General features: G+C 40.0%; 1 protein-coding gene across 1 annotated transcript; it reads left to right on the top strand.

Moving 5' to 3' along the window:
- Window positions 1-1,140: 1,140 nt before the first annotated feature.
- On the top strand, window positions 1,141-64,023 carry UBE2U (ubiquitin conjugating enzyme E2 U). The gene is made up of 8 exons (XM_055234209.1): window positions 1,141-1,635; window positions 3,159-3,240; window positions 4,294-4,386; window positions 8,279-8,376; window positions 12,663-12,780; window positions 40,422-40,503; window positions 57,262-57,356; window positions 63,678-64,023. Exons 1-8 carry the CDS (start codon window positions 1,570-1,572, stop codon window positions 63,860-63,862), a joined length of 819 nt encoding a protein of 272 aa, XP_055090184.1. The 5' UTR covers window positions 1,141-1,569; the 3' UTR covers window positions 63,863-64,023.
- Window positions 64,024-121,896: the final 57,873 nt, after the last annotated feature.

The raw sequence follows: 121,896 nt of genomic DNA, 5'->3' as shown, positions 1-121,896 counted from the left end.
ATCCTGTTTTCCTCTTCCTAGAACTCTCTGCCCTCAATATTTCATGTAGTAGGCTCCTTCTCATCTTTCATGTATGAGTTCAAAACTCCATTCCTTACAGAGGCATTTCCTGACCACCATTTCTAGTCCTTAATGACCTACCCCAATCTCTATCAAGTTACTGTTTTATTATTGTCCACATAACGTTTATCACGATCTGAAATCATGATTTTTGTTTTGTATACTTGTTTATTGTATATTGGAGCCATAAAGACAGTTACTTCATTTGAATCTTTCACGTAAAAAAAAAGTATTTAATAAATATTTGTAAAATGAATGGACTAAATGAACATCCGGATTCCATAAAATTAGTAAGTAAAAAGTAAAAAAGAAAGCACTCTGAACAAAGATGCTGGTTTCTGTAGTTGGCGCTGGCAATGGAACTGTGTCTTTCAGTAGTTCCCACTCTGGTGAAGACAACAGACAATCGTGAGGCCGTATGGCAAATGTTAACTAGGAGGCAAATAGAAGGTCCTGTGGGATCACAAAAGAAAGGATCCCTTAAAGAGTCGTTAAAATCTGAAGGATGAGTGAGTGAAGGGGAAATGAGGGCTGAAGGGGTGGAAGCAATGTGGTAAACGACTAGGTAGAAGGAACAGCAAGTGAGAAACTGTGGGGGAAGAGATGGGAGTCAGAGACATTTTAAGCAGTTCCCTGTTCCTGGAGCACTTTCCCAGGGTGATTGTAGGATTTGATGACATAACAGCATGCACACTACTGTGAATGATAACTCGCCATGTAAGTTAAGATATTGTTATGTAGACCTGTACCTACCAGTCACTTATTATATATTTTGATATTCAAAGAAAAAGGAAGGATAATTTCAAAGAGGGACTTCGTGTGACGGCTTCTGTGACTTACACACTGGGTCCTGGGACCTCACCCCATCCTCTACACTAGTTATGTAGAGTCCATGTTGATGGGCTGAGAAAGCATGGTGTTGCCTTGACCACGAATCTCATTGGCCTTTCAAAGGGGAAACTGTGGTAGGATTGGCTGTGGAGATATCAAGAGGCCTGCCCCCCTGTCGCTGATTGGGTGAGAGCGGCCAACCTCCTGCCTCCGGCTCTCCGCGGCCCCACGGGGGGCCTGTTGCTTGGCAACCGATTTGCTTCCTCTGGTGCGTGGCTGCGGGGTTGCACCTGTGAAGCGGAGACAACCTGCTAGGACCTTGATAGGCGTACACTGCTCACTCCCACTCACGCGCCAACGACACAGGCTTGTCTCCATCGCTCATCCAAGTTTGTCTTGAGACTGGGCTGTGAGCTGGCACTGCAGTGATACACCGCAGATGAGGAAGTGCCCAAGTTTTCCTTCGGGAAGTTCTCGTTTAAAGGAGTCAGGAGAAAAAGTCATTGTTATATCCCAAATTTAGAAGCCACTTATCTTGGTAGCGTTCTGAGGTTCTAGAAAGCAAGTAAACTTATGTCAGTTTACTAAGTGTGGGAAAGTGACCCATAACTTCAAACATCTGCCTCAGAGTAAACCTGAGGCATTTGGGGACAAGTGCCAGACCCTCCGCTGCCTATCATGCAAAGCAGAGCTTACCTCTTGCTGCAAAGAGACTTTTGTGATATCAAGGAGAACAATTATAAGGTAAGTACTGGGCACGTGGAGGGATGTGTTTCATTGTGCAATAATTTTTAAAAGGCAGTTTAACCCATGTTTATTCTATAAGTAGTAATTTAGTTAAACCTGATTTGCCACTATAGTATTGTTATTTAATAAATCCATTTCACTAAAGTAATGCATTTCATATTAATAACAATTATTATTACTTCAAAATAATAATGCTTAACAATATTGAACATATTATGCAGAGTAATTTATGTGGATCTAGGCACTGAATATCAGGGTCTGTCATGTAGTTAGTAACTAGTAGGTGCAGGCTTATGCTCATTAATTATAATACTATACAATAAGTAGTATTTCATTTTACCTACCAAAAACCTAAGCCTCAGAAATATTCTGTAAAGATTTTGCCCCATGATTCCATTACAGGGTTTTCAGACTTCAAAGCCCTAGTTCTTAATTCTTGTGTTCCACTACTTACTGTCTAGTGCACTTTTACCAGCATAACACATAAATGCCTTCCGTTTATAGTTTTAACACAAAAGAAGCAATGTCCTTGGCCTTGAACACCACCAATGAGGTTATCAATGTCCATGGGTGCCACAGGCTGATTTATGGAAAATGAAAAATGGAAGAGGGGGCGAAGAGGGAGTGCTTAAGGGAAAGAATAGAAAGAAAGCTGTCCATGGAAGGTATAGAGTGTTTCCCACAGTTGCTTCAGGTGTAGTTCAGTGGCATTGTTCAGTTTTTACCTCTACTATAGAAGTACTGCCTTCACTGGAGATGTTAGGAACAATTATGGAGTCCAACAGCAAACATTCCAGGGGCATGGACCTAACATTTGATATTGTTTCTGCTCATCCTGAGCTTTGTAGTTCTCTGTTGAAAGAGAATCCAATGAAGGAATACTTAAATATAGATAATAGAGAGACAGTGGTCACCCGGACAAGCACTAACATTCTTAATAACTATGTGGGTGTTCAGAAGTGTTTTTGTGTGTATGTAAGTGTGTTACTTAATGTAATTCATAAGGTTTTCTATGAAATACATTCTTGTCCCTCCATTGGAACAACTCCTCAAGTGTAGGAAAACTTTGCTTTTATATACAAGTGTAATTTTGGATTTTTTCTTAATGAAAATGTTCCCACTTCCTGCCTTTCATATAGCATTCATATAGCTCTAAAATGTTTTGAAGAAACATAGGCTTTCCAACTACTTCTTTCTTTTAAAGTTTGAATCTTAAATTGGTTATTGATTTACACAAACAGTATATAAGCCACACCTCCTAATCTTGACTTTCTAGTCCCACTTGTGATTTCCACACCAATGATTTATTTTTATTTACTATTGCATATGTTTTCTGGGATCTATATTAACTTCTGTGTAATAAGACATATAACACTTTCCCAGAGCATCAAATAAATAAACTTATCAAGGAAAGAAAATTTAGAGTTTTTAGAATTCAGTGTGACCTGGTGTATGATTTTCAAAACTTCACTAAATACTTAATAAGTTTTATCTGATTTAATTTTGTTTTTAACTTCAAGAGTATCACTGCTAGGCCTGTAAGTGAAGATATGATGGAATGGGAAGTTGAAATTGAAGGTCTACAGAATTCAGTTTGGCAGGGTTTGTATTTTCAAAATCAATCTATTTTTTTAAAAAGTCTTTATACCATCATTAGCCCATCCTCTTTTTATGTAGGATAAGGTCGCATTATATAAATTTCCTGAAATTCTTCTTCGTATGCATAAGTTTGCATTACACCAGTTGTCTAAAATTCTAAAAATATTCCCATTATTTTTTCATTTATGACTTTTTGACCATGTGTCAACATAGATGGAAATTTGGGATATTTTTCTTTATGCCAAATCTTAATTTTATCACATTTTTAAAGAAGCAGACACAATAAAGCATATCAATTGAGAATGTCTTCTGTCTTCCGTGGGATCAGAGAATAACTATCAAAATTCCTATTGGCTTCAAAACCCCACAGTTACTTCTCATTTTTCCCTTTATGATTTTCCCCCAAATTTTCATAAATCAAAAAATCTCAAGAACACTAAGCCACTATAAACTTTAATGATCTTGTTTTCTTTCAATTGTGGATTAATAAGATAGATTCCTTGAGTGAGGTAGGGGAGACAAACACATCAGCTGATAATTACAATAAAATATACGTTATTACGGATTTTGAACAGAATGCTAAAGAGGAAGAGGATTAGTTAATTATGCCTGAGGGAGTCAGGAATGTCTTCCCAAGGAGATCACATTTGAGTTGAGTCCTGAAGAATGTGTAAGAGTCTGCCAGGTTCAGAAGAAGGAGAAGGAAATTCGGGCAGGGTAAACAGCACAGCAAAGACTTGTAGACAAGAAAGAGTATAGCAGATTCTGGGAACGTGAGTTCAGTCAGTACGAGATACAACAGAGCGGGTGGATGTTAGGGGGACAAAGGAGGTAGATGGAAAGGACTAGTGGGAAAGAGACTGAAAATGTATGATTATAATAGATTGTGAAGTGTCTGTTATACTATCCAGAGGAGTCTGTGCACTCTATGAATCAATTTACTTAAAAATAAAACTGGAAAGACTAAACCATAGGGAGAAACTCTAGTGTTAATCAGGTTACAGTTAATCAATACAACATGACACTTTAGTAAAAATGTTTATTTCTGTATTACAGGTTTAGTCTTCCAACTGACAATACATTTTACATCGGAGTACAGCTATGCTCTTCTAGTTGTGAAATTTGTAACAATTCCTTTCCATCCAAATGGTAAGAACTAAATGACATTTTTATCATTAGAGGCTTTGTCCCCTATCATCCTTGTTTCTTATAATAATCATGTTTCTTTTTAAGAACTTTATTATGACTCTAAAACCAAGAACTCTCATTGGGGAAAATATGAAAAGGCTGGAAAAAATTAACAATCACCTTAAATCCTAATGCAAAGAGAAAATACTGTCAATATTTTGCCAAATTTATTTTCCTTTTTTCTATGTATGAATTTTTTCTGTACAGTTGAGGTATTACACATGAAGTTTTGCCTCTAGGTTTTTAATTTTATTTATTTTATGGTTTTTTTTTGAGACAGAGTCTCGCTCTGTCGCCCAGGCTGGAATGCAGTGGTGTGATCTCGGCTCACTGCAAGCTCCACCTCCCAGGTTCAGTGGATTCTCCTGCCTCAGCCTCCCCAGTAGCTGGGACTACAGGCATGTGCCGCCACACCTGGCTAGTTTTTGTATTTTTAGTAGAGATGGGGTTTCACCATTTGGGCCAAGCTGGTCTTGAACTCCTGACCATCCTCCCGCTTTGGCCTTCCAAAATGCTGGGATTACAGCCGTGAGCCACTGTGCCTGGCCTAGGTTTTTAATTTTAAAACTATGTCTTTTTTCTGCATTATTAAACATTCTTCAAAAGATCATCTTAAATGGTTCAACAATACACTTAACCATTCCTGTATTGTTCAATATTTTAGTTGGATCTAATTTTTCATTATTATAAAAAAAGATGCACTAGACAGATTAACTTTTTTTTAAAAAAAAAGGAAGTTAGATTGCTACTTAAAGTTATACACAAAACGAATTCCTGAAGGATCAAAAATCTAAAAATTTTAAATGCCGGAAAAGAAGGAAATCTAATAGAATTTTTATGGGCTTGGTAAGGAAGACCTTTCTCAGCATGATAAAACCCAGTAACCGTTTGGAAAATATGACACATTAAACTGCAAAACCTGTTAAAACTTCTCTACAGCCGACGACATTACACTCAGAGGTCAAAGACACTGACTTTTGCAAACTGAGGGAAAGTATTTGCAATGCATGTAACAGAATATGTATATCATATGAAGAACACTTGTCAATCAATAAAAAAAGAACATAAAGCAATTAAAAAATGGACAAAGGCTATAAACAAACACTGGATAGAATAAACAACAAAAATAAACATAAAAAGATTATCAATCTCACCAGTAAGAAAATAAAAGCAAATTAAAACAAAAAATATTGTTATTTATCACATATTCATAAAATGTCAAAATATAACATACATATTTAGTTGGCATGGGTAGACATTGTTCCTCTGATATAATCATGACCTTTTGAGGAAGTAGTGTGACAGTTTCTAATCAGGTATAAAATGCATATATCCCTAAATTCCCATAATACCATGTTTATAGACTATTCTGTAGAAATATTAGCACAAGTGTGCAAGAGTATGTTATATTTAAAGATGTTTATTTCCACCAGGCTCAGTGGATGATGCCTGTTATCCCAGTACTTTGGGTGGCCAGTGGGGAGTATTGCTTGGGTCCAGGAGTTTGACACCAGCCTGGGCAACATAGTGAGACCTGTCTCTACAGAAAATAAAAAAATTAGCTTGGCATGGTAGCATGTGCCTGTAGTCCTGGCTACTTCGGGTCTGAGGTAGGAGGATTGCTTGAGCCCAGGAGGTCGAGGCTGCAGTGAGCCATGATTGTGCCATTGCACTCCAGTCTGGGCAACAGAGCAAGATGCTGCCTCAAAAAAAAAAAAAAAAAAAGATGTTTATTCCCAACAGCAACGTTAGAAATAGGAAAAATGGAAATAACTTCAATCTCCATTAACATAGGAATTTTAAGTGAAATATCTTACAGTTATGTGTATTGCTTCTAAACAGAATGAGGACGGTCTACAAACCTTTTAGGTCTAGATCATTGCTACATCCTTAGAATCTTCACTGCCTGGCATATAGTAGGTATTCAGATATTTTTTGAATAAGTATTTATGTCCAGAAGTATGTTGAAAATACATTGTTAAGTGAAAAAATACTTTGAACAATAAAATGTAAAATATATTCCCATTTAATAAACACACACATATGTGTGTGTATACCTATATGTGTTTGTGTGTATATTTGTATAGACCAACTGGTAATATTGGTCTTGAATAGTAGAATTAGTAGGCAGGGGAATATTCATATTTTACATTAGATTTTTTATGTTATTTTTTCCCAAGTACATTATTTTATTGTAATTAAAACCTATTTTTGGTCTCTATAACACAAAATTAATGACATACATGTGCCTTTGTTTAAAATAGTTAGAATTATTGGATTAAATTCAATGGGGGGGGTATTCTTAACCCCTAGTCCTCATCCCTCCCACTTTCATAAAGCAGAGGGAACTTTAGTCTCTAGAAGGGAAGGTATAGGAAAACTTGTGACTGCTCTTTTGTATCCCCCATCACTCCTCCCAGAAGTCACTTACCTGATTAGGGAGATGAAGGAAAGAATTGAGCATGTGTGGCCCAGAACTTTCTCAACACTCTCTCTTTCTAGCCATACTGGGTACCGTCTCTTTTGCTCCAGGCAGGAAACTTAGGCAGGCCTTCAGTTTGGGTTTGGGAGTTAAGTTCAAATCAGGGGGACTTTTGTGGAGCCTGATTAAACCCATTCATCAAGTGCATTCTCCATTTCAGTCTTATGTACAATGAAGCTGATGTTTTTACTTCCACCTTTTAACACTTTGATCTATTTTATAATTACATATGAACTCCAGGAGAGAGAAGGGTTATTTACCAGCTTTCAACCACCCCCACTCCCCCGCTCGCCCCATGAAAGATAGCTATGTACAGTTTTAAGTCTTTATATAAAAAGCCAAATTGCCTTTCGGTGGTATTTATACTCCTACCAAAAAGTATATATAAAGTTCTTATTTTAGCACCTTCCAATTCTGGCCATTGAAACTTTGAAGAAATTTTTTTGCCAATTTGGTAAGAGTCTTGCTATTATTTTAATAAGCACTTCTTTGAATACTTGAGAAGTAAACATTTCCCACATTGTTGATTCTTATTTTGTGACTTGTATGATACGGTTGACAATGTTATCACATTGTCCTAGATGTTGCAAATATTTCCTCTAATTTATCATTAATTTTCAACTTTGTTTATGCTGTTTTATCACATCTGATATTTAGAGATTTTTATATTTAAAATAAATTTATATTTAAGATCTATTAATCTTGTCCTTTGAGGTTTTTGCAGTTGTCTTTCATCTTAGATGATCCTCTCCCAAAAGAAAATAAAATAGTCATTTTAAGTTTCTTCTAGTCATTCTAGAGTTTTATTTTTCTTATTTAACTCTATTCTTTTATTTTTTCAAACACTAAATTACTTAACTGTGTTAGGGCATAGGCCAAGCTCCTGTACATCTTTCCAACTTAATATAACAGGCCAAAGCTGGAGGGAAGTTGTGTTCATCCTCAACGTGAGGATTCCATTTCTGGGACTAAGGCATTTACTGCTTGTCACCATTTCCAGTCAGGGGGAAGGGGAAAAAAAAGAAGGAAAACCAGCTTCCTTTAAAAAATGACTCAGAAATTTCACACTTATCTTTATATCCCACAACCAAAACTTAGTCACAAGGCCACATCTTGTTAAAGGAGAGGATAGGAAAACAGTAGGGGCATCTGTGTATTCAGCTAAAACAACATGGTAATGGGTGGGAACCAGGGATGGGTATAGTGCTTCTCATTTCCGAGGGAAGAACCAGGAAAAAGGAAGAGTAAATGCAGATAATTTTTCTGGCTTATCATTTTGATGTTTGTAAGTTTTAAATAATAATTTATTATAAATGCAAATATCAATTTGCAATTATATATTAAATATATTAAAATATTATTTTAATACAGTAGACCCACATACTGGTCAGCCCTGTATAGACTTTTTGGACAACCCTAAGAAGTGGAATACAAACTATACATTGAGCAGCATCTTACTTGCCCTACAGGTAAGAATGGGTTTCATATAATCCTCTCTTTAATACTTTTAATTACCCTAATTATTCAAACTATAAGGATTAAAATATACAATGCATATTTAAGTATTTACAGAATTTGAGAAGTTTATTTAAATCCATACTTCTATATGAAGGCTACAAAGTGGAACTTACTTAAATCATAAAGACTATTACTGAAAGTGAAATTGATAGTTAAGGCCCCTCAAGACCAAAGAATACGTATCTCATAAAAGAAAAAAATAATTATTTAGATGGTTCCAATTCTGAAAATACAACCTTAGGTTTTCTTTTGGCTCCTAAATTCACTTCCTGATGTTGAACAAGCCTTTTAGATCTTTCTTCATTTATAGACCTTGCCTTCCTGAGAGAGGTGGATCAAGTGACTACAACTTAAAATGTTCACTTTTGTTTTTTGTTTCTGACTGTGCTAGTTAGCTGCTTTCTGTCTCATTAGTGTTCACATCAAACCCAGTGAACAAATATCCCAAGGATTTTCTCCTCTCCTCAGATGCGTGTTTCTCAAATGCCACCTTTACCCACTGGACCCATGGTCCTTAGAAGCATACCTCAGTGTTGTGCTATTTCTTTTCTTTTCTTTTTTTTTTTTGAGACAGGATCTTGTTCTGTCACCCAGGCTAGAGTGCAATGGCACAATCCTGGCTCACTGCAGCCTCAACCTCCTGGGCTCAAGTGATCCTCCCACCTCAGCCTCTGAAGTAGCTGGGACAACAGGCATGCCCTACCATGGATGGCTAATTTTTTAAATTTTCTCTAGAGACGGGGTCTCACTCACTATGTTGCTCAGGCTGGCCTCAAACTCCTGGGCTCAAGCGATGCTCCCACCTGAGCCTCCCAAAATGCTGGAATTACAGGCAAGAGCCACCACATCCACCCAGTGTTGTGTTATTTCTGGTCCTTAAAAATGCCTCCTTTCTCATCTGATGCTAAAATGAATTATTTCAGTGAACTTGCTTTGACCTCTTAGATCTAGCTTAGGAATAATCTATCCATGACCTACTTATCACTAATAATATCTGAAGATAAATAATTACATTTTGATTATCTAGAATACTTGCAATATAAAATATTCTTGCATAATTGAGCTTTTAAATATAGAATTATAATATAAATTGCATTTCTTCTATTTCTTATATTTGAAAATAAATAAAATAATACTTTGCTGGCTAGTCATCTTAGCATACTAAGTAAAATATAATCTTTAGGAAAGAGTCAATGTTCAGTTCATTCATTCTACAAATATGTATTGAGGATGTACTTATGTGAGGCTATATTCTAGGAAAGAGACATTTGAGCAAAAATTTTAAGCGAGTGAGTGAGTGTGATATGCAGAAATCTGGGGTTAATCCTTTGGATTCCTTTAAACTGAGACATATTCTGATCTCATCCACCTAAACTAGAGGCTGCCCTAAGAATAGCAAAATGATCCCAAAATGTAATGAGTAAGGGCAAACCAGAGTGAACTGGTGAAAAATTTGAATTGCAGAATAATTTGATAAAAGGAAAATGTGGGGCTCTGAGTTAGATTGCTTGGCTTCACATCCTGGTTCTGCCACTTGATACCTTCGTATCATTGGACACATTTTTCCACTTTTCAATGTCTCAATTTCTTCATCAGTAAAATGGGGCTGTTGTTACCTCATGTAACCTGTGAGGAGGAAATTAACTAATGCATGTAAAGAATTCGGAACTGTGCCTGGTCCAAGAAAATAACTCAATAGTTAACACAGGTCGAGTATTTCTTATCTGGAATGCTTAGGAATTGGGAACTTTTCCAATTTTTGAATATTTGCATTATATATACTTACCATTTGAGCATCCCAAATTTGAAAATTTGAAATCTGACATGCTCCAGTGAGCATTTCCTTTGCACATCATGTCGGTGCTCAAAAAGTTTTGAATTTGGGGGTATTTAGGATTTCAGGTTTTCAGATTTAGGATGCTGAACCTCTAGTTAGTTAATATCATGACTGTTCTTACTATTAAACAGTAATGCAAAGTGACACCAAAGTGTTGCCAAATATATCGTGGAAAGCCCGTAGATAACACGGTTTTGTCTTTTTATTTTTCAAAAACATTAATAAAACAAATACGCCCACATTACAAAAGATTTTTAAGATAATGGGAAGGAAAAGAAAATCACTGATAATTATAAAGAAAACCTTTAACTCTACTGTTACTAGGAAAGAGCTTTCTGCTCTTTACTCCTGTGTTTCTGTTTAAAATCTTTCAGTGGATCCCACCTTCTCCACGGGTGTAAGCTCTAGTTCTGTTGCACATATAATCCTCACACCTAGACTCTCCCTAACACACCAGGCAATCCTGCTCATACTTATATCTTCATGCTTTTCTGCACTCACATTGCTTGGTTCAATTCATATCAAAAAACATTCATAGAGTTCTAAAGTTACCTTAGAAATGGTCAGTCTCCAGTTCCCCTCTGCTGGCAACTCATTTTCTCCTCACCTCTTCCTCAGTCTGTCCAGCAAGCAGCTGTTCATGTTGTTGTGAGAGTTAGAACAAATGAGTCTTCCTCTAGGATACCTTTTCTGATTTATTTTCCTAAGGAGAATTAATAGCTTTGGTTTTGGGGAGCTTCCTTTGCTACACATCCAACAGTACCCTGAGCAGATTCCCGTTAGAACACTAATACTATAATGCACACACTGCTTACTTATCTGTCTTCCCCTATTGGACTGCAAGCTCCCCAAAATCAGGAAACAGGTCTAATTCATCCTTTATTTCCTGGAGCATACCAAAGACAATGCTGACATTTGGTAGATATTAAATAAAATGAATGAATGAATGAACCTGAATTTTTACATTGTTGCAATTATGGTATGTATATTGCCGTGTGCTTCACAACAAGGATACTTTCTGAGAAATGAGTTGTTAAACATTTTGTTGCTGTTTGAAAATCATGAAGTGGGCCAGGCATGGTGGCTCATGCCTGTAGTCCCAGTACTTTGGGAGGCCGAGGCGGGCGGATCACGAAGTCAGGAGATCAAGACCATCCTGGCGAACATGGTGAAACCCCGTCTCTACTAAAAATACAAAAAATTAGCCGGGTGTGGCAGGCGCCTGTAGTCACAGCTACTCGGGAGGCTGAGGCAGGAGAATGGCGTGAACCCGGGAAGCGGAGCTTGCAGTGAGCCGAGATCACACCACTGCACTCCAGCCTGGGCGACAGAGCCAGACTCCATCTCAAAACAAAACAAAACAAAACAAAACAGAAAATCATGGAGTGTACTTAGACAAACCAAGATGGTATAGCTTAATACATACCTAGGCTATGTTATAGCCTGTTGCTCCTAGGCTGCAAACCTATACAACATGTTACTGTACTAAACACCATAGGCCATTGTAACACAATGGTAAATATTTGTGTATCTAAATATAGAAAAAGTACAGTAAAAATTTGGTATTATTATCTTATGGGACCACCATGATATATGCCGTCTGTTGTTGGGTGAAACATTGTTATGTGGCACATGAGTATGTAAACTACATAGCCTGTTTCTTTTTCACTTCACATTGTCTCTCAAGTAACTTCCATATGGTTATAATCAATATTTTCATAGCTGTTCAATATTCCTTTGAATGTCAGTGCTGCACAATAGAACTTTCTGCACTGATGGAGATGTCCAATATATCTGAACTGTTCAATACAGTAGCCGCTAGTCATATGTGGCAACTGAGCACTTGAAATGTTGCCACTGTGACTAGGGAGCTGAATTTTTAATTTTCTTTAATTTTAATTATTTTAAATGTAAATAACCACCTGTGACTGTGCCTACAGTGATGGGCAATACAAGTTGAGACCATAATTACTAACTACTTCTTTCTTAATAACAAATGAATTACATTTTCAATTATCACACTGTTATTCAAGGGAAGTGTACTTGAAATGTTGTTTAAAATATTTTGAATTTTAAATACAGTAACCACCATCAACTAAAATTTTTATAATCTTAATTTAAATTCAATTTAAATGTATATGCTAGGAAGGAATAAGTTACAGAAAGGAACTTGTAACTTGTTTTTTGATCTGTCATAGTTTTATACCGTACATTCATGAGCCTAAGGTTAGGTTTCTTGAGAGTACAGACTATGTCTCATGTTATTTTTTAATCTATTTCCAGATCCATACATAGTAAGCATTTAATAAATGCTTACTGAAAGTTGTATATATTGGTTTGTCTTTTTGCTCTAAAAAAAGTTTACTTTTGAAATTATATGTTGTCTGTGTTTTCCTATAGGTTGTGCTTTCTAATCCAGTGCCAGAGAATCCAGTGAATTTGGAAGCAGCCAGAATACTGGTTAAAGATGAATCTCTGTACAGAACAATTCTAAAACTTTTCAACAGGCCATTACAAAGTAAGAAGTGTCTACTTTTGTCAGGTGCAGTGGCTCATGCTTGTAATCCCAACACTTTGGGAGGCCAAGGTGGGTGGATCATCTGAGGTTCGGAGTTCGAGACCAGCCTGACCAACGTGGAGAAACCCTGTCTCTACTAAAATACAGAATTAGCTGGGTGTAGTGGCACATGCCAATAATCCCAGCTACTCGGGAGGCTGAGGCAGGAGAATCGCTTGAACCTGGGAGGCAGAGGTTGCGGTGAGCCGAGATCATGCCATCGCACTCTAGCCTGGGCAACAAGAGTGAAACTCTGTCTCAAAAAAAAAAAAAAAAAAAAAAAATAGAAGTACCTACTTTTTCTTATTTGGCAATTATCAATTATACTTTAAACATTTATAGCATAGTGATCTAGGAAATAATTGTTATATAAGGGAATATTTGGAATATTTTCTGTATCCATTTTCAGTAATGAAATGGTATTAAGATCTCTCCTACTGTAACTCTTTGTTAAACCAATCTGTGTGATCCTTTTTTAAAGATCATCAAAGATCTTAAGCTCCGTATCTTTAAATATCATGGTCATATGCATGGATGGTGCCAAATGAAACTAGTCTACCCATCATAAAGATATGACATCTAATTTTAACTCTTCAGTCTGTAATGGGCATTTCCCAGACTTCACCTGCAGTACTCCAGATCTTATTGATTTGTACCACTTTTCTTCTTGATTAGCAAGATGTCAATGTTTTTTTTTTTTTTTTTCCAGAGAGTTCCCTCCCCAGGAATTCCTTGTAAGAGTCCATGTGGAAATACAGCCTGAAGCTCTTCAGTCTTTCTGCTCCACTGAGCAGTGTTCTCCTGATACCCTTGGTACCCTGCCAGCAGCCTCGTCGTGACTCTTAACTCCATTGCCTCCATTGCCGCTGTGCACGCTCTCTCTCTCTCTCTCTCCAGGTAGTAGGGCACTGCTTCTGGCTTCTTGTGCACAGAAAGGTTTCCCACAGCTGAGAGCTGGGCCCCTACTGACATAGTTATTTCCTTTATATCCTGCCCACCTTCTTCCGGTAGCACACAGCAACCTTGTATAGTAGCTGGTATCATTACCTTCCCAATCAACAGGCTTTGATTTCTTATAGTACTTTTTCTCTCAGATTTCCACTGTTTCTTCTTCTATTTCCCTTCCAGGACTCCCAATCCATTAGCTAGGTCTGTATAATTGTGACCAAGTTCAATTGCTCCTCCTCCGCAGGGTTTTGGGTCTGATACAAATCAAATGGTGTTGATCAAGCATCTTTTCCAGTACCATAGAACTTTATTCTACGACAAAGTTCTTGGGGGAGCTATTTGATCACAAGCTTAAGGTGAAGCAGTTATAGAAAATTCCCTTCTTCTAAGTATGTGTTATATACTGATTTTACGCTTCTCTGGCTTGGTGGGCTTTCATCTGGAATACCAGTAGGCTCCACTCGGAGCCTCACATTTCTAAAGGCTGAAGAAACTGTACATATTTAGCCAACGGAAGAAAAGATAAAGGGCAGTTGTAAAAGCTGTTTTCAAATATTCGAAGGGATTTCCTATGGAAAAAGATTTCTTCTGGGTTGCTTCAGAAAACTAACATAGGACAAACACTAAAGCTACAGGTCAGTCATACTTTCCCAGGCCTGCTGGGTTGCAGCAGAACTGAAGTTCGCATACGCAGGCTTGGCCCTGTCTTGTGTCAGAACATACCTTAAATGTATCAGGGACTTTACTCCATGATCAGTGGTCTGGAATTAATTTTATTGGCCAAAGTCTAAGCCTGGTATGTGATATGCAGACATGTAAATGTCGCTCATTACCCAAACTTTTCCCCGACATTCTTTTTCTGCCTACCCTGAATAGCTAGGTCTTTGCCTCGGTGTATTGACAAGAAGACCAAGCTCTAAGCTCAAACCCAGTGTGGAGGTCCGACGACCTTTCCGTTTCCTGACAGCCTCCTTTCCTTCTGGCCTGGCCCCTTTTCCTTTCTTAGAGGGCTCACATACCCCAGACTGCCTGAGAAAGTCCTGGTATAATTATTTCCAGTACCTCCTTTCACTTGCAATGTACCAGTTTGAACAAACAATTATATAGCCAGTTGGGTGCCCAGCTGATCTTTCCTAAAAGCAAATGACTCTATAGTTGCGCCATTCTTAATGGTAAAGTCCATCCAGGTCCCAGTTGGCCAAATATGAGGAAGAATTGTTTTAAATAATTCAAGTTACTTAAAAGAATGGACAAGACCAGGCTGGCAGTTAGTAAACTCTCTATTACTACAGGTATTCTTTGTAACTAGTGTTTATTTGATAGAGCTAAATGACCATTTTTCAGAGATGTTATCAAAGAGCTTCTTTGATAAAAAGCTCTGGTGCCAAGAATTGGATAAGGGGGCCTTTTAAATACCTTCCAACCTATTGTTCAACTAGTTTATGAAAACTCAGAGGAGGAAGGTCTGGAGACAATGTATAACAACTGTTTGCCTCATCGATTCTGAGTCTTGCTACTTACTTTCTAATTTGTTATGAACTTTCTTAGGTTTCATATGAGCAATTATCTGCCCCTTTTTTCAGTTCATCCTTGTGAATTTTGATTTCTATGTAGTTATATTGTCAAGTAATATTTATCTTCTGTTTGTCATAGTTGCTTTGATTTTTTAAAATATAAGTTTTGTATCATTTTTAAAACCTTTGGTTGAAGAAAAATACAAGAGTATAAAAAGAGTAAAGCTGAGTGATGGTAGCTAAGCCTGAGGTAATTATTTTTTCTTAGCCAAGTATATTCCTATAGTTTTTGATAAAAAAGGAGGATCATCTAATACATTTCAGATGCTTATCTAAATAAGCTATAATTGACATGAGTCATAATACTAGAATAAAGGAGAATATAGAAGTATTAGGGAGTTTATACTACTAATTTGTGTGATATACTTTTTAAAAACCTGATATTTCTACAAATACATCATATTCTGCTTGTGATTAGGAAAATGTTGTGACAGACATTTGATTCTTCTCCAGTTGAAGTTCCCAATTCATTCACTGGGTTTTAAAAAATCCTTTTAATAATAGAGCAATTTGAAAGCAAATTGTCTCTACAATTGAAGAAGGTGGTATCTCATAGGATTCCAGGTTGCCATTTCTTTTTAAAGTGAGTATACTTCTTTGGTTAGCTGTAGGAATACCCCTTCCCCTGAGAAATATACTTTCTGGGTGTCAGGGGAAAACAAAATTTAGTCCAGTAGCATTGCTTACTTGTTAAAGAACATGAGCTTTAGCACCATCATTCAGAACCAGTTTTGTTGTTGATGATTACAGTTTTGTTACAGATATTCTGTTACTTACAAATGTCATAAGATACTAAAAAACTGAGTTTAACAGCATGGCAGAGTGTGGATCTATTTGCTCAGGTTACATACCTCTTTTTTCCTGTTTGTATCTCATTATACCAGAGAGTCCAGTAACTTTTCAGCAAAGTTTCTAAGTTGCTAGTTTTAACGAGAAATGTTAAGTATTTATTTTCTATCAAAGAAATATACGTTTACAGTTTTAGAAGACAAATAATAGGAATCAGTTTTGAATGAAATATGTCCTCTATCCCTGAGTGCTGCCTGCCAGAGGCAACAATGGCTTTCAACACATTTAGCTGTTTCATCTGGCATTCACCACCACATTTCTAAGTTGATTCTATACTAATATTTCTAGGCTTTTCAGTTTTAGATATTATTTATAGACTTCATCTTATAAAATACAAAGATTTTGCTTTTATACTACCATTCCTACCCACATTTCCTCTCTCCCATCCTCCTAGTATGATTTGGTTACATTAATATGACTTTATAAATACTTGTCACAGATAAACCATAAATGATTATCTTTCTTTACTTGTACAAAAGGTCTGATTTTACATTCCTTTTTTTTTATGTGTATACTATCTTTTCTTCTTCTAAACTTTCTGACAAAGCTATAAAACAGCTACTAGGTATTCAGCATCGAGTCTGTTCTGTTTTTGGAGCCCTCTTTCCTGTGGCACTCTATCCTTGCTCTTCATTTCTGAACTGGCAGTTCTCTTGCAGGTGTGCTGGGATGGCCTTTTTGGTGCCTGCTGGGTTGGAGCTCCTGCTTGCTGCTTAATCCCCATTTTCCTTGTGGTTGGTTTTGCTGCTTTGTTTTGTTGGAGCACATCTTCTAGGAGCTTCCTAGTACCTGGGAGCTAAGCCTTTTATAACTTGCATGCCTAAAAATGTAAGTACGTTACTGTCATATGCTCATAGTTTGGTTAAATTTTAGTTTGGAAATAGTTTTCTTTCCAAATTATAAATACTTTACTACATTTTAGTTTCTAGTGTTGCTTTTGAGAAGTTTAATTTCATTCCGATGTCCAATTTTTCACATGTGATTTATTCTTTTTTTTTTCTGGAAGCTTTTTAAACCTTCTTTTTATTCCCAGTGAGTTGAAATTTTTGATAGTATTTCTTTGTGTATCCTCCCCTTCTCTGCCTCCACATTACATAGGACATTTGATAAGCTTTTGAAATCTCAATCTCTAATCATTCAGTTCTGGAAAACTTTCTTATGTGATTTCTTTTATAATTTCTTCTCTCTTCATTTTCCCTATTATCTCTTCTAGATCTGCTCTGACTTGAATGTTGGGTTTATTGATCTGATCCTCTAATTTTTTTTTTTTTTTTTTTTTAGACGGAGTCTCGCTCTGTCGCCCAGGCTGGAGTGCAGTGGTGCAATCTCGGCTCACTGCAAGCTCCGCCTCCCGGGTTCACGCCATTCTCCTGCCTCAGCCTCCCGAGTAGCTGGGACTACAGGCGCCCGCCACCAGGCCCAGCTAATTTTTTTGTGTTTTTTAGTAGAGACGGGGTTTCACTGTGTTAGCCAGGATGGTCTCGATCTCCTGACTTCATGATCTGCCTGCCTTGGCCTCCCAAAGTGCTGGGATTACAGGCGTGAGCCACTGCGCCCGGCCGATCCTCTAATTTTTTAAAACCAAATTTCTCCTATTATCCATCTCTTTGTTCGTTGTATATTCTGGAATATTTTGAGAAAAATGTTTCTGTTTCCTATTTTTCTCTTTTTTTGTGGTTAGGATTGTTCTCTTTGATGGTATTGACCTTGCTCAAATGTCTAGTGATCTTTGACTATCCATTCTTACGATGGACATATGATGAATGGACTATTAAAAAGACTGGAAGTTCTGAATACAGGCTGGGCTTGTTGACAGTTTTATTTCATTGTAGAATTATTCGGTGAAAACCTGGCCATTTCATTAGACTTAACTATTTCTCCTGAGAGGAATCTGCTAGTCTTGTGGAGAGAGAGAGAGAGGAGAGAGAGAGAGAGCACTGCTAGTACTCTGACAGCTGGACGAGGGGAGAGAATCAGGAATCTTGTCTGTTCGATATGATTTATTCTATTTTCAGTTTCTTACTCCGTCCTGTTTTGTTTCTACTGTCCTCCAGTCCTGAGTCTCTCTGGCCCAGTTTTTCCAGAGGTTAAATATCTTCCTTCTTGCGTGAGCAGTGGTCATCATCTGATCGCACAGGATGAGGGTATAAGTCTTTGGTGTCTGTGCTCTCCCTCTTACCCCTCCTTCCAGAGGTATCTGGCACCTTCAATTCCTGAACTGTTTCACAGGTTCTGAAGTGCGAATCCATTTGCTTTTCATTGGTCTCTCATCATGCATTTTTTTTTCAAATTTCTATGGCCTGCTGAGACAGTTACCACTTGACATCTGCTTTCTATCTTGAAAAATTTTCTTGTCATCTTTCTTTTGCTCTCCTTGAGATTTTATATCTTATTTTTATTCCTGTATTACCATTTTATTGAGGCTTTGGAAATAGTGCACATAAAGCCATATATTCAATCTCCAAGTAAACCAGAATCCTTTCATATTTTTTCTTTACAGTGAAAGATGACAGCTAGGAGTTACCTAAAGACCCACATAAATGTATCAGGTAAGTTTTCCTTTATACAATTTTATGTCGATTTATTTACCAAAAGGACTATTTATTTAAACTCTTTTATGTTTTTCATCATAATTAAATCTTTGTTTTTGACTTAGAAATATCTTATAATATCTTTTTAAAATATTGTTTTCAGAAAGAATGTGGAAAATTTTGAATTCTTTCTAGTTGAATTAAAATTAAATGTAACTATATGATCTTGCTTTTTTTTGAGATGGAGTTTTGCTCTTGTCGCCCAGGCTGGAATGCAATGGTGCAATCTCAGCCCACTGCAACCTCAGCCTCCAGGGTTCAAGCGATTCTCCTGCCTCAGCCTCCCAAGTAGCTGGGATTATAGGCACCTGCCACCACACCCGGCTAATTTTTTGTATTTTTAGTAGAGATGGGGTTTCACCATGTTGGTCAGGCTAGTCTTGAACTCCTGAACTCCTGACCTCAGGTGATCCACCCGCCTCAGCCTCCCAAAGTCCTGGGATTACAGACATGAGCCACTGTGCCCGGCCGATCTTGCCTCTTTTTAATTTTTGAAAAGAGAAGAATGTATTGTCAAGAAAATCAGCACAGACCATTATAGATCACAAAAATTCAAGCAATTTAGGAGAAGATAAGGTCTAGATAAAAATGGTAAGAGTTAGGGCTGAAGCCATTGTACCTTTTGGGAGACAGCCTATAAACGTGGCATCAGTTCACCTTGAACACCTGAACAAGGTGTAGGCCTAGAAGCACACATATGGTTCAGCGGCATTTAATTTCTTGAGCATTTCCATCAGCTTTATCTTGATAGTCAATCAGATTTAGAAAACAGCCAATTAACTAGTGTTGTAACAGTGTCTACTTTAGCTCATATTTACTTGACTAGCTCTGTACAAAAGTTGAGTAAAATTAGATAACTTATGGCCGAGAGTGGTGGCTCACGCCTGTAATCCTAGCACTTTGGGAGGCTGAGGTGGGTGGATCAGGAGGTCAGAAGATCGAGACCATCCTGGCTAACATGGTGAAACACTGTCTCTACTAAAAATTACAAAAACATTAGCCGAGCGTGGTGGCAGGCACCTGTAGTCCCAGCTATTCAGGAGGCTGAGATAGGAGAATGGTGTGAACCTGGGAGGCAGAGCTTGCAGTGAGCCGAGATCCTGCCACTGCACTCCAGCCTGGGTGACAGAGCGAGACATCATCTCAAACAAACAAACAAACAAACAAAAAACTTAAGTGGTTTATCTTCATGAAAAGATGTTGAAAAATTGCAGAAAGGTAAGCATAATCTAGTTAATGGTACACTAAGTTGGTATTCAATAGAGGGCATTGCCGCCCCTTAAATGTGTCAATGTGGTTGAACATCCTGGCACAAAATAGGCCTATGATAAATAGTCATTCAATGCATAAAGGCGGTTTTATCACCTAAAACATGAATGTCCCTAGATATCAAAAGTTGTTACTCTTTATGGCATAGTTATTTGCAGTTCATAAAGATACAGTGCCCACGTTTACTAATAAGGCAGTAAGAACAGAGCAGAAGACCTTCTGTGGTCTCAGCTTCAGCAGGTCCTCTGAGCCAAACCAAGGATAAATGGTGCTAGAATCAGGTCTGATTTGTGGCAGCCTGGACTTCCTAGAGAAGCCTTTAGGTAGTACTTATTTGAGGCGATGCAGTCTAGATTTCAATGATACTCTAGACTCGTGCTGTGTATCAGGCTGCACTCTGTTGTGTGTCTGTGAATTCTAATGTTTGCCCCGGTACAGTTGCTCTGAAATAGAGCTCAGTTATGTCTAGTTCTTAGTTTTTAAATAATGCATTCACAATAAGATCTTGCAGAAATTATTCAAAGAAAGATGCCGCTGTTAATATTGTGTGTCTAGTGCCATATGCTTAGAACTTTGCATTACTTCATGAGCTGGAAGAACTGGCCTGGCTGTAGAAATGTATTCCAAAGACATATCCAGGCAGTTGGACCCCGTGTTTCTAAAAGACATAGCAAAACTTAGGCAAGGTCTATTCAACTGGGTACAGTATAGTTGGGGAAATCTAGCTGATGTTCAGGAATTGAAGGTGACTTGAACTTGTGCTAGTCATCTGGGATGTTTGCAGTGGTCTATAGGATACCACTTACAGACAGGTTTTCAGCCCTTGGGAGAACAGCTAGTACTTAGAATGTACTTAGAATGTACTGCAGTCATCCAGGTACTTAGAATGAATTCACTGAGCATGTGTTGTATACCAGGTATTGTGTCCCAGTGTGAGGATACACACCTGATTAATATGTCATCCCTAACCTCACGAGATTTATATTCTAGCATTGGAAGCCCTCTTCTTTTTTCCCCATTCCATAAATATAAATTATTTGTTTTATTTTGTATTAATTGTTGCACAGTGTCAGAAGACATTCCTCTTCTGAAAGGGAGACAGTGCAAGAAGTAGGCCTGTCGATCCATTAGGTCAATGTAGACAGTATTTGCCACCAGAGAATGTAGTTGGAAGACCACAGGGAAGGTATCAAGATCGTGGCTAAGGGAAGAATGCTGAGGGCAGATTGAATCATATCTAAAATGAGTCATATTTAGCAGAAACCTTTCCCCTGTGGTTTTTATTTTTTCTAGGCTTCCTTCAGAGGCCTTCAGTTTTTCACTAAGTCATCCATCTCTGGGGCCTCTTTTAAATGGAGCTGCCTCTTTTAAATGCAATCAACATTTTATTGGGCCATGACTGTTTATTGTTGTAGTATATAAATATAATATAGTAAGTGCTATGATAGAGGTAAGATCAAGATGCTGGGGGAGCACAAAGGGAGAAACATCTTACTCAGGCTTGGCAGGGATTGGGAGATGAACACATAAAGACAAGTTTTCAGAGGAGGTGATGCCAAGGTGACTTGTAAAGGCAGAAAAGGGATTCACCTATAGACTATGGGGCCGGGGAGTCCCAGGCAGAGGGAACAGCACATTCAACAGGAATGGAGCTACAACAGGACATCTTTCCAACAGCCTGACCCAGGGGAATGCATTTTGACAACCTAAATAAAAAGTTAAAATGAATCATGAATGCCAGGGGTAACCAAAATAAGATTATCAGGAGCTGAGATAAAAACTAGAAGAGGAAAGAGAGGGGAGGATTGGTTGCTAGATAATCAAGAAAGGAGATGAAAATGAAACATAGATGGTGAATATGCTAAATATACATCTGTATGCGAGTGGCTAAATCATTTAAAGGGGAAGGCACAAGACAAAACTTGAGGGATACAGACAGAAGAGTGTAACTTTTGCATTTCATATTAAAAATCCTAAGACAAATCCATGCCTTCAACACAGCATTTCCACTTCTAGAAATTTATCTTTAAAGATATATTTAAACAAATATATAGAGATTCCAAAAATGTTCCTCATAGAATTATACATCATGAGAAATTAAAAACAGAATGTCCAACAACACTGATTGATTAAATAATATTGATTTAGGCAATAATGTCCAAAAAGCAGCCTTTGGATATGATTCTGGAGACATATTTGCTAACATTAAAAGTAAGCGGGCCGGGTGCAGTGGCTCATGCCTGTAATCCCAGCACTTTGGGAGGCCAAGGTGGGCGGATCACCTGAGGTCAGCAGTTTAAAACCAGCCTGGCCAACATGATGAAACCCCGTCTCTACTAAAAATACAAAAATTAGCTGGGCATGATGGCGTGTGCCTGTAATCCCAGCTACTCGGGAGGCTGAGTCAGGAGAATCGCTTGAACCCAGAAGGTGGAGGTTGCAGTGAGCCGAGATTGTGTCATTGCACTCCAGCCTAGGCAACAGAGCGAGACTCTGTGTCAAAAAAAAAAAAATTAAGTGAAAAGTTGGACACAGAAATTCAGTGTTGCAAGATGAAAAAGTTCTAGAGATCTCTTGCACAACAATGTACTACACTTAACACTACTGAACTGTACACTTAGAAATGGTTAAGATGATAAAGTTATGTGTTTTGCCACAATAAAAAAGTAAATGGAAAGAGTGCATTATAAAATACTGTGTATATCACACACACGCACACACACAACTGAAAGGCATTTCTAGAACAGTAAATGAGAGAATCCCAATTCTTCCATTTACTATGTGACTAAGAAAAGTTAATTTCTCTGTGTCTCAGTTTCTTTATATATTAAATGCTAGTAATAGTACTGATTTCATAGAATTGCTATGAAGATTAAATGAGTTAAGTACATAGAAAGTAATTATAATAATTTAGTCAAAGATAACTCAAGAACCATTATGAAGTAAACTTGTAAATGGTATTATCTTAGAAAATCAAGATTTGTGAAATTGAAAGGAAAAAGGAGTAAAAAATTGGGAGAGTAATGTGAAGACCCTAAATTGAGTACTTGTATGATGTGAGAGAATCAGTAAGAAGGCTGCTGTTGCTAGAACACAGCAAGGGGGAAAAGAGAAGAGAGGTAGATGGAGGTAAGAGAAGTAGGCTGGGCCAAATCACTTAGGACTTTATAAACTGTGTAAGGAATTTAGATTAATTTTATTATACCAGGTAAGGAAATTGGGACACTGTTGAACAGCTTTTAGGAAAGGGAGAGACAGAATCAGATTTAACTTTTAAAAGGAGTACTTTTTTTTTTTTTTTTTTTTTTTTTGAGACAGAGTCTTGCTCTGTCGCCCAGGCTGGAGTGCAGTGGCGCGATCTCGGCTCACTGCAAGCTCCGCCTCCCGGGTTCACGCCATTCTCCTGCCTCAGCCTCTCCGAGTAGCTGGGACTACAGGCGCCCGCCACCACGCCCGGCTAATTTTTTGTATTTTTAGTAGAGACGGGGTTTCACCATGGTCTCGATCTCCTGACCTCGTGATCCGCCCGCCTCGGCCTCCCAAAGTGCTGGGATTACAAGCGTGAGCCACCGCGCCCGGCCAAAAGGAGTACTTTTAACTGCTATGAGGGCAATAGTTTGTGAAGGATCTAAGGTGGAAGCAAAGAGAAGAGTTATTAGGTTATTTTGGTTGATCAGGGGCAAGACAATGGTGGTTCGGTCAAGGGTTTGGGCATAGGTATGGAGGAGGAGAAATGAGTGGATTCAAGGCTTGCACTGAAGGAGAATTACTGATTCAATGTGGGGTGTGAGAAAAAGTGGGACCAAGGATAATTACTAGATTTGGGGTTGAACTAGGTGGGTTCTGCTGTCATTTACTGAGATGGAGAAGATTGAAAGAAGACACCATTGACTCAAATTAAGATGAATAATTCCATTTGTTGGTAAAGATATGGAGTCATTGGAGCTTTCGTCCATTGCTGCATATCTTGTTTTATCACTTTACATGCCCACAACCAGTTTGAAACACAGTTTAAGTATCTTATAATGTCAAACATTACCTTTCCTGTAATCCAGTAATTCTACTCCGAAGTATATACCTAAAAGAAATGAAAAATATATATTCACAAGAAGAGTTGTACACAAATGTTCGTAGCAGCTTTATTTATAATATCTCAAACTAGAAACAACCAAAATGTCCATCAACAGTTGAATGCATAAATAAATTGTGCTTTATTAATATATAGAATACTATCAGCAAATAAAAATGAATTAATTATTGATACATGCAACAATAGGGAATAAGTATGCAGGCATTATGTTGAGTGAAAAAAAACACAATAACAAAAGAGTACATACTATGTGATTCAATTTATATGAAGTTCTAAGACAGGCAAAACTAATCTGTCAGATTAATCAGATCACTGATTGCCCAGAATGTCAAGGGAGATTGACTGGGAAGGGGCAGTAGGAAACTTTCTGGAATAATGAAAATACATTTTGTATGAGGTAATGGTTATGCAGATGTATACTTTTGTATCAAAACTCATCAATCTGTACCCTTAAAACGTGTGCATTTTATTGAGTGTAAATTATGCTGCAATAAAATTTATTTTAAAAAGCTATTCAAGCCAGGTGAGATGGCTTGGGCCTGTAATCCCAGCTATTTGGCCAAGGTGGAAGGATTGCTTTAGCCCAGGATTTCAAGACCAGCCTGGGCAATATAGTGAGACCCATCTCTTAAAAGTAGAAAAAGATATTCAATTATCTTTACGACTCTCTTATATTTCTAAAGTTGTTTCAAAATGAAACTTTTTTTAAAAAAAAAAAAAAGGTATTCAAACCTTTTCAGTGAGTAGAGAAAATGACTACATTTCCAAACCTCCAAAGTCAGATTCTAAAATCTGCGATTACTACAAGAAAGGAAATTATAGGTCAATACCTTTTATTAGCATAGATGCATAAATTCTAATCAAAATATTACCGAATTGAATCCACTGATAAAATGGGATAACAATGACCAAATGGGTCTGATTATAAGAAAGCAAGGTTGGTTTAATATTCAAAAATCAATTTGTGTAACACATTTACTAGCCAAATAAAGGGAAAAGCCATAAAATTATCTCAGTGAATCTAGTAAAAGTATTTGTTAAAATTTAACACCCATTCATGATAAAATTCTTAGCAAACTGTAACAGAAATTCCCTTATTTCAGTAATAGGAATCTACAAAATTCCAACAGCCAACCTCATACTAAAATGTGAAATGTTGAATGCTTTTCTCCTGAGTTTAGGAATAAGGTAAGTATGTCTACTACCAACACTTCTATTCAACATTGTACTGGAGGTTCTAGCCAGTGCAATGAGGCAAGGAAAATAAATAAAAATTTTAAAGTTTGGAAAGGATGAAGTAAATTGTCTTTATTCCTAGATAACATGATTACATGCATAGTGAAATCCAAATGAATATAAAAAAAACTTGAAAATTAATTAGTGAATTTAGCAAAGACTCATGGTATAAGATTAAAGTTAAGATTAAAAATTAACTATGTTTCTATATACTCATAATCAACAGACAGAAACTGAAATTTAAAAAATACCATTTACGGCCAGGCACTGTGGCTCATGCCTGTAATCCCACCACTTTGGGAGGCCAAGGTGGGCAGATCAGCTGAGGTCGGGAGTTTGAGACCAGCCTGACCAACATGCAGAAACCCTATCTCTACTAAAAATACAAAATTAGCCAGGCGTGCGTGGCACATGCCTGTGGTCCCAGCTACTCGGGAGGCTGAGGCAGGAGAATCGCTTGAACCTGGGAGGCAGAGGTTGCTGCAGTGAGCTGAGATCACACCATTGCACCCCAGCCTGGGCAACAAGAGCAAAACTTCATCACAAAAAAAAAAAAAAAGATAGTAAAGTACCATTTACAACAGCATCAAAACATAATGAAACATGTACAAGACATCTATACTGAAACCCACAAATATTTCTGAGAGAAAATTTAAAAGACTTAAAGAAGTAGAAATGTCCAATGTTTGTGGCTTGGGAAAAACTGAATATTATTATATTGTCAATTCTTCCCAAATTAAACTGTAGATTAAATTCAATCTCAATCAAAATCTCAGCAGTTTTTTTTTTTTCTGGAAATTTGTAAGCAAGCTCTAAATATATATCTAAAAGTACAAAGGACATAGAATGAGAAGGCAATTTTGAAGAACAAAGTTAGAGCATAGATACCCCTAGATATTAAGATGTACTAGAAAACGACTATAACTTTGCTCTAATTGAATCTTTTTAGGTCAAATTCGTGTTCCTGAATTAGGCACCATGGTCAGACAGCCCTGAACCCATCAGGCTCTAATTTAGAGCCAGAGGTGGGGTCAGTCCTATCAAAGTGTATGGTATCTACATAATGGGCGAAGAATGCAAGAGCTGGTGAGGAAGCAACCACAATGTCCACTGTGACAACCTTCATATGCAAAATATTTTTACTGGACCTAAACTTTGATGAGTAAGAGTTTGACAGGCACAGAGGAGACAGGAGTCTCTAGAACAGCTTTCACAGAAAGAGGAGTGTAATACCATGGTGTGCTTGGATTAGTAGGAAATTCTGTGTGATGGAGCCTCTGGATGTGGGGATGGATAACAGAAGAAAAGGATGGAAATGGCCAGATGGTGCAGAGCTTCAAGTTCTATTTGAAAGTATTTAGATGTTTTCGTATAGAATTACATAACCAAATATGGTTTTCTTTTTCTTTTCCTTTTCTTCCTCTCTTTTTTTTTTTTTTTTTTTAAGACAGAGTCTTGGCCGGGTGCGGTGGCTCATGCCTGTAATCCCAGCACTTTGGGAGGCCAAGGCGGGCGGATCACGAGGTCAGGAGATCGAGACCATCCTGGCTAACATGGTGAAACCCCGTCTACTAAAAATACAAAAAATTAGCCGGGCGAGGTGGCGGGCGCCTGTAGTCCCAGCTACTCGGGAGGCTGAGGCAGGAGAATGGCGTGAACCCTAGGGGGCAGAGCCTGCAGTGAGCCGAAATCGCGCCACCGTACTCCAGCCTGGGCAACAGCGAGACTCCGTCCCAAAAAAAAAAAAAAAAAAAAAAAAAAAGAGTCTTGCTCTGTCGCCCAGGCTGGAGTGCAGTGGCATAATCTGAGCTCACTGCAACCTCTGCCTCCGGGTTCAAGCGATTCTCCTGCCTCAGCCTCCCGAGTAGCTGGGATTACAGGCACCTTGCCCAGCTAATTACTTGCCACCTTGCCCAGCTAATTTTTTTTTTTTTTTTTTTTTTTTTTTTTTGAGTACGGAATCTCGCTCTGTCTCCAGGCTGGATTGCAGTGGTGCGATCTCAGCTCACTGCAACCTCTGACTCCCTGGTTCAAGCAATTCTCCTGTCTCAGCCTCCCGAGTAGCTGGGATTACAGGCACAGGCCACCATGCGCAGCTTATTTTTGTATTTTTAATAGAGACAGGGTTTCGCCATGTTGGCCAGGCTAGTCTCCAACTCCTGACCTCAGGTGATCCTCCCGCCTCAGTACCAAATGTGGTTTTCAAGCAGAGGTATGATAACCTAGAATAGGGAGAGTTAGGGGTAGAAAAACTACAAGGAAGCTGTTTAGAGTTAATAGGAGAGAAATGATGAGGTACTTATCAAGGCAATGGAGACCAGCTGACACTTAAGTGCTGAAGAGGCGCTAAACTTGGCTCTTTTCATGCATGATTTCACTGAGTGCTCACAACAACCACTTAAGAAAGTTTTATCTCCTGATTTTACAGATGGGGAAACGGACCTGGAGAGGTTAGGTAACTTGCTGCAGAGCCACACACCTAACGAGTAGAAGCGCTAAAGGGTTTTAACCCAGGCCAGCTGACTCCAGACCCTGAGTATCCATGATACTAAACAACTAGGTCACGATGGACAGGAAGGTTCCAGCCAGAGATATTTGGGGGTTTCATTGTTAGGCTTTGGTTGTGGCTGGGATGTTGTTCCCATGAAATAGCACTGCCATGATTTTCTTCTTCCCCTAATGAACCTTTCTCTTTCCTTCATTAGCTCCTCTTAATTATAAGTTGGTTTCTGCTCTTTCTTTTCAAAATACTAACTTTTTTGGAGGTGGTTTTCTCTAGTAGCTTCCTCTATCAATGATTTTGTTGATTTGATCCAAATCTCTTCTTTCTAATCTCAGTGTCTTAATCACACTCCTGAATATCATTTTGACTTGTCTGTACTAACATCACCTGAAATCTACATCTAAAATTAAACTCGTATTTTACTTCAGTTTCTCTTGATGCTTTCTATTAACAGCAAAACTAACCAGATTTCTGGGCTTTAGAAGAATATTTGACTGTAATAGTCACCCTGTCAGGCAACCAACCAGTCCAGTCAATTTTTTAGCATTGCCTTCAACTCATCTCCTCCCTTTCGTACCATTTGCTGCCACTCTGCTATTAGCTCTCAGTAGTTCATCCCTGAATTACTGCGTTTGTTTCCTATCTGGTCCCCTGGCATTTAATCTCCTTTCTATACTCCACCCTGCTTATTACTTTCAAGGAAAAGTCTTGCTCCAACATGGATTTCATAATTTACTTGCCTTATTCGAGAACTACTGATGGCTATTACCCAACAAATCAAGATCAAGATTACTGAATCGACTCTAACCCGTTCTCTGCCTAAATTTGAGGACCCTGCACTGCCCAGTTTCACTTATCAATTCCAACTCCTGTGAATATGAAGTCTCCATTCTAGCCAATTGTTCTCTAATTTCTTCCCCCAACATCCTCTGTATGTACATATGTGCATGCCATGCTCTCTCCCATCTGAGCAATTACTAATACTCTTCCCTTGGCCTACAGTGCCCCCTTGTTTTTTTTCCAGACCTGTATCCCAAATACTCTTTCCCTGACGACTTAAAAAAAATTACATCTCCCTCCTCCGACTTCTTTGCTTATTGCCACTGCCAAAGGAGAGAAGTATCTGTTCTTATATTCTCCAAATGTCTCCGTTAAACCATATAACACTTTATCGTGTTAATATATAAAGTTGTTCAATTCACTAGTCCAGGTATATATCTTATTTTTTCCAACAGGATAACAAATTCTAATATTCAGTTTAAAATTATGTCTTCTACTTTTTTGTATTCATAACGTCAATGATAATACTCAGTAAATTCCCATCATTGGTTGAAACTATAAACACATGTATTTTTATGCTGCATATATCCCTGTAAGCTTACTTTATCTGAATAATAGTAAAATATAGTTACTGTTCTCTTTTTTTAAGGGGTTGTTTCCTTTATAGAAAGTATATTTGAAAATTCAAATACTCCCAAATGTGTAAGACATTTTGCTTTGTATATTCAAACCACACTAAAGTTATACCTTTTAGGGTAATATTTTTAATTATTATGGAGGGAAAAAACAGAAAGCCCCTGAAGGCTAACAGTTTGAAATTGAACAGGACACCCTGGGAAGGGAAAAGGTCATGGGTCGTGGTCAAACAGACAAAAAACAATGGAGACGATTGTGCCTGAAGATGGTGTATTTTTTTTCACGAGACAGTGTGTTGACAGTTTCCTTCCTCTTGAGTCATTGTTGTCTGCTAAATGATCTGTGACAGCAAATTGATCACAAGCTTTTTCATGCAGGAGATATAATGCAGCCTTTCATTTTGTTACCTCTGTTGCCAAATGCTGAGACATTTCATTGGCAAATTCATGTTAGTTTAGTATATCATTTAGTCGTCTACAGCACAGCATGCAGCTCTGGAAGCAATAATAGTAATGATTAATTTATCTTCCTCAAGTTTCAAATTTCTACTTAAGTGTGATTATAAAAGTAATAACACATTCGACAAATGTTACTCTTAAAATTAAGTGTGCATAATTGTTATTTAAATAAATGAATTAACACATTTAGATAATGCCTCATTAATTTAAAAGTTGAGTCAAATACTTAATTTAAGGTACCTATGATTTACCTATAAAAACTAATGCTAATATACTTGTTCTGACTGAAAACTTGCTTCTTCTTCCAAAGAGCTAGGAACTTAAATTGGAAAACAGGCATAAGGCATATTGCACTGGATATTTAAGCATCTGTTTAAGCCAGTTAATTAGTGATTTCACATGTCTGAAAAAATATGCTTAAGTAATGTTTTGTTTATAGAGTGTTGAGAATCTCTGCATTTTAAAAGTTTGTGGAAAAATGCTTGGAAATGCAGTTATTTAAGGGACTGCTTTATAGTTTTCATTTAACACCTTATAATAATCTTTGCTCTCCATTAGGACATAGTAATATTAGCATAGGGAGGGGAAAGTAGCAGCCAGGAGTATTAGAAAAGAGCTGTTTTTCCCCTCTTTGAAAATAGTCAGTTTCTCTGTAAAAACAAAACTAATCTCAATTCTAATATTTGTATTCTGTCCTCCTTATAAGAAATAAGGGTTTTTTACTAGAATTTGGCATTGAAGTTCAAGAAAAATGTTTATTGTTTTTTATAGAATGAGAAATTGACAGGTATAATGCTTTGCTTAAAGTTCTTTTTTAATGTTAGTCATGAAAGGCAGATGTCTTAAACCTGTATTTTTCTTTTTATAATATACACGTGGGTCCATATTTACATTTATCATTGAAAAATGATTTGGACATTTTCTTTTTCGTTATTTGTACTCATTATTGGTGGAATCAATATATCGGATACAATTGTTAAAAATACATGTTACAATTTGCAAGTCAGTTTAATATCTTGTGACAGGATATTATGTGAACAGTCCGTACAGCAGTACAATAATTTTAAAAAGAAAATTTACAAAATGCCCATTGTCTGATTTTTATTTATATTTTCAGACCAATTAAAACCTCATTTAGTGATTACTACCAGACATGGTCCAGAATAGCTACATCAAAAGCCACAGAATACTACAGAACTCCATGTAAGGTGAACTATCCTTATCCTATGTCCTTTTGGTATATGTTAATCTGTTAACATTTATCTTGCTTTCGAAGACTAATTGACACACATCTGCTATGTAAGAGTGATAAACTTCTCTGTAGGCTCTATATACTATTCATTCAACAACTATTACTTTAGTTCTTTTTTTCTTTTCTTTTTTTTTTTTTTTTTAGTAGAGACGGGGTTTCACTGTGTTAGCCAGGATGGTCTCGATCTCCTGACCTCGTGATCCGCCTGCCTCGGCCTCCCAAAGTGCTGGGATTACAGGCTTGAGCCACTGCGCCCCGCCTAGTTCTTTTTTCCAAAAAAAATTAATTTTAAATTTTTGCCTTAGAGACAGGGTCTAACTCTGTCATCCAGGCTGGAGTGCAGTGGCACAATACTAGCTAACTGCAGCCTCAAATTCCTGAACTCAAGCGATCTTCCTGCTTCAGCCTCCTGAGTAGCTAGGATTATAGGCAAAAGCCACCATGCATGGCTAATTTTTTTATTTTTACTTTTTTTTTTTTTTGAGATGGAGTCTGGCTCTGTCACCCAGGCTGGAGTGCAGTGACACAATCTCGGCTCACTGCAAGCTCCGCCTCTCAGGTTCATGCCATTCTCCTGCCTCAGCCTCCAGAGTAGCTGGGACTACAGGCGCCTGCCACCACGCCCGGCTAATTTTTGTATTTTTAGTAGAGACAGGGTTTCACCGTGTTAGCCAGGATGGTCTTGATCTCCTGACCTCGTGATCCGCCCGCCTCAGCCTCCCAAAGTGCTGGGATTACAGGCATGAGCCACCACGCCCGGCCTTATTTTTACTTTTTAAGAGATAGGGGTCTCACTATGTTGTCCAGGCTGGTTTGGAACTCCTGGCCTCAAGCAATCCTCCTGCCTCAGCCTCTCAAAGAAGAACACAAAGTTTTTTGTATAGAACCCTGGACTGAAGTCTGATTAAAAGCCAGAAAGAAAGATAGTCAATTGGAGGAATAACAGAAAAGTTTCCAATCTCATGAGGTTTACTTTACTTCCTTTACCCCAGAGAAAAGCTTTCACCCCAGAGAGAACCTTTTCATTTCTCCTCTACGCCACAGGAAATATTAGGTAGAAATTCAACAAGAAAACATAAGAACATAGGGCTGTTCAATTACATCAATCTAAAAGGAAAAATCATCTGTTACCATCATACATCAGGAATTAAAAAGAATGAGAGAGCTGGACAACTTTCTGGATCCATTTAATTGGATCTTTAGAGGACTATTTCATTATCTGGATGAAAGTAGGTTGTCCAGTCTGCATACACTTACTGAAATACGACTTTGCTTCAGCCATCCTTCTAAAATGGTGCATTCTGCAGTAGCAGAGACTTCTGAATTCCCAGATGGAGTGATTACGATTTAGTCCTCTTCTTACTTGCACTCTCATTAGCTGTGCTCTCCTTGATTTACATGATATCATACATCCATGGCTTTTCATCTCCCTTCCTAAGCACTCTGCTGCCTCTTCCCTTGGCAATATCTTCTTCATTCAGTCCTCTCTACTTACTCTCTCTGAAAGACCTCTTCCACTACCAAGGTTTTCATTTGCCTACAGGCCAGTGATTCCTAAAGCCGCATCTCCAGCCAGACCCCTCTTCTGAATTTTACATGTGTATTTATAACTGTGCAGGGGACATCTCACCTGTATGTATTACAGGCATCTCATATTCAAGATATCTCAAAGTGAATTCATCATCTTGCCCCCGAATCTATCTGTCTCCCTTTATTCCCTCTCTTGGTTAGTAGTAGATCGCTATTTTTACATTTTCTTACCGAAGCCAGAATCTTACATGTTTCCTACATCTCTTTATCTCTCTCATTAAGCCTTGTTGATTTTATCTCCTGCAACATTATGAATGCTTCCACTCTACTACACCCCCATGACCATTGCCTTAATTTGAGGTCTTATTATATTTCATCTCATTATTATGATAGTTTCCTATAGTGAAAAATAGTATCAAGTTTTAAGGTACAAATGAGGGCAAAAAATAGTACTAAGCTTAATAAATATCCTTAAAAGGTAAATTAGATCAATAACTTTTAAGAAATCACATGTTCTTTCAGGAGGTTGGCTATTAATTATTTTGTGATTATATATTACCATCCTCACTCATAGGTCAAAACAATTTAAGGTACATCAAGATATACAATCTTTAGCAGCTCTATCAGTATAAAATATTAATTATTTTTGATACCCGAGTACTTGAATGGTTAATTCAGGTCAAAGATTTGTTGTTGAATGCTGCCTAGTCAATTCAGCAAACACATCTGCTGTGTGTACCTACTATGAATGAGGCACTGAGCAGCTCATATAGGCTGCAGGGGCAATAACCCTTAATTACACAAACACTATGTTGAGAGACATTAATTGGCACACTCTAGGGAACCACTCAGAGTCAAACTCCTTCCACCAAAAAAACAGATTGTTACAGCTTGGTGCTTTCTAGAATAACATGTAAATATATACGGCCACTTGGAAACTCCAAACTGCTAGAGGAAAAAAAAAATAGAAGCATGTGCCAAAACTTAAGAGATTTGGGAATAATTGTCTTGCAATAAAGAATAATTAAAAAATGGAAGGAAATAATAAGGCACCACTGACCACAGTTTCTTCCTCAAAAAGAGTTTGGCCCCAAACTGTTTAATTTTGTTGTTTCTACATCTTTCAGTAACCTAGTATGTAATTCATCCCTGTTTGTAAAGGCAATAACTGGCCATCGTTATCTGTAGCCCAAATGAATTTCTGAGACTTTGAATCTAGCACTTGGTGCACGATTTCACAATCACCCTGCCTCTTCTTCCTCTAGGGAATTGTTATAAGAATGTTTCAAGACCTTTCCTTGAATAATAACCAGCACTTAATTTAAAAAAATTAAATGTAAACTTTACATGTGCTGCTGGCCATTTTATCTTTGGATAGTTTAGCTGGATGAGATCCAACACTATCTTTTTTAATGGCCTAATTTCCTGGCAATAATAAAGATGAAGCTTTTAGATTATAGAATGCTTCTTCAACAACTCAGAAATAAAAGAGAAACTTCTAATAACTTCATTTTCTACAGTTACATTCTTAGCATTGGAAAGATTATTAAACTCTTGTGCATATTTTTAAGAGCTTTATCTTTTATGAGTAGTGGTAAGTAGTTAAATTTTGATTTGGGGTATTAACTCTTTTCCCTATCTTGTGCCACAAATCTACACATAGTCGTTGGCATCATCATAATAGTAAGTTTCTTGTATAATGCAGTTTATGAAGTATGCTCCTATATATTTTTAGCCATCCCAATCTATCATTCTTTTATTCATTTATTCAACCAACATTATTAAGCACCTAATATATGTCATGCATGGTGGTATATCAACCCTACGTGCCAGGCATTATTATTATTATTTTTACTTTGTTTTAAGATGAGAAAACTAAGACTGAAAAGCTAAGTAATTTACCTAAGGTTACACATGTGAGGGAGAATATCATATGTTGGTAAAGAATGTACATCCTGGAGTCAGATTTACCAAAGTTTCATCCTGGGTCTGCCATTTACTGTCTGTGTGACTTTGGTTAAGTTTCTTAACCTCTCTGTGTCCCAGTTTTCTCATCCATAAAATAAGAATAATCACAGCACATACTTTATAGGGTTGAAGCCCTTAAAACAGTGCCCAGCATATAGTGAGTTCTCAATAAGTGAAAAATAAGTTCTCAATATGTTAACAATAAGTTCTCAATAAGTGTGTTCTCAATTAATTCGGTAGGCTGTGGTCCAGAGACTGGAACCACATCTTCTCACTCCACGTTTGTTGCTCTTTCTCTGATACTCTACTGCCTCCGTAATATGACATCAAATTGTTATCTCTGTATGTATGAGATTTAAATTCAAACTCGGAAGTACATGCAGCATATTTGTAAATAATTATAATTTTTAGTTCATAAGCATAGGCAATCGTATGGAAAATGTGCCAAGGATCCACTGTTCTCCCTCCACTGCTATAGAATGGCAAGTAAAAGGTTTGGCAGAGAACAAACCAATACATATGGTTGTGGGCAACAAAAGCTTAATGACAGAATATGATCCCCATAAGGAAATGTTTATGCTAGAGGAAAAGAATTCCTCCAGACCAGTGTACTCTGTAATACTGAGCCTAGGCTTCCTGATGTTTGTTTGCTGTCATCGAGACAGACCAAACAGCCCAAAGCATGATGGGGATGTTTGCTTCCCCCTAGGAGACTTTTATTCTTTGAGTCGTTAAGCCAGCAATAAGGGCAAGTGTCTCCAAAACACATTTAGATGCAAGAAGCAGTATCCTCTGACTCTAATGCAGTGGTTCTCAGTCTTGACTGCTCATGAGAACAACCTGAGGAGCTTGTAAAAATTTCAATATAGAGGGCACACCCAAGACCAATTACATCAGGATCTCTGGGAGTAGGACCAGGCAGGAGTTGTTTTTAAAGCTCCCCAGGTGACTACAATGTGCAACCAAGGCTGGGAAGGTCCTAGTGGGAAAAGCATGATGTCAGAAGTTAGAAACTCCTTAGCCCTGTATCAGGTTTGCCACGTGCAGGTAAGTGAATTTAAAGTAGTCGCTTAACTCTTTGTACTTTGGTTTTCATTTCTATTGATTGACAAAAATATTCCATCCTAGTTATGTTGCTCTATGGTTAGCATGAGATGGCATGTGTGAAAATAGAACATGCTGAGGCAAGTTGGTGCTATTGGTTTTTTTGGATGTGACCATCCTAGCAGTGGAAAAAAAAAATTCAGGGCAACCCCTACAGATGTTGGATAAGAGGTGTATCATAGAAAAAAAAAAAAAGCAGAGTAGAAGCAATGCCCTGGAATCTGCAGAAGGCGCAACAGAAAAGCAAGAAGAACTATACTGTGGATGCAATAGAAGATGCTTTCCTACCACAGATTACAAAACTGCCACAAATGCAAGATATTGTAGTGATGAAGGAATTTCAACATGCAAAACTTCTGCTAAGATGAGGTGGTTCCTTTCTTCTCTCTGTCTCTCTCCCGTCCTCATTCTTTCATTGTTTCTCTCCGATCAGTGTCATTCGTTGAGCACCTTCTCTATCTAGACAATTGGCTGTGTGTGTGAGACAAGAAGACACATTGTGGTAAGCTCTTCAAGGAGTTTACAGACAAGTGGTAATAGACAGATGAGTGAAAAAAACCATAGGGATAAAATATGAGAAGTGTTAAAATTTGTACAAAGTACTGTGGCATTTTCATCTCTCAGATGATGGAGAAAGCAATGAAGAAAATGAGTCAATGATATAAAACTAATGGGACTATCCAGGAAAGATGACCGTGTCATTTGGGGTTTCATAATATATAAGGAAGAGACAGCCATACATATTCAAATATAAAATGAGGAAAGGCAATCTCAAAAAGTTTAAGAAAAGATATGAATTATCCTTAAATAGAAACCTCAAAAGGAAATAGCGTTCATGAGAGATTAAATTTTAAATTTTGGCTAAGAGTAATGAACAGTCCCAGAGAGAAGACATTACTCAACCTCTCTGTTTGACCATCTGTACAGTGGGTATTCTAACAGTAACCATATCTATTTTACATGTGCCCAGCATATAATAAAAATTCTGGCTGGACACAGCGGGCTCACACTTGTAATCCCAGCACTTTGGGAGGCCAAGGCAGGTGGATCGTTGAGGCCAGGAGTTCGAGACCAGCCTGGCCAACATGGCGAAACCCCATCTCTACTAAAAATACAAAAATTAGCCCGGCATGGTGGCGCATGCCTACAATTCCAGCTGCTCACTGGCTGAGGCATGAGAATCGCTTGTACCTGGAAGGTGGAGGTTGTAGTGAGCCAAGATTGCACCACTGCACTCCAGCCTGGGTGACAGAGTGAGACTATCTAAAAAAAAAAAAAAAAAAAAAAAAAAAAAAAAAATCTGCTAATGTTAATTATTATAATCATTTAAAGGAAATAATGAGACCTCACAAGAACTCTGGGGAGCTAAGATTTGCTTCTTTAATGGAAGGGAGGAACATATATCCAAATACCAATAAAAAGTATTAATAACGTCTGTAAGAATATGTATGTATGTGTGCTTACATGTGTTTCAAGCAAGAAAATTAAGGAACAGACAAAAATATTGCTGGTGAAAATCATGTAAAAAAGGAAACTATTCAGTTAAAATTTTTTTTTCTGTCAATGGCAAATGTCATCAAGCTAAAAGGTGTAAATTAATCATTATTAAGAAGAAAGCGCCAGGCTGGGCACAGTGGTTCACGTCTGTAATCCCAACACTTTGGGAGGCCAAAGCAGGAGGATTTCTTGAGCCCAGGAGTTTGAGATCATCCTGAGCAAAATAGGGAGACCCCATCTCTACAAAAAATTTTAAAATTAGCCGGGCATGGTGGCATGTGCCTATAGTCCTAGCTACTTGGGAGACTGGAGTGGGAAGATCCCTTGAGCTCAGGAACTGGAGGTGGCAGTGAGCGATGATCGTGCCACTGCACTCCAGCCTGGGTGACAAAGTGAGACTGCCATCTCAAAAAAAAAAAAAAAAAAACAAGAAGAAGAAGAAGAAGAAGAAAAAGAAGAAAGCCCCAGACAAGGGCAAGACTGGTGGAGAGCATCTAGCTGGTTAAATAGTTCAAGACTGTAAGCTAAGCTCAGAACAATAATAAGAAATAGGAAAATAGATAAAGTATATATGGGCATATGATCTGGCTTAATAAGATTTCATGTAAAAATTACCAGTGCCTTAAACATAGTAGGGTTTTTTTTATTATTATACTTTAAGTTCTAGGGTAGATGTGTACAACGTGCAGGTTTGTTACATATGTATACATGTGCCTGTTTTATTGGTTAGCGTAAGGCATTTCAGTTACTTTCCTTGTAAGGGTTACAAGGTGGGTTTTATATGAGTTATTTTAATACTTTCTTCATGGGTGTGCTGCACCCATTAACTCGTCATTTACATTAGGTATATCTCCTAATGCTATCCCTCCCCACTGCCCCCACGCCATGACAGGCCCTGGTGTTTGATGTTCCCCATCCTATGTCCAAGTGTTCTCATTGTTCAGTTCCCACCTATGAGTGAGAACATGCGGTGTTTGGTTTTCTGTCCTTGCGATAGCTTGCTCAGAATGATGGTTTCCAGCTTCATCCATGTCCCTACAAAGGACATGAACTCATCCTTTTTTGTGGCTGCATAGTATTCCATGGTATACATGTGCCACATTTTCTTAATCCAGTCTATCATTGATGGACATTTGGGTTGGTTCCAAGTCTTTGCTATTGTAAATAGTGACACAATAAACATACGTGTGCATGTGTCTTTATAGCAGCATGATTTATAATCCTTTGGATATATACGCAGTAATGGGATGGCTGGGTCAAATGGTATTTCTAGTTTTAGACCCTTGAGGAATCACCACACTGTCTTCCACAGTGGTTGAACTAGTTTACAGTCCCACCAACAGTGTAAAAGTGTTCCTATTTCTCTACATCCTCTCCAGCACCTGTTGTTAAACATAGTAGGTTTTTAATAAATCTTATGCGAATTTGATTGAAGGTGTAAGCTTGTAATTAACCACAAACTTAAAAGCCAGTGGTGATGTAATATGAGTTCCAGAAAACACTAATGCAGGCCTGAGCTGAATCGATAGTGCACAGAGCAAGGGAGGTAGTAAGCCCATTTGCGTCTTTGCTTCAAACCAATTCAAGGTCCTGATCCAGTTCTGGACACAAACTTTAATAGGAACATCAAAAGAGTTTATCACCAGAGCATTAAGGATGGTTAAGTTTCTAGAAAATCACATCCTAAGAAAAAGTTAAAAGAACTAGGCTTCCCTGTGAGCTATTAGAGGGCTCTCTCTTGTGGGAGAGGGATGAACTTAGTATCGCTCCAGAGGTTAGAACTAAGACCAGTGGAAACTCACAGCAGTCAGATGAAGGAAGGACATTGTGACCCTTATCTGCCAATGGAATGGGCAGTCTCCCATCTACAAAGTGGTGCGTTTTCTGTAGTTCGCAAGTAATTCATTCAGAACCTGGATGATCATCTGTTGGAGATTCTTGCTTTATGAAGGATCAAGCAAGGTCTTTAATGTCATTTCCAACTTCAAAATTCTAATTTCCTACTTGAAGTGCTGAATTAGAATTTTGTTAAACTATGATGTCTGGGTTTTATATGAGTTATTTTAATACTTTCTTCATTATTGTTGCTCAAAACAAAATTTCTCTTTTTAAATTTTTATTTATTTATTTTTGAGACAGGGTCTCACTCTGTCACACAGGCTGGAGTGCAGTGGCGCAATCTCAGCTCACTGCAACCTCTGACTACTGAGTAGCTGGGATTACAGGCGTGTACCACCACACCTGGCTGATTTTTGTATTTTAGTGGAGATGGGGTTTCACCACATTGGCCAGGCTATATTTCAATAAATTTAAAAATCTAATTGGGTTACATTAGAGATTCATGAATCAGGCAGCATCTCATCTTAAAAATAGATAAGTGGTCTACTGAGCATGGCAGAACAGTTAGTTTTTATAAGGTAGCTAGAGCAGGAATAAGAAAACAGAATAATATGAAAAGTTTTATTGGTTAACATAAGGCATTTCAGTTACTTTCCTTGTAAGGGTTAAAACACAGGGACTTCCTTATCGTGCCACTTCAAGTTGACTGGGCCCTGTCTGACTGGTGGCTGTGAATCTCTTCTTTTGAAAACACTGATCTGACCGGGCGCGGTGGCTCACGCCTGTAATCCCCGCACTTTGGGAGGCCGAGGCGGGCGGATCATGAGGTCAGGAGATCGAGACCATCCTGGCTAACACAGTGAAACCCCGTCTCTACTAAAAATACAAAAAAAAATTAGCCGGGCGAAGTGGCGGGCGCCTGTAGTCCCAGCTACTCGGGAGGCTGAGGCAGGAGAATGGCGTGAACCCCGGGGGGACAGAGCCTGCAGTGAGCCGAGATCACGCCATTGCACTCCAGCCTGGGCAACAGCAAGACTCTGTCTCAAAAAAAAAAAAAAAAAGAAAAAACTGATCTGTTTAAGATTGTCCTGTTTCCTTAAAGTTTCAGTTTTATTGCATGACACTTAGCATGAGTGACTCCATTTTGGTTTGGTCTGTTAATGCTTAGGGTATGTGCTCAGTCCAAAACAATGGTCTCCTATAAGTTTTATTTAACATGATAAAGGATATATAATGTTTTTCTTTATAATGAAAATAACTTCCAAGTCACAATCTACCTCTTTCAAACAATATCTAATATTATGATGTTCCCATAAAAGCAAGTAATTTGGAAAGTTTCTAAGCATTGTAATATGACTTGAATTATATAGTGTATGTTATCGCCACATATCAACATAATGAGAAGTGAACGATTTTTAACTCTTAACTATTATTAAAGAATGTATGTATAGCTTCTTTTTTTAATATTCTAATTTCAGTGCTCAAAGATCCAGATTTCATTGGACAGTATTACAAATGGAAAAAAATGGATCTACAGCATCATAAAGAATGGAATTTAAAGTAAGAAATATGAAGTGCCTTGAATGTGTACATTAACTTGAATTGTCTATTATTCCACTTTCTACTATCCAACTTGGAAATAACAGAAGAAACCCTTGGAAATAACAACTTATACCCTTTTCTCAGTATAAGAACAAGAATAAAAGAAACGATCATTTCTTGCTTTCATATGAACCCAGGTAGGAAATATCTTTACTACATATTTGCTGCCAAAGATGGAGATAGGACATTATCCACAGTGGAGAAATCTCATAATATCCTCCCCATTATTTCTCTTACTCTCATTTCCATCACCCTTATCAACATGTGACTTAAAAGCAAAAAACTATATATCATCAATTAGCTTTTCATCCTTTTTGTAGCTTCAAACATTGTTTCTTCTCCCACAGATTTCTCATTAAGGAACCAAATATATTAAATCTAATGAGGAAGGATATAGTAAAATACAAACATAAATTATTATATCTTTAGAAATAATTGACTCTTAGACCATATTAAGGAAGGAACCTTAATCTCATCTTTGGTCTCTTGACCCCTGAAGGCAGTTTTTCTGCTTCATCATGTTAGAGCAAAGATGCCATTTCAGTTCTGTGGTATTGGCTGTGTTGTGCTAGTCATTTGTTCTGGTGTGCTTATTCCAAGGTACTCAGTGAGTGAGCTACCATAAAGGTAGGGGAATTAAAGATCCTATTTTTTGCATTTATCTCATTTATCTCAATTTTTAGCTCTTCAATTTACTGTTAACCATGTGCCCTCTTTTCTAGATGGAAATACATGATGAATAAAGATAACGTGCTGTATTTTGAATTTGTGAAGCAATTGAGGAATTGAATATATTTTTTTAAATTGAATATATTACAATATACTTCCCTATCCTTTAACATCATATAGTTCAGACTGAGTTTTTCAGTTGGATTTTCTTTCTTCTGTTGATTCTGTAACAACTTTCTTTCAAGCTAAAGTAGAGAAAAGCTTTTGCATTTGATATACTTTCCTGCTTTCAGGATAAATTACAGGGAGTAGAAAGTTTTTATCAAGCAAAATTTGAAGCAGTATAAGCATGTTTTTTCCTGAAGGCATGTTTTAAGTTTCTTTTAGAGTTGAAGAAACCTACTTAGAATATAAGGTTAATTTTTCTTTGACGTGACTTCCTTTTTTATTTCCTTTAACAGAACTGTTTTATTTGTTTGATCATTGATTCATTATGCAATGCCAACATCCCGCAGAACCCAAAAATTTAGAAAAAGTAGAACCATGTCATTTTCAATTTATCCATCCACTTCTACATATGGCTAAAATAATTGTGAGCTGTTTGAGTACTGGAACATTTTTCCAAATACATTATTTCAAAGTTACAGGTCAAATTATCATGTGCATAGTGACCCCGTCAGAATAAAACCCTCACACCTTATGCCATCTGGTGGTTGATTAGAATATATTTAGATCAAATGATATTTGCTGCTTCGAAACGCTGGTGTTGATCAGTCAAAAACTCCACTATTTAAATACAGTTTTAAAAAGAATGGCAAAATTCAACTTCTCTTCAAATAATTATCAAAGTCTTGTGTTCATCAAAATACATGGGGTATGATAAAGAGGACAATTCATAGAGAATCAAGTAGAAAATGTTTGGGGATCTATGCACATGAGTAATTGGTCTATATTGTGCATGCCATATTATTATGCATCTCTCAGTTTTTAATATTCGAAAATGCTTTCTTTACGCTGAAATTTCCTGTTTCAAAAAAACAGGAAATGTAAATTGAGAACCCTTTATTTGCATAACATTGAAGAAAAAGAGAAACCTGTCTCTCCTGCTACTTCCTTCCCTCCCCTCATCAATCAATACCTTATTCTTAAGCCACACTGAATTCTTTTTTCTCACTATTATTTGGGGACCTAAGACCTCTTTACCACTTTGTACCTTCTGTCTTGGATCAGCAAGGTCTTTGCTGCTGGTCTAGAGCTAGGATTTGGTTAGTTAAAAGGGGGAATGTGGAGCTCTTAAGCGCAGGGGCACTGGAGCCAGACTGTCTGGATTTGAATTCTGGCTCTGCCAATTACCAGCTCTGTGACCTTGAGCAAGGTCACTGATTTTCTTTGTGCCTCAGATTTATCTGTTAAGTGGCAGTAATAAGTGTACCTACCTCCCAGGGAAGGTGTGAGGATTAAATAAATTAATATATGTAAAATGCTTCAAACGGTATCTGGTGCATGGTAAGCACTCATAAAGTTCGCTATTATTCATGCTTTTAAAACTTTACTGTGGCCCTCATTCAATTTGCAGATGAAAAATCTTTCTTTGGAAGCAGCATGGGGGAAGAGCATGAGCTTCAGAGTCAGACAGATGCTGGAGAAATTCTTAACCATTCTGAACTTGTTTTTTTATCTGTTAAACGGAGATAACCTTACCTATCTTGCTAAGTTGTTTTGCATTTGATGCTTATTATTTTATATATATGATTTCATTCAAGAGATATATGATTTCATTCAAGAGATATAAATAAAAATTATATATAAAGTATATATTATGTATATGTTATATATATAAAATAAAAATTAATATAGTGTCACACATAGGCATTCAATAAGTTTTAGTTCCTGGGGAGAGGAGGAGGTGAAAGTTCATGCCACCCTACTTTTCAGAGAATAAAAACAATCTGTTGGAAACATGTAAAATTTGTCTTTTCTCAGGTTAGAAAACAACACCTATCGTAACCACATTTATTGTAGTTCCTATATGCCTCTGGTTCTTTTTCCTTCTCTACTCCGCCTCCATCATTTCTTTTGCCTGGTGAAATGCTTCACAAAGATGGTGTGAAGAGCTGGCCCGAATGTCTTTTTGTGGAGACAGTCACTGACAAGCTCAGGCATTCACAGTTACCCCATCCTCTCTCTCCATATCCTCTGTTCCCATGTCTTTCAGCATGTGTGATGTGGAAATTCATCTGTTCATGAAGAGGGACCAGGACAAGGATGTTTGTGTCCCTTTGCATTCTCTGTACCTAGCATGGTGCCTGGCAAATAGTAGGCGCTCAATTAATGTTAGTTGAAAAACGCGTCCTCACCCTGTTTTTTCAATTAGTATTAGGATTAAATGTGAAAGCAGTTCATTTTAGAAAAATAAAATTTAGTTGCAGACTTTTAAGGTTCATTCTAATGTAAAGATTTAGGGTTCTATTTTGGGAGTTCTAAGGTGTAGTTGGAAACAGTGATTGAAAACTGGAAATGTAAATGGCTGTCATGAATATTTTATGCAAAATCTCTAATTTGGCAAGTCTTTGTTACTATTAATAGAAAATTGTCATTATAAGCAGCTCATAAATATTCATTAATCAATTATTTGGTTTGGTGTTCCTTTCTAAAGCCTTTTTTCTTTCCTATTGGCTTGAGTGTCTTTTGTATTCATGAAAGTGCTTTCTTTCCGCTAAAGGATATGAATCTGTAATCTAATCAGTAGTTTGCATTTAAGTTCTCCAGAGAAATAGTAAAAGACAAAAAATCAGAAAGCAATGAAAGCTGTTCTTTCGAGTGTTCTTGGTTATGCACATATAAAACTATGTTTGTGCCATACTCTAGCTAATGACTGCTTCTGCGACAACAGAAAAATCTTTATCGGTATTCTAAGCTTTGGCAGCTAGCAAGTTGTCTAAATAAAACTTATCAGTTCTGGTGGTGGTTTACATTCGGTGTCGCTTTAGAAAAGAATATTGCTTCTTGTTTATACCCAGGAGTTATGGAGGGAACCGGAACTAACATGGCTGACTACTTCCTGTATGCCCGGCATTCTCCCTTCATTTCTTAATTCATGTTGGCCAGACTGTGAAGTTGACAGTCACACATGTAAGTGTAACCCACATTAATACCCATCAGCCTCCTTCAAAGCCACAACAAATCAACCTGTACTCCAAGTCAGACCACTTTGCTTGCCTTGTTGACAGCCCAAGACCTGATTGCTAACTTCCTTTTCAATGGATGACCGCTCTTAAGACCCATCCCCCAACCCCTGACGCCCCAGACATTCCGTAAAGGTGGAGATGGATATTATCTCTAGTTTACCAGTGAGAGAAATGGAGGCACAGAGATTAGCGAGTTTTCCTGAGGTTACTGATAAACATAAATTTTATTTGCAAATTAAAACTAAACTGTTTCTTACTTGCCTACTAATATGTACTTATTAAAAGTTAAATTGTTCAGGTAAGTGTAAAAATATTGCCTACCCAATTGCAAGCCCAATCAAGTCTACCTTTTGTGAAAAAGTTGTGTTGTTTCTCAATATTAAATTCTATTATTAAACAATGTTAGTTCTTTTTTTCTTATATGTAAAAAAAGAACATCTGTGCAATATCAAATACCAATAAAAATCTTTCTTATATTTGTAAATCATACTCTGGACTTAGTTGTCCTGTCTTTTAAATTAAGGGACTAATACATATTTTTTCTACATTTCTTTGGTGTCTGATTTTGTGAGCATGTTTTAACTCACAAAAGGTAAGTAATCTTTTTTTTTGGTATACCTATCTTTGATCCCCTTTATGTGGAAAACATTCATGCTGAGTAGATTCTTTTAATATATGTTTGTGCTGTCCTTTCAGGGTTATTGAATTTAAACATGTTTTTTATAAGTTTACTTAATTATATATTTAATACATTTTTAAAGGAGTGCTAGCTTGTTTTATTCCCCAAAATTAAGCCTTGGCTGCCATCTTGTGGTTAACAAGTGAATTAGCATTAGAATGGACACTGCTTGTATTTTTAAATACAGACGTGGGAAAAATTATAAACAAAGGGAGGAAAATCCTTTAGGAAAAAATGACTTTTGCCAAGCAACTATTTAGTCTCTGCTTGGATGTTTTTAGAGATAGGAAGCTTGGGAATTCAAGAAGCATTAAATAGCTCTAATCCTCTTCAGTTCTAGCTTGTATCTAACACCTTTCGATAGTCAACCATTCCAGAACTGGGAAATTATCTCCATTTCATAAAGAAGATGTGCATAAAAGGTTAAAGAAAATTCCCTAAGGTTATATACTTAGTAACAAAGCTGAAATTTAAATGCAGGCCTGCCAGATACCACAAGTCACGCTTTTTTCCTTAGATCAAGCAGGTATCATGTCAGACACTGAGGACCTGGGGATGGCCTTGGGGATTGGTGGAAGGCAGGATTCAAAGGAGGCTATTAGGGCAGAAAAGAAAATATTGCCACTTGTCCTTGGAAACAGCACAAATAAGGCCATTTCTGCTTTGTGAAATTGCCCTTGAAGTCTCAGAAGATAGTTATCATGTCTTTCTCCTACCTCCTCTTACATCTCTTTTTTAGAATAAACACACTCCGTTCTTTCAGCTGATTTTTATGAATTCAGTATTCTTTATTGGTCCCCTCTTATGGATATAATTCATTCCATCAATTTCTCTCTCCAATGTAGCCTCAAAATGTTACCATGGATTTCCGGTTGTAGCACAAAATCCAGTGGAACCACCCCTACTATAAACACCATGGCTTAGGGCTTCTCCCTTCCTCTCTCCTGAAAAAGAGGAATTTTAATATGAGTCACAAACATATATGGTGCTAGTTTAGATGTTCCCCAAATCTTATGTTGATATTTGGTCCCAGTGTTGGAAAATAGGAGGTGTTTGGGACATGGGGGCAGATCCCTTATGAGGAGACTAAAGCCTTCCCTTGAGCAGGGAAGAGGATGGAGGAGTATGGCGGATAAGTAAGTTCTCCATTAGTTCCCGGGAGCGCTAGTTGTTACAAAGAGCTTGGCAGCTGGGAATGGAGGCTCAAGCCTGTAATCCCAGCACTTTGGGAGGCCAAGGCAAGAAGAATGCTTGAAGCCAGTATTTGAGACCAGCCTGTGCAATATAGTGAGACCTCATCTCTACAAAAAATTAAAAAATTAGCCAGGCATAGTGGCACATGCCTGTGGTCCTAGCTAAGTGGGAGGCTGAGGTGAGAGGAACATTTGAGCCCAGTAGGTTGAGGCTGCGGTGAGCCATGGTTGTGCCACTGCACTCCAGCCTGGGTGACAGAGCAAGACCTGTCTCACAAAAAAATAAAAATAAAAATAAAATGAGCTTGGCATTTCTCCTCCCTCTCTTGCCTTCTCTCTCAACTGTGACCTCTGCACACAGCGGCTCCCCTTCACCTCTGCTGTCAGTGGAAGCAGCTTTCACCAGATGCCCAGTCTTCCAGCCAGCAGAATCGTGAGCTAAATAAACCTGTTTTCCTTATAAATTACCCACTCCCAGGTATTTGTAGCAACACTAAATGAACTAAGACAGTTTTAATAGGAGTCACAAATACATATGATTTTTTTTCCTAAGAGAACTTCTTTGGTGTTCTGTTCCCACATTTTAAGGGATTCGCTCTCCCTCTACGGCCTTCCTGCCTCTCCTGTCCCTCTTTCTCTCCCCTCAGCCCCCTTCCCTGTGACCAGAGAAATACGATACATGGGTTGGCTTAGGTCCTGCTCAGGTTGTCTGTCTGAGCAGGGTTGAGGCGGAAGGGCTATATTCCCCAGAGTCATATGAGATTGCATTTTATCAGAAGAAGGCAGGAATGAGAAGGAAGCAAAAGGTTCCTTTAGAAAATGTTACCAAAAGTCAACTTACTAATGGAAGGATACAGTAAGTTTTATTCTTCTTCTTAGACATGTAAAGCTCCTTTTCAAGAACACGTTACAATTTGTGGTGCCCCAATTTATGTGAGAAATTTAAAAATGAACAAGCATTGGGGTTTTTCATTTTACTTTTTTTTTTTTTACTTATTATGACATTTTACTTCACAGTCATTTGATTTGCACTTTTTAGTGACATTAAAAATTTTTGTTTTTATAGTTTGTGGTTTTAATTATATAAAGGCAAATGGTTGAATAAAGAAGGAAATACTGCTTATATAATTTTTTGAAGACAAAGATTTGTCAATAGGGAAGAAAAGGTATAAATCAACTTATGTTGTTTTCTAAAGTCATATTTGCCCTGAGGAAAATAAAATCCTAACTTTTTTTTAAACTTACACAAGCCTCACAAAGAGCTGGAAATCTTGCCAGCTAGAGTGGAGAGACATTATAATTTAACAGATATTGACTAAAATTTAGAAGAGCTATGCTTTATAGTGGGGCCATATTAGGTATCAAACTGATTTTCACAAAAAACTGAACTGTGAGCCAGAATGAAGAACCATCAGATTTAAAGAAACATAACAAAATTTAGCACCTAATAACCTAAAATTTACAATGTCCAGCAACCGATTGAAAAATCACCGGTCGGCCAGGTGCAGTGGCTCACGCCTGTTAGTTATCCCAGCACTTTGGGAAGACAGGGTGGCCAGATCACCTGAGGTAAGGAGTTTGAAACCAGCCTGGCCAACATGGCAAAACCCTGTCTCTACTAAAAATACAAAAAAATTAGCCAGGCTCAGTGGTGGGCACCTGTAATCCCAGCTACTCGGGAGGCTGAAGCAGGGGAATTGCTTGAACCCGGGAGGCGGAGGTTGCAGTGAGCTGAGATCATGCCATTGCACTCCAGCCTGGGAGACAGAGTGAGACTCTGTCTCAAAAAAAAAAAAAAAATCACCAGTCATACAAATAAACAGAAAAATATGACCCATAACCAAAAGAAATTAAATCAATACAAATAGATCCATAAGTGATAGAGAGGATAGAATTAACAGATACAGACTTTAAAGCAACTACTATATACCTTATAAAATATACTCAAGTATCTAAAGAAAAACATCAATATGATGAAAGAAATGGAAGATACACCAGTGGAATATCTAGAGATAAAAATAAATCAAATATTTAAAAATATATATACTTAATGGGAAGAACAGCAAGTTAGACACTGCAGAAGAAATGACTCATGAACTTGAAAGTATAGCAATGTAATCTCTTTAAAAAAAGATAGAAAAAAGAACTGAAAAGAAACAAAAGAGCCTCAGTGAGCTGTGGGACAATATCAAGTGGTAGAAGATACATATAAATGGTGTTCCAGAGGAGGGGAGAGAAAAAATATTTGAAGAAATAATTATGACTGAAAATTTTCCAAATTTGATGAAGTCTGCAAATTCACAGACCAAGAAGTTCAATGAATCCCAAGAAACAGAAATATAAAGAAGCCATACCAAAGCACATCATAATCAAATTGTTGAAACTCAGAAATGAAGAGAAAAATCTTAAAAGTAGCAAAGGATAAAAAGAAACCCCACATGTTATACATAAAGGAGCAAAGATAAGAATAGCCAAAAACTTCATGTCAGAAGCCTCGCAAGTCAAAATATAATAAATGACAACTTCAAAGTGCTTGAAAGAAATTATTAAACATAGAATTTTATAATCAGTGAAAAGATCTCTCTAAAATGAAGGTAAAATAAAAACTTTTTTTGACCAATAAATCCAACCACATAGTTGAAATGAACAAATTTCTTGAAAGGCCACATCTACCAAGGCTCACTTAAAAAGAGATGGATAACCTGAGTAATCCTTTATCTAATAAAGGAATTTATAGTTAAAAGCCTTCACACGAAGACAACTTTAAACCCAGATGGCTTCACTGGAGAATTTTCCCACACATTTAAGGAAAACATGAGTGTACACAAACTCGGAGACATTTCCCAGCACATGTTACAGGGTCAGCATTACCTCAATTACAAAACCAAAGACAGTATATGAAAACTACAGATAATACGCCTCACAGACATACATGCAAAAATTTTAGTATATTTAATCTAAATATATATATAACATATATAATATAGTTTTAAAATGTGTTAGATTTTTTTGAATGTTAAATCAAGGTTACATTCCTGATATAAACTATACTTGGTCAGGATTAATTATGATAAATAATTACAACTAGTTATGATAATTCATCATGACTATATGGAGTTTATACTAGAAATGTAACCTTGGTTTAACATTTGAAAATTTCAAACAATGTAAATTAGTATAAGAAAGAAGAACCATATGACCCTCTCAATAGATGGAAAGAAATTCAGTATCCATTCCTGATTTACAAAAGAAAAAAACTCAGAGCAGCGAGTGAATTTGGCACCTCCAAGTGAAGTATCCAGGTTCTCACATTGGGACTGACTAGGCAATCAGTTCAACCCACGGAGAGCAAAGAAAAGCAGGGTGAGGCAAGAGCCCACCCAGGAGCGGCATGAAGCCAACAAAATCCCCACCCCAAGACAAGGGAGGCAGTGAGTGAGTGTGTGACCCTGCCCAGGAAACCATGCTTCTCCCATGGATCTTTGCAGCTTACAGATCAGGAGATCCCCTCATGAGCCCTTGCTACCAGGGCCTCGGGTCCAATATACAGAGCTATGTGTAATCTCAGCAGAACAGCCGCGCACACACACAGAGACCCACGTATTTTACATAATCTGGTCCTAGAATCCCCCAGTGAGGCACCAGATCCATCCATACATTCCCCTAGGAAGGGGGCTGAATCCAGAGAGCCAAGCAGCACTATCCTGAGGGCCCCACTTTCACAGCACCTCATAAGTTGGGGCCCACTAGCTTGGAGCTCCATCCAACCAGCAGCAACAGGCTGAGTGTGCTTAAGACAGAAGGGAGTTCCTGGGGGAAAAGGTGGTCACCATTTCTGCAGTCCTCTTGACTCAGCGCTCCAGCCTGCCAGCTCTGGAGAGTCCAGGCATTCCAGACGAGGAGGGGGTCTCCCCACCAACACAACACACCTGCTTTGCCAGACTGCCCCGACTGCTTCTTTAAGTGAGATCCTAGTCCATTCCTTTTCCTTACCTCCTGTAGGGGGCCTTCAGTCACTCTAGCCAGGCTTATATGGACAGAACTCTGATCTCACCCTGGGATGGAGCTTCTGAGGGGAGGGGTGGCCACCATCTCTGTGGTTCAGTTGACTCAGCTGTTCCAGCCTGCTGGCTCTGGAGAGGCCAGGTGGTCTGGACGAGGAAGGGTCCCCCCCAGTGCAGCACATCTTCTCTACTAACAAGCAGCCAGATGGCTTCTGTAAGTGGGTCCCTGATCCTGTTCCTCCTGACCGGGTGAGACCTTCCAATAGGGGTCTCCAGACACCTCCTACAGGAGTGTTTGGGCCAGCAATAGGTCAGTACCCCTCTAGGATGGAGCTTCCAGAGAAAGGAACAGGCTGCCATCTTTGCTGTTTTGCAGACTGCACTGGTGATACTTCCAAGTACAGGAAAAGCAGAGGCAACTAGGTTCTGGAGTGGACCCCCAGCAAACCACAGCAGCCCTACATTTGCTAACAGTCAGTGGCCTACCTGTTAAAAGAAAAACAAACAAGCAGAAAGCAACAACAACAACAACAAAGATCCCACAAAAACCTCATTCAAAGGTCAGCAACCTCAAAGATTGAAGGTAGATTGAGCCCATAAACATGAGAAAAAGTCAATACAAAAATGCTGAAAACTCAAAAAGCCAGCATGTCTCTTCTCCTCCAAATGACTGCAACACCTTTCCAGCAAGGGTACAGAACTGGGCTGAGGCTGAGATGGTTGAATTGACAGAAGTAGGCTTCAGAAGGTGGGTAATAACAAACTTCACTGAGCTAAAGGAACAGGTTGTAAACCAATGCAAAGAAGCTGAGAATCATGATAAAACAATACAGAAGCTGATAACCAGAATATCCAGTTTAGAGAGGAACATAACCAACCTGATGGAGCTGAAAAACACAACCTTAGAACTTCACAATGCAATCACAAGTATCAATAGCAGAATAGATCAAGTGGAGGGTAGAATTTCAGAGCTTGAAGACTATCTTTCTGAAATAAGATAGGCAGACAAAAATAGAGAAAAAAGAATGAACAGGAATGAACAAAACCTCCGAGATATATGGGATTATGTAAGGACACCAAACCTACAGCTGATTGGGGTAACTGAAAGAGACGGGGAGAATGGAACCAAGTTGGAAAACATATTTCAGGATATCATCCAGGAGAACTTCCCCAACCTGGCAAGACAGGCAAATATTCAAATTCAGGAAATCGAGAGAAGCCCAGTAAGATACTCCGCAAGAAGATCAACCCCAAGACACATAATCATCAGATTCTCCGAGGTCGAAATGAAGGAAAAAATGTTAAGGGAAGACAGAGAGAAAGGCCAAGGCACCTGTAGGGAAGCCCATCAGACTAACAGTGGACCTCTCAGCAGAAACCCTACAAACTGGAAGAGATTGGGGACCAATAGTCAACATTTTTAAAGAAAAGAATTTCCAACCTAGAATTTCATATCTGCCTAAACTAACCTTTATAAGTGAAGGAGAAACAAGATCCTTTTCAGACAAGCAAATGCTGAGGGAATTCATCACCACCAGGCCTGCCTTGCAAGAACTCCTGAAGGAAGCACTAAATATGGAAAGGAAAAATCATTACCAGCCACTACAAAAACATACTGAAGTACACAGACCAGTGACACTATGAAGCAACCACATAAACAAGTCTGCAAAATAACCAGCTAGCATCGTGATGACAGGGTCAAAATCACACATAACAATACTAATCTTAAATGCAAATATGCTAAACGCCCCAAATAGAAGACATAGAGTGGCAAGCTGAATAAAGAGCCAAGACCCATCGGTATGCTCTATTCAAGAGACCCATCTCACATGCACAGATACACATAGGCTCAAAATAAAGGGATGGAGGAAAACTTACCAAGCAAATGGAAAACAGAAAAAGGCAATGGTTGCAATCCTAGTTTCTGAAAACAGACTTTAAACCAACAAAGATCAAAGGACAAAGAAGGGCATTACACAATGGTAAAGGGTTCAATTTGACAACAAGAGCTAACTATCCTAAATATATATGCACCCAGCACAGGAGCACCCAGATTCATAAAGCAAGTTCTTAGAGGCCTACAAAGAGACTTAGACTCTCACACAGTAATAGTGGGAGACTTTAACACCCCACTGGGAATATTAGACATATCATCAAGACAGAAAAAAGACAAAGATATTCAATACCCGAATTCAGCTCTGGGTCAGGTGGACCTAATAGATATCTACACAACTCTCCACCCAAAAACAAGAAAATATACATTGTTCTCATTGCCATACAGCACTTACTCTAAAATTCATCGCATAATCGGAAGTAAAACACTCAGCAAATGCAAAAGAACTGAAGTCATAACAGACTCTCAGACCACAGCACAATCAAATTAGAACTCAAGATTAAGAAATTCACTCAAAACCACACAACTAAATGGAAATTGAACAACCTGCTCCTGAAATTGAACAACGTGCTCTTGAATGACTCCTGGGTAAATAATGAAATTAAGGGAGAAATCAAGAAATTACTTGAAAGAAATAAGAACCAAGAGATGATGTACCAGAGTCTCTGGGATATAGCTAAAGTGGTGTTGAGAGGGAAATTTATAGCACTAAATGCCCACATCAAAAAGCTAGAAAGATCTCAAGTTAACAATCTAATCACAACTAAAAGAACTAGAGAACCAAGAGCAAACAAACCCCAAAGCTAATAGAAGACAAGAAATCACCAAGATCAGAGTGGAACTGAATGAGATAGAGACACAAAAATCCCTTAATAAAATCAACAAATTCAGGAGCTGTGTTTTTGAAAAAAAATTAATAAAATAGACCACTAGCTAGACTAATAAAGGAGAAAAGAGACAAGAATCAAATAAACACAGTCAGAAATGATAAGGGAGATATCACCACTGACCCCACAGAAATACAAACAACCACCAGAGAATACTATAAACACCTCTATGCACATAAACTGGAAAATCTAGAAGAAATGGATAAATTTCTGGACACACACACCTTCCCAAGACTGAACCGGGAAGAAATCGAATCCCTGAATTGACCAATAATGAGTTCTGAAATTGAGGCAATAATAGCCTACCAACCAAAAAAAAAACCTCAGAACCAGACAGGTTCACAGCTGAATTCTACTAGAGGTACAGAGAAGAGCTGGTACCATTTCTACTGAAACTATTCCAAAAGAAATGGAAAAGAAGAGACTCCTCCTTAACTCATTTTATGAGGTCAGCATCATCCTGATACCAAAACCTGGCAGAGATACAACAAGAAACAAGAAAACTTCAGGCCAATATCCCTGATGAACATTGACGCAAAAATCCTCAATAAAATACTGGCCAACTGAATCTAGCAGCACATCAAAAAACTTACCCACCATGATCCAGTTGGCTTCATCCTTAGGATGCAAGGTTGGCTCAACATACACAGATCAATAAATGTGATTTATCACATAAATAGAACTACTGAATAAGCAAAAGCTGGAAGCATTCCCCTTGAAAACCATCACAAGACAAGGATGCCCTCTCTCACCACTCCTTTTCAACATAGTATTGGACGTTCTGGCCAGGGCAATTAGGCAAGAGAAAGAAATAAAGGGTATTCAAATAGGAAGAAAGGAAGTTATCTTCAAATCATCTTTGTTTGCCGATGACATGATCCTATGTCTAGAAAACCCCATCGTCTCAGCCCAAAAGCTTCTTAAGCTGATGAGCAACTTCAGCAAAGTCTCAGGATACAAAATCAATGTGCAAAAATTGCTATTATTCCTATACACCAATCAACAGGCAAGCAGAGTGCCAAATCATGAATGAACTCCCATTCACAATTGCTACAAAAAGAATAAAATACCTAGGAATACAGCTAACGAGGGAAGTGAAGGACCTCTTCACAGAGAACCACAAACTACTGCTCAAAAAAATCAGAGGACACAAACAAATGGAAAAACATTCCATGCTCATGGATGGACAGAATCAATACTGTGAAAAATGGCCATACTGCCCAAAGTGATTTATAGATTCAATGCTATTCCCATTAAACTACCATTGACATTCTTCACAGAATTAGAAGAAACTATTTTAAAATTTGTATGGACCAAAAAAGAACCCAAGTAGCCAAGACAATCCTAAGCAAAAAGAACAAAGCTGGAGGCCTCATGCTACCCAACTTCAAACTACACTGCAAGGCTACTGTAACCAAAACAGCATGATACTACTAAAAGAACAGAGACATAGACCAATGGAACAGAATAGAGAACTCAGAAATAAGACCACACACCTACAACTGTCTGATCTTCAACAAACCTGACAAAAAACAAGCAATGGGGAAAGGATTCCCTATTTAATAAATGGTGCTGGGAAAACTGGCTAGCCATATGCAGAAAATTGAAAGTGGACCCCTTCCTTCCACCTTACACAAAAATTAACTCAAGATGGATTAGAGACTTAAATGTAAAACTCAAAACTATAAAAACCCTAGATGAAAATCTAGGCAATACCATTCAGGACATAGGCATGGGCAAAGATTTCATGATGAAAATGCCAAAAGCAATTGCAACAAAAACAAAAATTGACAAATGGGATCTAATTAAAGAGCCTCTGCATAGCAAAATAAACTATCATCAGAGTGAACAGACAACCTAAAGAAAGGGAGAAAAATTTTGCCATCTATCCATCTGACATCTATCCAGCATCTACAAGGAACTTAAACAAATTTACAAGAAAAAAAAACATTAAAAAATGGGCAAAGGACATGAACAGAAGCTTCTCAAAAGAAGATGTACATGGGGCCAACAAACATGAAAAAAAGTTCAACTTGATTGATCATTGGAGAAATGTAAATCATCTCTTAATGCTATCCCTCCCCTTTCCCCCACCCCCCCACCCCCGACAGGCCCCAGTGTGTGATGTTCCCTTTCCTGTGTCCATGTGTTCTCATTGTTCAGCTCCCACTTATGAGTGAAAACATGCGGTGTTTGGTTTTCTGTCCTTGTGATAGTTTGCTCAGAATGATGGTTTCCAGATTTATCCATGTCCCTGCAAAGGACATGAACTCATCCTTTTTTATGGTTGCATAGTATTCCATGGTATATATGTGCCACATTTTCTTAATCTAGTCTATCATTGATGGACATTTGGGTTGGTTCCAAGTCTTTGCTATTGTGAATAGTGCCACAATAAACATACGTGTACATGTGTCTTTATAGTAGCATGATTTATAATCCTTTGAGTATATACCCAGTAATGGGAGGGCTGGGTCAAATGGTATTTCTAGTTCTAGATCCTTGAGGAATCGCCACACTGTCTTCCACAATGGTTGAACTAGTTTACACTCCCACCAACAGTGTAAAAGCGTTTCTATTTCCCCACATCCTCTCCAACATCTGTTGTTTCCTGACTTTTTAATGATTGCCATTCTAACTGGTGTGAGATGGTATCTCATTGTGGTTTTGATTTGCATTTCTCTGATGGCCAGTGATGATGAGCATTTTTTCATGTGTCTGTTGGCTGCATAAATGTCTTCTTTTGAGAAGTGTCTGTTCATATGCTTTGCCCACTTTTTGATGGGGTTGTTTGTTTTTTTCTTGTAAATTTGTTTAAGTTCTTTGTAGATTCTGGATATTACCCCTTTGTCAGAAGGGTAGGTTGCAAAAATTTTCTCCCATTCTGTAGGTTGCCTATTCACTGTGATGATAGTTTCTTTTGCTGTGCAGAAGCTCTTTAGTTTAATTAGATCCCATTTGTCAATTTTGGCTTTTGTTGCCATTGCTTTTGGTGTTTTAGTCATGAAGTCCTTGCCCATGCCTATGTCTGGAATGGTATTGCCTAGGTTTTCTTCTAGGGTTTTTATGGTTTTAGGTCTAACATTTAAGTCTTTAATTCATCTCAAATTAATTTTTGTATAAGATGTAAGGAAGGGATCCAGTTTCAACTTTCTACATATGGCTAGCCAGTTTTCCCAGCACCATTTATTAAATAGGGAATCCTTTCCCCATTTCTTGTTTTTGACAAAAACATTTCTATGCCACTTACTTTTCTTCAAGAAAACTTTGTTGCCAAAAGTTTTCTTTTCATCATGTATCCCAAAAAGTAGTCGTCCCCCAAAATAATTTTGTAAAATTTTTCATTTCCATATGTAAACTCTTTCTCCAAGGAAATGCTCTAATAGCTTGACTTGGGCTCATTGATGTCTCTCATAAGCCTGTTGTTTTATCCAGGATGAGTCATTAATTTTTCTGATAGAATTTCTCCCTTGTGTAGTGGGTTGAATCATGTCCCCACAAAACAAACACCTGTCCCCCCAGAACCTCAGCATATGACTTTATTTCAAAATAGGGTCTTTGCAGATATAAATAGTAATTAGTTAAGATGAGGCTATACTAGATTTAGGTGGACCCTGAGTCCAATGACTGTTGTCCTTATAAGAGGAGCAGAACTACAGAGACCCACATGGAAAAGGTCATGTGACATTGCAGGCAGAGACTGGAGTGATGCAGCTATAAGCCATACAACGTAAAGGATTGCTAACAGCCAGCAGAAGCTGGGAAGAGGCAATAGAAGATTCTTCCCTAGGGCTTTCTGAGGGAGGGAGGCCCTGCTGCCACCTTGATCCCCAACATCTAGCCTCCAGAACTATGAGAGAATACATTTCTATTATTTTAAGTCATCAAGTTTGTGGTCATTTGTTAAGGTGGCCCAAGGAAACTAATATACCTTGCTATACCACATGAGGTTTTTATTACTTTTACAATAGTAAACTTATGTCATATTCATTTGCTTTCCCAACTTCTGTTGTAAAGCACATATTGAAATAATTTTACTTTACCATTAAATTAGTCAACACTCAGAATGGTTCCATATTCAAAGCCTATTGTTCTACTTTTATGTTTCATTTCATTTGTTTCACTTATTTTTCTCAGAAGTAAATATACCTTTACCAAAATTCATTTGGGAATTTAGTTAATTTTTCTTTCTCTCTTTCTAGGTATTCTGTTATCAAGTGTTGGCTTGCTAGAAAAAATAGAATGCCTCATGAAGTCAATCACTCAATGGAAGAAATTAAGCTCTGCCCAACTCTAAGTAAATCGACTCACTCTATTTGTTTTGCTTTTATAACTAACATATTATGCATAATATGCATAACTTTAAACTTTTTTCCATTTAAATAAGTTGGAATATATGAGGGCTAATCCTTGTGTTCTCCTTTTAAGGTTGCTTTAACTTTTTCTGACTTTCCAAATTAATTTGGTAAATTACTCACATAGGAATTGGAACTTTGACAGAATTGAGTTACTTATATTTTCAAGCTTACTACCCTTTAATAGGTTGATATACAATTTGAAATTTTAAGGCTAAGTTTCAAAATATGAAAAAGCAGCCAAAACACACAGAGCACGAATAAACTGATCCCTGAAACTCATTGTATATTCAAAGATATATGCAATATGGCTGAAAAGAAAGACAATGCTGAGTTGTTTTTCGTGCTCTTTTAATAATTACCGTTTACTTGTTGGGATAGGTTGAGAGTGAGTCTTCAGCAGGGAGAGCTGGTAACTTACCATGGAAGTCAGCTGGTATAGAGGGGAAAGCATGACATTTGGGGATAGAGAACTTAGGTTCAGATTCCAGTTCTGTGCTATTATGGAAAGGTCACTCAACCTCTGAACTTAGTTTTTTTCATCCTCAGCTAGTACTGTGTATGTGGAAGATGTTCAACAAATCCTAGTTGCTAAAATTCTGCCCTTACTCACAGGATTCTTATGACTAAGTGACTCCATGTATAGACAATTTCTTTGTGAACGGAAAAGTACAAAAAAAAGTAGTTGCTGTTTTTTCCTGTCACCTGGCCACTAAACATAACAGCATATAAATGCCAGGCACAGGCAATCACCTTTATTCAGTGATTCTCCAAGGGCCCTGCCCCCATATCTCCAAGTTTCTTTTCCCTGCTCAGTATCCACCTCTCTCCCTCCTAACTGTTTGGTGTGCCACGCAGATTTCCTCCTCTGTATTATCAGCCTCAGCCTTCTCCATTCAACTCTGCCTTCTTCCAGATTTCAGGGTACCTGTGAGGTAGGAAATGTTGCCATCTCCAGCCTTGCTCTTTGCTTTCTCCATGATTTCCCTACTCCTCTCTGCAACCTCTGTCTTTCAACATCCCCACCATCTTCACCAGTGGAAGAGATCACTTGGTTAAGTTGATGTGATTACAGTAATTTCTGTCTGTGCTTTGTCAGACTGGTGACAAAGCTATGTCTCTATAGCTCAGCTCTGCTTATGTTTTTACCAGGTCTAAAATACTTTGTTTCCCATTTTCCTTCAGGATAAAATTTAGACTGTTTGACACAGAAAATCCTTAATGCTCTAATACTTGTCTCTGTCTTTGCAGTGACATTCCCTCCCTCTCCCCTTCACAACCTAAATGCTACACTAAGCTAGTGGGTCATGATTGTTTGTTCCCTACCTCATTTCATAAAAAAATTTGAGCAGTACACCATGTTTCTCATACCCCTACTCTAAATGCTCTTCTCTCCCCTTCTTTACTTTCTAATGCCTATCCATCCTTTGAGATTCAGTTCGGGTATTACCTTTTTTAGGAAACTTTCTTTGTGGGTTATCATAGCACTTCTACCATAGCCGTATCATGCTGTATTTGTTTTCTATTGCTGTGTCACAAATTAGCACACATTGAATGGTTGAAAACAACATACATTTATTATGTTACTGTTTTACTGTTTCTGTGGGCCTGGAGTACAGGCACGGCTTAGCTGAATCCTCTGCTTAAGGTCTCAGAAAGCTGCAATCAAGGCTTTGGCTGGGCTGCATTCTCATCCTAGTGGGTTGAATGGGGGAGGAATCTGCTTCCCAGCCCAGCGAGGTTGTCAACAGAATTCATTTTCTTCTGTCTTTAGGAGTGAGGGCCCTGGCTTCTGGCTGAGTATATGCTGGAGGCCTCCCTCAGCTGCTGAGGGCTGCACACAGCTCCTTGCCATGTGCGCTCTCCCAGCCTGGCCTCCTACTTTATCCAGCAAGAGTCTTTAGCGCAAGTCTGATAGCAAGATGGAGTCGTATGTGATGTAGCATAATCATGCGAGTGAGACATTATCACTTGCATCCTGTTTTATTGGTTAGAAGTCGCGGGTCCTATCCACACTCAGAAGGGAGGAGTTTACACTAAGGTGTAAATACCAGGATGCAGGGATTCTGGGGGCCATCTTGGAGTCTGTCCGGCACACATACTGTGTTATCACTCTCTCTACTGCCTGTCTCCTTTGAAAAAGAGTGAGATTCTTGAGGGAAGGGACTGCTCACCTCCCAGTCTTCCACAGCACAGTGGTTGGCACACAGTAGCTATCAATGAGTAAGTCAATAGTAGGATGAAGTAAAATTGTCATGTTTTTATCTGCCTTGTGATTTGGGGGAAAAAAAGGTGCAAATCCATGATAAGTGGGAAAAAGGCAAGCTGGAAGAGATAGCATTTTAAGTTTAATGTCCAGAAACTGGTTAGCTCTCCAGTGCTGAGCCTTGATCTCTTTAATCGTGGAATAGACTCTTCTTTCTGTCCACTCTGGAAGAAACTATACCTGAGAGGCTGTGGTAAATTTGATTATTGTTCAGAAATATTCATTCCTGCTCCACCTACATGAACAAAATGTATTTCCTTGTGCCTTGACTTCGAGCTTTTCCCTGTGACCTGTTTTCATCAGTGGAATATTAGTGGGTGCAGTGTGCCCCCAGGGTTTGGAAAGGGTTTGCATGATTTGGCTTGCTCTTTTTCTCTTCTGCCATCATCACAAGAGCGTGCCTGGACTGGCCCTCTGATCACAGAGAAAGATTCAAGGCATAGATCTGAGCTTGCCCACCCACGTTTCCCGGCCATTCCCCAGCCAAAGAAGCCAACCACCTATTGACCTGCTGACATGTGACCAAAACAAATACTTACTGCTGTATGTCACTAAGATTTTGTGGTTTATTATGTAGCAAGAGAGTTATTATGTAGCGAGAGTGAACTTACATAGGATATCAAAGGGAAGTATGACTCAGAAAAGGAAAGAACTGTGTGTCCCTCTTTTGCAGAGAACGATGGCATGTCATAGTTTGCCAGTGGGAGAAACTCACCAGAGATTTGGCAGGTGAGAAGGAAGTCGAGGCGATTATGCTTGGGAAGTTGTTCATATCAGGCATGGCGGGTTCCTCAGATATGGCATTTTCACACAACTCTCCACAGCCTCACTTCACAGACATGGTGGCTGCACAAATATCCCCATGAACTCATCGTTTTTGTCCCACTTTGGGTGGCTAAATGTGTGCAGCTTCTTGTACTCCATGAGCTCCTGGTTTCCCACTCATGTCAGTGCATCAGGCTAAAGTGGGTCATGACAGTTTTTTCAATTCTCCAGCTGTAGCTTCCAGATCTTCACTCCCCTGAGTCCTCCCACAGCTGCATAATCCACATTCCTGTGTTAGACTCTCACTCTTGTATTACTTGTAGTGGCTCTGTTTTCCTAACTGAACCCAGGCTGAAAACAGGACTGAATAGAAATAAACCATTTGGCCATCATCAGAGCCCATCAGTCAGCACAGATTTTAATATCTTTATTAGCTAAACTATTTTCAGATTAAAAATAAATTATCAGAGGCAGAGTTTCCATGATCCAACCCAAGAAAGGCATGGAAAATATAGGGCAGTTAGAATTTGTGCTTCCATAACTTATTTTGTTAACATAGTAACAAAATCCCCACCTTTATTACTGATTCCAACCACCAAATCCAAGATGTCTCAGAGGGATTTATAATGCTTAAGATTTCCTGGAGGAGAGAAATTCAAAATAATATATTTTTTTATGTTCTAAAGAAACATTTCTATATTCATTTTGCATTATAGTCTGCTGATCTCGCCAGGTTTCTTTTTATGCTTCCTAGGAGTTTTTAACAGGGCAGGAACTAAGAGGACAAATAGTCAAGGTGGTTGATTCCCAACTTTCATTCCACGCCAGCAACCCACGTCAGCCAATCATGGTGATCCCATTTCCCTTCCCAGTAACTAGTTTAGAAATGGGGTGGGGCGCAGTGGCTCACGCCTGTAATCCCAACACTTTGGGAGGCCAAGGTGGGCGGATCACCTGAGGTCAGGAGTTTGTGACCAGCCTGGCCAACACGGTAAAACCCCATCCCTACTAAAAAAAAATTAGCTGGGCATGGTGGTGAACGCCTGTAGTCCCAGTTACTTGGGAGGCTGAAGTGGGAGGATCACTTGATCCCAGGAGACAGAGGTTGCAGTGATCTGAGAGCACGCCACCGCACTCCAGCCTGGACAACGGGAGTGAAACCCTGCCTCAAAAAAAAAAAAAAAATTAAATTAAATTAAAATAAAAGAAATGGCATGTGACAGGATCCCGCTTGAGGGGAAATATGCTGGGTGCTTCAGGGGATGGTTTTCCCGTCCACTCTTAAAAATGAGATCTTGGTGAGAAGACCACTTTTTCCTCTGCATGTTGCTGTGTCCAGTGTGGTTACTAGAATGGCCGTAGCTCTCATGCTATGCACCTGAAGATGAAGACAACACCTCAGTTAGCAAAGCAAGCAGTAAGAAGAACTGTGTCCTTCGTGACATTGTGGAGTCACTGCAACCTTCAATCCTGCTCTCCACTCTGGCTTTTCTCTTATGTGAGATAAAACACTCTCCTATTGTTTAAACTGGGTTGACTTGGCTTTATATTTCTTGTAATCAAAAGCATGTGGAGTCAGAAAGGCCCAAACATGGCTAGAAAGAACTGGAGTTAGTCCATTAATATATGTTCATGGAAAATAAAGTAGACGCTTTTCTCAAGGCACAGACAGAATTTAGTTTTAAATTAATTACAACCAAATATTAGTATCGAAAGTACAAAAAATTAAAAATCACTGTGGGCCTCAGGATAACCATAGAATAATGGTGACTGTGTAAACTCAAATCTCTCTGTGTATCTTTCTCTCTTTGTTTTGTTTTGAGATGGAGTCTCACTCTGTCACCCAGGCTGGAGTGCAGTGGGTCAATCTCAGCTCACTGCAACCTCTGCCTTCCGGGTTCAAGCGAGTCTCCTGCCTCAGCCTCCAGAGCAGCTGAGATTACAGGCTCCTGCCACCACATCCAGCTAATTTTTGTATTTTAGTAGAGACAGGGTTTCACCATGTTGGGCAGGCTGGTCTCCAACCCCTGACCTCAAGTGATCTACCTGCCTTGGCTTCCCAAAATGCTGGGATTACAGGTGTAAGCCACCATGCCCGGTCTGTCTGTGTATCTTTGTATAAACCAGACAGAAGGAAAACAGGTCACTTGTAGCCCATGTCAGTAACATTAGAAGACAACAAATATTGCAGGGTTTATTTCATATGTAAGTGAGGGAAATAAACATATGAGGCAAACAAAATTTGTCCTGGAACCCATAATTGGCAGTGAATCCGGTGACAACTAGGAAAAAGGGAAGAGAATGCAGTGAGATTTTAGAGTTAACAGAACATAAATAGTACCAGCTAGAGTTCATCTCCAGAAAGCAAGGTCCCCATGCTGTGTGGAAATACAGATCCAGAAATATAGACATTATAGCTATATTCTCCTTTTGAAGAGTATAATCAGTTTATTTCCCTGTTTACAAGGCCTATAAGATAAAGATGAAAGTCCTTTGCATGACATATGAGGCTTTCCTGATCTGGCTTCAGCCTCTCTTCCAGCTCCACGAAACTTTCTTTTGGATAGACAGATCTTGTTCGAGTCTTGTTATTAGCTGGATATCTTTGGTCAAGTTACTACTATAGGTCGCTCAGCCTCAGTTTCCTCATCTGTAAAATAAGAATAATAATACCTGCCCGTCACAAGGGTTGTGTCTGAGTTAAATAATATTATAGCTGTCGACTGCTTCGCACTGCACCTGGCACAGTGGAAGTGCGGGAGAATCCATTCTGATCACCCCTAACCCTGTCAAGTCCTCTCATACCTTTGTGCTTATATGATATGTGCTATTTCTTCCATCTAACGTGTTCTGACCTCCCTTCTCTGTCTAACAAACTGGTCTTCTTGTTTCAAAGTCCGCGTCTGTTTTCACTTAGACATAGTGATTCCCTCCCTGTGCTCCCAAAGCAGCTTTTCCCTTGAGCATCAACTGGCCCTTAGCAGAGACCCAGTAAATATATATGCTAAATGAATGAACTAACAAAGCATCAAAAGATTGAGCAAGATGGAAAGAATGATTTTTGACAAATAAAGTTGCTGATAAAACATGAAGTTTAGAAAGTGTGAAAAAGGTTGCTCACATTCATTCATATGGTCTTTGGCATTGTCCTTCAAATGCAGGAACACTTCTCTTTTCATTGTTTTTCTTGTTATGTTCATTAAATTTCTATTTTTTATAATTCCCACCACAGATGAAATTTTTCTTGAGTCACCAACTGCAATAAATAGCATCACAGACATTTATGAAACAGAAGAGGAGGGGTGGAAGAGTGACACTTCATTATGTGAAAATGACACAGATGAGCCCAGGGAAGAGGAAGTGGAAGATCTGATCTCCTGGACCAACACTCTCAATACAAATACTTTAGAAGATTAAGCAGAACATTATCAGATTCAAAAAATAAACAGCCTCCGCCATAGCCGAGCGTTGTGGAGCAATTTTGGAAGACTCTGAGAACTTGGATTTCATTTTTTTTCAAGTTGTTCTCACCCGCTCACTGCAAGTACAAATTAGAAATATAAGTACAAATCAGTAAAGATGTTACTTTGACTTTTTTGAGTGCTACTTCTTTAGAACGAAGTTACCGAAGTTACCAAAGTTAGGGGTGTTCATTGCCATATGCCAATCAATGGTGTGACACTCCCACAGTTGTAAGGCTACTGGACACAAGTTTTTGCAGGCAGAGAATGGGTCAGAAAGAAGCTGGGATAGGAGGGGAGCAATTAAGAGCTTCAGAGGCTGGACATGACCCCAAGTAGCGGGATCTATACGTGGACCTACACTTGCCTAGTTTCTTGTCTTCTTTCCTCCATATTCAAGGAATGAGATGTCGCTATTTACTAATGTTTCTCTTCTGTTTTATCCCAGAGTACATGCCATTTTCTCTTCAACTTTGACCTTCTATCTCCTCATATTCTTATAACTTTATTTTCTCTGTCTCTTTTTGCCATGTTGTCTCAACCTATACATATGCTTGGGTCTCTCCTATTCTAAAATATATCTCTGCCTTTGACCCGCATCTCTGCTTACCTCACCAGTATTCACTCATTTTTCTCAGTCAGATTTATTGATCTGCCTTCCGGGTTCAATATTTAGCTAAATACTTAGCTAGCCAGGAAAGTGTCAAGAGACCAGATGCATGTAGTAGAGCTTTCTGGTGGCACATGCCCATAGTCCTAGCTACTCAGGAGGCTGTGGTGGGAGGATTGCTTGAGCCTGGGAGATCGAGGCTGCAGTGATCTGTGATCATGTCACTGCACTCCACTCTGGGCAACAGAGCAAGACCTTGTCTCAAAAAAAACAAAACAGAACAAACACACCTAGGTTTCTATGGTTGTTGAGAAAAACCAAATAAATGCATTAATACATTAATATTTATGAAGTGCTAATAATAGCGCCTGGCCTATAGTAAGCACTATATTTGTGTTTGATCAAATAAAAAACAAAATTTACTTCTATTTAGTTAATTGATCCCATGCACTATGAAAGAAATTCAGATTCAGAGGGCCTGAACTGAAGTCTATAAACCTGCAGTTTTAAAAATTACCCCAGCTGGCCAGGCGCAGTGGCTCACGCCTGTAATCCCAGCACTCTGGGAGGCCGAGGCGGGCGGATCATGAGGTCAGGAGATCGAGACCATCCTGGCTAACACGGTGAAACCCCGTCTCTACTAAAGATACAAAAAATTAGCCGGGCGTGGTGGCGGGCGCCTGTAGTCCCAGCTACTCGGAGAGGCTGAGGCAGGAGAACGGCGTGAACCCGGGAGGCGGAGCTTGCAGTGAGCCGAGATTGCGCCACTGCACTCCAGCCTGGGTGACAGAGCGAGACTCCGTCAAAAAAACAAAAAAAACCCAGCTGATTCTGATGAAGACGATTAGTGGATGACACTTTGAGACACAATGTAATTCTGAGGTTAATTTCAAATATGATTAACATGGCATGCCAAATCGTGCCATTTGATAACGGAGTGCGTCATGTGGAGTCAAGCTCCACAACTGACTCACACCCGCCACTGGATATGATGTCAGATCTGAAGTTAAGGTTCTATAGGAACGCGAGGCCCCAGCCCCCTTGTGATCAGACGGGATGGATTCTGAAAAGAGAGGAGAAGAGAGAAGCACGGAATTTCATTTTTTAAAATGTTCTAAATTAGCCGGGCGTGGTGGCGCATTCTTGTGGTCCCAGCTGCTACGGAGGCCTGGGGCACGAGATTCGCTTGAACCCGGGAGGTGGAGGTTGCAGTGAGCAGAGATGGCGCCACTGCACTCCAAACTGGGCGACAGAGCAGGACTCCGTCTTAAAATTATAAAATAAAAATAAAGATAAATAAAATAAATATTATAAAATTTTGCATGTACGTCATTGTCAATGTTTTTTAAACTTGTGTTGTTGTTTAGACTCCACTTCCCCTCCAGATGGCGCCAGTTAGCTATTTCATGCACTTAAGTCTAAAGAGACGCTTCACTGGAAGCTCGGCACCAACCCTCCTTATGCTTTTAAAGGCTCGTATGGCACATGACCACTTTAGAAGAGCGGAATACTTTGTTTTCCCTCCCAAGGAAGATGTTTACTCAGTACCAGGAAAAATTTACCAAAAGAAAAATAGCCCAGAGCTTACAAATCACTCACGTTCATAAAATCATAGAGCCAACCTGGAGAAATCAGTCAGTCCTCACCACTGGCTTCAGGCAGGACCACACAGAAACCACCCTCTTGTAGATGAGAATGAGCCTGAGTTTTGTTTAATGACTTCCAGACATCAGTGCATCCACTGAGAGCTGCTCCCCCTCCTACCTGAGGGAGGGAAGGACTCCCCTAGGGGCTGACAGTTAGAAAGCTCCGGGGCCCGGCCTGCCACCTAGACCTCCTTTGCCTCCCTGCTGCTCCCTTACAGGCCATGGATGCCCCTAACGAGGAGATAGCAGCGATGGTGTTGGCTGGGAGATGAAGGGGGATCCTGTGCGTCTCTGTTATTTGGCAGTTAACTAAGAATATACGGAGACCCAGAGTTAAATTTAAGCCACTCTCTCCAGAGGGTGAGATCTCAAACCTTATCTAAATATTCAACTGCAGTATTTAACCACCTCCCAGGAGAGAGTTCTTTTTGGCTAATCTGATTCCCAGATGCAAAAGTATAAGCCCACTTGATTTGGGGTTTTCATCATAAAAGATGGAGTGCAGCTGGCTCTCATTTTATGAGCAATATCCCTTAATAGATCTGAAGGCTAATTTTAAATGTTCTATACCCTTCTGCGATCTGTACTAACCAAGCCCAGACCTTTTCATTCTTTGTTATGGCCTCTCAATGTTCAAACCCTCTCCCTGACTCTTCATCTCACTTTCAAGTTCTAAGGACCAGACTGGAATCTAAATGAAAAGTGATCACTTGAACAGCCAAGGGTAATTATATTTACAAGTTGAATTCTGTTTCAACAAATACAATTACAACATCCATCCTGATCTCCTGAGGCTTTTTGCATGTCTCAACAACTAGCTCATGTTAACAATGCTTCACTGATAGAAAAAAATGTTTTTTGTAGAGGAGAAAATTATATATGCTACATGTGTTCACAAGGTGCCACTCATTTTTAAGTAAAACTTCATAACTAAGATATTGTTCTCATTAAGTAAGTGTATATATAATAATTAACTTAGAATATGTCTAAAATAAACCTCAGTGTCACCAGTCAGGGCTACTAATAAGATGATATTACTTTAGCGTTCAAAATTGTTTCAATAACTCTTGAGTTCTCATATTGTGTCATATGAGTCAACTTTTTCCTACATTCTGTGGCAAATAACAAAAGACCTACTAGAGGATTAAAGAGGTAGAGACTCATTTTTTTTCACAAAATAAGGAGCCCTTAGGTGGGCAGTTGCTGGCATTGGTCCAGCTAGTTGGGCAATGAAGCCATCAAAGACCAAGCTTTTTCTCTTTCCTCGCTACCATTTTTAGGATGTTGGCTTTAGTCTCCATGCCTTTTGCTTCTTGATTACAAGATGGCTGCTAGAAGGCTGGGCATAGTGGCTCACACCTGTAATCCCAGCACTTTGCAAGACCGAGGCAGAGGCATTGCTTGAGCCCAGGAGTTTGAGACCAACCTAGGCAACATAGTGAGATCCTGTTTCTACTAAAAAATTTTTTTACAGTTAGCCGGGCATGGTGGCCTGCACCTCAGGAAGGTGAGGCAGGAGGATAGCTTGAGCCCAAGAGCTCTAGGTTGCAGCGTTATGATCATACGCCACTGCACTCTAGCCTGAGCAACAGAGTAAGACTGTCTTACAAAAAAAAAAAAAAAAAAAGGCTGATACAGTTCCGGACTTCATCTGTTTGTTCAAGATAGGAGGAAGGGAAGAAGAGGGAAGGGAAGTGATGCTGGCTGCTACTTCTGTTCTAGAGCAAAGGGTGACTCAGTGTCCTCAGTGCTAGAAACCAAACTGGTAGCAAAATTTTAAAAAGTCAGTTCTGTTAATAATATACTTTATCATACTCATTTAGTCATTCATTGATGATTCAATGGGTAGTTTACAATAGCCTTTACCACATTTTAATATGCATTAATAATTGATAAATGAGAGAAAGGATAATTTTATATATTTTTAAAAATATTTTACATTATTGTATTTTTGCACTTGCAGAAATGTCTGACTCACTTTGAAGAGGATGGGAGACAGAGAATTCTAGGCATTTATATCTTGGTTAGGTGACCAAATATTCTGGGTGGGCTAGGACAGGGGTTTCTAAGATTTTCTGTGAAATCAATCAACATAAAAGGGACCTAATCCTGGGTTTTCCTTTAAGTACTTTCTTCCCAGTCTTAAAATAGATTAGAATAAATGAACTGTGGGATGATTAGACCCATGCTGCATTTCAGAATTTGTAAGCTTCAATGGTGTAAACAGTCCATTAACACCTCATAAATTAGGATGTTCTTAGGTCATAACACAGTGGAACACAGGTAGCAGCAGTCAGGCTGGTCAGTCCAGGTGGCCCCAGAAAGAGATGGCCTAATGTCAGCCTTCAATGTAAGATGCAGGTCTAGAATCCAAGAGACCTAGACAGGGCCTGGGAGAACAGGTGCTCTATGATCAAGAGCAATTTGGTTAATATCTAGGGGCAGTAAACTATAGTGTTCTGGACCTGGGGGTTTGGTGGGGAATAAGATTCAACATTCAAGACTTTGCCATGTTAGAAAAGCTCTGAGTTGCACAGCTGATTTCACTCTGTCAATAAGAATATTCTGAGACTTAAGTATCCAGTTCTGCAATACACTTATAGCCAACTATTTTCAGGTCTTCTCAGGTGTTGTGTCCCCTCACTTGTGTCTGGTAGGTTGCAAGGCAAGCTGTTTCCTTGGCCCATGCACTCTTCCCCAATTCTCTTTATTGCCCAGTTAACTCCATTTATTCTTCAGAACTCAGATTAAATGCTGCTTCATGCAGGGAGCTTTTCCTGAGCTCTTAAATCTGGATTAAGTATCCTCTTGCCCTCATGACTCCCAACCCAGCTTGAACTTCACCCATCACACCACTTCACTTTATTCCAACTCAATAAATATTTGTTGAATATGTACATAAACGAGTGAATAAATGAGTTGATATGTCTTTTGTTGACATATCAACTGGGGACTGATAGCCTGATTCATAAAATTTTAAGTCCTGTGCCATTGTCCCACATAAAACACTTAATTTCCACAAAGAAAGAATCAGAAAAGTTCAATAATTCTTTTTTATCTTTAACTTGGGGTTGAATATGTTAATTTTATTAATTTGGCCAAAAGTGAGAAGAGAGCCATATCAAAGGAAATCTAAAGAATGTTCTTAGGCTCTCAAGAAAGCTTAAATGGACATGAACCCAGGAGCACCCCAGGATTTTGGTTTGAGCATCTAAATAATATCCTGTCTCCTTCTGGCAAAAAAAAAAAAAAAAAAATACACAATTAATTATGGATAAAAGATTTGGACTTTTTTTTTTAGTCTGAATTTTATTACAAAGCTTTGGAAACTTAGATCCAAGTAGATGGAATCTTCCAAACTCAATTTGTCTTTCAGTTTAAAAAGAGATCACGTGAATTTAAAGAAAAACATTAATTTCTATGCTTTAAAAAACCAGCTCATGATTTTCCCCAAATCTGAACTTTCCCACATTCAGTTTGTTCTAAAGTTAAGTCGTAAGTACAATCTTTCTGTGAACAAGGGTTCTCTGGTTTTAGATACACACAAATCCTCATTAATCCATCCTAACATCTATAAGCGCATGGCAGTGGATTTATTGATCACAAAAGCTAACTTTTGCTATGTAACAAACCACCCTCAAACTTTGTGTCTTGAACAACAGCCATTTATTTAACTCACAATCCTTCATATCAGCAATGTGGGTCCGAGTCAGCTTCTCAGATTGTAGCAGTGGGGCTCGTCCACGTACCTGCAGTCAGCATCCAGCTTAGCTGAAGTCTGTCTGGTCCAGGGGGCTCAACTGGGACAGCTTGTCTTTGTTCTTCTTGGTCTTTCATCCTTCAACAGACTAGCACAGGCTTGGTCATGGGGCAACTGGACCGGTATCCAGAGGGAGAGAGGAAACGTTCAAGGTCTCTTGAGGCCTGGGTTCAGAACTGGCACATCGTTACTTCTGCTAAATTATTGGCCAAAACAGGTCCAGACTAGACTTGAAGGGAGGGTGAATCGAGTCTTTATAGGAAAACTCTTTATAGGAAGGACCGCAAAGCCATATTACCAAGGACATAAATGCAAGGAGGAGTTAAGAATTTTGGTTACTTTTGCAATCTAGTACAGAAAGCATAGATAAATCAATATAAACCTCTCTCTACTACTAGGGTGAAAAAAAGTCTCCAGTTGTTCATTTATGTGCCAGGTCTTGTACTAGGCAATAGGGATAGTTCAGGAGATACTTCAATAATAGATCATTACTATGCAATGTGAATTGTGAAAGGATAGGCCTGTCCTAGATAACTAGAAGCAACTTGCCCCCAAATGTTATGCTAAGACAGGTTCTTTGTCTATTTGGTAAAAAGTAAGACACTTCTAATTTTTAATGTGTATAGATCTTTTTTAAAAAAATTGATCATAATAACCGTATTTGGAGATCTGCCTTCATTTCTCCTGGCTCTAGAATTTATGTTCCATACAGACTGGAATTCTGTCTGTTTTCCTCAGTGCTGTAGCCGTTGCACCTTCAACAGTGTCTGACATGTACTAGGTACTCAATAATTATTTAAATGTTGCCTTAAAGTCCCTTTGTAATGCATCTACATGGACAGCAGAGAAGAGAAGGCAGTGACAACAGTGCTTTCATGGTGGAGACAGAATCATTCTACGTGTTCTCATTGGTGTACACAAGTATCTTTGTTCTTTTTTGTTGCTTAATCTTTTTTTTCTGGTGTTATGATTTAATAAGAGTAAGTGTGGCAGAGTAAATATTGCTCATCTGATGCAGTGATCACCATTCCCAGCTATGGTTGGCAGTGGGGTGAGATTGAGGTAGGATAAGGGATTGGCCTCATACATTTTTGGTGTTTGAATTAATGTGTTTGTAAATTGGAGAATATGGCAGTCATAGCAGAGAACAAACAGAGGAGCGGATACTCCATTTTTATTCTTCAGGAACTTCAAGTCTCGGTTTTACTTTCTCAGTCCTGACCAATGGCAGTGACTTTGGAGGGGACATGGGACCATCGGCTCATTCTTTTGTTTATTCACTCGTTTATGTACATATTCAACAAATATTTTTAATTTAATTTTTTAATTAATTAATTAATTTATTTTTTTGAGACGGAGTCTTGCTCTGTCGCCCAGGCTGGAGTGCAGTGGCACAATCTCGGCTCACTGCAAGCTCCGCCTCCCGGGTTCACGCCATTCTCCTGCCTCAGCCTCTCCGAGTAGCTGGGACTACAGGCGCCCGCCACCACGCCCGGCTAATTTTTTGTATTTTTAGTAGAGACGGGGTTTCACCGTGGTCTCGATCTCCTGACCTCGTGATCCGCCCACCTCGGCCTCCCAAAGTGCTGGGATTACAAGCGTGAGCCACCGTGCCCGGCCTCAACAAATATTTATTGAGTTGGAATAAAGTGAAGTGGTGTGATGGGTGAAGTTCAAGCTGGGTTGGGAGTCATGAGGGCAGGAGGACACTTAATCCAGATTTAAGAGCTCAGGAAAAGCTCCCTGCATGAAGCAGCATTTAATCTGAGTTCTGAAGAATAAATGGAGTTAACTGGGCAATAAAGAGAATTGGGGAAGAGTGCATGGGCCAAGGAAACAGCTTGCCTTGCAACGTACCAGACACAAGTGAGGGGACACAACACCTGAGAAGACCTGAAAATAGTTGGCTATAACTGTATTGTAGAATTGATGGGCGAATGAGGTAAGAGAAAGAGGCAGCAGCCAGACCATGCTTGAGACAGGAACCAGGTGAGAAATGATGGAGACCTGCCAAAGGCAGAGCAGAGAGAAGACAAGAAGCAGATGGATTCCAGGTTGTGTAGAAGGTGAAATTAACAAGACTTAGTGATGAACTGGACTCCAGGAGAGAGAGATCAGGGATTATGGCTGACAGGAGGGTTGATGGACCCATTTACTAAAATAAAGGGTTAAGAAATTTTGAATGGGATAAGATATTGCTAATAAGTTGAGATCCCCACAGACAGGCTGACTATTTTTTCCTGCCAGGGCCAAACTTAATATCCATTTTAATCTGATCGCAAATGGAAAAAGCTGGGTTCTGGATTCAGCCAGATTCAGTTCAGACCTGTGCGCCAAGCTATGTGATGTGACCCTAGACAAATTACAGAGGCTCTCTGAGCCTTACCTCCCTCATTGTAAAATGGAGAAAATAATAGTACTTATTTCACAGAGTCATTATTGGAGTTAAATAATAAAATGCATATAAAGTGCTTCACACAGTATCAGGTTCAATAAATGCTAGCTAGAATTATTGTGTCTGAAGATGGTGGAAAGAGGAGGCAAGAGAATTAGGCACAAAGGCTGCTCAGAAAACTTAAGAGGAGTGGAGCTAGGCGGGAAGCTTGGGAAGTGGGGAAGAGACCAGGCCTGGGGAAATGTAGTGGGCGCTGACCCAAGACTTTTGCCAAGGCACTTCATCCCAAGGTAAGTCTGATCGCAAGATGTGCTTGCTCCCCACCCAGAGCAATCTGAGCTGCGTCTCCTCCCCAATCCGTTATTACTCCTGCAGTATCTGTCTTCTATCTGTTTCCCAAATTCCCAGCACTGCATTAGACACTAATGCTCTAAAAAGTACACATTAAAAACTTCCTTCTTTCAACAAGAAAGAGTTTGGGTTCTACAGCACTGCATTCAAGTGCACAGCTCTGGAGCCACACTGTCTGGACTCCCCTCTGAACACCACCAAACATTGGCCGTGGGTGAGCAACACCTCTCTGGGTCCTGGTTCCTAATCTGATGAGAGTAGTAACCTCTAAGAAGTTTTATGTGAGGATTAAATGAGGTAATAGTTCTAAAGCACCTAGAGCAATTGCTGGTCCAAATTCAAGTAAGCCCTGAGTAAGTGTCAGCTAGTATCACAGTGTCAGAAGAAACCCAGGAGAGCCAGGCCAGTGCCTCTTCAGGCCTTGTGCTCTGAACCAAAGCAGCGTCCAAACCAGTGGTTAAAGAAAGGCAGCCAGTTGCCTGGGATAGCCCATCCTGTGGTGGAAGGAGATAACAATAGCAATACTTACCAGTTCTCAGTTGTTATTTCATTTAAGTTCACAATTCATGGGGTAGGTATTATTCCCCGTGTAGAGATGAGGTAACAGGCTCAAAGAAGTTAAGGATCTTTGTTGACGTTGGAACCCAAGACCCTGTAAGGGTATTAACATTTTATTCTGCTGGGAAAAATCAGAGATTTTGAAATATAGTTTGGGAGCCCATGAATGGCCAGAATCCAAATGGCACACCCCAGAAAACCTAAAAATGTCAGGGATTGGGAAAACACAATTCTGGTGTTCTTGATGGAGATTCTTTTGTTTGTATGACAGTTGTTTCTCTAGGACCCTGCAGTGCTCCCCGCCCCCCGCCTGGCTTGAGTAGGGGCTGCACGATCACATCTGCTCATCTCCTTCTCTTCCAGCCCTGCTGACCTGGCAGACTGCCAGCCTAACAGCCAGGGCATTTGGGGAGGCCTGATTTTAATAAATTTCTATTTCCTGTAGAAAACCGGTTTTTTCAGTGGCTTTGTAACCCAACCATTTTTGATCACATCAGGACTAAACCTGGCAGCCAGCTTGGCAGCTTGTGCACAAATTGCATACAAAGGCAGATTGTTTAGGCTTTATTGTAATTCAAAGCAACTTAAGGAAAAGGGAGGGACAAAAAGAAAAGAAAAAAGTGAAAGAAAAAAATAAATCCAATCATATTATATAATTACATAACACAGTGAACTCCTAATTCTCTTTAAGGAAAATACAGAATCAATTAACCTTTCTGTCTCTGTTTCCGTTTTCTCTCTGTCTCAAAATTTCTCACACATGCACACACACACACACACACACACACTAGTAGAGCAGACAAATAATGAATTCCAACTTGAAATCTTTTTCCCTGTCTTTTTTTTTTTTCTTTACCAACAACATCTCACATCCAAGGAGAGTTGGAGAAGTAAAAATCAGGAAAATCCTGAGGGAAAAGAGCATGTTTAAAAGATTTTAGAGACAAGGAAAAGAAATAAGAGTGGGTCTGAGGGAGCGAATGAGAGGATGAAAAAAACTAAATGAGCAGCAATAAGAATGGGCATCTTAAAATCATCAGATTAAGAGAGTTTGTGAAGTTAGAAATTACATAAATCAAATGACTAGAAAGTGTTAGGTTTCTAATTCTCAGAAAGTGTTACATGGCAAGCTAAGTTTTGGGTCTTCGTTTTTCAATTTGACAAAATATCTCTGCCCTTTTCTATGTCCTTCTTGGGTCATGAATGCTTGTATCTCAGAGTGCCTATTAGAGTCTCTGCCTACGTGCCAGGCAGGCCATCTGACTAGAGCCATGTGTTACACTTACGGCCTTCTTCTCAGCTGCCTGGATAAACTAGTGTGTTCATGAGGATGTTAATATGCTCCCATGTCATGTTCTCGTTGTTCTGGAGAGAAGATGTATAGGCATCGTATTAGAAATTCTAGGCACCTGGGCAGGTCTGTTGTGGAAATGTTTTCTGCATGAGCACTCTGTGTGTTTGATCATATCAAAGGGTGATCCATGATTCATTTATAGCAGAACAGACCTTATTGGGTATATATCATTAAGAAGGGCAATGGCCAGGTGCAGTAGCTCATGCCTGTAATCCCAGCACTTTAGGAGGCCAAGGCAGGAAGATCACTTATGCCCAGGAGTTCAAGGCCAGCCTGGGAAACATAGCAGGACTCCATCTCTACTTTTATTAAAACAAATAAATTGTATTTTTAAAAAAGAAGGACAACTGCAGAGGCTTATTGGCATTGAGGGTCAATGAATGGCCTGAATTATTAGGGTGTGCAAATTGAAATAATGTAGGATTCCAATGAGGGTGGGTTTTGAAGGCACTGACTACGGATTCCAGTGTAGGGAGATAGCTAAGTGGGCAAAAGACACAAGTGAATTAAACCAAAAGATTGGACACATGGCCAGGTCAAAAGATAGTTAGGCAGAAAACGAGTAACTAAGTTATAAAATGAGTAAATAAGAAATCCAAACAAGCTAATCATAGTTTAAACTTGAACCTAGGGATGGATAAGGGAATAAAACAGAAATTTTAATTCAACTGAACAACCATTATGCCATTATGTCCTTGGCATGTGTTGGATTCAAAATTATAAGACACAGTGCTCACCATCCGTATTTCTTTTTTTTTTTTTTTTTGCGACGGAGTCTCGCTCTGTGTCCCAGGCTGGAGTGCAGTGGCGCCATCTTGGCTCACTGCAAGCTCCGCCTCCCCGGTTCACGCCGTTCTCCTGCCTCAGCCTCCCGAGTAGCTGGGACTACAGGGTCCACCACCACGCCCGGCTAATTTTTTGTATTTTTTAGTAGAGACAGGGTTTCACCGTGTTAGCCAGGATGGTCTCGACCTCCTGACCTCGTGATCCGCCCACCTTGGCCTCCGAAAGCATCCATATTTCAGTCTCTTTTGGGGTGGAAGTGTGAAGTCGTGGACCACGGTGTATACATTATACATGAAACAAGTAGAAATGGGTTTTTAACTGAGGCAGGGATGGGAAAGAGAAGCATAAGAATCACCTAAGAAGTTTTTTCAATACATATTCTAGACTTAATCAGAATCTCTGAAGGGAGGTGGAGATAAAAATAGGTTTGCCTGGTTTGAAAAGCTTCCCGGGAGATTCAGATGTGTTGAATTAGACTGGTACTTGCCAGCCTTACCTGATTAAAAGAATCACCTGAGGAACTTATAAAACTCTAGATTTATCTAGTTCCACCCACCTCCAGAGTTACCGATTCAGCTGGTCTCACATAGAGCACAGAAATGCATATTTTTATTTTTCTAAAAATGACAAAAATAAAATTATGTGTATTTATTGCATATGGAATGGCATTTTGGTATATGTATACGTTGTGGAATGGCTAAATCAAGCTAATTAACATATGCATTTCCTCACATATTTATCCTTTTCTTTGTGGTGAGAACACTTAAAATCTAATCACTTGGCAATTTTCAAGTAGACAAAATATGTCAGTAACTATAGTCACCATGATGTACAATAGATTTCTTGAACTTAGTCCCCCCTCTCTACCTGAAGTTCCGTACCCTTTGATCCACATCCCCTCAGGTGCCCCCAACCCCTAGAATCTGGTGGCTGCCATTCCGCTCTCAGCTTCTGAGTTCAGCTTTTTTAGATTCCCATGAAAATGAGATCATGCAGCATTTAACTTTCCGTGCCTGGCTTATTTCACTTTTCTTTTCTTTTCTTTTTTTTCTTTTTCTTTTCTTTTTTTTTTTTTTTTTGAGACAGAGTTTCACTCTTGTTGCCCAGGCTGGAGTGCAGTGGCATGATTTCTGCTCGCTGCAACCTCTGCCTCCCAGGTTCAAGTGATTCTCCTGCCTCAGCCTCCCAAGTATCTGGAATTACAGGCATGTGCCACCACCCCTGGCTAATCTTTGTATTTTTAGTAGAGATGGGGTTTCACCATGCTGGCCAGGCTGGTCTCGAACTCCTGACATCAGGTGATCCACCCGCCTTGGCGTCCCAAAGTGCTGGGATTACAGGCTTGAGCCACCATGCCCAGCCTTCACTTATGTTCTTTATGTTCATTTGTACTGTTTCAAATGACAAGATTTCTTTCTTTTTAAGGCTGAATGGTATTCCATTGTGCGTGTATCCCACATTTTCTTCATTCATTCATCCCCTGATAAACACTTAGGTTGATTTTAAGTCTTGGCTATTGTGACTAGTGCTGTAATGAACATGGGAGTTTGGATCTCTTCGACAAACTGATTTCATATCCTTTAAATATCTATCCAGAGGTGGAATTCCTGAATTACACAGTGGTTCTATTTTTAGTGTTTTGAGGGAAGTCCGTACTGTTTTCCCTAACTGCTGTACTAATTTCTATTCCCTCCAACAGTATACAAGGGTTTTCTTTTCTCCACATTGTTGCCAACATTTGTTATCTTCAGTCTTCTTAATTATAGCCATTCGGAGAGGTGAGAGGGGTGATACCTCATTGTGGTTTTAATGTGCAAGAAATGTGTATTTTTAACAAGTGCCCAGGGTGATTCTTATAAATGGGTAAGTTTGAAGAATACAGAATTAGATAATACCCACTTATTCAAGAAATGATCATTGAGCACCATCTATCCTGTTGAACGCTGGAAAACAGAGGAATTATTAATAGATCCATCTAATGAGTGTGTATGCTCCAAAAGATTGAGAACCGAAAACTAACTGGCATGGGAGTTTGAATGAATGTCTCTTTGTCAGGAAGGGGCAGTCATCACGTCCAGTGGCCGTGCCACAGAGTGGTGAGAGCATGGACTCTGGGCCACCCTGCCTGGGTCACCATGTCCGGTGGCTGTGCCACAGAGTGGTGAGAGCACGGGCTCTGGGCCACATGCCTGGGTTTGACTTCTAGCTGTGCCACTGCCTGACTGTGTAACCAGGATGCCTTATTTAACCCAGGTGTACCTCATTTGTTTATAAAATGGAAATGGTAATAAGTCTTCTAGGTTGCTGTGAGGTTTGGATTCATACAAGTATTCAATGAATGTTATTACTATTATTGTATTTTACAGTGCCTACTGTCTAGAGTGCTTTCACAAGCATGGATTCATTTGATCCTCACAATAACGTTGAGAGATAGGCATTACTATAAATCTCATTTTACAAATGAGACAATTGAAGCTAAAAGAGGTCAAGAAATCCAAACAAGCTAATCATAGTTGAAACTTGAATCCACGTCTCTTAACACCTCGTACTCTACTCTTTCTCTTATGACAAAATGAGGGAAACAGATTACAGAAGAAGCCTTGAGTACCAATTTAAAAAAGTTAAACTTTATTCTGCATCTATTAGGAAACACTTAAGCAGAAGACGGACATGTTGAAATTAGTGATGTGGAAAGTTGAATCTTCTGGGGGTACACGGAAAATTGATACCAGCGAGGACCTTGAGAGGGAGAGCTCAGCAGTTGATTCTGAGAGTAAACAGGGCTTTACAGGATGAGGTTGGTGAGTGCAAATGGAAATAGAGAGACAGAGACTGAAAAGAAAAGGAAATGTGCACTAATAGCCAATGACAGTTGATATACAAAATGCTTGCAAGGTGATTGTTGAACGTTCAAAATTACAGCTGCTGTTTTTACTTCTAATTTTTAGGATCAAAAACTGAGAAAATTGTATTACATATATTATCTTGTTTATTCTGCATGCTTGAGTATTCTTTCTACAACCTTGCCTAGAGCTTTATATTTGCCAAGTGCTGTAGTCATTATTATTTATTGTTCCTCACATCAAGGGCCCAAGGTCTCAGCACTTAACTCTAAAAAGTGATATTAGAATGCTTTAGGGACCTGACTGCTGAGAAAGCTTTTCAGCATCCTAAGCATAAATATTTTCCAAGTAAAAGCATTGATTGGGAAGCTTGAATGGATAAAATTAACTGCTGCAATCTTAAAGATGTCTGGTTCACATCCTGGATAAAAAGGGAAGAAGCTTTATGGAGCCTATTAATGTCAATATTAAATGACATGAAACAGCATTATGCTAACCTCCTCTCCAAAATCTCATCTATTCAGTTATCTACTATTCCTTAGTATGGTTCAGTGTCCAAAAAGGTTCCCCATTGTATAACCAGGTGGGAGTCATATGCTGCCTGCCTCCTTGTCAAGTAATGGATGTGATTTCGAGAGAGATTAAATTGATAGCTAAAGGTCACATAGCTAGTAAGTTACAGAGCCAATATTCAAACCAAGTCCTCATATCGATCTTTATTGCCCTTTTAGGCTTTCTGAGAAACTTGGCATTGAAAAATAATTTTTAAATAAAGTAAAAATGTTTAATTTCCATCATTTAAAATAACGATGAAAAAAATAGCTGAGAAGTGCTCAAATCAGAAAGCAAAATCACCCTCCCACGCCCTTCAGAGATAATTACCAGTCCAAGCTGATGACATCCTACCAGGTACCATCTAATGTGTGTAAGCATGTGTACATGTAAATCTATGTAATGTTTTCTTTGAAAAAAAAAAAAGAAGGACCATTCTATTCACGTACTTCTACAACCTACTATTTTTTTCCTCAACACCAGATCCCAGGCAGCATTAACATAGAGATCTGCCTTGTTTGCTTTCAAAACCGTTTTCCAATACAACGAAATCTATTTAACTAATTCCCTATTGATGGGCATTAAGGTTGTTTTTATTTATTTTATTCTTGAAAAAAATACTTCTGTAACTGTTGTTTGGCCATATTTCTTTGTGAACTAGTACTGTTATGGTGGAAACTCCTAGAAATTGAGTTGCTGGAACAAAGGGAATGTTTATGTTTTATTTTGATGGATATTTCCAAGTGTCAATTAGCTATCTAAAATAATTCATCCTCCAACGGAGTGTAATGCTAGCTCTCCATATCCTCACCATTATGAAGTATTATTAATCTTTTTCAATTTTTGCAGTATGGTAAGTAATATGTTCATTTATTCATTCATTTATTCAATCAACACATATATACTGAGTGCCTACCATGTGCCACGTACATTTTAGTTCCTCCAGATACTTCAGGGTAAAATACTAAGTTTCTTTCCACACAGATATTAATTTTGTTTTAGAGGTAAAAGAGGTAATAAGTGTAATAACAAATATATACTCTGTATATAACAGATCAGGTGGTAATAAGAGTTATAAAGAAAAATACAACTAGATAAGCTTTGAAATTGTTCCAAACACTTACATAGTTTGCTACATGAGTGACAAGTTTTGCTATGATAAGAATTTGAAGTGTAATCTCCTTCCCCTTGAGAATGTTATGTCACACCTTATCAGACCTCATCCATTAGTTACTGACCTTAACTCAACCATGAATTACTGACTCCAAAATACATATAAACTCAAGAGCTTGGCAGACATTGAATGCTCAGCCTGTGGCAGTATACACTCTATCAGTCGCTTCTTCAAGATTGCCAGCTCAGGCTGTAACAAGGCCGTGCTTAGTTAGCCTTTGAGCTTAAAGCCTCCTCAGCTAACACTAGCACTGCCCTCTAGCATCGCGAGACCTTAGGTGCCTTCATGGATCTCTCCTGTGTTGGTCAAGTCACCTTTCCTGAGAACCTCTCCTTTGACAGTATGCCTCAAATTTCACTTAGACTTTACTTTCCACAGAGGCCCTGCTTCTATCCTAATTGAGCAACTAGACTAACAACTGGACTCTAACAAAATTGGAACTCACTCTGTGGTTAATGTACATCATCTATCGAGTGTATTCTCTCTGGATTTGTTCTCATTATTCTTCCCTTCTTTAGGTGATTCAAAAAGAAACAAAATATGTTTGTATGGCAATACTCTTTGTGATCTGTGAAATCATACTTTGATTATCCCTTATTTTAACTATACAAAATAGAGTGATAGGAAATGCAAGGAAAGAGGGCTGGAACTTAGTAGACTGTGCACAGGACACCTCTCTCGTCTTAGACACTTGAACAGAAACCTGAAGAAAAAGAATGGTCCAAGCATATGTCTATGGGAAGAGCCTTCCTGGCCTAGAGAAGAGCAGGAAGGAAAACCATGGGGCAGGAGTCTATTCATGTGTTTTATAATAGAACAAGGAAAAGGCCCACACGGCTGAGGCAGAATAAACACAGTGAGGTCAGTGGCAGGAGGCCATGTAAAAACCCTGTACATTTTTAAATTTTAAACAAGTGAGATGAAAATCTTTGGAATGTTTTGAGCTGAGGTAGGACATGATCTGACATAGTTTAAAGGATCCCTCCAGCTGCTGGGTAGTGAATAGGCTGCAGAGGCAAAGCTGTGAGTTGAGTTAGGAGACTAGTGTAAAAATCTAAGGGAAGGATGGTAATGACTTCAACCAGGGTAGTAGCAGTGAAGATGAGGACAGTGGTCAGATATTTTGAATGCAGAGTTTACAAGATTTCGAATGGTTTGGATATAGGATATGAGAAAAATAGGCAAGTCAAGAATGACCCCAAGGTTTTTGACCTGAACAACTAAAAAGATAGAATTGTTGTTTACTGAGATAAGGATTGCAGGAGGAACAGGCTGAGAATTGGGGAGAAATCAAGTTTAGCCTGGGTCGTGGTAAGTTTGGGAGAAGATGAAAAATATGGTGGGCCAGATGGCCTCAGAGTTTCTCTTTGGGTTGCCTGGCGACCCAAGTGGCACAATCGACCCCCATTCCTGAACAGGGGAGTCAGGGTTCTAGGTGCTACTATTAGTACAATACCCCTTTTCTCAATGAAGTAGGAAAAAAATAAAAGGAAAAGGTACTAATTGTCCAACTAGGAGAAAGGAAGGGTAACTGCTGGAATAGAGAAATGTAGTAATAGGATTACTACGTTACTCTAATTCGCATTGTTTTCATTAGTAGTGAAATTCAGTATCATGTGTGAGTGTATGTGTATGTGTGTGTGTGTGTGTGTAATAATTACACCTTAGGACTGACCTAGACAATTGTTTGTGTTTTATCTACCTCTAATTATCTGCTTCTAGGAATAAAGCATATTTGATTCAAACTTTTTATAATATTACTATTCTCTTTTAATAAAAGTATAATTTGCTTATTTCAACATTTCAGACTATCTCTATTTAGTTGCCTTTTCTTTACTAGGAAGATTTTACTGTACTCTGTCTTTATTACATCTTCCAGTCCAGACTAAGGGGGATGGCAGACAGACTGATGTAACCGGTGAGCAACTTCTCTTACCTACCAATTGCAACCCTTAAAATATATAAGACCTATAATGGTCTGTCATATACTGTCCTGAGCCTCACTTCAGGGGTGATTATGTTTTTAATGAACCTCGTCATCATTTGTACAGCCCTCAGCACTTTCTATGTGAGAGGTGCCAGAGAAAAATAAAACCTAGTTCTGCCCTCATTTGACTTACAGTTTAAGAAAGGAAAGAGGCTCATAAACATGAGTATCTAAAATGAGGAAAATACAATTAGCATATTATGGAAACATAGAGGAGGAAAACCTAATTGATTCTGGTAGAGTCTGAAAAGCTTCCAATAGGAAGTAGAAGAGCCAGGTCTTAAAGATGATAGCAGGTTGTCTGGTTAAATGGGACAAAAATACATTCCAGGCAGAGAAGACAACTTGGGCAAAGGTGAGAAACTATGTGAAGTGCATGAGGAACTGCAAGTGCCAATGTACTGTGGGAGCTCAAGGATGAGAATGGCAAGCATAAAGCCAAAGTTTCTGGCAAAAACCACCAGAGATGGAAGTCCTTATCTACTAGGTCCAGGAACTTGGACTTCATCCAGGGCTTGAGAAGCCAGTAAAATGATTTGGATGTGACATAAGCAGGTCAGCCTTCCCTGACAGGACAAATGCATATGTTCTTGGACTTAACATTTGCTTTAGTGAGTTTGGGCTGCTGTAGTAAAATACCATAGATTGTATGGCTCGAATAACAGGCATTTATTCTCATAGTCCTTGATGCTGGGAAATCCAAGATCAAAGTTCTGACAGATTAGGCACCTGCTAAGGACCCTCTTCCTAGTTCATAGATGGCCACCTTCTTGCTGTATCCTCACATGGTGGAGAGAGAGGGCTCTGGTCTCTTCTTCTTTTATAAGGGCATGAATCCTATCATGGGGCTCTACCCTCATGGAGATAAACTTAATTATCTCCCAAAGGTTCCCAGTGGGTCCCAAATGTCCCACTTCGAAATACCATCACATTGGAAATTAGGGCTTCAACACATGAATTTTGGAGAAACAAAATTTCAGTCCATAGCATTACTCAAAGATGCCCTGTCCTTTCTTGTTATCTACAAAAAGCAGAATAATACAGAGAACTGAGTGAAAGACTTGGAGGCTGACTCTCCTTCTTATTTGTTATATAATCTTAGAGTAGTCAATAACTCTGAACCACAATGTTCTGTAAAACTGAGATAACAATCTTCATATACTTCATGGATTTTTGCGGGATCTAAGTGAATAAGGATAGAACATAAAAGTCCTTTGTAAACTGTATTAGTTCGTTCTCACACTGCTATAAAGATACTACATGATGCTTGGGAATTTATGAAGAAAAGAGGTTTAATTGACTCACAGTTCTGCACAGCTATGGAGGCCTCAGGAAACTTACAATCATGACAAAAGGCGAAGGGGAAGCAGGGTACATATTACATGGCGGCAGTGGGTTGGTGGCGGAGGGGGTGGGGGTGGGGAGGGGAAATGCCAAGCACTTTTAAAGCATCAGATTGCATGAGAACAACAGTATGGGGGAAACCACCACATGATCTATTGACTTCCCACCAGGTTTCTCCTTAACACATGAGGATTACAATTCAAGATGAGATTTGGGTAGGGACACAGAGCCAAATCATATCATGAACCATAAAAGCATAATTGAAATGAAAGCTATTATATTTTCATAGGTGCCCATATATCACCTATGCATTTGTAGGTGTATGCATTTGTCTCTATCATACTATGAGATGTCTCTATTTTTGTATGCATTTGTCTCTATCATACTATGAGATCACAGAACCATTTATCTATCTTTGTATCCTCATGTGCTTCATCTTGTTCTGTCTTCACTGAATAGGTGCTTAAATAATGTTTATTGAATTAAATCAATGTTGGTGGTCACTTATCCTCCTTGTTGCTAAATTTTATAATGTGTGTATAAGAAAAATACTTGGCTCATTGAAGGATAAGTCTAGTTAGTCATATACAGAACAATACTCAGATGTTTTCAGGGAAAATGAGTCATATGCATTTCTTTGTTTGGCTTTCTGCTTAGAATTAATTCTCTCCCTTTTTCAAAAAACCTAGAGACATATTGCACAATTAAACAAAATACTAAAGGACAACTAAAGTCAAAACAAAATTAGTCCCATTAAGATGAACAAAGGACCCCAAAGAGCAGAGGAATATTATTAAGCACCTGAAATCGGTTAGTTACTACATTGAAAGCAATTAGTGCTGAAAACATTAATATTTTTCTTTGTTTTATTTCTTCCTTAGTGAACGGTAGTTTTCAGGGAGGGGGAACCATTGTTTCATCTCATGTGCTAGAATCTCAGATTTGTCTTTGTTCTAAGCATTCATCAATTAAATCTCTATATTCCACGGCAACTATGTATAACATGTTTGAGACTTCCCATTCCTGGCCCTGAACATATCATCTCCTTTGGTAACAAGCTATACTCATTCTTGAAGCAATAGTGCCTTAAAGTTATGGTATGATAATTGTTAAAGCACTGCAGAATTCCCTTGGAAAAGCATATTAGAGCCTTATTAAAACCACATTATTTTATCATGATTTCCAGTAAGAGGACTAGGAAATGAATTACTGAGTAACTTCTTGTTAACACAAAAGAAGCCTGTCACACTGTATTATATACTGTAGTTTAAGACATTAATTATAGGCTTTTCAAGTAGAGTACACAATGATGCTTTCCAATACAAATGCCCCACTACCCAAGAATGGCCATAGGCTTCATGAGTGTTAGTGTCTGCAGAAAGATGTACTTCCCAGTTAGGTTCTTCACAAATTATTTATACATAAATGAGATTTACACAAAGTTGTTATAATAAACATATGAATATGTGCAGGGCCTGGTATGTTTCTATGGATGGGAACCAATGAGGTTTCAGTCTGCTTAACATTTCCAAGGATCAAGTTCGTATTGGCACAAGTAAAAAACTCATGAAAAGAAAAGAAGCCAACAGCTATAGAGAACCTACCAGCACAGCATATACATCTGATTTACTCTTCAAAACTGCTTAGTGTATTAATCTGTTCTTGCATTGCTATAAATAAATACCTGAGACTGGGTAATCTACAAAGAAAAGAGGTTTAATTGGCTCATGGTTCTGCAGGCTGTACAGGAAGCATGATGCTGGCATCTGCTCAGCTTCTGGGGAGGCCTCAGGAAACTTACAATCATGGCAGGGGCAGAAAGCAGAGGGGGAGCAGGCACATCAAACGGTGAAAGCAGGCACAAGAGAAAGAGAAGGCAAGGTGCCACACTTTCAAACAGCCAGATCTTGTGAGAAGTCACAGCACCAAGTAGGTGGTGCTAAACCATTCGTAAGAAGTCTACCTCCATTATCTAATCACCTCCAAGCAGGCCCCACCTCCAACACTGTGGATTGAATTTCAACATGAAATGTAGGTGGGGCAAATATCCAAACTATCTCACTCAGCAACCTATTTTTAGAGACAAAGAAACTGAAGCACAGAGGGGTTAAAAAATTGGCCTTTGGCCGGGTACGGTTGCTCACACCTGTAATCCCAGCACTTTGGGAGGCCAAGGCGGGTGGATCACCTGAGGTCAGGAGTTCGAGACCAGACTGACCAACATGGTGAAACCTCATCTCTACTAAAAATACAAAATTAGCTGGGCATGGTAGCACACACCTGTAATCCAAGCTACTCGGGAGGCTGAGGCAGGAGAATCGCTTGGCAGAGGTTGCAGTGAGCCGAGATCACAACATTGCACTCCAGCCTGGGCAACAAGAGTGAAACTCCGTCTCAAAAAAAAAAAAAAAAAAAAAAATTGACTTAATTAGGGACAAAGTTGAGAAATTCAGCTTGATCTCTGTCTGATTCCAAAGAACGTCCTTTCTCCACTTTCCCATATAGCGTTTATACTGCAACACTTCCTTTACCCATGATGCTTGGAAGGAGAGGTGTATAAGATCAAGCTTCCCCTTTAGGCACAGAGAATTAAAAATGGAAGTATTTTTAAAATATGTTGCTTTTCTACCTTAATAAACAGGATATATTGAGCTTAGTTTAACCTTTTTTTTTTAATTTTAACTAGAAGACCATTTTGCTTATTCTACTGTAGATGTAGATTGACTGGAATGTCATGGTGAGCCTGGACTATGAAGACAAAAGCAACATCTTACAGAAGGTTAAGTGACAAGATAGAAAGATCCTGGGGCCCTGAGGACTTCACAAAGCAGAGCCCCTATAACTGCTCATATGTTTACACAAAAGAGAAATGGCTATACCAGGGGTTGGCAACAATTTTCTGTAAAAGATCAGATGGTAAATATTTTAGGCTTTGCAGCCCATACAATCTCTGTCACAGCTACTAACTCTACAACAGCTACAGACAATTCATAAAATAATGGGTGTGTCTATATTCCAATAAAAATTTATTTACAAAAACAGGTAGTGGGCCAGATTTGTTCCCAAAACCATGGTTTGCTGACTCCTGATCTATTTAATTGAAAGCATGTTATTTTAGGTCTGTCAAAGCAGTTGAATCTATATTCTGAGTTATTTAAGTGCTAATCTGAAGTTTGTTAAACCTGTTTTTCTTACCATCTGGTTGCTATCTTGCCATTTTTTTCCTCATAAAAGTAGAGAGAAATTTCAGTTTCATGACTTTTGTGTAGAGTAATATGACCATCTTTCTGTAAAATTATTCATTGGATGAAAGATCAAAGTAGCTTGTTCTTTCACTCAAAGGAATCATCATCTTCACAGTCCTTATCAGTTTCTTTTTTAATTTTGGCAGAACTCAAGCATTATGGTTTTTCAGTATCAGAATCCCCTTTACAAGCTTGTCAGCTCCAACCCATTTTCTTTTATTTTATAAACATTTTTAGGCACACATACATCAGGCACTGGGCTAATCCTCTTTCTTTCACTTACTGCTCTATAAAGTGAGATTAATTTTCATGGGTAAAATTTTACCCCTTATGGATTTTTTAAAAAGAATTTGCCCTAAAACCATCAGAGCCATTTTTGGAACTGTATTATTAAGACTTCCCATCTTAGGTAATATTTATAGTGTCTGGTTATTTGAACCTCTTTGGTTATATCCAAGTTCATTCTGGTAACCTGAGAATCTAAGATTTCTGTATATATATCTGAGGTTTTATTGTAAGACAGAACTAATAGATGGCTTTATGAGGGAATATATTAGTCATGTATGTGGAATCCTTCTACATTTAAAATTAAATTAACTGTGGTTATAACGAAGTAACTTGCAGAAACACAATCAGATAAGGAAAAAAAAGCTATATTAAAAAATATTCATGAAGCCGTAAGAGTTGAAGAGGCATCCAGGATATGAAGGATCAAGATCCTAGAAAGAAGGAAATATTACTGACTTGAACCTGACAGTGGGATCCGGACTTTTTCCTATTTGCTAAATATTAAAGAGAGAGATGAGAGGCTAAGAAGATGGGTGGAAGACAGCCAATAATAGAAAGAGAATACAGCAGAGCTTCCAGCAATGTCATGAGACTGAAGAAGTAAAAGTTGGGTTCATGTGTCTATGGGAATTGACACCTGAGGAATTCAAAGCCACGTGGAAAGGGTAGGTGGGAGTGCTTCTCTTCTCTGTTCCTCTCACTCCTCTGATATTCTGCTGACTGTTAAACTGTTGGGGAGCCCCTCTGCCCTCATGACCCAGGGCAACACTGTCACTGGCAATTTGAGGATTTCCCAAGGGCAGAACCAGGTGTCCAGCCCACTCTGGTGGGTTCACACACCCCGCAGACCCAAACTGAGATGGTGGGTGCTATAGTGGTGGTGCCACTGCCTCACCTGGGGATTTTAAACCCTTAAGCCACCACCCCACCAGATTCCCCACAAACATACCCCACAACCTGCTCTGACTTTAGCAAGCATGGCAGGGCCCTCGGGAGTTGTGGGACCCATGGAGATGTAACCTTTGGTGTGGGCTGTCCCTAAGAGAGGAAGGAGTGCAGCTCACCAAAGCCCCCTTGAAACAAAGGAAATGTGAACGCAGCACCAACCACTGAAGGTGGCAACACCAAAGTCCAGGAACAGATGCGGGGCAGGGTCATCTCCGGCCTCGACCCCCATATGCTGTTGTGGATGCAGCAGTGGTTCTTCCTGCTGGGGACAGTGAACATGCACTCAAAGAAAGCACTTTCCACGCTTTTTGCGTGGCTCCACCCCTGCTGAAATGTCTGCCTGGACTTCCATGAAGAATGAAGCCCAACTCCCCCTCCGTACATAAAGCAGCAGTACCCCAACAACAGAGGACAGACTGCAGAGTTGTGAGCCCTGGAGGAAGAGGCTCTGCCCCAAGCCCCATATTAATAGTAGCCCTCAGAGACATGTACCCATGGCCCCTGGCCACATTGCAGCTGGGAATCAAAAGACAAAGCCTTTATAAACAGGTCATGAGCCCTGTGACAGTGTCATAATAGGAAAGCAGATCGTATTCCTGCCAGCTCAGGACAAAGAGGTGGTGCATCCCTCATCCTTCCCTGAGACCTTGGTGCACACCATCATCATCTCTTCCTACCACCCTAGTCAGAACAGGTGCCTCCACTCAGCACCAGCCTTCATGCTAGCTCTTACTCTTAAGTGTCTGGACTGCAGCCTGAACGGCACCACCAAACAAAAAAGCCTGCTATCACAAGGGCTTTGTGCTAATCCATGAGATAAGCCTCCTGAGACCTCTACACCCTCAATCCTGCAGGAGATAGTGTGCCAGCCCTTACATCTAATACATTGCTACAAGCAGCATCTGAGAAAGGAACACACACAGAGCCTTGGTTCCATGAAAACAACCAGAAGCAAAGCCAAACAATCATACACCATACAACATACACCATATACAATATACACCTTAGTCATACCCTGAAGGGAAGAAATAATTTTAAAATGTTAAAAACCCAATCAAATGATAGCAAATTCAAAGATAAGCAGCGGTAGCTTCCTCAGGTGAGAAGGAATCTATGCAAGAATTCAAGCTGTATAAAAAGCCAGAGTGTTTCAATACCTCCACAGGATCACACTAGCTCTCTAGCAATGAATCCTCACCAGACTGAAATATCTGAGATGACAGAAAAAGAATTCAAAATATGGATTACAAGGAAAGTCAACAAGATCCAAGACAAAATTGAAACCCAATACAAAGAAATCAGAAAAATTATTCAGGTTATGAAAAACCAGATAGCTATATTAAGAAAAAAACAAATAAAATGTCTGTAATTGAAAAGCTTACTATAGGAATTTCAAAGTACAGTTTGAAGCTAGAGCAATAGACTAGACTAAGCAGAAGAAAGAATTTCAGAACTTGAAGACCAGTCTTTCAAATTAACCCAGTAAGACAAAAGTAATTTTTTTTTTTTTTTTTTTTTTTGAGACAGAGTCTTGCTCTGTCACCCAGGCTGGAGTGCAGTGGCGCAATCTCGGCTCACTGCAAGCTCCGCCTCCTGGGTTCACGCCATTCTCCTGCCTCAGCCTCTCCGAGTAGCTGGGACTACAGGCACCAAGACAAAAGTAATTTTTAAAAGGACAAAGCCTTTGAGAAATATAGGATTGTATAAAGTGACTGAACCTATAACTTAATGGTATTCCTGAGAGAGAAGAAGAAAAAGCAGCTTGGAGAACATATTTGAGGGAATAATTCAGGAAAATTTCCCTAATCTTGCTAGAGAGATCAACATCTGGATATGAGAAATTCAGAGAGCTTCTGTGAGATGCCATTCAAGATGACCATCCCCAAGACATATAGTCATCAGACTATCCAAAGTCGATGCAAAAGAAAAACTCTTAAAGGCAGCCAGAGAAAAGGGCCAAATGACACGAAAAGGAAATCCCATCAGACTAACAGCAGACTTCTCAGCAGAAACCTTACAAGCTAGAGGAGATTGGGGGCATATTTTTAGCTTTCTTTAAACAAAAAATGCCAGGCAAGAATTTCATATCCCACCAAATTAAGCTTCATAAATGAAGAAGAAATAAAGTCTTTTCCAGACAAGCAAACACTAAGAAAATTTGTCACTACCAGACCAGTCCTATATGAAATGCTCAAAGAAGTTCTAAACATGGAAACAAATAAATAATACTTGCTGCCATAAAAGCACACGTAAGTACAAAGCCCACAGACCCTATAAAGCAATTACATAATTAAGACTACAAAGCAACTAGCTATCAACACTATGACAGGAAAAAACCTCACATATCAATATTAACCTAGAACATAAATGGCCCAAATGCTCCACTTAAAAGACATAGAGTGACAAACTCAATTAGAAAAAAACAAGGTGGACTCTTCTGCTGCCTTAAAGAGACTCATCTCACATGTAATTACATCCATAAGCTCAAAGTAAAGAGATGGAGAAAGTTTTATCATGCAAATAGAAAACAAAAAAGAACAAAGGTTTCTATTCCTGTGTCAGATAAAGCAGATTTTAAACCAACAATAGTTTATTTAATTTATATATATATATATTTTGTATTATACTTTAAATTCTAGGGTGCATATGCACAACGTGCAGGTTTGTTACATATGTATACATGTGCCATGTTGGTGTGCTGCACCCATTAACTCGTCATTTACATTAAGTATATCTCCTAATGCTATCCCTCCCCCCTCCCCCCACCCCACAACAGGCCCCGGTGTGTGATGTTCCCCTTCCTGTGTCCAAGTGTTCTCATTGTTCAGTTCCCACCTATGAGTGAGAACATGCGGTGTTTGGTTTTTTGTCCTTGTGATAGTTTGCTGAGAATGATGTAAACCAACAATAGTTAAAAAAAAAAAAAAAAAAGACAAGGGCATTATGTAATAATAAAGAGGTCAAAGCAACAAAAAGATCTTTTATTTGAAACGGAGTCTCTGTTGCCCAGGCTGGAGTGCAGTGGCAGAATCACAGTTCACTGCAGCCTTAACTACCCAGGCTCAAGTGATCTTCCAACTTAAACCTCCTAGTAGCTGAGACCACAGGCACAGGACAGCATGCCCATAAAATTTTGTTTAATTATTTGTAGAGATGAGATCTCACTATGTTGTCTAGGCTGGTCTCAAGCTCCTGGGCTTAAGCTATCCTCCAGCATCAGCCCCACAAAGTGCTGGGATTACAGATGTGAGTCACTGTGCCTGGCCCAAGGAGATTTAACTATTCTAAATATGTGTGCACCCAACATCAGAGCACCAAGATTTATAAAACAAATAAGACTAGACCTAAGAAAAGAGATAGCCATATAATAGTGGAGGACTTTAACACTCCACCAACACCATTAGACAGATCATCAAGGCAGAAAACTAACAAACTCTGGACTTGAATTCAGCACTTTACCAAATAGACTTAATAAATAGACATTTATAGAATTATCCACCCAACAATCAAAGAAAATAAATTCTTCTCATCTGCACATAGAACATTCTCTAAGGTTTGGTCATAAAGCAAATCCCAATAAATTCAATAAGATTGAAATAATCTCAAACATCTTCTCTCGACTGCAGTGAAATAAAATTAGAAATTAATGTCAAGAGGAACTTTCAAAACCACACAAATACACAGAAACTAAACAACTTGCTTTTGAATGATTTTTGGGGAAACAATTAAATTAAGGCAGAAATCAAATGATTCTTTGAAACAAATGAAAATAGAGACACAACATACCAAAACCTTTGGGATATAACAACAGCAGGGTTAAGAGGAAAGTTTATGGTGCTAGATGCCTACATAAAAAAGAAAGATAAGAAATTAACAACCTAATGTTGCACCTAAAGGAACTAGAAAAACAAGAACAAACTAAATGCAAACCTAGCAGAAGAAAAGAACTAAGACCAGAGCAGTATGAAATGAAATTGAGACAAAAAAAACAAAAAACAAAAACAAAAACATAGAATCTTTGAAAAAGAAGGTTGGTTATTTGAAAGCACAAAAAAAATTGAAAGACTGGTAGCTAAATTAATCAAGAAAAAAATAGGGAAGATCCAAATAAGCATGATCAGAAATGACAAAGGTGACATTACAACTGATACCACAGATATACAAATGATCCTCAGAGACTACTATGAACATCTCTATGTGCACAAACCAGGACATGGATAGGTTTCAGGAAACACACAACCTCCCAGGATTGAAGCAGGAAGAAATTGAACTGAAATTTTTTTCTGAGACAGTGTCTCACTCTGTCATCCACGCTGGGGTGCAGTGGTGCAATCTTAGCTCACTGCAACCTCTGCCTCCTGGGCTCCATCGACCCTCCCACCTCAGCCTCCTGAGTAGCTGGGATTACAGGAGTGCGCCACCATGCCTGGCTAATTTCTGTAGCCATGTTGCAGCTATTGCTGAGATATTATTAGAGCCTGAAATGCATATATTAGAAATGAAGGGTGAAAACAATCAATAATCTAATTTTTAACTTTAAGAATATAAAGGGGCTGGGGGAGGGATAGTGTTAGGAGAAATACCTAATGTAAATGACGAGATGATGAGCGCAGCAAACCAACACGGCACATGTATACCTATGTAACAAACCTGCATGTTGTGCACATGTACACTAGAACTTAAAGTATAATAATAATAAAAGAGAATAGGGCCGGGCGCGGTGGCTCACATTTGTAATCCCAGCACTTTGGGAGGCCGAGGCGGGCGGATCACAAGGTCAGGAGATCGAGACCACAGTGAAACCCCGTCTCTACTAAAAATACAAAAAAATTAGCCGGGCGTGGTGGCGGGTGCCTGTAGTCCCAGCTACTCGGAGAGGCTGAGGCAGGAGAATGGCGTGAACCCGGGAGGCAGAGCTTGCAGTGAGCCGAGACTGTGCCACTGCACTCCAGCCTGGGTGACAGAGCGAGACTCCGTCTCAAAAAAAAAAAAAAAAAAATAATAATAATAATAATAATAAAGAATATAAAAACACAACGAAGTAAACCTAAAAAAAAAAGAAGACAATAATAATAATCAGAGAATGGATTAAATAGAAAACAAATGCAAAATAGAGAAAATCAAGAAAACCAAATATTCTTTGAAAACCTTTAGCAATGTAATCAAGAAAAGAAAAAGACAGATTACCAAATCTGGAATGAAAAGGGGATCATTACAAATTCAGTAGACATTAAAAAGATAATATGATAAGTACTTGATGCCAACAAAGTAGACATTTTAAATAAAATGGCCAACATCTTTGAAAAACACAGCCTAGCAGACTGGCACAAGAGGAAATAAAAAATCTGAATAGTTCTATTCCTAATAAAGAAATTAATTTTTTACTTAGAAACATTCTCACAATTAAATATCCAGACCCAGATGACTTCACTGGTAAATTCTTCAATTATTAAAGGAAGAAATTATATCATTTTGCACCAAGTTTCCTATATAATAATAATAAAGGGGAATACTTTCCAACTCATCTTATGCTGCCAACACAGCCTTGAGATAAAAAACTACAAGAACATTACTTATAAGATAGGAAAATTCAGGCCAATCTCTCTCCTGAATATAAACATAAAAAATCTTAAAATGTTAGCAGATCAAATCCAGCAACATATTAAAAGTATGTCATTATCAAATCAGATTTATTCCAGGATTGTGAAGGTGGTTTTATGTTGAAAATCAATGTAATTCATTACATTAACAGAATAAAGGAAAAAAATCATATCATACCTATAAATACAGAAAAAGCATTTGACAAAATTCAATACTCATTCAAGATTAAACATATTAAGAAATAGAGGGGATTTCCTTAGTTTGATACGGTATTTATAAAACAAAAATGAAAACAAAAACCTCATCCTCTACAATATTTAAAACTTTTCCTCTGAGATTAGAAATGAGACAAGGATGTTTTCTATTCCTACCTCTAGTCAACATTTTCTTGTCCGAAGCTGAGGACTAGAAGAAATAGTAGGTAGCAGCCGGGTGCGGTGGCTCACGCCTGCAATCCCAGCACCTTGGGAGGCCGAGGCAGGTGGATCACACTTGAGGTAAGGAGTTCGAGATCAGTCTGGGCAACATGGTGAAACTCTATCTCTACTAAAAATACAAAAATTAGCTGGACATGGTGGTGGGCACCTGTAACACCAGATACTCGGGAGGCTGAGGCAGGAGACTCACTTGAACCTGGGAGGTGGAGGTTGCAGTGAGCTGAGATCGTGCCACTGAACTCTGGCCTGGATGAAAAGTGAGACTTTGTCAAGAAAAGGAAAAAGAAAAAGAGAAAGAAGAGAAGAGAAGAGAGGGAGGAAGGAAGGGAGGGAGGGAGGGAAAGAAAGAAAAAAAGAAGAAAGAAAGAAATGAAGAAAAGAAAGAAAGAAAGAGAGAGAGAGAAAAGGAAGGAAGGAAGAAAGGAAGAAAGAAAGAGAGACAGAAAGAGAGAGAGAAAGAGAGAAAAAGAAAGGAAAGAAAGAAAAAGAGAAAGAAGAAAGAAAGAAGAAAGAAAAGGTAGCAAAACTTCAGAATACTGAGTGACTTAAGTTGTTTCCCATTCCTACTTTATGCCTCCCAATATTATTTCATGTATATTTCTACCACAGCATCTATAAAATTATTTGGTTGTATTTATCTTATCTGCAAGTTGACTTCCATTAAGTGATCTGGAATCTCCTTGCAAACAGGGGTCTCATCTGACTGTTTGCTGTAATCCCCAGAATCTTGTATAGTGCCCAACATACAGGTGACACTATATTAGTTGAATGTTTCTTAAAATTGTAATGTTCCCCAAGTTCCTCGTTCCAGTTAGTGGTGCTGTGGGACAAACTCAAAGTTTAGAGGATTAAAACGTTATCCACTTTATTACATCTTATGGATTCTGTGGGCCAAGAATTTCAGTGGGGCATGGCTGGGCCACTCCTCTGCTCCCTGGCTGCAGTACTCAGCTGCTGGCAGATGGGCTAGTCTGAAGAGTGTAAGACTGTTTCATTAACATGCTTGGTGCTGTAGTGGGGATGGCTAGAAGACTAGACACATCTGTGATTGTCAACTGAAGTGTCTACATGTGGCCTCTCCAGCACAGAGGTCTCAAGGCTGTTGTCAAGGCTTACTCAAGGAGAGGCCTAAGAAAGCCAGGGGGAAGATACAGGATGTGTTTTGACTTAGCCTTAGAAATCACACAGTACCACTTCTGTGGCATTCTACTAGTTACTAGTAACTGACTCATAGACCAGCTCAGATTCTAAGTGAGAGGCTGTACCTCTTGATGGGGGGCATAGCAAGGTCACATCGTAAAGCAGCATGTGGGATGGGAGACACTGTGGTGACCATCTGTGGAAAACACAGCCTACCACTTCTATCTTGTCTCAGATGATCTCCCCTACAATAGACAAGAGCTTATGACATGCATCATTAAAAAATATTTAAATATTCATAATATGTTCAATATAAAAAATAATAGTGGAAAAAGTACTTGGAATTAACTAGGTTGTACCCTTAAAAAAAGTAGGTAAGATTTTTCTCTAAGAAACACTATAAAATCAGCAATTTTTTTTTTTTTTGAGACAGAGTCTTACTCTGTTGCCCAGGCTGGGGTGCAGTGGTGTGATCTTGGCTCACTGCAACCTCTGCCCCCAGGGTTCAAGCAATTCTCCTGCCTCAGCTTCCCGAGTGGCTGGGATTACAGGCATCTGCCACCACACTCGGCTAATTTTTTTGTATTTTTAGTAGAGAAGGGGTTTCACCATGTTGGCCAGACTGGTCTCGAACTCCTGACCTCAGGTGATCTACCTGCCTAAGCCTCCCAAAGTGCTAGGATTACAGGCGTGAGCCACCATGCCTGGCAAAATCGGCATACTTTAATCAGTACACCTTCTGTGTAAGGAACTTGACTTAGCACCAATAAAATGAAAGCTGATTCCTTTCTTTGCTCACTCCAAAATCTAAGTCGCATGTTGTTGTGTCTGATATCAGTGTGTGGAAACGTAAATTATAAACTTAAAATCTTTCTTCCAGCCTTCACTAAAATTAAATGAAAATATAGGCCATAAGGCACAATGGCATTTAATCGGAAGGCTTGAGAAGAAATCATGTTGCTGACACAGGTACCATGACCATTCAGAGTACTGGGCTAGTCAGTTCCCTCCTCAGTGAGATAAGGAAAGGCAGCTGGAAGACATTTACATTTCGGAGTCCTCAGAAGCACAAGGACCCAGAGTCTAAACAGGTGGGCAAGAGGATGTATTTAACTGTAATATAGCCTGTTTACTTGTGTATGCATGAAATATCTCTGAAAGAATGGGTAAAAAAACTAACAGAAGTGATTTCCTGTAAGAAGGGAGAGTGGGTGACTTCTACACAGGTGGAAAGGAGACCCATCATTGCTATGCCATTTATACTTTCGATTTTTTAATCATGTGCCTATATTACCCACATAGTAAATGATAGATTTAGAATGATACATTTAAATAAATATGACTTTTAAAAATATCACGTTATCAAGAAGTATCAAGAAGCTTCTAGGGCCAGTTGCAGTGGCTCATGCCTGTAATCTAAGCACTTTGGGAGGCCAAGGTGGGAAGATTGCTTGAGCCCAGTAGTTGGAGACCAGGCTAGGCAATGTGGAGAGACCCAATCTCTACAAAAATTTAATAAATGAGCTGAGTGTGGTAGTACACAACTGTGGCCCTGCTACTCTGGAGGCCAAGGCAAGAGGATCCCCTGAGCTCAGGAGGCTGAGGCTGCAGTGAACCATGACCACACCACTGCACTCCAGCCTGGGCAACAGCGTGAGATCATGTTTAAAAAAAAAAAAAAAAGAAGAATATTCTAATGATATTCAAGATTTCAAAAAATTATTCTGAGACTCCTCTTTTCAGACTTCCTGTTTAATCTAACAGGAAAGTAACTTCCAACTATAAAACATGGAATGACCACAAAAGCTGGAAAGCTGATAAGCATCTTATTGTTCTTTAATCTCCTAGCATGATTATTGTAGAAAAAAAATTTGTTCTCTTAAACTGCAAATCAACCATCCATTCTTATGTTAAACCAACTCGTCACTATATAAATCAAGAAAGCCCTTCTCTTAGTTAGAAAATGGCTAAGATATCTTAGACCTTAGACCTTTTGATCATATTTCTTTCTCTCTCTCTTTTTTTATTGTACAATGGAGACAGCTATATTTCTCTCAGTAAATCAACAAATTGACATTTGGGTTTATATTTCAGCCTTCTATGAGCTTGACTAATATAAATAAATTTCTGAGAGACTGATAATGCTACCCTAGCACATAGCAGCCAGACAGCCAGTGACTCCCAGTGTCAAAAATTCTATATGGGACAGGCATGGTGGCTCATGCTTGTAATCTCAGCACTTTGGGAGGCTGAGGTGGATGGATCACTTGAGGTCAGGAGTTTGAGACCAGCCTGGCCAACATGGCAAAACCTCGTCTCTACTAAAAATACAAAAATTAGCCAGTGTGGTAGTATGCGCCTGTAATTCCAGCTACTCAGGAGGCTGAGGCAGGAGAATTGGTTGAGCCTGGGAGGTGGAAGCTTTAGTGAGCCAAGATCACGCCGCTGCACTCCAGCCTGGGTAACAGAGTGAAACTCCGTATAAAAAAAAAAGAATTCTATATGTAAGTAAACTATTCTTTCAATTATATGGAAATTTGGATGTCTATAAACAAGGGCTGAAGGATAATAGGGAAATATAACAGTGATGATACCATTAATAGCTTCCATTAATTGAGAATGTACTTTGTGCTAGACATCACGAAGAGCTACATTATTTTCTCATTTTCAAAACAACATTAAGCAGGAATTGTCACCTTATAGAAAAGGAAAATGAGGCACAGAGAGATTGTGATTTTCCAAATTCACATAGCAAGCAAGTGTCTTCCAGGGGTAGGGAAGGCAAACAGGGGCAAGGAGAAATGAGACCGCAAAGGAATCAAATCGTAGTTGGCTGGGTGCGGTGGCTCATGCCTGTAATCCTAGCACTTTGGGAGGCCAAAGCAGGCAGATCACCTGAGGTCAGGAGTTGGAGACCAACCTGGCCAACATGGTGAAGAAGCAGCCTCCCATTGTTGTTTGTCTTGGGGTCTTAGCCCCTTCCCAACTCTTCAGCTCTGGCTACTCTCAGCCTTTCTTTCCTTTTCCCCATCATCAACACTGGTTCTCAGCATCTTCACTTGTAAGATGTTGGAACCATAAAATCCTAAGCAGTAAAAAGGATTTTCAAGGTCAATAAGGTCCAATTTCTACAGAGTAAAGACACCTGTCCTTGTGTCTTTACATTCTCAGAGGGACAGGTCTGTACCATAATAACAGCTTGCATTTGCACAATGTCTTGGAGTACAAAAGGCTTTCACGTACAATCTGGCATAGAGAGAAAATGATGACATCCATGAAGTACACTGGGTAAACTGAGATAACTAGTCCACGGGTCTGGCACACCAGGCTCTGCCAGCCACCGCTAAGTTTAGAAAATTGGTATCTCAGCATATCAGTAACCTATTCCAGGCGTGGTCGGGAAGTTCCTTTTCTCTAGGAATTAACATCATAGGCCACTTACTAATTATAGAAGTCATCCAATGTCCCTAAGTTTCGATTTTCTTTTCTGAAAAATGGGGATATTGTTATTAACCACCTCAAACAATTACTATGAAAACAAAATAGGATAATTCCTTAAGCCTCTTGTTGTTGGTTTTGTTCGTTTGTTTGTTTTGAGACGGAGTCTCGCTCTGTCGCCCAGGTTGGAGTGCAGTGGCGCGATCTCAGCTCACGACAACCTCTGCCTCCTGGGTTCAAGCAGTTCTCTGCCTCAGCTTCCGGAGTAGCTGGGACTATAGGCACCTGCCACCATGCCCAGCTAATTTTTTTGTATTTTCAGTACAAACGGGGTTTCACCATCTTGGCCAGGCTGGTCTTGAACTCCTGACCTCGTAATCCACCCGCCTCGGCCTCCCAGAGTGCTGGGATTACAGGCGTGAGCCACTGTACCCGGCCTGAGTCTCCTGTTAACCAATGAACTTCCCTCCTAATATTTAATCCTCTCATCAACCCCTTGTGGTAGATATAGTTGCTTCCCCCATTGTAAAGATGAGGAAGTTGAGGACCAAAAATGTTCACATAACTTTGCTAAAGTCACACAGTTAAGCAAGGGTCAGTACCAGTACCTGGACTCAGACTGGTCTGGCTGCAGTGCTCACCCTGTTAACCTCTACCCCAGTGGTTCTCAATCGGGGGTGACATTGCTTGCCAGGGACATTTGGCAAATGTCTGGAGATATTTTTGGTTGTCACACCGAGGGACATACTATTGGCATCTAGTGGATAGACACCAGGATGCTTCTAAGTGTCATGCAATGCACACAATAGCCCCTCACAACGAAGAATTATGCAGTCCAAATGCAATAGTGTCAAGCTTGAGAAATCATGGGCTATTTTTATTCCCTCTAACTAGAGGAAAAACAAAAATCCAAAGAGGAAGCATAGGTTTGGAAACACTGATTGTTGTTTTGGGACAAGCCACTGATGAGGGAGTCAGGCCCCCATTAGGACAAACATTCCAGTGGGGATGCCAACAGCAGCCCCCCCATCAGGCATCTCCCCTGTGAATCAGGCACCCTTCCTCATGCTGAGGAGCCACAGCTCTCATCTGCCAAGTGTCTATGGGTCCAAAGCCACATTCATCCATTTTCTATAGTGTCTAAATTCCCTTGACAAGTGGTTGGAAGCATGGCTTTGCTCTGAAGCTCTGGGTGCTAGATAATTAGAGACAAACCAAGAATTCCATAAAGAAGGAGCAAGACAAGGCAGCCAAGGAGCCAAAAGAAATTTCCGTTGTCACTTTCTTTCAATGTGATTTTCTGGCAGCCGGTCTCTGCAAAGCCTCAGCAGGAAGGTTGTGGCAGAGAAGCGTTGAGCAGCCTCTGGGCAGTGGGCGGCTGCCTTGGTGCCCAGCCCCGAGTCTGTGGAGGCTTTTGTTCAATTATTGATGTCTCAGGGAAGGAAGCCCGTTTGGCTGGCTGGGCTAGACAGGCAATCCACGTGAAGCAGGAAAACCATCAGGAAGCGAGAAGAGGGGGAAGTGAGGAGCGTCAGGGCTGTCTGTGTTTATCGACATACAAAAACATGTCTGGGAGAGGTGATTAAGTGAAAAAGCAGGTTACACAACAGCTCCAAGGATGAGATCATTAAATGAAAGATGTGTGTGAGAGAGGGGCCTTGGGTTCACCAAAAAAGTGAGTAGTACTATTTCTGAGAGGTAGGATTTTGAATCATTTCTATTTTCTTTAGGCTTTTCAGAATGTCTTTACTAAGAAGTCATTATTGCTTTTAGAACCTGAGACAGCTACAATATTTGTGGGAATGGAAAGAAGGAGAATATGTATGCAAGGGTGTGTGGAGTCCCAGAAGCCAGCCATCAGGCTCTCAGACACTACTGGGACTTAATTGCCTTCAGGGGCCAGAGGAGCTGTGTCCTATGCTGTGTCTGTGTCACCAGAGAGAAGCTCATTAACATGCCCACGGAACTGGCCAGCTCATTATGGCAGGTGGGAGGAAGAAACACTGTTTATTGAAACAAGAAAAGCCCTTGCTTCTGCCTCCACACTGACAGTGCAGGGCCCATGCAGCCAGCATCTTCTCACAGCCGCTCTCATGCATAGGCAGTTGGTACAACTGTGTGTTCTAAAGCAGGCATGCCTTCCTCTCCAGAAACAAAGAGCCAGCTGAAAACTGTCCAGGCCTCAGTCCAGAGTCACAGGATCACAAAACCTCAGTGTGGAAGCCACACCAGAAGTCATCCCTGGTCACTCCTGCTCCTCCTGAAGCTTGAATTTCCTCTGTCACATAGTTGATTATTCTGGGCTTGCACCAAGCAAGTGCCAGGGAATCTTACAATTCAGGAATCAAGTTGTTCTGTTTGTTTTTTGTTTGTTTTTTTTGTTTTTTTTTTTTGTTTGTTTTTTTTGTTTTTGAGACGGAGTCTTGCTCTGTTGCCCAGGCTGGAGTGCAGTGGCGCAATCTCGGCTCACCGCAACCTCCGCCTCCCGGGTTCACGCCATTCTCCTGCCTCAGCTTCTCCGAGTAGCTGGGACTACAGGTGCCCGCCACCGCGCCTGGCTAATTTTTTGTATTTTTAGTAGAGACGGGGTGTCACCACGTTAGCCAAGATGGTCTCGATCTCCTGACCTCGTGATCCTCCTGCCTCAGCCTCCCAAAGTGCTGGGATTACAGGCATGAGCCACCGCGCCCGGCCAAGTTGTTCTGTTTTTGGACAGCATTAATTTAGGGAGTTCTTCTTTTTTCTGAGACCAGATTGGCCTCCCTGTAATCTCCACCCTTTGGTACAGACAAGACAGTTTTGTCCCCTCTTTCTCTTACCTGTTTTTAAATCGTTCTGAGGGCCCCTGCCACCTTCAAATACAGTTTAAGCTTATGCTCTGGGTGTACAAAATCCCTAGGAGTTTGGAGCAAGTGCCACATATCAATGGGCCCTAATATAAGAAGGAAATGAGGGAATTGGGAGGCCCTTACAGATCTGAAGCCTGGAATGCAGGGATCTGCTGGGACCTAGAACAGAAGGAGACTCATCGTCAATCTTCCCTGCTCTCCCCTGCACTTACAGTTCTTTTTCTGTCAAGGCCAGGTGTCTCCAGGCCACAGGTGGGCAGAATGTGGCTCCCACCGTTCCTGAATGTACTCCCTTAAGTTCTAACAGTCCCGTCCAGACCAATCCAGAACTTCTCAGTCCTAATTCCAAATTCCTAAAAGATTACTATTGGCCCAAGTTGGATCCAGTTCAACCAACGGGGCCAGGGGAGAGGGGTAAAATGTGCACACACATAGATCCTGAGAGCCTCTGTTTGAAAGAAGCACTTAAAGGGGTTACGTGAACTTTGCAGATACTCACAAAATTCGTTATGATCTGGGTGCTGAAGACCTCTCTTGTATCGTTCATTAGCTCCTCCCTATCTTGCTCATTCCCCCACCACTTCCTTTCCTTTTGAGAAAGTCAGTAAAGCATAATGGTTACATCACAAGTTCTACAGTCAGATCACCTGGGTGCAAACTCAGATCTTTCATTGGTGGCTATGTGTCCTTGGGCAAGTTACTTACCCACTCTGTATCTCCAATTCGTCTTTTTTAACTGGCTACAATAAAAATGCCTACATCGTAGAATTGTTATGGTAATTAAATAACTTAATAGAAGTAAGGCACTTAGAACAGTGCCTGGGGTGTAATCACTTGATCAATGTTAGGCATTATGATGATTCCTTGTACCCATCCCACAGCTCCAGGAATACTGGAAGTATTAGTCGGTGTTCTCCAGGGAACAGAACCAAAAGAAAATATAGGAATATGCATACGCACACCCAAACATGTACAAATATGCATGCACCAACCAAGTCCATATGTTTTATATGCTATAAAACATATAACATGAAAATGCGTATGTATATATGGAAAGAACTTTATTATAAGGAATTGGCTCACATAAATATAGAGGCTGAGAAGTCCCAAGAGCTGCAGTCGGCAAGCTGGAGACCCAGGAGAGCTAATGGTGTAGTTACAATCTGAGTCCCAAAACCTGAGAACCAAGAGAGCCAGTGTTTTAAGTTCCACTCCAAATCTGAAGGCCTGAGAACAAGGAGAGCTGGTAGCATAAGTTCCATAAGTTCCTGGTAGCATAAGTTCCAAGGGCAGGAGAAGACGGATGTTCCACCTTAAAGACAGGCAGAAGTTCTCTCTTATTCAGCCACACCCAGGGTTTGTTCTATTCAGGTCTTCAGGATACAGTCTCGCAAAAGCCTAATCTCAAAATATCTATGAGTAAGCCAAGAAAGAAAGGTCTGCCTTGCAAAGAATGTTGAGTATAGTTTTTGTCTAATGGAGTGTGCTATACTCTTGCACAAAGTTTCCAAGGGAGTTACATTAGCATGAACTAAAACAGACAGTGACAATTCAAAACAAAGAGAAGTTTCTTTGCTCCTGGGTTTTTAGGAGTGAGAAGCAGTCTGAGGACACTACTTAGCTGTAGACATGGCTATTCCTTATAGAAAAGAACATCACAGAGGGCCCTCGGTCATGAACCCAGGGTTAGCAGCTGAGAGTCAGTGCCTCCCTGAACTGTACATCCTGGGTGCCTTGCTCACCCTACCCTAGCCCTGGCCCTGGGTTCTAGCACTACTTCTGTCACTAACTATTGTATGTCCATAGCAAGTGACTATCTTCCTGGGCCTCTCTTTTGTCATCAGTAAAATGAGAGACGTGGACTAGTGAATCTTAAAGTTCTCTGCAAAATCTTTAAAATAATGGGGTCCTCTCTGGCACTGTCTTACTATAGCGCTCTGAGGATGAAAAATCAGACATAAACAAAAGAGGCAGAACCATGTGGCCAAAAGGCAGGAAGAAAATGGCTAAATCAATTTAAGCTCTCTTCTAAGCAAGAGTGGAGAGAATGCTTCACAGTTATCAATTTGGCTATAAGTAGAAAACAAATGATTAGGGTGATAACAGAGTTGGGATGGTGGCAGCCAAAGGTCCCTAATCACTGCATACAGGTAAATGGGTCATGGACCAGGTTTCAGAATATTATGGTGTGAGCCTTGTTGTGAAGCAAGGTCTGGTTCAAACACGAGCCTTTTATTTATAAACAAGTTCCAGCAGGAGGAGGAGAGTATGCTGTGCATTAACTAGGAAATTTCATTGACTCAAGCAAAGTTGAATTGGTAGAGGGCATGAGGATGGGTGTTCTGCCTCATGGAATCTTTCAGGGACCTAGACTGATGGAGGTGCTGCCATTGTCAACATGTGGCTTCTGAGGTCCCCCTGGGGGCAGATATCCAGCCAGCTGGCAGAGAAGAGAGAAAGCGAAGGACTGGGCCTGATGTGGCACACAGCATTCTCTCTGCCTCAGAGAACAATTCGGAGAGGCCACCTGCCAGCACTCAGTCATATGGCCACTCATAAGCACATGGAAGGTGGGGACAGGTGGTCTAGCCTGATGCCTGGGAAGAAGGGGAAATAGGTGGATGTGGTGGTGAGAAACAACTGGGAGGAATTCTGAATGACAATGGAGTGGAGTGCATTTCAAAGTCCTTATCACAATCGATATGGTTTGGATATTTGTCCCCTCCAAATCTCATGTTAAATTGTAATCCCCAGTGTTGGAGGTGGGGTCTGGTGGGAAGTGTTCAGATTACGGGGGCAGATTCCTCATGAATGGCTTGGTGACATCCCCTGGGTGATGAGTGAGTTCTCACTCTGAGTTCACCTGAGCTCTGGTTGTTTAAAAGTGTATGGCCCCTCCCCCTCTCTCTCACTCCCACTCTCTCCATGTAACACGTCTGCACTCGCTTTGCCTTCCGCCATGATTGTAAGCTTCTGAGGGCCCCGCCGGAAGCAGATGCCAGTGCCATGCTTCCTGTACAGCCTGAGAGCCACAAGCCAATTAAACCTCTTTTCCTTATAAATTACCCAGCCTCGGGTACTTCTTTACAGCAATGCAAGAGCAGCTTAATACAACAATTATTATAGTTTTCATTTTGAAGCTTTAAAAAAAAAAAAAGTTATGTAGAACCTACATTTATAAAGCATATAAAAGCAGAGTGTTCTCTTTGAAGCACAGGTTTTAGAATAGGTAAAATTGGGTTCATAGCTAGCTTTTGCTCCACATGTCCACTCCAGGCTTAGGAGACCCTGAACCCAGTGGTTAAGAGCATTCACTTTGGGGCCAACCAAATCTGGGTTAACTGGTTAAATGACAGTTCTGCTATTTATTAGCTGTGGGATCTTGCTCTATTTTTGTAGATCTCAGTGACCCTGAATGGGGACTATAAAATGCGGACTATGTTACTCTATCTCATGGGGTTGTGAGGAAAATTAAATGAATATTATTAGATAAATTGTTTACTACCTGCCTGACACATTGCAGGATAACCAATAAATAATAATACGTGTATTATTGCTCTTAAAAGTCAGTACCTGGCCAAGTGCGGTGGCTCACACCTGTAATCCCAGCACTTTGGGAGGCCGAGGTGGGCAGATCACGAGGTCAGGAGATCGAGACCATCCTGGCTAACACGGTGAAACCCCATCTCTACTAAAAATACAAAAAAAATTAGCCAGGCTTGGTGGTGGGCGCCTGTAGTCCCAGCTGCTCGGGAGGCTGAGGCAGGAGAATGGCATGAATCCAGGAGGCAGAGCTTGCAGTGAGCCGAGATAGCACCACTGCAGTCCGGCCTGGGCGAAAGAGCGAGACTCCATCTCAAAAAAAAAAAAAAAAGGGCAGTACCTATGAAAGAATTCGATTCTCCAGGCAGCAGTGCCCCAGGGATGAAAGCTGAAAGCCTTGGTCAGGATTTACTCAAACACTACCAAGTCAGCCAAAGACATGGCCTATACCAATGAAATAAAAGGCATTCCTGACATTTCAATAGTAGAGGGCTACTCATGCAGGTGCCTGGGACTGCCTGTGACTACAGTTATAGTGGAAACCTCAGTCAGATTCCCATCCCCCACCCCAGATGGCCTCAATAGTGGAGTCTGATGCTTCTCATTAAAGACTAGCCAGACCACTCTTCACAAGCCTTCCTCTTTTTTATTGTGAGGGTCTTAATTCCTCTCCATTCTCCCCACTTTCAAGTGAAATATATCTTCGAGGATAAAAGGAGATCCAATGTGGTATGCTTTTTAGAAGTGCAACATCTTATTGGCCATATAATGAAACAAAACTAACATTGGGAGACGGAAATAATTACCAAGAAACATGGGAATGTGGAGTTTTTTGTTTTTTGTTTTTTAAACACAATGATATAAATGTCCTTGTATTGGTTGATGTTAGGACCAGAGAATCCTTAGTACCGTCTAGTTGGATGCTGGGGTTTCAAGCCATGATATTGAGAGTTGAGTCCCGATTCCACCACTTAATGGTAATGTGACTTTGAGCTAGCTTTATTTTCCTCAGATGTAAACCGAGAGTAATAATAACACCTACTTCTCGCAGTTCTATGAGAGTCCAATGAGATCATGCATATGAAGACTGCAATGTAAACTGTAAACAGCCATGTGGACATTCAATGTTTTTATTTTGTATCCTTTCAGTTCCACAAGTTCTGTGATTTCTGAGACCCTCTGTTGGGCATAGGAGATGCAAAGATGAAGGAGGAACTCACAGTCTGGTGTGGGAGCAATGGAACTGAAGTTGATCCAACGCCAGGAAAGGACAAGTACCAGAATGGTTTTCCCATCCTACCCCTACTGCACCCTGCCAAAGGACAGGGACTGGCCTCCACTGTGGGATCATTACTCACAGATGGTCAGACCAAGCAGCTTCCCCTGGCCACAGGTGGGCCAATCATATTTCCCTTCCAAGACTGTGGAATTGGGGCACAAATTGAGTTAGTGAGTGGTAGGAGATGCATCTGTGAAGTTACGGGAACCAAGGCAGGGTTGTTTTTTGGTGGGCGGGCTGCATGTTTTGAGGCTTTGTATATTAAAGAGCAAGCAGAGAGATCTTGTTTGCAAAGAGAAATGAGAGGCAAGCAGACATGTAGCAAGAAAAAGCAAGGATACAGCCAGAGAGAGAGAGAGAGAATTCTCCTTGGGCTTTTCCAGTTATTAAGCCAGAATGCTTTTCTGTTCTTGGGTAAAAGTGAGGTATATATTCCTAGAGTCATGTAATATATACTTCCCCTCACCTCTCTAAACTTATTTTTTTTTAGACAGTCTTGGTCTGTCACCCATACTGGAATGCAGTGACGTGATCACTGCTCACTGTATCCTCAACCACCTAGGCTCAAGTGATTCTCCCACCTCAGCCTCCAGAGTAGCTGAGACAACAGGCGTGTGCCACCAAGCCTGCCTGGCTAATTTTTTATTTTTTTATTTTTTTGTAGAGACAGGGTCTTGCTACGTTACCAGGGGTGGTCTCAAACTCCTGGGCTCAAGTGATCCTCCCACCTCGGCTGTCCTAAGTGCTGGGGTTATAGGCATGAGTCACTGCACCTGGCCTCTAAACTGATTTTGATTGGGTTTCTCTTACTTAAAATCAACAAACCCAAAGTAAAACAAGATAACCCCACAAAATGTCGTGGGACCATGAAAATCGCACTACATTCTCCCAGGACAAGTTGAGGGGAGTCTAACTCCCTCTTTTTATTAAACTGGATACCGAGACCCAGATTGAGGTGAGTGATGCCCCAAGTTCACATACCCGGTAAGTGCAAAGCCAGGACTTCAACCTAAGTCTGCACCCCTAGTTCAAGAGAAAGATTTGGCTCCAGGATGTCTGTCAATTAAGGGAATAAGTGCAAACAAGAAGCCCCCTGCTGCCTCCTGTCTGCTTATCAAATCTCAAACCTAATTTAAGGCTCCCCTCATCTCTGTGCTACCCTGGTACTTCCTTTTCCTCTTATTTGTCCTCTTATCACGTGCTTTCTTTCATTGCTCTTTGGGGTCTGGTTTATCCCCCCACCTCACCTGTTGGATGAAAATAACCAAGTCTTTATTCTTTTTCTGGCTGGCAAGTATGTAAAGCAAAGAAACAAGTCTTGAATCTTCCACCCAGCTGGAAGGCAGAATTTTATGTAGAAAGGGCAGAGGGTTTCTTAGTCTTGTCTGGGGTCAAATCTTTTTTTGCTTCTTTCTTATTTATAACTATTTAATTTACATTATAGAAGATTTGAAAATCCATCAAACAAAATTGTTATTATCCCACCATCAATCAATAACTATTTTTAACAGAGTGGTATCTACTTCCCTGTATGAATCTCTTTCCCCAGCTGCATATTGTGCATGTATGTGTGCGTATCATTTGTATTGTTTTTCCAGATTTATTGAGGTATAATTGATGAATAAAAATTGTAGGCTGGGCATGGTGGCTAATGCCTGTAATCCCAGCTACTTGGGAAGCTGAGGTATGAAAATCACTTGAACCCAGGAGGCGGAGGTTACAGTGAGCCAACATCATGCCACTGCACTCCAGCCTGGGCAACAGAGCAAGACTCTGTCTCAAAAAGAAAAAAAAATGTATATATTTATGGTACACATTGTGATGTTTTGATACATGTATACATTGTAAAATCATTGCCACAATCAGGCTAATTAACATATCTATCACCTTACAGTGTTACCATTTCTGTGTGTGCATGGTGAGAATTCTTAAGATCTATTCCCTTAGCAAATTTTGAGTATATAATACGTTATTATTAACCATAGTCATCATACTGGACATTAGATCTCCAGAACTTATTCATGTTATGACTGAAAGTTTTTACACTTTGACCAACATCTCCCTATTTTCCCCACCCCCTGACTCCTAGTAACCACCCTTCTACTCTCTGCTTCTATGAGTTCAACTGTTTTAGATTCTACATTTGTGAGATTATAAGGTGTTTGTCTTTCTGCATCTGGCTTATTTCACTTAGCATAATGTTCTCCAGCTTTATCCATGTTGTCGCAAATGGTGACATTTTTAAGACTGAAAAATATTCCATGATCTATATCATATTTTCTTTAATCATCCACCGATGAACACTTAGGTTGTCTTCATATCTTGGCTATTGTGAATAATGCTGCAATAAACATGGGAGTGCAGATATCTCTTTGGGGTAGTGATCTTATTTTCTTTGGTTATATACACAAGAATGAGATTGCCAGATCAATCTCATGGTAGTTCTACTTTTTATTTTTTGCGGAACCTCTATACTGTTTTCCATAATGGCTATACACATCAACATTCTCATCAACCAGTGTATAAATGTTTCCTTTTTCTCTACATTCTTGTCAACCCTTATTACCCTTTGACTTTTGAGAACAGTCATCCTAACAGGTGTGAGGTGGTATCTCATTGTGGTCTTGATTTGCATTTCCCTGATGATTAATGATGTTGAATGGTTTTTCATAAATCTGTAGGTCATTTATATATCTTTTTTGGAAAAATGTCTGTTCAGGTTCTTCTCTCATTAAAAACTTTTTTTTTTTTTTTTTTTTTTACTAGTGAGTTGTATGAGTACCTAATATATTTTGGACATTAACCCCTAATTGATTTATGGTTTGCAAACATTTTCTCCCATTCCATGGTTTGCCTTTTCGTTTTGTTGATTGTTTCCTTTGCTGTGCAGAAATGTCTTGGGTTGATGTATATGATCAAATTTCGATTCTGCCTTTTACTAATTGTATGATGTTGGGACTAATGCTGGTTAGCTACGATGATAATTATTTACTAAGCATTTTCTATTTGTCAAATACCATGCTGTGTGCTTTATATGTTACCTATTTAATACCCGTAAAAACTCCGAGAAATAGGGGAGGTTATTCCATGTTCACAGAAGAAGAAACTGAAGCCTACAGAAGTGACATAGATAACTACACAGTTAACAAGAGGCAGAGCTGTGATGAAGAGCACCAGCTCCTCAATTTCTATGTGGGATCAGGGGTTGCAGCCTAGTTGCAAAGGAAATTGACTTAAATCCAAATGTGTATAACAAACACATTACTTTAAGTTAGAATGTGTTAAAAATTAATAAAAATTGCAAAACTTATTTCTACAAATGCTTTGACTTGATTGAGAAAACATCGAGTTCCCACTTCAAAAACTAAGGACACCCAAATGGGTGGCTTTGGGGGTGCTGAAGACTAGGATGTAGCCCTCTCAGAAGTGTGGCCCTGAATTCCTGCTCTCCTAGGGGACAGCGTGGTGCTTCTCCAAGACTGCCCGAGATGTGTGTGATGGAGTGTCTGTTCCCAAAGCAAAGGACAGGAACAGAGAAGTGTGTGAGTATGTTTGCTCCGGAAACAGTAAGGGAAAAAAATCAGGAAATGAGTTGAAATATTTCATCTGTGATTAATCACTGGGAAAAAAATTTTCCAATAATTAGACCAAGTTAATGGGCCTAGCAAAGCCCACAGTCTCTGCTCTTCAGCTGTTAGTTATAAATGGAGCCACAGAAACCTCTGGGGCTGGAGGTGGGGCCCAAGAAAAGCCTCAGTGTTTACATTATTGTTTTAATATTTAGCAGAAAAACAGTACCGAAATCTTTGGTCATCATTCAGATGTTAGCATTCAGAGCCTTTATAGACTCAGCACTTGTTTTTATTTCCTGTCCTCCAATTTAAACAGAGACATCAGGAGGGAGGCTGTTGACAAGATGATGGTTATGCCAACTTCAAGCCTAGTGCTCTCCTAGGGGCTGCCAGGCCACCCCCACTGTAATCCTTCACCCGGGGTCCTGCATCTGGGCCTTTCCCTCTAACCTTCTAGACCCTTCCTTGAATTCATGTCTCTTACTCTTCTCTTCCTCCTCATGTTTCCCCTCCCAGTTGGGCTAGTCACATGTCATCATGTATGTTGAAGTATTTTGTGATTGGTATTGAAGAAAAAGAGCCCCCACTTCTTAAGTATTTCCTGGGTATTTTATAGGTTTTACTTAATTTAATCCTCACCACAAGCCTATGAGGAAGATTCTATTATCTCCTTCCCAATGAGATATCTTTATCCTGGTCAGGAGGCTAAATAACTTCCCCAAAGTCACAGATCAGACATTCACACCTAGGTTTCTAGAATTCTAAAACTCATGATCATACTGATTGACTTATGCTGTTGTTGTCACTATGAATAATAATTACTGTTAATAGTTAATGTTATTAAAGACAAGTCTAATAATTCTTTTGAAGATCTTAGCTATCTGTCATGTGAATTGTTAGCCCTCCAAAGAACAGCGTATCATAATAAGCAAATGCAAGTTCCCTTTAAGATTAGCCATAAGAGGCCGGGCGCGGTGGCTCACACTTGTAATCCCAGCACTTTGGGAGACCAAGGCGGGCGGATCACGAGGTCAGGAGATCGAGACCATGGTGAAACCCCGTCTCTACTAAAAATACAAAAAATTAGCCGGGCGTGGTGGCGGGCACCTGTAGTCCCAGCTACTCGGAGAGGCTGAGGCAGGAGAATGGCGTGAACCCGGGAGGCGGAGCTTGCAGTGAGCCGAGATTGTGCCACTGCACTCCAGCCTGGGCGACAGAGCGAGACTCCATCTCAAAAAAAAAAAAAAAAAAAAAAAGATTAGCCATAAAAATCTGAAAGTGTCAATCACCTATACCAGATAATGTCTTTTGACGGTCAGTATGCTCCCCATCACTGTCTTTTGTACCACAGACACTGAAAACCTAGAAATTAGATTTCCCAGAGTCCCTTCCAGCAGGGGCTCTGCCAATGAGAGAAATTCACATGACATTTGGAAGATGAATAAGGGGAAGACATTGTTTTCTGGAGGCAGCTGTGGGGTTTCTAGGTACCATCCGGAGAATCGTCACTAGATGCTACGGGTAGCCTAGATCCTGGTAGCAGCTTTGCCAGGATTCCTGGTAAACAGATTCCTTGGTAGTGAGTAGCAGTCTTCCCAATCATTGCTCCCCAGCCCTTCCAAGGATTGTGTAAGCCTCTATCTCCTCATACTAAACTCGCTTCCAACCTGAAATGCCTACAGTAACTTCTATTTTCCTGATAACCACGACTGATATCTTGCCCAAGGTAATGAATCATTAATAATAAAATTAAAGCAATAAAAAAGATACATTGATTACCTACTATGTTCAAGACATTGTTTTTGGTGTTTGAATAGTAACGTTAATAAGAAAGAATCCTTTCCTTTGAAGAAGTTAATGTTTTTATGCTTCTAAAATATTCATTGAATAAATGAATACAAACAGTGAGAGAAAGAGAAATTTAGAAACTCTATTGTCCAGAACAATAGAATAAGTTTGGACTAGAGGGCAAGAAATAACTGGGATCACGTCCTGGTTCTTCAATCCACTTACTGTTTAACTACTGACTGTCACTGCAGAGCCTCTTAACATGTTTTCCTACCTTTAGTCTCACCCTGTGGAAGCTATGTGGGTTTTGGATTTGGGTGGACCAAGATCAGCCACTCCTTAATGGTTATTGACATAGACTAATATTTTCCATCTGTAAAATAGGTTTTAAAGGCACCAAAATGAGAACATAAAGACAGAAGTCAAAATTGTTCAGTTTCTGAGCAGCAAAGCATTTAATGAACGTGGCCTATAGTGAAAAGTTTTAATTCTTTCTTCAGGTCTTCCTCAGATATTTAAGGATCTCTGTGATGGTTGGCCTCCAAGGCCCCCAGTGATTCTCACTTCCGGGTATTCATACCCTTGTATAGGTCCCTTCCCCCAACACCAGAGAGAACTGACTTGTGTAACTAGTTGGATATTGCTGAAATGACTGTGTGTGCCTTCTGCCGTTGCCACATCCATCTTGCTATTTCCTGGATTACTCAATCGGGATGGGGAGTGGGTGGGTGCCAGTTACCATGCCATGAGGATGCTCAGTGGAGAGATCCATGTGGTGGGGAACTGAGGCCTCTTGCCCACAGCCATGTGGGTAGGTCGTCATGAAAGTGGCTCTTGTCAGCCTAGTCAAGCCTGGCCAACACCTCACTGCATGATGGACTCTGAGCCAGAACCTCCCTGCTAAGCTACTACCAAACCCCTGACCCACTGAAACTGTGTGAGATAAATATTTTATTATTTTAGACCAAGTTTTGCAATACTTAGGTACATATAGATAATGAATACAGGGTCCAAAAATTCAATTCACAGAAATGCATTAAATCTCTTGCCTTGTCCTCTGCTCTAGCACTCCATTCTTGGGAGCCTCTTACCCTTCCGCCCTAACAGAACCTTCTCACCAGCTTTCGCTGTTCCAGCTGGTTATACTCGCATCCCCTTTATCCTCAGCACGGCCACTCCCACATGACAAGTGCCTGAAAAGTCATGTCTTCTCACAGAGAACAGCCTGTCCAGGGATTATATTTCTTCTGTTTTCGTTGCTTTTCCCCTAAGAGAAATCTGTTTCTGCCACTTTTATTTTTTCTATACTTAGAGACAGGGGTGGGGGGGTTGGGGGATGGAGAGCCGAGAATGATGCCAAGTGGACTAAGAAGGAGTGACAGCTGTAAAGTGGCTTATCTGTGACAGAACACACCAGGTCATTGTAGGAATTAACAGTGGTTTATCCATCACAGAACACACCAGGTCATTGTAGGAATTAACAGTGGCTTATCCATCACAGAACACACCAGGTCATTGTAGGAATTAACAGTGGCTTATCCATCACAGAACACATCAGGTCATTGTAGGAATTAACAGTGGTTTATCCATCACCGAACACATCGGGTCATTGTAAGAACTAAACAGGGTGGTGCATTTACCATGCCTGGTAGCATGTCTGACAAACACCCTGTCTGTCTTAGTTCCTTCCTGTCTCGCCAGGCCCTATCACATCTCTTACAGCCATACAGAACCACTTGGAGTTCACCTTCATCTTTCACATCTACTTGCATTTGGGATTTTCTGTTCCCTCTGAAAGGAATGCTGTGTCTGTTCTTGACTATTTGGTGACCTCTTAGGCAATCTACACAATCAGCTCACGTTCTAACAGTTTTGGAAAGCCTTCTTGTCCTCCCCAGGCCAATAATACTGTCCACCTCTCTGCTGTGTTCCCATTTCTCAATTATTAGCATTTTACCATTGCTATAATTACTGTTCTTACATGTCACCCCTCGACTGGCCCAGGAGGGCCTCACGGGCAGGGAATATATTCTCATGTTTATAGCCTCTGCTCCTAGCACAGAACTTGTCATTAGAGGGGAAAGGTAGAGAAGATGATAAAGAAAGAGAGGAAGGAAGAGAAGGAGGTAGTAGATACTGGTTGGTTGCTCTCCAGCATCCGTTTCCCCTTCTCTCTCCAGCCTTCCCATGTCAGCCCTGGTGATTGAGTGTGATCGATGCCACCCCCAGAAGTGGGTTTGATTGGCCCAAAGAATTAGCCGGGCACGGTGGCAGGCGCCTGTAGTCCCAGCTATTTGGGAAGATGAGGCAGGAGAATCGCTTGAACCCGAGAGGCAGAGGTTGCAGTGAGCCGAGATCTCGCCATTGCACCCCAGCCCGGGTGACACAGCAAGACTCTGTCTCAAAAAAAAAAAAAAAAAAGAAAGAAAGAAAGAAAGAAAAGAAAAAAAAAACACACAGTATTCCAATTTCCTTACTACCAATCAGTTCAGGGATGGGTATGTAAACCAGTCAGGGACTGATTTACCTGAGTCTGCAGGTAAAGACGAACCTCCTCCTTTTATGAAAGCTAACAGAGATACTCTTCTCTTCCTACTGAATATGAACAAGGCACACGGTAGCCCTGGGAGCTGCTGGCAACATTTTGTACTTCAAAGGGAAACCTGTCTGAGAATGAAGCAAACATTTAGCAAGAAAAGACCAGAGGTGGAGAGGGGAAAAACAACAACAACAACTACATCCTAATGAGATTGTCTGGGCTCTGAAACAATCCACACCTCTAAGTGTGAACCCAATGCTTTCAGATAAGAAAATTCTCTTATTATTAAAGCCAGTTTCAATTAAGTTTTCAACTACTGGGAACATAAAGAGTCCTAACTGATATAAGAAGAAATTAAAAAAAGAAGTTAAATTTTCTCATCTAAAATGTCTAAGAAATATAATTAGATATTTAAAGGAATAAATTTCATTTATCTGGGAAATTCACTTATCTAGAATTTTTTTAATCCCCCAGTGATGTCCAGTGAGAAAGACATGCTGTACCTATCTGCCCCACTAGATGGTAAACCTGTTGAAGGCAGAATTATTTCTTCATTCATATATTCATTCAGCAAGTATAGAGCATCTTCCAAAAGTTAGGTATAGAGCATCTTCTAAAAGTTAGGCACTGGGCTGACACAAAAAGAAGATGAGGTCTTTGTCAAGTGCAGGAGACAGACACATCTGCCCAACCTCTGTGGTGTCTGGGAGGGACATCAGGGGTGGCAATTAAGATCAACAGATAGTTTCATGACTGCTTAAGTGCAGCTGCACTGCAGCTGAGAGTGGGTTACCAGGAATAGGAAGAGCAAAGAAGAGAATAGGAAATTGGAGCCTGGAAAGAATGCTAATTTGGTCCAGGTTGAAGACACTGTAAAGGGAGTTATGAAAGAGAATGCCAGTTGAGAGACCTGTTCAGTTAGGAAAGAAATGCAGTCAGGGATCAGCTGAAGGAAAGGCTGACTCATTAGGAACTTGCCAAGAGAGTGAGAGAGCCCAGAAAGAAAGGACAGTGGGTTCCCAATGGTCAGAGTGAAGAAAGTGTTTGGGAGGCTGAGGTGGGTGGATCACCTGAGGTCAGGAATTCGAGACCAGCCTGACCAACATGGCGAAACCCCATCTCTACTAAAAATACAAAAATTAGCTGGGCATGGTGGCACGCGCCTGTAATCCTAGATACTTAGGAGGCTAAGGCATGAGAATCCCTTGAATCTAGCAAGTGGAGGTTGCGGTGAGCCGAGATCACGCCACTGGACTCCAGCTTGGGTGACAGAGTGAGACTCTGTCTCGAAAAGAAAAGAAAAAAAATGAAAGAACGTGTGAGGGGACCAGACTAGGGAGGCAATAGCCAGCCAGCTGTTAACCCCTAGGCATCCTCAGAAACCAAGTCAGATGGAGTCAAAGAAGATTCTGTCTGCATTCCCTACCCCCAGCTGTCCTTGAAGTCCCATCTATCGGGCACCCTGCTGCCAGGATGCCCTTTCTTCAGAGTCCTGCCTACAAGCTTTCTGTGGCCCTCCCTTGCCTGCAGAATAACCTCCTTCATCTGGCATTAATGCCTGCATATATCAGTCTACAACCAATATCTAGACTTGCTTCCGACCTTTGATCCATGTAGAATTTGGTCAATCATATTATATATTTTTTGCATATTTTATCTCTCCCACTGTCCCGTGGGCAGGGTCTATATTGTATTCATCCCTGTGGACCAGCACCTAACTCAGCACTTGCTAAGTGACTGGCGAGGCAGTGTGGTCACGTGACGAAGTGGTTAGTGAGAGCACCCAGGTTAGATGCCTGGTTCCTACACTTAGTCATTGTAGAATCTAGGTTAAGTTATCTGACTTCTCTACATTCAAAATTCAGGGTCTTAGTTGCATGTGCCTCTTGGTTGTTATGAGGTCACACGAAATAACATATGTAAAGCAGAAAGACCAGATGCTTAGGACAAAGACCCTTTTTTTGAGACCGAGTCTCGCTCTGTCACCCAAGCTGGAGTGCAGTGGCGCGATCTCAGCTCACTGCAACCTCCGCCTCCCGGGTTCACGCCATTCTCCTGTCTCGCCCTCCCAAGTAGCTGGGACTACAGGTGCGTGCCACCACACCCAGCTGATTTTTTTTATTTTTAGTATAGACAGCGTTTCACCATGTTAGCCAGGATGGTCTCGATCTCCTGACTTTGTGATCCGCCTGCCTCGGCCTCCCACAGTGCTGGGATTACAGGCGTGAGCCACCGTGCCCAGCAGCACAAAGACCTTAACTAAAAGCTTGATATTATTACTAACTGAATTTGGGAAAGTCAAGATTAAACTCTGACAACTTTCAAAATGCCAGCCCAACTTTAAGAGTCAGATTCTATAAAACCAGTCATCATAACAGCTAATAATAGACATTTCTATGTAGAACATTTTGTGATTAACAAGGCATGTTTTATCCCTTTTCAGCATCTCTAGTCCAGCACCAGCGAGTGGGGAACAGACTTTTAATAAATGTCTGCGCAACAGGATACAGAAAGCTGACGGCCTCTTCTCAATGTGGGTGGACACCAGGTATCAGCTTCCTAGGGCCGCTCTAACAAATCACACAAACTGAGTGGCTTAAAACAACAGAAATTTTTCTCTCACATTCTGGAGGCCAGAAGTCTGAAATCAAGTTGTTGGCAGAGCTTTAATCTTTTCAGAGGCTCTAGAGGGGAACTCCTTCCTCACCTCTTCCAGCTTCTTGTGGCTTCAAATGATTCTTGGCTTGGGACAGCTTAACTCCAATCTCTGCCTCTGTCTTCACGTGGCCTTTTCTGTGTGTCTGTGTCTTCTGTCTTTTATAAGGACACTTGTCATTGGATTTGGGGCTTACTCAGGTAAGTCATGATGATTTCATCTCAAGATCTTTAAATTAATTACATCTGCAAAGGCCCTTTTTCCAAATAAGGTCACATTCACGGGTTCCAGATGGACATATCTTTATGAGGTAAATAATATTATCCCATCTTGCATATGAGCAAAGTGAGGTAAGAGAGAGTAAGTAAATTGCCCAAGGTCATGTAGCTAGGAGGTAAGCCTGAGATCTGAATTTGAACCCAGGCAGTCTGGCTCCAGAGTCTGGGCTTGTCTCTACTACACAGTCACGGCTGGTCATGCTGGTTATGATGGAGAAAATGAGGGAATCTCATTTGTGGTTTTCATTTTTCATTTTGAGACCAGGTCTGGCTCTTTCCAGGCTGGAGTGCAGTGATGCCATCTCAGCTCACTGTAACCTCCGCCTCCCGGGCTCAAGCGATCCTCACACCTCAGCCTCCCAAGTAGGTGGGATTACAGGCACGCATCATCACCCCTGGCTAATTTTTGTATTTTTTATAGAAATGAGGTTTCGCCATGTTGCTCAGTCTGGTCTCAAACTCCTGAGTTCAAGTGATCCGCCTGCCTTGGCCTCCCAAAGTGCTGGGATGACAGGTGTGAGCCTCCACGACTGGCCTAAGGGAACCTCATTTAATCCTGACAGCTTCCCGGTAAAATAAGCAAAGGCAGGGCTTATTGCTCCCTTTGCAGATTAGAAAACTGATGCTCAGAGAAAGTGAATGGCAGTTAATATCTAGCTAGGTTGTAGCAGAACCACTATTTGGACTTAGATCTCTGGTCCCAGGCCAGGGCCATTTCTACTTCTCTATGCTGCCTTCCCTTGATACAGCTGCTTTCCTCACACCACACTGAAATGCTTTTATGTCCTGCGCATATATCCAGCAGCTGACTTCCCTCAGAAGGGCATGTCCAAGAAAAAGAAAGAGAAAGGCTGGGTTTAAGGCATTGCTGTATCTAGTGCTGACACCCTCACATCTTCTTGGCATCCTGAGTTACCGATCAATTGAATGAACATTTATCGAGCTGCTGCTCCACACCAGGAATGTGGAGGAAATGGAAGCTCCATATCTGGGAATGTCCTGGTCACCAGACCCCCCACCACAGAACCAGACTATGAATGCTTTCAAAAGCCTATAAATGCTCAGTCCCAGCTAAAGCCTTACTACTGATTGAGAATGACAGCCTGGATAAGAGAGAAAGCTTAGGGACATTGGATTCCAGCTCCAGCCCTGACCTAATAAGCCTTATAGTCTCTCTGGACCTCGATTTCCTCCTCTGTAAAATGAGAAAATTGGGCTTAGGAATCTCAGAGATACTATAATATGCTATAGCTTTCTAATTACATACACATGCACGAAAAGGACTCCGTGATCTAAGTCAGTGTCCATGCCTCAGCCTGGGATGGAAATTGATCTGTCATGACAATAATGTTGATGTGGTTATGATTGACTATCACATCACATGTATTCTCTTTTTTTTTTTTTTTTTTGAGACGGAGTCTTGATCTGTCCCCCAGGCTGGAGTGCAGTGGCGTGATCTCGGCTCACTGCAAGCTCTGCCTCCCGGGTTCACGCCATTCTCCTGCCTCAGCCTCCCGAGTAGCTGGGACTACAGGCGCCCGCCACCACGCCCGGCTAATTTTTTGTATTTTTAGTAGAGACGGGGTTTCACCGTGTTAGCCAGGATGGTCTCGATCTCCTGACCTCGTGATCCGCCTGCCTCGGCCTCCCAAAGTGCTGGGATTACAGGCTTGAGCCACCAAGCCCGGCCAGATCACATGTATTCTCACAATCACTCTATGAGATAAGTATGATGCTTAGAGAGTTACATTCTGGCCCTGTAACCACACAGCCAGCAAGATTTAAACTCGGGTCTCCCTGATGCCATAACCCAGTACCCTGGCTCAGAACAACTCCATTCTGTCTACCCACCCTCACACGGCCCCATATGGGCTGGTGTCCACACACAGCAGCCTGACCCCATGGGGCACTGCTAGTCTTGTTAGGCTCAGTCTGCCTTCTCATTGAGCTAAAAACAAACAAACAAACAACAACAACAACAACAAAAACCAACACAGGTATGTGGTCACCTGTCAGGGCTGGGGAGCTTTCCATTCCTGACTACATTATGGAGGTGAGTGCTTTCCATTCCTGACTTCTGCTGGGCTAGAGCCCCATGCTAGACCCAGCCAAATGGCCTTCTTGCTGCCAGAACCCTGGCAGCTGCCAGTTCCAGGAGGTTACCAACTACAGGTTTTGAGGTTTGCTCAGCTTTCAAGTCTGGCTACATTCAAGCCTTTGCTAGGCCTCAAGCAACCCTCAGGAAATGCCTCTGGCAGCTGGAGCTGCATTCAAATAACAGCAACTCCTTGATGACCAGTGAGAGCCCAATCCACATGGCTGGGCTCTGGACCCCGCAGACACCTGGCAACCTCAAGGTCCAGCTCCTTAGTGAGGGATGCCGGGAGCCTCATGCTAGGCCTGCCAATTTAGGGAAGTTTGGATCCAGCTGGAATCATACACACACCCAGAACTGCAGCCACATGCTTCCCTGTGGCCCCTTTCCTTACCATTCACCACCTGGGCCCACGGTGGAATCCAGCCAGTTGACTCGACCCTCGTCACCAGCCCTATAATCTCCCTTCTTCCTGGAAAAGGAAGCCGCACAGTGGAGCAGTTACCTCTCCTTGTCACCACCACTTGATTGCGTACAAGCTTCTCTTCACTCCACTCACTCATCCCCCACCTGCTGCTTACCAGTTATGTGGCTCTGGGGAACTCATTTGACCTCTATGTGCCTGTTTCCTTATCTATAAAATGAGGGTGATCGTTGTACCTTGAGGAGTTGTAGTAGGATTAAATGAGATAATGTATATAAAGTACTTAACACAATTCCTGGTACATAATATACAGCCTGTGGTGTTAACCACTGGTAATCTATAGATACCAATTCAATCATTCAGTAACTAAACATCTACATTCTGTGTATGAATAGTCGCCAAGCTAACTGTGTGGTGGACTCTGTACTAGGGATTGGCAGTGCAGCTATGAATGCCACTGCTGTAGTGTTTGCCAATTTCCATAGTGTAAATCCTCCCACCATGGCCAATTTCAAGCTACCTCCATCATGTCCCTGAACACACACTTGAGAAGAGGTGCTCACAATCAGCTCTTGAGCCAGTGGCAGTTGTGCCAGCCACTACTTCTGGTGGACATCTGAGCTGCCCCTCCTGGGATTTGGACCCTAGTGATGAGAGAATCGGGACTTCAATTGAGGCTGAATTGAGGCTTCTCCTTCCAACTCTGGGAACTGCTTGTGCTTCTCATTTCTACTTTATCTCTACATCCTTCCCCGGAGAAATTTCTCCTGCTTACTTTATGACACACTTGACCCAATCTGAGGGCTTCATATCTTAAGGCTACCTAAGCTTTCACAGCTTACCAACTCAGCCTCCCAGAGCCCACTTTCAGAAATTTGATCACCCATCTTATCTTTCGGGGTCAGGCTACATGAGTCACTCTATTCTCTTACCCTGGTTTACATTCTTTATGACACATAACATGTGTACATTTATTATCTGTCTTCCCATTTGAATGTAAGGTTCATGAAGGCAGGAACACTATATGCTAGTGCCTGGGACAGTGTCTGTCACTCAATATGTATTTGTTGAATCAATGCATAGATGAATGATTGATCACAGGCCACTGATCAGATAGTGGTTTCCCAGCCTTGGGTCAGCTTGCCTCTCTAATCCATTGTCATGGTAAGGAAAGACCATGTGACTCACAAGGCATATTGTCATGGACTATCTAGTTCACTTATCACTCAGATGAGATAACCTTCCCCACTGAAATAACATGCATCCCTGGAAACTTGCACCCCAGGATTTAAATAGCCCAAGAATATTCAACTAGAACATCTATAAAATAGCCCAAGAATATTTAAATAGGCCATCTCCCCTGTAGAATGTGGTCATTTCCTGGTTTGAGAAATTCTACCTTGAGTGTGATCAACCTAGCATACATCTGTGGGATTTACACGTTTTGTAGGAGACTTATATTATCTGCCTCGTACCTTTTCTTTTATTCTAGGAACACAATTCCTTCTACTCTAGGAAATCCTCCTACTCCCACACCATCTACCCTTATGAGTGACTGTCACCATATTCTTGCAGGCCCCCTTTCAGGTCATAGCTAGGTGCACCGTGGGTAAGCAAATTACTCAAGCTGAGCCCCTTGATTTTTTTTTCTTTTCTGTTTATAAGGCTGTCCTTTGGAATATTTTTTTTTACACCAATGAGAGGAGGTGGTTCAATCTTTTTCTGGTGGTAATAAAAAGTGTGGAATTTGGAAACTGTTAGCAGCCAGAATTTCCACTAAGCAAAGAAAGCTAATCTGTAGGAAAAGCTAATGAACCCAATATGCAGAAAACTGGAGACTACGGAGAGCAAGAGTCCTGACAGCATGTAGTTGAGAGCCAGATGCATGTGTGTTCTTACTGTCATGCGTTCGATTCTTCCACCAGTAATTCAGACCTCCCCCAGTCCCACTCCCATCTCCATTATTTTTTTGGTTGAAGGGAGTTTGCTATGGTTTGCAGCTAGTGCTGCAGCTCCAGGAAGTATAAATTATAAACCTTGGTGGCATCTACATGGTATTAACTCTACAGGCTTGCAGAAAGTGAGAGCTGTGGAGGCTTCGCAGCCTCCACCCAGATTCCAAAGGATTCAAAAGGGGCCTGGGCAGAGGCTTGTTGCAGGGACAGAGCCACCATGAAGAGCCCCCACTAGAACAATGTCCAGCAGAAATGCAGGCTCAGAGTTGCTGCAGAGAGTCCCCACTAGGGCAATGCCTAGTGGAGCCATGGGAATGGGATGACCACCAGGATCCTAGAACTATGGGGTCACTGGCAGGATGCAAAGCCCACCTTGAAAGCTTCAGGCACTGAACTCCAATTCCTATGAGCAACCACATGGGCTGCACTCAGCAAAGCCATAGGGTTGGGGCTGCCTGAGGCCCTTGGGGCCCACCTCCCACCCCAATGTGCCCACGGAACAGCACATGGAGTATAAGATTACTTTGAAGCGTCAAGATTTAATGTCTGTCCTCC

Source organism: Symphalangus syndactylus, chromosome 19 (assembly GCF_028878055.3).
Source record: "Symphalangus syndactylus isolate Jambi chromosome 19, NHGRI_mSymSyn1-v2.1_pri, whole genome shotgun sequence".
Taxonomy (NCBI): domain Eukaryota; kingdom Metazoa; phylum Chordata; class Mammalia; order Primates; family Hylobatidae; genus Symphalangus; species Symphalangus syndactylus.
The sequence above is the reverse complement of the archived record's forward strand: the minus strand, read 5'-3'. Positions and strand labels throughout refer to the sequence as shown.

Coding starts and splice junctions, on each gene's coding strand:
- UBE2U (XM_055234209.1), top strand. CDS start 1,570: ATGCAAAGCAGAGCTTACCTCTTGCTGCAAAGAGACTTTTGTGATATC. Junction 8,377..12,662: donor GCATCTTACTTGCCCTACAG/GTAAGAATGGGT, acceptor GTTTTCCTATAG/GTTGTGCTTTCTAATCCAGT. Junction 57,357..63,677: donor TAAGCTCTGCCCAACTCTAA/GTAAATCGACTC, acceptor TTCCCACCACAG/ATGAAATTTTTCTTGAGTCA.